The sequence below is a fragment of the Rhinoraja longicauda genome, chromosome 13, assembly GCF_053455715.1.
Source record: "Rhinoraja longicauda isolate Sanriku21f chromosome 13, sRhiLon1.1, whole genome shotgun sequence".
Taxonomy (NCBI): domain Eukaryota; kingdom Metazoa; phylum Chordata; class Chondrichthyes; order Rajiformes; family Arhynchobatidae; genus Rhinoraja; species Rhinoraja longicauda.
In genome coordinates, this window is record NC_135965.1 from 51,908,470 (window position 1) to 52,052,648 (window position 144,179).

A 144,179-nucleotide genomic window follows, 5' to 3' on the forward strand; every position below is an offset into this window, starting at 1 on the left:
AGTCTGAAGGGTCCCGACTTGAAACGTCATCATGAAGAACAAGATGCCAGTAAATTAATTGCTAAATACAGCAGAAAATATTTAGCTACTGAACACTAAATTTAATCTGACTCCTATATTTTCAAAAGGATCCTCCTTTGGAACATATACAAGCATGAACCTGAAGAAGCCTGCCCATGCCAATGGTAAAATCATTCAAAAAGTTCCTTTCATTAAGTTGGAAAGAATGCAGAAGAGATGCACCAGGATGTTACCCAGGTGGAGAAATTGAATAGGCTATGACATTTTTTCTTTGAAGTGTAGGAGGCCAAAGGGTGATCTTATTGAGATAATCTTTTTTCCCCCCAAAGGTAGAGGATTCTGAAACTGGAGACCCTAGGCTTAAGGCAAGAAGAGAATGATTTAAGAGGAACCTCAGGGGCAATTTTTTTCTCTCAGAGGGTAGTCTGTATATGATACAATTGCCATAGGAAATTATAGAAGTGGACAAAATCAAAATCACAATCATCTACCTCTTTGATGACCCTTGGACTATCCTTGATCGGACTTTGCTGACTTTACCTTGCACTAAACGTTGTTCCCTTACGTATCTATCCATTGTAAATGGGTCGATTGTAATCATGTATTGTCTATCTGCTGACTGGTTAACACACAACAAAAATCTTTTTACTGTACCTCTGTATACTTGACGTCACTGCTTTCTCGTATAATCGTCTTTAAAGAATATCAAATGAATTTAGAAAGTTTCTAGCAATTGCCTACAATTGGTTGTGAAGTTAACTAACTTTCAAAATCAATCACAAACATGCAAAATAAAAATATTTAAATTGTTGAGAATGCATCAATGCATCCCAGTAAATTGAGTAAAGGTCCATCACTGATTTGCATGACACCCTTGGTTCCAGAGCCTTGCTGGATTATCCGTTTTGCCGGTTCAGAGGTTGCAGCCTCAGAGGAGTTGAACGGGTACAGGGACAGTCGGCCGAGATACCGGCCTGCACAGTCCGCTATGGGAACGGATCTGCCAGCTCCTTCAGGGCCAGCGTTCCAGCCGCAGGGGGCAAATCGACCTGCCGATTGACCACAGAAGACACGAGGTCAAGATCGGCACCACATTTTCGGGGAGACCTCTGGGGGGGGGGGGGGGGGGCGGTGAATTTCAAGGATCCTCGTAATTTTGTCCGGTTTAAAAGGAGGTGCTGGACCACCAGTTGCTGGAAAATTAGTGGTGGAGCTGTATATACTGAATAAACTCAAAGTTCATAATTGCAGTCAACTCGGGCAAAAGATTAGAAATGTCACCAACAGAAATGGAGATCAATAACAAATTCTGAAGAAGGGTCTCGACCCGAAACGTCACCCATTCCTTCTCTCCTGAGATGCTGCCTGACCTGCTGAGTTACTCCAGCATTTTGTGAATAAATACCTTCGATTTGTACCAGCATCTGCAGTTATTTTCTTACAATAACAAAAGGAGTTTTTTTTCACCCCATGAAGAATTTTGAGTAGGTTTTTGGAAAGCAAAATACCACCTGGAGCTATGTTGGATATTAATTACAGATCCATGTTATTTAACACTGTAATTCTCCTAAGGCAATAAACATTGTTGCTACAGGAAAAACCTACCACCAAGTCTGAAGAGTTTAAATGGTAGTACAAAAATTTAAAAAACATGAATCTCTGTGGTAATAACTAGAACAAAGTGAATATCAGATTAATGAATAGAATAATTCAAGATGTTTTAAGTTTTGTTTTTATGATTTAAATAAAGCAAATCACAATATAGCAATCAGCATAAATTATTCAAAGGTTGTTTAAATACAAGTAGGTTTTTGTCACTATAATGTTCTTCTGAAACTCTGATGATCAAATGCTTCTGTTGCTATGCTTGCATATTGTTTCCTCAGATATAACTTGGATTTTTTTTTAAACTTTCATTACATCAGAATGCCATAAAGCAGTCCACATCCAATTAATTATTGTTTCCATAAACAGCCAATGAGTTGAATGAACACTTCATCTTTTGCTGGAGCTATTGATGAAGGAAGAAAGTTGTTGAGAACATTACAACAACTTCAAACACTACTTCAAATGATTCCATGATATGTTTCACAACCACCGAAAAAAAAATATATGGTTCTTGGTGTAACACCTCATTTGAAAGATCACATCTCCATGGTGACCCAAAGCCTGGACAGATAGTTGAATCACAAACATTGGATTGATTACCGCATGACAATGCAGTTCCTTTAGTTAAAAGAATAAGGGCATATCACTGTTGCAATCTTGTCTTCATTTGACAATTTTGATATAGAAAAAAGCATTATGGAAATTAAAATAAATAGACAGACAATAGATAGATGTCGACTTTTTGAATGGAATCGGTTTAATGTATAATTACAAGCTATTTTGTTTTTTTGGACATTTGTCATACAAAGGATCTGTAACTCTTTTCACAGATACTGCATGACCCACTGAGTGTTTGGCATTTTCTCTTCCTGTTCTATGCAGCTCCTATTTCATTGAAGTTCATCCCAATTTATTTTATATTATAAAATTTTAATTAGTTGAAATAGATGTGGGACTATGTGAATGTGGTAAATTTTTATTCCGTGTGGGTAGATACAAATATTTATGGTACAAGGCACGAGGATCAAGCAGGGTATTTTTCATCTGGGATGATTTTTTGTAGACTCCTTCCTCTAATCCTTCCTCCGGTCCAATTACGTAAAAGAGTTTCACTGATATATGACTGCAATATTGTGTGAAGGGCAAATAGTTAGCACAATAGTATCTTTCATGTAAATTGACCCAAAAATGTTCATATGAATTTTCAATTCAAAATTAAACCTTGACGTAGTGAAGTAGTAAGATTATTGGATTTACTTGACCAACTGTCCTCTTAAGCAATTGCCTTATGGATCAGCGAAATCATTTTCGCTTGCAGTGGAGGGACATTGAGCTCGCAGAGTGAATCACCCAATTTCTCTCACAAATATGCAATTCAGTTTGGACCAACTTTTAAAATTTGTCTTGTATGGCATCTGAAATAATGTAACCTGATAGCTCTCTATGAAGTGAATTTTGCACCACAGGTAGGTACTGTAACTAAAGCAAACAAAAACAAATGCATCATTAAAATTAACTCTATGCATACCATCACCAGTTGTAGCATAGACCAACTATGTGTTATATTCAAAATAAACTTTATAAAACAGATAAAATACTCTTTTTTTCCTCATTTTTTCCTTGAAAATTGGTCAAGAGGTCTACATTTCATAATTCCAATATTCCCATCACTAAGACCTCAATTATTCCTCTTGCACTGCCACGTGGATGGATGTTCATCCTGCAGATTTTTGAATTTCTTTCCATTGCGGAGCCACCAGGCGAATCCAAAAAGAATGCAGAATACAGATTCTACATAGTAGCCATCCGTTACAGTTGTACAAGAACCACCAGATTTAACACAAAGCTGTATGGGAACGAAAGAAAGAAGTTGGAAAATGAATGTTTCAATTTTAATCCAAAAGATCTGATTTGTTGTGATCAAGCATGAAAAGAACCCCACCCTTACAATCCCACAGATCACACATCCACATCTCTAGTAAATGAAAACTCACCTCAGAATCTATTGCCGATCTACAGCTTTGTTCAGGTACACCTATACACTTCTTGATAGTGAGTGGATCCACCAACCAAAGAGCTAATGTAGCCGGCCAGTTTCCAGCAAGGTTAGAGATGGTATTCAATAAAGTCATGTATGTTCCTCCAATCGAAGGATCACTAATTTTAGCATTAAATGCCATAACAGCTACATACATGCCATAGACAGCCACCTGAAAGGGGAGAATATTTAATAGCGATACAGTTGATCAATGCTGTAGGCAATGCAATTTCAAACAAATGGTCTTTTAACACTTAAACAACAAAAAAACAACCTTACTGGCATTTCTGCTACAACGTGCATTTCCAAAAAGCGAATTAGATAGAACATGATTGATGAATTATGATACGGTCTTTGTATTATGCAGAACTATTTAAAAGTTACTTTGGAAATTGACAAGCAGAAAAAAGCTGTCTTGGAAAAAGTCTAGGACATTTTTTTTTTCATGTAACCTCCTTGCAGTAATCAGACACCATGATCTCTTAAGAACACAGCCTGTCTGTTTCAGACAGTCAATTCAGATGGGCACTGAATTGAAAAGCAATTGCTTCTATTGACAGTTCTGCAAATGATATTCCATTAAACACTGTAAAATAACGCCTTTTGTATTAACTAATAAACCTATAGTTATTAAACATTTAAAAAAATACTGTGGGTAAAAAAACCTAATTGCAATTCTGAAATTCCCTTGCCACTGACCCCCTTTCCCCTTCGTTGACAATTATTTTTAAAGCAACTGTTAATAAACGCAACACATAGGATAAACAAAAGGGAGAATGTATTGTAAGCGAGCACGGTGGAAAAGATTCAACCGTGCGCAAATATCTTTATTAAGATTTGAATGTGTTAATTACTAATCCAATAAATCTAAGATTTAACAACTGGTGACATTCAAAGAATGCCAGAATTTGGAGATATATAATAAAATTATGGCGCCTGAATAAAATGGAAGAAGCCAAATAACAGTAAAACAAAATCTAATGCAAATCTGAGGAACTTAAAAGGAATTAAAAGATTAAAAGATAAATTTAGGCCTAATACAAGAAAGTCTATTTTTCAGAAAGAATGATTAACGTTTGGAAAGGATTTGTGTAGAAAGGTGACAATTTTAAAATAATTTAAAAGATTAAAAAATACCTACAGCGATTTTTCAATCATGACCTTCCAAATAATAATGCGAAAATTGAGCAAGCTATTAATGTAACTTCAAAATATCAAATGCCTCAAATATCAATGTTCATCAAATGCCTGGTACAATTTCTCACATCAATGATATGTAACTTCGCTTTTAAAATTCTCTATTCTCAGTTACAGTAATTAATAAAGATAAAACACATTTAAAACAATTGTCCTGTTTTACTCTCCAACCATCTTTTATAACCATTAAGTTTTTTTTCTATATGCTTTTTTCCCCCCCGAAAGCAAACAAGGAACTGACTTCAAAATAATATTGAATGCTACCATTTAGTGTGGAAATGCAAATGATACGTTACTAGATTCAGATATAGAAAAAAATCCTATTTTGTCTGTCAAAGAAAACCAGAATTGGAGTGGGAGCAAGTTATTTTGAGACCAGAGGCACTACCAAAGAAGAGAAAAAGAACCTGAAAAAAGGGAAAAAAGCCTGTGTATGTATATAAGGTTCTGACTAACAGCGGCAGACACATCTTAATATTATGATTGGAACAGGAAACAAACTTCAATCCTTACTTTAGAACCCAGTTCAATTTCTTTTAAAGAAAATAAATCTGGATGTTAACAATCATTTTAAAATTAAAGAAAAAGGAAAGCGATGGCTCAAGGTTGGCAACTCTAAAGTCAGTTTCCTGTGTATTATATAGTTTGTTCAAAAGCATGAATTTATAACATTTAGTTCTGTTCCTTTAGAATTCAAACGCCTTTTAAAAAAAAAAAGCATCTTAAAATACTACAAATGTTAATGTATTACACTAAACTTTTCCAATGCATTCACTCACCTGATGCAAGGCATAACTGAACAACAGCACTCCATAGTAATACATAGGAAACTCTGTGCCCTGTTTTACCATTGGAGTCCAAAAAACTAATAAAGCAAATATTATGCCCATGGCTAATCTGAGAGAGAGAGAGACACAATTAATTTTAAAATCAATGAATACACAATTAAGTTTGAAGACCAAATATAACATCTTAAAATCATATTAATATTGCCCTATTTCAGATAATAGTCAACGACTTGTCTTTGGATTCCACTTTACAATGCAAAGATAAATTATAATTCAGGTAAACAGAATCATAAACTTGGAGAAGATCATTGTATTTTGCTTATGAAATTAGGTTCCACTGAAGTTAATGATATTGAATTTAAGAAGTGCCTTATGATGTTTAGTATTACCCATGGAGGATATCAGGTTCTTGACCCAAAACATCACCCATTCCTTCTCTCCAGAGATGCTGCCTGTCCCACTGAGTTACTCCAGCATTTTATGTCTATCTTCGGTGTGAACCAGCATCTGCAGTTCCTTCCTTAATTACATCCCAGGATTATGTTTCAATCCTTCAAAAAAAAATTTTTTACACAAACCATTTTTTAGTAGGAAAGCCAAATTCAGGTAGAGGGAAGAAAATTTGATGGAACGATCTGGGGGTAACTTGATAAGATGCCAAATTTATGCCAGTATTTTTTATTGAAAAGTAGATATGGACATTTATAATGGAATAGTTGTCATAGAATTGGAACAAAGAGGTGACTGGAACTTAAATGTTGGAGGTACCTTGCATGATATCCAAGAATTAAGTATTGTTTATGCAGCCACCTCCACCCTCCCACAATTTATTTGGGAAAAAGATAAACATTACCTGAATGGCATTGCCCAATAAAAAACATTCAGCGGTTTATGGCCAGCTGTATATTTGCTTATTGCGATGGGTAGTAAAATCTGCAGAGGAACCATAGGCACTGCAAGTATAGCCAACTGCTCTTTAGGCACTCCCATTTCAATCAACTTCAGTCCAGTCACTTCATCAGCAGCCGAGAAGCCAATCTGTAAATGTACATGTTCAATTGCTTTTATAAAAAAAATACCAGCTTTTAGATGTTTGTACATAATATTCTTTTACATAATGTGGGAATGGTTTTAATTAAAATAATGCTAAGTTATCAAAATATCTGGTTCCGAAAAAGACAATTCAAATTTCTACAGCCGAGGTAGGATCCATACCATTTTACTGCCATCACAATGAATTCCAAAACCACTCAGTTGCTCTTGCAATTGACCATTTTTTCACGCGCACGCGCACGCACACACACATTCAAACACATGCTGCCTGCAATTGAATATTTTCCACAGCAAATGTTTAGTTAATCATAAAGTTACAAAACAAAATTGAGTAGATCAGAGAAAAAAAAGATTTGTGCTTGCAGCAAAACAGATTTCACAAATCCTTTGGTTTCTATTACACAGCGCATCATAGTATATTAATATAATTTTTGTACACATATTGCAAAAATGGTTAGTTAAAACATAAAATGAGAAAAAGTAAATTAATCCCAAAAAGAGTTCTATTGCTCAAACTACTTTGGCCTACAACTCCCCATCCCGTGTACAGAATCAAATACCCAATCAGACCTATGCATTTTCTCCAGTGATGCTGCCTGACCTGCTGAGTTAATCCAGCATTTTGTGTCTTTTTTTGTAAACCTACATCTGCAGTTCTTTGTTTCTGCACTCCTTGATCAGGGTGTTAGATCAAGGATGCGAGGAAGCTCACATGTTGTATGATCACTGGCCTGGATCTACTATATTACCATCGAAGGGAATCAATCATTTTACAGTTTTACGATATCAGAAATTTGACTTATTATTTGAATGGTAAGAATAAACTTAACTCAAAAGTTTCTAACCTGCACATTTATTTTCATGCAATGCATCACAAAATACAGGGCCACATCTTCAAATTATTCTACAACTATTCCAGAGTTACTCAACTTTTGGAATTTGTTACATACTGGGATCCTGAGTGAGGATTGCTATAATGGACACCCCAGAACATTCTTCTCGGCTGGAATGTTTAATTTGATGGCGACAAAAAAAAAGGGTTTAATATCAGCATTCTCTGAGGAGTAATTCACAAGTTTTCCCTCTCATATGTTTACTTAAGTCTTCCATAAATGCATCTGTACTATTTATCCCACTGCTCATTGTTATAACAACTTCTGTATTCTCTGGATAGCACAGAGCTAACTGGAATGCAATATATTAAAAAAATAAACATCAAATTACAATGGCTCGATATTACATTTATCATGGTTTGTATGATTGTACGTACTCAATACCAATAAAATTGAAAAAACATTGCTTTGTGATTTTGCTCAACATTAATACTGTATTTAATTCCCCACACATGGTATTGCAGACAGTTTAATTGAGTGAAATTAAGAATGCATTAAAAGTAGATCATTTTTATCTTGAAAAAAGATACCGCTTAATAACAGTATAACAGTATAACAGTATAACAGAGCTTTATTTGTCGTTCGGTACCGAAGTACCGAACGAAACTACATAGCAGTCATAGAAAAAAAAAAGAACACAAGACACATAACCCCAACACAAACGTCCATCACAGTGACTCCAAACACCCCCTCACTGTGATGGAGGCAACAAAACTTCCCCTCTCTTCCCCACGCCCACGGACAGACAGCTCGTCCCCGACCAACCCGCACAGTCCCCGCACCGGGCGCTGAAACGTCCCGCGGCCGAACCGGGCGATGAAAGGCCCGCGACCAAGCCTTGCGCAGCTAAGTCCCGTGGTCGAGCCGCACCGGGCACTGTTAAGTCCGCAGTCCAGCGATGAAAAGCCCCGCAGTCGAGCTGCACCGGGCGGTGTTCAGCTCCGCAGCCGAGCTGCACCGGGCACTGTTAAGTCCGCAGTCGAGCCGCACCAGCGATGAAAAGCCCCGCAGCCGAGCTGCACCGGGATGTTAAGCCCCGTAGCCGAGCTGCACCGGGCACTGTTGAGTCCAGCGGCCAAGCCGCAGCGGGATGTAAAGTCCAGCGGCCGAGCCGCACCGGGGTGTAAAGTCCAGCGGCCGAGCCGCAGCGGGTGATGTTAGGCCCCGCAGCCGAGCCGCAGCCCGCGCCGTGAGGAAGAGAAAAGCCCCCCCCCCTCCCACACCCACACCCACCCCCACCCCCACCACCCCCTCCCACACATACACAACCAAAAAAATATACAAAAACCATCCCAACACCGACACTCAACAAAAAAAAGACGGACAGACTGCTAGTCAGCCGCTGCCGTTAGGCGCCGCCACGTGATCTGAAGTACAAAGGAACTTAATCGAGTTTTGGAATCTTCAATTGTATATTTAAAACTTAAATATAAATCTGTTGAGAAACTGATTTACCGGAGATACAGCAGGATACTGAAAAATATATTTAAAAAAATACTTGAGTATTTCAGCTACACCTGGAAGGCATTTCCCAATTAAGTAGGTAAAAACCATAAATCCAAAATGTCAAGCTTTATGGAATTATTATTGGAGTTTGGAGCATCTTTAGTAAAGGTTATGGCTTCAAGACTTGGTTGAATGGCAATGTACATCAAGTGATTTCCGATTTTTAAAATATTTAAACTGAAGCAATACCATAAAAGGTGAATCGATCAGCTCTTGCTCAGTAGAATTCCATCTGCTCTCTCATGTAGCAATAAATTAAGTGATATCACATAATTTTGATAAAATGTAGTTTCTGAAAGAATGATTACAAATGCAATTCATTCAGATGCAAAGATGATATTTGATCAAAACTCCAAATTAAAATTGATGATAATTATTGACTTGGTTCAAGAAATTCTTACAGTCAGAAGTCCAAGTATAAGGAGGGATTTTATGCCAGATTGGGTCTGTAATAACTGGTTAGAAAATCTATAGCAGGAAAAGAACAATGATTAGATAGGCAGCCAAGTATCCAGTGAGGAGTTTCTTAGCTTCACTGCCAAAGCCTTTCCACCATCCAAAAAACAATCTCCAATTGTCTGCAATGAAAGCAGCTCTAAAAATATTCAAAAGTCTCAATGCCATCCAAGGTACAACAACGTACTTGATTAGCACTCTATCCTCGGCATTACATAGTAACTTCATCACAAAAATGTTGTGGCCGCAATATTGATCATCGTCATGACACACTGACAACTCTTCACGGCTTCAACAGAACCTCTAAACTCACATCCATTTCTACCTACACTGGTAGCAGCTGCATGACAACATTGTCGTCCTTCAAGTTACTCATTATCCTGACTTGAAAATATGCCACTGTTCCTTCATTGTCACGGGTCGACTCTGAAACTCTTTGCCGAACAGCACTGTTGGAGTACCTTCACCATGTGCTAAGAACCAGAGAATTAACAAATAAAGTCACAACATGCAATGGTATAAAGCCCTGTAACTATGTCCCATTTGCCTGCAATGGGCCATATCCCTCTAAACCTTTCCTATCCACCTATCTGTCCAAATATCTTTTAAATGCTGCCGCAACTACCTCCTCTGGCAGCGCATTCCATATGCCCACCACCCTCGTGAAAAGGTTGCCCCTCTGGTTCCTATTAAATATCTCTCCTCTCAGCTTAAATCTGGTGTTAGATTTCCCTCTCCAGAGAAAAAGGCTGCATTTGCCCTATCAATTCCCCATATGTTTTTATATACCTCTGTAAGATTACCCCTTAGCCTCCTGCGCTCCAAGGAATAAAGTCCTAGCTCACCCAATTGTTTCCTAGAGCTCATGCCCTCAAGTTCTGGCAACATCTTCGTAAATTTTCTCTGCATTCTCTCCAGCTTTGGAAAATTTCCCTAAAATTGGTGAACCTGTCAGAAAAGATGGCAGAGTTTTGAACACAAATAATGTTCAATAAATTTTGGGAAATCCAAATCAAACCAAAACTTGGCTTTGATCCAAATGGTATTAATTACCAACACAAGCTTCCAAAATTTGTGCTCATTTGCAAGCCTTTGAGGAGGCTCTAAAAATTAAGCTATTTCTATAAGGTACAAGGGCAAATCTTGAAAACATTGGATTTTTAAAATATACCAAGAAACTGGCTACCATACACCAATGTTAATTGCAAACGGCCCAGTATATTTGTTCAAAATTGATTTACTCATGCAGCGGAATGATCAAAATTCTATTTTGTGATAAACCCATTATTTTAATTTTGGCAAGTTGAAAGGACGGCATTTATTAACCATCCCTAATTGCCCTATAAACATCATACTGCTCAAATATTTCAAGGAATATTTCTTAAAAATACAACTTTCTCAGTTTCATAGGAAAGACTGCTGCGTTTAACAGGTTTAACTTTCTTTTTGATTTTCGCTTCTAATATTGAAATCAGAAGCAATTAATAAAAAGGTATTATATACTGTGATTTCTAATTGACCTTAAGGTACAGCATTGTTTCCAAGTTACTTTTAAAACACTTAAGTTAAATTATCTTACTTTTGATGTTAGTAGAAGGAAGCAGAAATTTAAGATAGCAGGCATCCTTATTATACAGATGAGCGACTTGTAAGTTTCCTTGATTCCTTGCTGAGCAGCATGATGCAACGCCGTTTGTCCACTGTTTTCCTTTTTAAGAACCATAAGCAAAGTTGTTGTCACCACGAAAACTATCCCCCAGAAAAACAGAAAATCTAAAAGTGGAAATTGTAAAACAATATTTGAATTGAAAAATGTGTAACTTTTTCATGGTAGATACTTGTAATAGTATGATGACCTTGTTTATATTTCAAAATCAAGCTGTCAGGTCATGGAACATTTGTTGTAAATGAGCAATTTGTGCACGTTCGAATGCAATGTCCTTTACATAGTATTACAGAAAATGACAACATTTGCAAAAGAGTTTGTTTTTAGTTCATGCCTTGTGGAAAATAAGTCTCCTGATTTGCAATTAGCTTCTGAATTGGAATGATACAATTAAGTAAGAATTGATGTTCAGCCTTACATACGAACAGTACTGCAGAGAATGAGACAATTTGGCCTAAGACGCCCGTTCTGGTTCTTTCAAACAACAAATTATGCCCTTGCTCTTTTCCTTCCAAGTACTTAGCCAATCCCCTCATGAAGCTACCACGGAATCTACATCTACCGCCATAGCAACAGCAAGCAAAGTAACCAAATCCCATCTGCTCAATGGCACTTGTTGGGATATATATAAATATATATTTTGTATAATATTTAGCCTTTACTTTAGAATCCCTTTCACTTTGTTAAATTTGTCCCCCTATCTTCAACACCATAAGCTTCTGTTGTAACCCTCTACTTCCTATCAACTACTCCAGAATTCCAGGATTCAGTTTAAAATTTCAGTAAGAAAACATCACTATACATGGTAACAAAACTATAAAATAAATGTAGATTAGAAACTATAGTTGCAAAATAATAGAAATATTTAGGAAACAAGAAATAAAATACAACTTCAGTTTGTTCTTATAAAGATCAAATAACCAATGAGAAAATGAGACAACTATGGACAAACACAACATTGTTCAGCACAATTATCCTTTGATGTTTTGAAAAATAATAATAATGTGCATTTTAAGAAAACAGAAAAAGTGAGCAAGATTTGTATTTTACCAAAATTAATTAGGCAGTTGAGACAAAAGTAAATTCATGACATTTTCAAAACTGGTTTTATAACATTATATTCCGTTGAATTACATTAAACATCTGCAGAACCTTTGCACAATGATGAACAGATGAAGTTATTTGGACCCTAAAGGCTGTTTTGACCTTCAAAGAGATTATTGCTGATCTGCAACTTAAATCCCTGTACGCATAACTTTTCCCTATATCCCCAGATTGGTTGCCAAAAATGGATCCGGTTTCAAACTAACAACTAACAAGTAATCCATTATCATCTGCAAAAATGTTCTGCATTTCTCTTCCCCAATGTACTCCATTTCCCAATTTCAACCTAAATGCCTCGTTCCTTCGACTTATCCACATTCCTAGAATCCCCAACCAGTTGAAAGAGTTTCCCTCCACCTAACCTGTCAATTCTGTTTAACATCCTGAAATGTTCAGTTATCACTTAATTCTCTAAATTTCTGGGAATATAGCCTTAGCTTATCCAATCTCAGCTCATAATTTAAATTTCGGGAACCCAGGTGCCATTCTGATAAATCTGTGCTGCACTCCATTGAAGAACAATAAATTTCCCAGAATTGTTTACAGTATTGCAGGTGTATTCCAGGGCTTTATATCGCAGTGACACAACTTCTTTCCCATACCAAACATCATCTTTGTTTGTAATTGTCCATGTCATTTTAATGAGCTATATTTCTAGATCCAAAATACTTTGACTTCTGCTACTTTTAACTTGAGACCATTTAGTAAGATGGTTTTATCTTGGGGTCTGTAGGAGCCATTTACGCTTAAATTAGTTACTGTTATTACATTATGGTCATGTTTAATATTTCTTGTTTCTATCTGTCTGTAATTTGGAAGGTGGGATTTGATACATAGAGGGGCGTGTCTACATCTGAGGAGGCTAGCGTAGCCAGAGATTGGGGGTCAGTTTAGTCTCAGAGGATGGAGAGAAAATATTTTTTTACCACACAGTAACGACCACACTGTAACAACCACACGGTAATGACTGTGTTGTTTAAAGAAGAAACAGTTGATAAGAACGATAAGCTATGAATTATTCTTTTGATTAGTGCTACTTTAATAAAGACTAATTAATCAAGAAACAGCATTTGGAAGATTCGTTTTTGCTATCTTAGAGTGCAGCGTAAGCTATATCTCCACCACATCCCCAAGCAGTAATGGCTATCCAAGTTGGACTTTGAGACCCCAAAATCCATTTTGCTTAATTGTATATTTTCTTTTAAGTTCGAAACAAAGAACGCTGGAAATTTTCAGCATGTCAAGCAGCATCAATGGAGAGCTCTTCCTTGCCACTAATATCGGCTGATTTACTGAATAGATCCAATGCTCTTGGTTTCTATTTCAGATTTACAGCATGTTTGGATTATTGGATTTTTTTTCCTTCAAACTTACTTGAGAGAAAATGTGGGTGTTACTAGAAAGTTCACGATTGTTTCATATTCATATTGTTCATATTGTTTCTAACCTCGCCTTCAGCTGAGTGACTTGTTCAGGGTCAATCACGTAATTGAGTCTGATGTCACTAATCAGCCTGATTGGGCAAAGATGGCAGATATCCTCCAAGGACATTAGTTGGGTAGATGGGCTTTCACAGTAATTCAGTGGCTTCAAGACAACCATTCTTTCCTACCAGCTTTTAATTCTAGATTTAGTTTATGACTAGAATTTAGGTTGCCAGTTACTGCAGTCGAGTATCAGGCCTCTGCATTCTATGTAGCTTCCTTTCCCACTATTAAGTCCTTTAGAAATACAACATTTCTACAAATCATATGCTGCTAATTTGAATGCTTGCCTATTTTTCTAATTCATAGTCTCCTGTTCAGTAAACTTTATTAAATGGCTTCTTTAAATCCATGCACATTTTCTTGACCACTACTTTAGTTTAGTTTTCAAAAGATTCTAATAGATTTGTCAGGCATGACATATCTTTGGAAATGCAAGTTAACCTCATGATATTACATATTGATTCTGAATATACTTTGTTTACAAAATTATTAAGGCTTGCATAACACTAGACCAATTTTTTGTTAATCAACTGAATATAGGATAATAAATAAGTTTATTAATATACTGGATTGCAGACAAACTCAATGGTGCAGAGACAGGGACTGAAGTCACCACAGGGAAATAAAGTTATGCTCCTACACCCTCAACTAAGACAGGCAAGGGTCCTTTAATCTCCAGGCTCAGATGTCTGACTGGGCAGTTTTGGGAGCTCAGTGCAGGTAGAAGAGGCAGGTAAATATTTGAATGGAAAGAATTTGTCACGGGGAGATGGCAAAAGTCTGGGCCTGCTCTTTCAGAGAACCTGTTCCAAATGCCATAGATTTACATGATTCACTGCTAATCTGGGTGAATAGAAAAGTGAAAATCTATTAAAGATTCCAAACACACCAAGTAGAGGGTTGAGTGATATAGTTGGAGCTAGTCCTGTCATTGTAGTTAGAGTAGTGCTCTATGGTGTAGGTTATTGAAGGAGTACATCCTCCAATTTAGTGAGGATAACTTTGTAGATGGTACAAATGATTTTACATTGAACCAATGAGAAACTAATGTTAGCAAAACAGGACATACCTAGTATTCCCCATTTTCAAACTACAATATTGTTGCAAGCCACAAATCCTACCTTTGATTCTGCAGCAACTGCTGCCACCTAATGGTTTTATATTCAAATTGCATGCAGATTGTGCCATTGATTCTGACAAGACACAAGGAACTGCAGATGCTGGTTCACAAAAAGAGACACAAAGTGCTGGAGTAACTCAGCCGGTCAGGCAGCATCTCTGGAGAACATTTATAGGTGATGTTTTGGATCGCGACCCTTCTTCAGAATGAAGATGAGTCCTGATCCAAAATGTTACCTATCCAATGTTATCTCGAGAAGATCATGATAAAATGACTGCCAGAATCATGTATAAAAAAAAGACACAAAGGTCAATAATGGTGCTGCCTGGAAGAATGAAAGATAATGTAGAAAGTGCTTTTGTAAAACATTTTGTTAAAGAAAATGCTGGAGTTTTCACTGTATTTTGAATTGTAGCATTGCAATACCAGTTCTAGTGTAAATGCCTCCCAAAAAATAAACATGCAAATTGAACGGTAAACATTCAGCACTTTACCTGCTAAGGTGACCATTCCAGTTGGTTGAGATTGGGTGCGTAGATACTTGTTGCAGAACTCAGCTGATTCCAGTGCCAAAAAGAGTATATTACCCAGAAAGTATCCAGCTGTCTGTCCAACTGAATTGCAAGTAGATGCAAGTCCCACGTTTTCCTTGGACAGCATCGTTAATGCCCAACCATCCACTGCTATATCTTGCGTAGCAGCCAGGAATCCAAACATAAAAAACACAGCTGTAAGTTTAATAATATTGGGGCTGGTGTGTTCATCACTTTTCAGTAATTCATCCACTTCAAATGACAGAAAAAACATAAAAAGGCCTAGAAAATACTGAGTTGGCACCAGCCATGACTTTCTCCGCCCAAAGCTTGGAAAATAAGCAGCATCCACTAAAGGTGCCCACAACAGTTTCAGACTGAAAGGCCAAAATACAAAGCTGTAAATAGCTTGGTCAGAATAACTAATGTTTTTGCTCTGCAGTATTAGTGGGATGCTCCCAGCCACACCAAGTGGAATTCCCTGCAAGACATAGAGGAATAAGAGTAATAAAATGTTCCCAAGATCATTTTTAAGAACTGTTTGATGATTGGATTTGGATAATCCATTGTCATAGTCATTCAAAAGGCCTTTTTTTTCATCCATTTCCAAACTAGTGTCGTGGGTAACTACTTCATTTTGCATGTGCCAGGCATCAAGCGGATTTTGAACACGTTGTCTACTGCGTTCTTTTGATACATCCGATGACGACATGTCAGATCTAAATAGCTGAGCTCAGTTCTTCAATCAGTGGACCACATTAGGGCCTAAAAGCAATAGGGCAAAAAAAGTGATAAATGGATTTATAAACTTTCAGACGATAGCAAAGTCATAATTGTCCAAAAGCGTTTTCCTAAATCAGAGATATTTTGCATTATACCCCCAAAGCATCTGTTAGAGCCATTTATGCTTAATTCAATTACTGTCGTTGTGTTGTGGCTATGTTTTAATATTTCTAGTTTATGTCCTTTTTGCCTGCTTGTGGGTGTGACTTAATGCGTAATGGGGAGTGTCTAGATGGGAGGAGGCTAGCGTGTCGACAGAGGTTGTGGGTCAGTTTAGACTCGGAGGATGGTGAGCATACAGTTCTTTACCACGCGCTCGTACCATACGCTTGTATCAGCTATATTTGTAAGAACCATACCGTAATAACTGTAAGAATTCTAGATATTGTTAGAAGAAGAAATAGTTGATAAAGTACGGAAACTGATGAATTACTCTACGATTTGTGCTACTTTAATAAAACCAATTAATGAAGAAAAGAAGTTTGGAAGATTCGTTTTGTCATATTAGGGTGCGACGTGTGCGTAAGCTATAACTACATTTCATCCCCGAGCAGTAATGGCTATCGAAGTGGGATTTCGAGATGGTATAGAAACTGCCATTACAGCATTTTTCAATTTATTTTTAAAATCTTCTAAAATTATTCAATTGCAACACAGGTTCTATTACAACATTTAAGTAACATTTTGACAGGTACATGGATAGTTTGGCCAATGGGCCTGTTTCCACACTGTATGACTCTATAACTCTCCTGCACAACCATCTAATATGCATCTACCTCAGAAAAATGTTTCAGCAGTGTCTGTGTATATATTTATTTTCTTACAACCAATCTGAGTAATGGCTTCATTCAAATAATTCGAGTAATGGCTACAATCTAATATTTTTGAAATTGAGTTGCATCGGAAGCAAAGAATCAAAGTACTTTAAAAAAAATTGTGAACAACCATAAAGTAACAATTATCATCCTTATTAAACCCTCCACATGAATGATTTTTGAGCTCATGTTAAGAGGAAAATAAAATCCAATCACCCAAATGTATTTTTTTAAAAGAGGGGAGTATAGTTGTCATTGGCAATTTTGGCTAATAGTAAAAAAATTATCTCAAATCTTTGAGCATCAAAAACCATCAGTAGTTCACGTTTTGCTGTATCATAACTTCAATAAACAAAAGCAGTTATAATTAATGAATCAATTTGCATTTTGATTGGGAATTTCCTAAATGTTAAACTGTCTGCCTTGCCCAAGATCATCAGCAGTACAGCCTCATTGCAAAGGGGCCAGCATACATCTGACAAACTGCAGCTAACCAAGGAAAACGCTAATAGGAGAATTTGCCAGACACTCTCTACATCTGCAGACAAATGTCACAAGATGCTTCAGTGTGGTTACAGACTTCATACGTAGGCAGCTGCAAAATATCCATGCAGGTGTGACTTGCACACCCTGACAATGGAGTCAGCACGGGTAAGAGGGAATGAGCAGCTTCTTCCATCAGGCAGAATAAAATGGACCCTCCCGAAATGCTCCAAGCTGTTTCTATACCCATTGGCTACCACGTGATCAAAAACCACGACAGCAAAATAGAGCTGTGCTCTTCATCCAGACGCATGATTCCAGCAAAAGATAAACCATGCAATGGCCTTTGTGTAGGAAAATAACTGCAGATGCTGGTTCACACAAGGTAGACACAAAATGTTGGAGTAACTCAGCGGGTCAGGCAGCATCTCAGGAGAGAAGGAATGGATGACGTTTCGGGTCGAGACCCTTCTTCAGACAGATGTCAGGGGAGGGGGCGGGACAAAGATAGGATGTAGTAGGACACAGGAAGACAGTGGGAGAACTGGGAAGGGGGAAGGGGAAAGAGAGGGACAGAGGAACTATGTGAAGTTGGAGAAGTCATTGTTCATACTGCTGGGGTGTAAACTGCCCAAGCGAAATATGAGATGCTGTTCCTTCAATTTGCGCTGGGCCTCACTATGACAATGGAGGAGGCCCAGGACAGAAAGGTCAGAATGGGAGTGGAAGGGGGAGGGAGTTGAAGTGCTGAGCCACCGGGAGATCAGGTTGGTTAAGGCGGACTGAGCAAAGGTGTTGAGCGAAACGATCGCCGAGCCTGTGTTTGGTCTCGACGATGTAGAGAAGTTGACATCTAGAGCAGCGGATACAATAGATGAGGTTGGAGGAGGTGCAAGTGAACCTCTGCCTCACCTGGAAAGACTGTTTGGGTCCTTGGATGGAGTCGAGGGGGGAGGTAAAGGGACAGGTGCTGCATCTCCTGCGGTTGCAGGGGAAAGTACCTGGGGAGGGGGAGGTTTGGGTGGGAAAGGATGTGTGGACCAGGGAGTTACGGAGGGAACGGTCTCTGCGGAAAGCGGAAAAGGGTGGAGATGGGAAGATGTGGCCAGTAGTGGGATCCCGTTGGAGGTGACGGAAATGTTAGAGGATAATTTGTTGTATACGATGGCTGATGGGGTGGAAGGCGAGGACAAGGGGGACTCTTTCCTTGTGACGAATGGGGAGAGGGGGAGCAAGAGGGGAGCTGCAGGATATAGAGACCCTGGTGAAAGCCTCATCTATAATGGAAGAGGGGAACCCTCATTTCCTAAAGAACGAGCACATCTCTAATGCCCGAGTATGAAACACCTCATCCTGGACGCAGATGCGGCGTAGACAGAGGAATTGGGAGTAGGGGATAGACTTTTTACGGGAAACAGGGTGGGAAGAAGTGTAGTCGAGATAGCTGTGGGAGTCAGTAGGTTTGTAGCAGATGTCAGTCACTAGGATGGAGATGGTGAGATCCAGAAACGGTAGGAAGATGTCAGAGATGGTCCGTATATTTAAGAGCAGGATGGAAATTAGTGGTGAAATGTATGAAGTCAGTGAGTTCTGCATGGGTACAAGAGGTAGCACCAATGCAGTCGTCAATGTAGCAGAGGTAGAGTTCGGGGATGGGGCCAGTGTACGCCTGGAACAGGGATTGTTCGACGTACCCGACAAAGAGGCAGGCATAGCTAGGGCCCGTGCGAGTGCCCATAGCTATGCCTCAGATTTGGAGGAAGTGGGAGGAGTCAAAGGAGAAGTTGTTGAGGTTAAGAACCAGCTCTGCTAGGCGGAGGAGAGTATTGGTAGATGGATGGTGGCTGGTTCTGCGGTCGAGGAAGAAACGGAGGGCTTCAAGACCATTCCGGTGGGGGATGGAGGTGTAGAGTGACTGGACATCCATGGTGAAGATGAGGGAGTGGGGGCCTGGAAACCGAAAGTTATTGAGGAGACGGAGGGCATGTGAGGTGTCTTGGAACAGGTCTTTGATCCTCCAATGGCCTTTGATCAGCTTAATGCAGATGAACCATGCCTTGGGATCTTGCCAAAGCCGATGTGAGTTTTCCATTCTGCTCATCCATGAAAAGACATGACTTTGATGGGGGGGGGACGGGACACAAGGAGAGGAAAATACATCTAGACAATGAATTACAAAGACAAAATGCATTTATCAAAGTAGCCAAAACCAAACGCTGGCCCTTTCTTTCTTACTTTACATTGGTCTCTGGCAGGGCTCACTGGTGGCAAATGGCTGTTGTTTCCTTCCTCTAAATACAGTGACGTAGAGAAATTCCTGTTTCCATTCAGAGAAGAAAATCAATCTGAAAGTCAAACCAAGGTAATGGTCAGTCAGGTTTTAGGCTTTATTATTTGAGTGCATCAGAAGAATAAGTAAGAAATGGACCAAAAACCTAAGATCCTAAATATGAGAAGAAGTTTATTTCAATGTTATGACAGGACATGGCAAAAATAGACTGCGCACAGCTACTTACAAATACATTTACATTCAATAAATACAAGTCATTTAAAAATGTAACAGTGGGAATGAAAGAAAAGGACACAAAGTCTAAGGAAAGACACAAAGTACTGGAGTAACTCAGCGGGTCAGGTAGCATCTCTGGGAAACATTGATAGGTGACGTTTCAGGTCGGGACCCTTCTTCAGACCGGCATTTCGGGTCCCAACCCAAAATGTCACCTATCCACGTTCTCCAGAGATACTGTAGATAAATGTGGAACATCTGTATAATCCATGCCACACCTACCAAGATGCCCACTTCTTGGTAAACAACGCAGCCTGGAAGATCTAGCAGTGGCAAAAGAGAAGGCTGTCCACTGTGCAAGAGCCTGGCCAAACATTTGAAACATAGATGGACTGTCTGACCCGCTGAGTTACTCCAGCACTTTGTGTCTTTTTTGGTAAACCAGCATCTCCGAGTCCAAGGAACCCTGGACAAAAAGATATCAAGCTCAAATTCATAGTAGCTCGTTTTCACTAACACACAGCTAACAATGGCCTGTTTCCTTTATCACCATTACTTTTTTGCATATCTTTAATTCAATTGTTCTATATCTCTCTACATCACCATTTATATCTCTCGTTTCCCTTTCCCCCAACTCTCAGTCTGAAGAAGGGTCTCGAACCAAAACGTCACTTATTCCATTTCTCCAGAGATGCTTTCTGACCCGCTGAGTTACTCCAGCTTTTTATGTCTATCTAAGAAATATCAAGGACTAGATTACAATAAAGGAATCATACAGCAACTATAGAAAACTGGAAATAGAGGAAGATAGACATAAAATGCTGGAGTAACTCAGCGGGTCAGGCAACATCTCTGGAGTGGAATGGGTGACGTTTCGGGATGAGATCCTTCTTTAGACTGAGGAACGCCATTTGGCATATGATACAGGAGAGATTTTTTAATGTTATTTTCATTTGTATGCAAAAGTGTATTCTGTTTACTTGATGGGAAAGTTTTGCTTGTGTGTGGTACTTCATATAGCCATGTAATACATAATATAAACATAGTTTCAGACTTTCTTCAACTGTTGTAAAATTAAAATTTGTATTTGATTTTTACCCATAATTGGACACGAAAATGTGACATTTTTTACACATCATAACTTATGTGAAAATATATACCTATCGTAATGGCCTACATTTGTCTAGACACATTTTTTTTGAGGACCTTTCATATGCCTTTCCAAACCCGACTTTGCTTGGAGAAATTAGTTGCACATATTCATGTGGGAGAGTCAAAAATATCATGCTCATGTACGTAACTTATCGTGTCCTGAGAGTTACGTACTCTCAGGACGTAACTGAGAGATGCAGGTGCCGTTGGAAATCATGAAAAGTGAATATTTTTCGGATCGATATTCATTTGTTTCTATGATGCTCAAGCCAAGTAAAAAAGAAAATGTCCAAAAATTCTTAACTCAACATACTTTAAAGCAAAGGAGACATACTGTGCTTACTTTGTTCTCCGTGTCCAAATCGTTACGCACATAAGCAGGCATCATTAACCCGCTGTTTTCATGTCTGGTGGATCTGTCAACTTATAAAAACATTTACATTCCCGTCATGAAAGAACCCGTGGGTAAGTGTAGTTTGTCAGTTTTATGCTGATGGTGCTGCAGCTTCGTGTCTTCGGAGCGTCTGCTGGTTACGTACAGGAGACGTTCAATTGTCCAGCGCTATCTTCCTAATGAAAGCATTTACGCAGCCCATCGGACACCATCCTGTCGGCGTTTTGAAAGGTAAGATTTTGTTTGTATTTTAAATGTATTTTGGGGGAAATACTAGCCAAGTCAGGTCGAGATTACAGCGTCTTCTGAAACATCGCAAAAATTCCCACGCTGTCAATGCTCCGGGAATTAACCTAGTGAACCTAGGCTGCATGCCCTCAATAGCAAGAATATCCTTCCTCAAATTTGGAGACCAAAACTGCACACAGTACTCCAGGTGCGGTCTCACCAGGGCCCGGTACAACTGTAGAAGGACCTCTTTGCTCCTATACTCAACTCCTCTTGTTATGAAGACCAACATTCCATTGGCTTTCTTCACTGCCTGCTGTACCTGCATGCTTCCTTTCAGTGACTGATGCACTAGGACACCCAGATCTCGTTGAACATCCCCTCTTCCTAACTTGACACCATTCAGATAATAATCTGCCTTTCTATTCTTACTTCCAAAGTGAATAACCTCACACTTATCTACATTAAACTGCATCTGCCATGTATCCGCCCACTCACACAACCTGTCCAAGTCACCCTGCAGCCTTATTGCATCTTCCTCACAATTCACACTACCCCCCAGCTTAGTATCATCTGCAAATTTGCTAATGGTACTTTTAATCCCTTCATCTAAGTCATTAATGTATAATGTATAACGTCATAAGGAAGAGGAGTAGAATTAGGCCATTCGGCCCATCAAGTCTACACCGCCATGCTTCTCCGGCGTCCTAATTTTCGCTGAAATCACTGACAAGTCGGTAAGTACTTGAGAGTTTTGAACTATAACACCTTGTATGGGTTACTTAAGAAACAAGCTTCACTGTAAGAAGGAATAAACCAGATTTACTTCCAGTTTACTAATAGCTGTATTAAAAATAATAATTTTAAAGGTGGTTGCGTGGATTTTTGTGAAACGTGTGTGGGCATTCATTGAAAATGTAAGGGAGATGCATATCTGGTTTCTGGGTTGAATATCTGGGTTTGGAGCCCACTTTACATGTAATGGCGGAGGCCAAAAACATCGCAAAAATTCCTGCGCTGTCAAACTGTCGCCTCCAATCTACCCGTCAAATGTCCTGACGGTAAATAAATTGGTTTACTGTCCAATTTCATTGTGGACCGCCACAGATAGGATGTATAACTACACTTTAATGAATTAGAAAAATAGAAGTTCTACCTTTGCAATCAAATGTCATTGAGACACCGTGTTACGTACGTTAACACTTGTGTGGTAAATTTTAAATTACCTGAAAAAACTACTGTGTTTGCGTTGGTTTTTACAACAATTAATTTTTGGGTGTCTATGTCATGCTTCTATGTCCCAGTACCATATTTATACATATATAGAAAATGTATTAGCATACTTAAAAACAAAATTAGGGCACAAAATATCATTGACAGACAGATGAAGTCATATACAAGTAAGGGCAAAAGGGAAGGGCATTATGGACAATCCGAGCATGAAGGCAGAGGCCACAGGTGAGATCTTAAATGAAGATTTCTTGTGTTTTCCCCAAGCAGAAGGACATCATAGTTGAAAATGGAGACCATAACATTCATGAACAAGTTACCATGAAAACTGGTATATTTATATTATTTCTTACATTATGTCTAGCATTATTTTCAGTTTGTTTTTATGCAGCAACTTCTCCAAATACTAGCACACACACTTCCTGTATTATCCTTGATGCACATTCAGTAAATTAATTGCCTTTTGAAAGTCATACAATACTGCCATTACACAAGTCTTTACTTCCTTAACATAAAGCCTATTCACGATTATCATTGTTTCAGTGAGGCTAACATAATCAGAGCCAGAACTATAATTTAGTTTTAGGGTTCAGGCATTATTATGTGATTAGTGTAGGAAAATAACTGCAGATGCTGGTACAAATCGAAGGTATCACAAAATGCTGGAGTAACTCAGCAGGTCAAACAGCATCTAGGTGAGAGGGGATTTCCTCTCTCCTAGATGCTGCCTGACCTGCTGAGTTACTCCAGCATTTTGTGATACCTTCGATTATGTGATTAGGACTTATAGCCACAAGAATCTTATGATTAAATCAGATGAATTGCTCAATAAATTGCACTAGTACTTTAAAGTACTTTGTTACCCATTAATTAGTAAACGTAATGACTAGGGAAAGTTTAGGTTTATTATTATCACATGTACCTAGGTACAGTAAAACACTTTGGACAGCATGCCCCCCAATCAAATCAGATAATACTACACATAAATCCAATCAAACCGAACTCAAGTACCATAGGTAGAGCTAAGGAAAGGATACAGAGTGTAAAATATAGTTCTCGGCATTGTAGTGCATCATTTCCATTGACAGAGTCATCAATGGGGGAGAGGTGAATCAGACAGTACCCTAGCTCATGGACAGACAGACTGTTCAGAAGCCTTACAACAGAAGAAAATAAGTTGTTCCCGAGTCCTATTCCTAAATCACATAATTGTCCTCTCACATAATAAACCTGAACCCTTAAATAAATTTGTTTTAGCTGACTACATTTGCCTCAGTGAAACAATAGTGTTAGTTTTTGTACCCTTCCATATCTGGTTTCTCTCGCAGTCTGAAGAAGGGTCTCGACCCGAAATCTTATGTTGAAAGACTGGAGCGACTAGGCTTGTATACACTGGGATTTAGAAGGATGAGAGGGGATCTTATCGAAACGTATAAGATTATTAAGGGTTGGACACGTTAGAGGCAGGAAACATGTTCCCAATGTTGGGGGAGTCCAGAACCAGGGGCCACAGTTTAAGAATAAGAGGTAGGCCATTTAGAACTGAGATGAGGAAAAACTTTTTCAGTCAGAGAGTTGTGAATCTGTGGAATTCTGTGCCTCAGAAGGCAGTGGAGGCCAATTCTCTGAATGCATTCAAGAGAGAGCTAGATAGAGCTCTTAAGGATAGCGGAGTCAGGGGGTATGGGGAGAAGGCAGGAACGGGGTACTGATTGAGAATGATCAGCCATGATCACATTGAATGGCGGTGCTGACTCGAAGGGCCGAATGGCCTCCTCCTGCACCTATTGTCTATCTTTTTAATAATATTAGTGAATAGGCTTATGTTAAACGGAAATAAAGACTAGGGTAGTGGCAGTATTGTATAGTTTTCAAACGAGTAATTGATGCACTGAATGTGCAGGCCTCGGCGGAATGTCCACCTCTTGGTAAAATGTATGTGTGGTTAAGATGCACAACATTAATCCGTGTGATGTTATTCTGAAGAAGGGTCTCGACCTGAAACGTCACCCATTCCTTCTCTCCCGAGATGCTGCCTGACCCGCTGAGTTACTCCAGCATTTTGTGAATAAATACCTTCGATTTGTACCAGCATCTGCAGTTATTTTCTTACATTATTCTGACTGTGTGATTTGGCAGTTTCATTCACGAAACGGCGAAAGGGAAGAGACCGAGAGACCCGGCCCGGCCCGGCCCGACATGCGGGGCAGGCAGGCAGGCAGCACCCGACATGGGGAGAAGGAATGGGTGAGCTGTCGGGTCTACACCCTTCTTCAGACGTGTCCCACCCGGCGGTGTGGGTCGGGTCGGGTCGGGTCGGGACAGTCCGCCACGGTGGGCCCGGGCCCGCTTCAGCCGGAGAGAGGTCAGCTCAGCCTCAGGTCCGGCGGCGGCGGCGGCGTTATAAGGAGAGAGACCGGCTGTCGGTGAAGGCCAGACCAGGCCAGGCCAGGCGGCTGGGTCTCTCTGCCGCCCCGGTACCACACACACACCGCCGGCACCTCAGGTCGCTGCCGCTGCCGCCGCCGGGAACCCCCTGCCCTCGGGGGGTGGAGTGGAGTGGGGTGGGGGGCGATACGCGACCGGCTGCTTTAACCTTCCCCTCCCTCCCTCCCTCCCTCCATCCCTCCACAAGCGGCCTGAGCCTAGGCCCGGCGAGCACCGTCCTCACCTGACGCCGGCCGTCCGTCAGTCAGTCAGTCAGTCCCCGTCCCCGCTGCGGGCGCGCGCTGCGCGGCCCCGACACCCATCTTGTCCCTTGTCCCCTCCCCCCGCGCGCGGCCCCGACACCCCCCGCGCGCGGCCCCGACACCCCCCCCCCCCCGCGCGCGGCCCCGACACCCCCCCCGCGCGCGGCCCCGACACCCCCCCCCCGCGCGCGGCCCCGACACCCCCCCCGCGCGCGGCCCCGACACCCCCCCCCCCGCGCGCGGCCCCGACATCCCCCCCCCCCGCGCGCGGCCCCGACACCACCCCCCCGCGCGCGGCCCCGACACCACCCCCCCGCGCGCGCTGCCTGGATACCAGTGACGTGTCGCTTCTGATGACGTGAGCTGTGCGCGCCCCCGCGCCCATCTTGTCCAGGCCAGGGGGCGATGGCAGCTTCCAGCTGCGCCTTCACCATCACCCTCCTCCTCCCCACAGTCAGACCCGGCCATGCCCCCAACGTTACCTTTGTGTGGAACTCACTCCCTGTCCTGTCCCTCTCCTAGTGCCAAACTGAACCTCAGTCACCACGATGTGAATTAACTCTGCGGTTTAAACGTTCCCCCTCTATTTATGCTGGAAGGAAGTCGAGTGCTCATGGTGAGTCAGTGGTTTTAGAAATTGTTTCACGTCATGTAACCAAGGATATCCTGAAAACCTTGGAGCGCTGGGATCTCACATAATTGATTTGGGATACTCTTATGGGAAACAACTTGGGATAAGGTCTCATACTTGCCAATATAATTATGAATAATAGCCAAGTCACGGTTATTATTCAAGATACAAGTGGAATGGGTTATTATTTAAGGCACAGTGGTATGGCTTATTATTCAGACCCAAGAGGTGTGGGCTATTATTCAAGACACGGGGGCCATGAATACATAATTTGTATTCAGTTCTGAGCACCATGTTATAGGAAAGATGTTGTCAAGGATACAGAGAAGATTAACGAGGATGTTGCCAGGACTAGAGGGTCTGAGCTATAGGGAGACGTTGAGTAGGCTGGGACTCTATTCCTTGGAGCGCAGGAGGATGAGGGGTGATCTTATAGAGGTGTAAAAATCATGAGAGGAATAGATCGGGTAGATGCACAGAGTCTCTTGCCTAGAAAAGGTGAATCGAGAACCAGAGGACATAGATTTCAGATGAAGGGGAAAAGATTTAATATGAATCTGAGGGTTAACATTTTCACAAATGGTGATGGGTGTATGGAACAAGCTGCCAGAGGAGGTCGTTGAGGCAGGTTTGGAGGGATATGGGTCCAACTTGGGCAGGTGGGACTAGTGTAGCCGGGACATGTTGGCCAGTGTGGGCAAGTTGGGCCAAAGGGCATGTTTCCACGCTGTATCACTCTTTAGCACAAGTGGTATGGGTTATTATTTAAGGCACAAGTGGTATGGGATCATTTTCATATTAAATATCCGAGGTAATGGAAGACATTCCACAACACCATAAGATCTTTTTCTCCATCCCATTAAAAACACTTGGAACTTAATGATTCAAAGGTAGGGTCAAGCCCCATTCCAAAATTTGACAGCAGGAACTGAGCTGCCACCTCATAACAATAGACAATAGATGCAGGAGTAGGCCATTCAGCCCTTCGAGCCAGCACCGCCATTCAATGCGATCATGGCTGATCACTCTCAATCAGTATCCCGTTCCTGCCTTCTCCCCATACCCCCTCACTCCGCTATCCTTAAGAGCTCTATCCAGCTCTCTCTTGAAAGCATCCAACGAACTGGCCTCCACTGCCTTCTGAGGCAGAGAATTCCACACCTTCACAACTCTGACTGAAAAAGTTCTTCCTCATCTCCGTTCTAAATGGCCTACCCCTTATTCTTAAAGTGTGGCCCCTTGATCTGGACTCCCCCAACATTGGGAACATGTTTCCTGCCTCTAATGTGTCCAATCCCCTAATTATCTTATATGTTTCAATAAGATCCCCCTCATCCTTCTAAATTCCAGTGTATACAAGCCTAATTGCTCCAGCCTTTCAACATACGACAGTCCCGCCATTCCGGGAATTAACCTAGTGAACCTAGGCTGCATGCCCTCAATAGCAAGAATATCCTTCCTCAAATTTGGAGACCAAAACTGCACACAGTACTCCAGGTGCGGTCTCACCAGGGCCCGGTACAACTGTAGAAGGACCTCTTTGCTCCTATACTCAACTCCTCTTGTTATGAAGACCAACATTCCATTGGCTTTCTTCACTGCCTGCTGTACCTGCATGCTTCCTTTCAGTGACTGATGCACTAGGACACCCAGATCTCGTTGAACATCCCCTCTTCCTAACTTGACACCATTCAGATAATAATCTGCCTTTCTATTCTTACTTCCAAAGTGAATAACCTCACACTTATCTACATTAAACTGCATCTGCCATGTATCCGCCCACTCACACAACCTGTCCAAGTCACCCTGCAGCCTTATTGCATCTTCCTCACAATTCACACTACCCCCCAGCTTAGTATCATCTGCAAATTTGCTAATGGTACTTTTAATCCCTTCATCTAAGTCATTAATGTATAATGTATAACGTCATAAGGAAGAGGAGTAGAATTAGGCCATTCGGCCCATCAAGTCTACACCGCCATTCAATCACGGCTAATCGATCTCTCCCTCCTAACCCCATTCTCCTGCCTTCTCCCCATAACCTCTGACACCTGTACTAATCAAGAATCTATCTCTGCCTTAAAAATATCCACTGACTCGGCCTCCACAGCCATCTGGCAAATAATTCCACAGATTCATCACCCTCTGACTAATGAAATTTCTCCTCATCTCCTTTCTAAAAGAATGTCCTTTAATTCTGAGGCTATGATCTCTAGAGCAGTACTTCTTAAACTCATTCACCCTTGAGTATCACAAAATTTAATTCACCCTCGACTAAATTTTCTTATGTTTTTTGGTCATTTTCGTCTTAATCTCCCTTGTGTATAATTTTATATATATTAAGTCATTCACCCTTCATGCACCCCTCTAGTTTCATTCATCCTTGGGTGAACCGTTCATCAGTTTAAGAAGCACTGCTCTCGAGTCCTAGACTCTCCCGCTAGTGGAAACATCCTCTCCACATCCTCTCTATCCAAACCTCACTGTTATTCTGAAAGTTCATAAGCTCTAGGAGCAGAATAAGGCCATTCAGCCCATCAAGTCTATTCCGCATGGCTGATCTATCTTTCCCTCTTAACCCCATTCTCCTAATTTTGCCCCATGACCTCTGACACCCTTACTAAGCAATAATCAGTCAATCTCTGCCTTAAAAATATCCATTGACTTGGCCTCCACAGCCTTTTGTGGCATAAATTCACCAAGGGCGTTACATTATTAGATATGTAATCTTTTCAACTCAGGAACTACCAGCATGTTCAAGTTCTCCAAATTTTCAAGCTGATATTTGGCAGCCAATCAATGCTTTCTTTTGAATGCCTCCACAAGCCACTTAAATCTAATGAAGAGTCGCAGTTCATTGAGTTTATACTTTCTATGTTTCATTCCCTAGTCCAAATCATTCCAGCAGTTCCTTGCAGCATTCACAGCCCAGCTGCCTCTTTCTGCCGTAGTAGTACCAAGTACATTCAACTGTCCTGCTTCCTCCAAACAGGAATATCATCCTGCAAAACACAAAGTGCTGGAGGGGGCCAGGCAGCATCTGTGTATGAAATGGATAGGAAACGTGTCTGATTTGGACCCTTCTTCAGAAGAGTCAATCCATTGCCTCCATAGATATGCCTGATCAATATGCCGATAGCCTAGTTTGGTCTTTCCTCTTATTGTAGTAAAATTCCCAATCGTCCACTGAGCGTCTATTTGTTAATCCTGATGGTTGGTACTTGGCTCACCAGATAATATCTGCCTCCTCCTGTCTAACATGGCCAGGCCTGGTTCCTGTGCTCCCCTCCCATTCACTCAGGACCTGGGTTCCTGCACACCGTTCCTACTTGAATTATTATCATAATACTTTGATTTATGATGGCATCTTTTTTTTTTTTTAAAGCAAATTAGGAGACCAATAAACACCAAATCCTGAGAGTGCCGCATTATCAATAGTCAATTTATTTGTCACATACACATAAATGTGCAGTGAAATGAAAAATTACCCACAGTCCAACAATAAGACCAATAAAAATAAGCAATAACACACACAGTCATAAACCAACACCAAACAAAAAAGAAACATCCATCACAGTGAGTCTCCTCCAGTCACCTCCTCACTGTGATGGAAGGCCAGAATGTCATTTCTCGTCCCCTGCTGTATTCTCCCTCGGTCAGGCTGTTGGAGTTGCCACGTTCCAGTCCACCATAACAGGAACATTCCATTCTTAATAAAAATATAAGATTGATGTCATTTTCCGACTTACAGTAATTGCACATGTAGAAGTTGCAACAGTGAGCCAAATGGTTTGTTTCAATCCATCTGTGTTGGTTTACCTTCCATGTGAACAACGTTTTTAAAATATTTACTCGCCCTCTTCCCATGTCCTTCAACTCCCTTTCCTTCACCAATGTACCCAGTCTAATCTTGAATACTTACATACTTTCTGCTTCAACTTTTAACCTGGACGTGAAATTCATAATCTTTCTGCTTTAAATATCTGGTGTTTTAATTTTGAAGATAGATACAAAATGCTGGAGTAACTCAGCAGGATAGGCAACATCTCTGGAGAGAAGGGTCTCGACCCGAAACGTCACCCATTCCTTCTCTCCAGGGATGCTCCCTGACCCGCTGAGTACTAAACTGAAAACTGAGTTACTTTCCCCTCCCTCCCTATCCCTCCGCCACCCAAGTCAATAGACAATAGGTGCAGGAGTAGGGCATTCGGCCCTTCGAGCCAGCACCACCATTTAATGTGATCATGGCTGATCATTCTCAATCAGTACCCCGTTCCTGCCTCCTCCCCATACCCCCTGACTCCGCTATCCTTAAGAGCTCTATCTAGCTCTCTCTTGAATGCATTCAGAGAATTGGCCTCCACTGCCTTCTGAGGCAGAGAATTCCACAGATTTACAACTCCCTGACTGAAAAAGCTTTTCCTCATCTCCGTTCTAAATGGCCTACCCCTTATTCTTAAACTGTGGCCCCTGGTTCTGGACTCCTCCAACATTGGAAACATGTTTCCTGCCTCTAACGTGTACAACCCCTTAATAATCTTATATGTTTCGATAAGATCCCCTCTCATCCTTCTAAATTCCAGTGTAAACAAGCCTAGTTGCTCCAGTCTTTCAACATATGACAGTCCCGCCATTCCGAGAATTAACCTAGTAAACCTACGCTGCACGCCCCCAAGTCACACCAGCCTCTCGTTTTCACCCAACAAACAGCTAACAATGGCCTGTTTCCTTTATCATTTTTTTTGCATATCCCATGCATTCATTGTTCTTTATCTCTCGACATCAGCGTCTATATCTCTCGTTTCCCTCTCCCCTAACTCGTCTGAAGGGTCTCGACCCGAGACGCTGCCACCCACTCCTTCTCTCCAGAGATGCTGCCTGTCCCGCTGAGTTACTCCAACATTTTGTGTCTTAGTCTAGCTTTTTGTGCCTTACTCCAACATTTTATGTCCTACTCCAACATTTTATGTCCTACTCCAGCTTTTTGTGTCTTACTCCAACATTTTGTGTCTTACTCCAGCAATGTGTGTCCTACTCCAACATTTTGTCTTACTCCAGCATTTTATGTCTTTCCCCAGCATTTTGTGTCTTACTCCAGCATTTTGTGTCTATCATCATATAGATAACTTAAGACAGACACAAGGAGCTGTGTGTTGTTGGCCGTGCCCAACAGCGTGCTCCCTCCCACCCAGGGGTGGGCGGGGGCGCGGATCCCGGTCGCGGGTGAGGGGAGGAGCCGGTGTAACGCGGTGGAGTGTGGGCCTGGGCCTGCCTCACATTGTCGGCGCCAAAGCCACGGCTGGTGCAGTGGGTGACGGCGGGGTCCGAGCCTTATCCATGGCGCTGTGCAACGGCGACTCCAAGGTCGGTCTCTCTTTCCCCTTCCTTCCCTCCCTCCCTCTCCCCCCCGGCTGGGCCGACCAGGCGCACGCATGGTGGCATTACTAGGGAAAAGTCGAGGCTGCGGCCTGGATGTGCGGTGCGGGCGCTGCCTGCCCTGGGCAACGGCTGGCGAGGGCCCGGCCTGCCCTGGCCCACGGCTGGCGAGGGCCCAGGCTCCATTCCCGGTGCAGTCCCATGCATGTGTAGTTAGCATCATGTTTATGCTGCAGAGTGGAGACCCAGCAGGCTGGGCTGGGCTGGGCTGGGGCCAGGCAGAGTCTGAGGAGGGAAGGAAGGAAGGCAGGCAGGCAGGCAGCGATCAGTCTGGACCTGCTGACGTTAGGTTCTGGTACTCTATTTGTCACATGTACCGAGGTACAGTGAAAATCATTTTTGTACACCGTCCAGAATACTGTCATGAGCACACACACCACACATAAGCACTTTAGACAGATCTGAGATAAGCATTCAAGCATTGTGTGCTGACAAATGGACCCACACTTTTTCACGGGATGGTGGACAAGCTGTATGCGGGGTTTTCTATCCGAGTGAGTTCACGCCTCATTTTCCTTGATATCAGAGGTTGCCAGAGGTAAGATGACTTACTCTCACCATCATTGGCATGATAAAATACAAGTCTAGTGGGGTGGGAGCAAAATGAATAGTACAAAATTACAAATAATTTTGTAATAGGGCACGTTTTGAAAGGAACCACGTTCTATCTTGTAGATTTTAAAGTTTTCGGTTAAAAAACAATCGGCTTGGATATCAATAGATACCGATTTTTAAACAAGATTTGAAGGTTTTGCCATTGTGTGTGAATCCTTGCCCAATAAGTTTGCTGTAGACTTCCCACATGTAGGCTAATTTTTTTTCACGATTTTTGAATCAACTTTTGTAGAGTTCATGAACAATATTGTAATTGCATTGACCCATTGTTTGCATTGATAAATAGACAATAGGTGCAGGAGTAGGCCATTCGGCCCTTCGAGCCAGCACCACCATTCAATGTGATCATGGCTGATCATTCTCAATCATTACCCCGTTCCTGCCTTCTCCCCATACCCCCTGACTCCGCTATCCTTAAGAGCTCTATCTAGCTCTCTCTCGAATGCATTCAGAGAATTGGCCTCCTCAGCCTTCTGCTCTTATTGCCCTTTATTGCTCTTATTGTTGGACTGTGGGTAATCTGTAATTTCACTGCACATTTATGTGTATGTGACAAATAAAATTGACTATGCACAGATTCTTTTTGTTTTTAATATCACTGCTTGCATGTTCCTTTCCACCCATTCTTGTCTTCTCAGTGAGACTTGGTAGTGGTTCTTTTAGTCCCTTCATTGGGAACCACCTCAAGCCCCTCACTCACTCCCTCCCCCCTCCCTCACTCACTCACTCCCTCCCTCCCCGCTAGGTAAATAAATTGGACAACCCAACAAGAAAATTCAGAAATCATCTGTCTACAATTTGATAACATTTATGCTTTAGCTCTTGTATCATTTAAGAGCACAATTCTGATCTTTGATTACTTTATCACTTATAAAATTCTAAATTCAATTCTTAGCTCTTTGTGGGTTTCATAATTTTTCACTTTCCTTAAACTTTGTATAAACGTGATACGTAGCTCTGCTACAAGTTCATAAGAAACCTTGCATAGTAGAAAACCATTTATTCACAAAATGCTGGAGTAACTCAGCAGGTCAGGCAGCATCTCAGGAGAGAAGGAATGGGTGACGTTTCGGGTCGAGACCCTTCTTCAGACTGATGTCAGGGGGGCTAGACAAAGGAAGGAAATAGGTGGAGACAGGAAGATAGAGGGAGATCTGGGAAGGAGGAGGGGAAGAGAGGGACAGAGGAACTATCTAAAGTTGGAGAAGTTGATGTTCATACCACTGGGCTGCAAGTTGCCCAGGCGAAATATGAGGTGCTGTTCCTCCAATTTCCGGTGGGCCTCACTATGGCACTGGAGGAGGCCCATGACAGAAAGGTCAGACTGGGAATGGGAGGGGGAGTTGAAGTGCTCAGCCACCGGGAGATCAGGTTGGTCAATGCGGACCGAGCGCAGGTGTTGAGCGTATTGTCGAAAACCATGTTGAGGAAGTAATAGTGTTAAAGAGGTAAAGAGATTATGGCTAGATAATTATTTTTCCTGCAGGATTTTCAAATACTAAGATTTTTTAATGGTTATAAGATTATTTATATTGTTTAACAGAGCATGGTTGTGCAAGTGTGAATGAAAGTGATTCTTGTCAATTTCAATGCCCGCCTGCTGTGATACTGACAAACTGTTCTTCAGAGGCAATGGTGTCTGATTACTGCAGGGGGAGGAATAAAATGGAAACAGTTTTATTTCCCTGAATTTTATTTTCCAGACAACTTTTTTTTCTGCTTGTCAATTTCCAAAGTAACTCTTGTGTGGGTTTCTAGTTCCCAATACTTGTGTTCCTAAAACTTGTGTTATAACCAATTAGGCTCATGCAAAAAATGTTCTCCAATTCATCACTTGTATCCAATTCAAGTTACAAAAACATGCTTAGCACAACTGCCATAAGGTGACAGTTTCTTTTGCTTTACTCTTGGCCTTATTTCATTTATTTTGATTGTTAGTTTTTGTTTCAGCCTGTGTTAAATATTTTTCACTGCTGTGCTATTTTTTCCCAGTTTAATTGGGGTTTTTCAGTCCCTCACTGTTTTCTCATTTTCTTTTTCTTTCTTTAACATTTTGCCACTTATTTTGAGGCTTATATTGTCACGTCTGCACGAGGATTCATTATTAGGTTTGGTCATAATTTTCCTCTTTGAACTGCTTCAGTTTTTGTGTAAATTTTTAATTAAATTCCTGAACGTCATGAGGAGAAATCTTGGGGGCACTGGGAGAGTTCCCTGTTTTTAACACTATGCTGTGGAACATTTCCATCAACTTAAACTTTTGAAACAGTTATCTGTCGCTTGAAGGTTTGGACCAATGGCCTTCGTGATAAATGATTCCCCCAGTGTGACAGTGATCTGCCACGGTAAATTTTATGTTTTTCTTTTGTCCAAAAAAGAGGATTGAACCTAGCATATAGGAGAATTGTAAGCATGTATATTCTTCAAAGTAATTAGTCTCAACTGTTCCAATGGATTATTTACCGTACTTTAAGGTAGGTTGTAAATCTGAACCACATTAGCCTTGGTAGGTTAGTTTCGGTTCAAGGGGATAGTCGAGTGCAAATACAAGTGATTTTGGGTTGGAGGATGAAACTTAAGTCTTGCATGCAGAGGGCTGAGGATGCTCATTCACTGAATGTTTTACATTTAGTACACTAGGAATCGGGATTGGAGATGGGGGTTTAAGAGTGGACTTCCCCCACAGTAGTTAGGGAATCCGACCTCTAACTCTCGCAAAAGCTCATTCATGTGTATGGGTTGGACACAAATCAGACACTCAAAAGTGGAGATGACTTGTACACCTTTAAAGCACAGTATCCTTTTGTTCCTCGACATTATTTGGTATTCTGCCTTATTTTCTTGCCTTGTTGCTACTCCCCGTATGTTTCATCTTGCACCCCTTGGATCAAATTCTAATTGCTGGTTTTCTCCCTGACGGCCAAACCATCTTCATCTTCCTGCAGTTTAAAATTTAATTCAAAAATTGGCCATGTGGTTGCCAATAAGGAGGAAATTGTTTAATACTATTTAAAGTAAGCCATTACAAATCAACTCCAGGCTTTAAACAACTCCTCCCTAATCCCTGTCTGTTGGTATGAATTGGATCATGAATTAAATCATTTGCACTGTACTCTTGCAATAAGAATTTAGATTTGAGTCCATTCTGGTATCTTTTTTATTACTTCTCACGAAAGCAAGATAGTAGGTATTGCATCTTTACCAGAATTTATTTTAAAGTTTTGATGTATTCTCTGATGTTGTTTTCCGTTTGATCAGGAGAATCCTGGAGGAGACATCAAGGATGCTAGACATCAATATGAAGGAGCTTTAGTGATACTTGATGCAGGAGCTCAGTATGGAAAAGTAATCGACCGGCGTGTGAGAGAACTTTCTGTACAGTCAGAAATTCTGCCACTAGAGACACCTGCTTTTGCAATCAAAGAAAATGGTTTTAGGTAAGAATTGGCTTTTAGTGCAGATTAATTGGATTTGTGTGTACTTTCATTTACCTTTTTTTTCTATATAATTTATCGCATTCAATAATATAAACGTGTTTTGCAGAGGATGTGATAGCTTGGTTCTACATCAACTCTGCCTCCTTGCTCTTTTACCTCTAATTTCCTCGATGTTCAAAAATCTATTTCTTGACCTTAAGCAGCAGCTAAATATTATCAACTCTGGTGTAGATAAACCAGATATTCACAACTCCACTGTGAAATAGTTGATACTTTCCCTTCATACTGCACAAATATTTGTAGAGATTCATGGAGTCATACAGTGTGGAAACAGGCCCTTCAGTCCAAAGCACCATTCTGACCCACATGTCCACCCAAGCTAGATCCATTTGCTTGTTTTCTGGCCAATATCCTTCTAAATTGTTCTATCCACGTACCAATCCAAATGTTATTGTACATGCCACAGCCTCTTCCTCTGGCAGCTTGTTCCATATACACACCACGCTCTGTATGAAAAGTTGCCCCTTGGTTTCTGATTAAATCTTTCAACATCACCTTAATTGATTAGTTTGTGATTACCATCTCTGGGAGAGAGAGGCTGTGCATTCGGTCCATCTGTGCCCCAAAGTCAGTTTGGGAAAAGTATATCTCCACGTGTATTCAAAGAATTTTGTACAATTCATTGTGTTTACCTCTTGTTGAAGCAAATTACAAAAATGTTGCAAGTTAGCAGTGCCTGGACTGTATCGTTGAAGAACTTGTGTCTGTTTTTCCTGCTTCTCAAAAGTGACATTGGAAGCCACATACATGTTTGCATCTCCTGTGATCATATTTTGAAGACATTCAAAGGAAACCGTGCAGTATTTTAAAAGTTGCCTTTGTAGTGAAATCTGCATTTACCAGTCATCTGTTGTTAAATGGAATTGAATGACCTTAACTGCAGGATGATTTTTTAAAAAGCTATTCAATTATGACAAAGCTCCAATAGTTCAAATGAATAATGGAATTGAAATTTTAAAATAATTTAGCATTAAACTCAATTATGAGGCATACATGTTAGCATGACATGTTCCTTTAGACAAGTTATGTACAATTTTTTTTATCAGTAAAAGATCCTGAAATTTGCTGTTGGTCCCCCCCCCCCCCCCCCCCCCATTTCAGCACACCATAATGTTGGGACAGGTGGCTTTGCAGGTGTTTGTAATTGCCCAGGTGTGTTTAATTGCCTCCTTAATGCAGATCTAACAGCTCTCAGCACCTAGTCTTTCCTCCAGTCTTTCCATCACCTTTGGTAACTTTTATTGCTGTTTATCAACATGAGGACCAAAGTTGTGCCAATGAAAGTCAAAGAAGCCATTATGAGACTGAGAAACAAGAATGAAACTGTTGGAGACATCAGCCAAACCTTAGGCTTACCGAACTCAACTGTTTGGAACGTCATTAAGAAGGAAAAGAGCACTTGTGAGCTTACTTATTGCAAAGAGACTGGCAGGCCAAGGAAGACCTCCATGGCTGATGACAGAGAATTCTCTCTCTAATAAAGAAAAATCCACAAACACCTGTCCGACAGATCAGAAACACTCTTCAGGAGTCAGGTGTGGATTTGTCAATGACCACTGTCTGCAGAAGACTTCATGAACGGATTACCGAGGTTACACTGCAAGAAGCAAACCACTGGTTAGCTGCAAAAATAGGATGGCCAAGTTACAGTTTGCCAAGAAGTACTTAAAAGACCAACCACAGTTCTGGAAAAAGGTCTTATGGGCAGATGAGACGAAGATTAACTTATATCAGAGTGATAGTATGGAGGAGAGAAGGAACTGCCCAAGATCCAAAGCTTACCACCTCGTCTGTGAAACACGGTGGTGGGGGTGTTATATAACATATAACATATAACAACTACAGCATGGAAACAGGCCTGTCCGGCCCTACCAGTCCACGCCGACCATTCTCCCTGACCTAGTCTCATCTACCTGCACTCAGACCATAACCCTCCAATCCCCTCCTATCCATATACCTATCCAATTTTCTCTTAAATAATAAAATCGAGCCAGCCTCCACCACTTCCACCGGAAGCCCATTCCATACAGCCACAACCCTCTGAGTAAAGAAGTTCCCCCTCATGTTACCCCTAAACCTTTGTCCCTCAATTCTGAAGCTATGTCCCCTTGTTGGAATCTTCCCCACTCTCAAAGGGAAAAGCCTACCCACGTCAACTCTGTCCGTCCCTCTCATAATTTTAAAAACCTCTATCAAGTCCCCCCTCAACCTTCTACGCTCCAAAGAATAAAGACCCAACCTGTTCAACCTCTCTCTGTAGCCTAAGTGCTGAAACCCAGGCAACATTCTAGTAAATCTCCTCTGTACCCTCTCCATTTTGTCGACATCCTTCCTATAATTTGGCGACCAGAACTGCACACCATACTCCAGATTCGGCCTCACCAATGCCCTGTACAATTTCAACATTACATCCCAACTTCTATACTCGATGCTCTGATTTATAAAGGCAAGCATACCAAACGCCTTCTTCACCACCCTATCCACATGAGATTCCACCTTCAGGGAACAATGCACAGTTATTCCCAGATCCCTCTGTTCCACTGCATTCCTCAATTCCCTACCATTTACCCTGTACGTCCTATTTTGATTTGTCCTACCAAAATGCAGCACCTCACACTTATCAGCATTAAACTCCATCTGCCATCTTTCAGCCCACCCTTCCAAAAGGCCCAAGTCTCTCTGTAGACTTTGAAAATCTACCTCACTATCAACTACTCCACCTATCTTAGTATCATCTGCATATTTACTAATCCAATTTGCCACACCATCATCCAGATCATTAATGTAAATGACAAACAACAGTGGACCCAACACAGATCCTTGGGGCACTCCACTAGACACTGGCCTCCAACCTGACATACAATTGTCAACCGTTACCCTCTGGTATCTCCCATTCAGCCATTGTTGAATCCATCTTGCAACGTCACTATTAATACCCAACGATTTAACCGTCTTAATCAACCTTCCATGTGGAACCTTGTCAAATGCCTTACTGAAGTCCATATAGACAACATCCACAGCCTTGCCCTTATCAATTTCCCTGGTAACCTCTTCAAAAAATTCAAGAAGATTAGTCAAACATGACCTTCCAGGCACAAATCCATGTTGACTGTTTCTAATCAGGCCTTGATTATCCAAATAATTATATATATTGTCCCTAAGTATCTTTTCCATTAATTTTCCCACCACAGACGTCAAACTAATAGGTCTATAATTGCTAGGTTTACTTTTAGAACCTTTTTTAAACAAAGGCACAACATGCGCAATGCGCCAATCTTCCGGCACCATCCCTGTTTCTAATGACGTTTGAAATATTTCCGTCATAGCCCCTGCTATTTCTGCACTAACTTCCCTCAATGTCCTAGGGAATATCCTATCAGGACCTGGAGACTTATCCACTTTTATATTCTTCAAAAGTGTCCGTACCTCCTCTTCTTTAATCATCCTAATTTCCATCACTACTCTACTTGTTTCGCTTACCTCACATAATTCAATATCCTTCTCCTCGGTAAATACCGAAGAAAAGAAATTGTTTAATATCTCCCCCATTTCTTCCGGCTCAGCACATAGCTGTCCACTCTGACTCTCTAATGGACCAATTTTATCCCTCACTATCCTTTTGCTATTGACATATCTGTAGAACCCCTTGGGGTTTACTTTTACATTACTTGCCAAAGCAGCCTCATATCTTTTTTTCGCTTTTCTAATTTCCTTTTTAAGATTCCTTTTACATTCTTTATATTCCTCAAGAACCTCATTTACTCCCTGCCGCTTATATTTATTGTATATCTCCCTCTTTTTCTGAACCAAGTGTCCAATTTCCCTGGAAAACCACGGCTCTTTCATGGCCTGGGCATGTATGGCTGCTGAAGGTACTGGCTCAGATATCTTCATTGATGATACAACTGCTGATGGTAGGAGCATAATGAATTCTGAAGTATATAGACATATCCTATCTGCTCAAGTTCAAACAAATGCCTCAAAACCCATTGGCCGGCGGTTCATTCTACAGCAAGACAATGATCCCAAACATACTGCTAAAGCAACAAAGGAGTTTTTCAAGGCTAAAAAATGGTCAGTTCTTGAGTGGCCAAGTCAATTACCCAATCTGAACCCAATTGTGCATGCCTTTTCTGCTGAAGAGAAAACTGAAGGGGACTAGCCCCCAAAACAAGCATAAGCTAAAGATGGCTGCAATACAGGCCTGGCAGAGCATCACCAGAGAAGACACCCAGCAACTGGTGATGTCCATGAATCGCAGACTTCAAGCAGTCATTGCATGCAAAGGATATGTAACAAAATACTAAACATGACTACATTCATTGACATAACATTGTGTCCCAAACATTATGGTGCCCTGAAATGGGGGACTATGTATAAACACTGCTGTAATTTCTACATGGTGAAACCAAAATGTATAAAAATTGCCTTTATTAAAATCTGACAATGTGCACTTTAACCACATGTGATTTTTTTTCTATTACAAATCTCAAATTGTGGAGTACAGAGGCAAATAAATAAATGATGGGTCTTTGTCCCAAACATTATGGAGGGCACTGTAGTTCAAGAAAATAACTGCAGATGCTGGTACAAATCGATTTATTCACAAAATGCTGGAGTAACTCAGCAGGTCAGGCAGCATCTCGGGAGAGAAGGAATGGGTGACGTTTCGGGTCGAGACCCTTCTTCATTCCTTCTCTCCCGAGATGCTGCCTGACCTGCTGAGTTACTCCAGCATTTTGTGAATAAATCGCACTGTAGTTCACATGCATTACACAAATCATGAAGGCTTTGTTTACTTTCCTATGCGGTATGTTTGTTCATATGCTATCCAGTCCATATGCTACCGAACTGAAAACTAAAGGTCTTTATCCCAGTTTCATTAGCAGATTTAAATAATTTTATTCCAATGCACTTAAAAAGTCTCAATTGTTTTTAAATGTATTAACTTTGTCTACACTTTGTTTCAAAGTTTACTCTGCTTGTTCTTTGTTGCACAGAATGTTCCATTCTTTTGTGTTTAATTCCACTTTTGTTAGAATAAACAAAATTGCTATTTTTATTTGAGCTAAGCTGATTAATTTCATTGCAAGTTTTCTTTTAAAATGTCTCTTTAATTTGAACTTCCATTTAAAAAATGTTTTGCAGGGCTATCATCATATCTGGGGGCCCAAGTTCAGTCTATGCAGAAGATGCCCCCTGGTTTGATCCAGCAATCTTTACAATTGGGAAACCTGTTCTCGGAATCTGCTACGGCATGCAGGTATGGTGCATGTTCAGATTGTTAATATCTATCTATATACTAAAATCAGTCTGAAGAAGGGTCTCGACCCGAAATGTCACCCATTCCTTCTCTCCTGAGATGCTGCCTGACCTGCTGAGTTACTCCAGCATTTTGTGATACCTTCGATTTGTACCAGCATCTGCAGTTATTTTCCTATATACTAAAACTCTTGTTTGTATGTTCCTGAACTACAGCCAAAACGGTACATGACACCGCAACAATTTTAGGCCCACCTTACTCACTGTTGTCCCTTTGGTGCTAATGGAAGACGTTTCATTGAAATCGGTGTTATAATTTTAAAGTGATTCACATTTTAAAGTTTAAATCTATCTCCGAGGGAGTGAGGGGGGAGGGGAGGGAAGGCGGAGGGAGGGGGGGAGGGGGGGAGGGGAGGGAAGGCGGAGGGAGGGGGGGAGGGGAGGGAAGGCGGAGGGAGGATGAGAGGGGAGTAGAGGGTGCTGCACCAATGCAGGAGAGGTTTGGGCCCAACGGGTCCACTTGGTCTAGTAGCTGTTTAAATTCAAAATGAAGAACATCACGCATTCATCTATTAATTTGTATTCAACATGGATTCTGTAGTGTGTTATGAAATAGGGCTTCTACTAATGGGATCTATTCTTACTGCTTGTCTTCTATATTACAAAAAAATGCAATTGCAAATTTTATGTGGGGGACAATTAAAGCATAACAATGGTTTTATTTTACAGATGATGAATAAAGTTTTTGGAGGTACAGTGCACAGAAAGAATTTGAGGGAGGATGGTGTGTTTACAATAAGTGTAGACAATGGTTGTTCACTATTCAGGTACACATGGCTTATTTAATTAAGGCCTGCTTGCAGTTTTAAGATTCAGTTTAAACGAGTTCATGGTTTGAGATTATACAATTTAAATAAACTAACAAAGTTGTTTGGTTTTTGTATACACTGCATCTCCTTTCATTAGAGGTCTGCAGAAAGACGAGCTTGTCCTGCTCACCCACGGTGACAGTGTGGATAAAGTGGCAGAAGGCTTCAAAGTGGTTGCGCAGTCTGGAAACATTGCAGCAGGTACACTTGAGTCACAGTGGAAATCATTTTTGATCCAGGTTTTATCATGTTTGTGCTTTTTATTGCATTGTAGACATTGGTTTAGAATGGCCTCTTAGCTATACTGCTTTCCCACAGTTGTGTGTTTGAGTGTGTGAGTATGTTTTTTATGTGTGCTTTTTAGCCGCGCCTAATTGCAATGAAGCCTTGGGATCACCTTTCTGGAGCCACATAGTAAAGTCATGGGTGCAATGTATTCCAGAGCTCTTGTATAAGCCAATAACTGTAGATGCTGGTACAAATCGAAGGTATTTATTCACAAAATGCTGGAGTAACTCAGCAGGTCAGGCAGCATCTCAGGAGAGAAGGAATGGGTGACGTTTCCGTAACATCACCCATTCCTTCTCTCCTGAGATGCTGCCTGACCTGCTGAGTTTCGAAGGATCTCGACCCCAAACGTCACCCATTCCTTCTCTCCTGAGATGCTGCCTGACCTGCTGAGTTACTCCAGCATTTTGTGAATAAATACCAGAGCTCTTGTAGTTCACTAGGTGGACAGCTCCCTTTTGACTGGTGATCCCTAAAGTGTGTGTGTGGTGATTTTTATTCAGCCTTGCCCAATTAAAAAATATGGTCAAACTGAGCATCTCCTGTGAGGGAGGAGACATTTTAAACTTTTTCCAGTATAGTACCCTAGACTATTTAATACTCTAGACCCAATTATCTACCATTTGAGGTCATTTCGGTGTAGAAACCTACAGGAGAAGAATCTGAAATCAAGTAGGTTTGGGGGAACCTCCAGCTTCTACAATCCGTGGAGTTGACCATGCTCACCTATTTGAACATTGTTGTAATTGTCTTGTTTTATGTATAATCAAACTGTTGTTTCCAAACATTTTCAACATATTACTTTTTAAAATATTACTTAATTTCATCTTGGTTTGATGTGATTAATTTACAGTAGATATTGTATCACAAAAAATCATGCAGTAATGGTAATTTTGTTTTAATTTTACATAGCAATAGCAAATGAGTCCAAGAAGCTCTACGGTGTACAGTTTCACCCAGAAGTAGATCTGACAGTGCGTGGCAAAGACATTTTGAAGAATTTCTTGTTTGATATAGCTGGGTGCAGTGGAACATTCACGGTGCAGAATAGAGAAGCAGAATGCATACAAGAAATACAAAGGAAAGTTGGGCATTCCAAAGTTTTGGTAAGCTCCATTAATAGCATAACATATCTACAATGAGGAATGTAATTTACTAACAAATATTTGCTTCAATTAACTGAGCCTCTCCATTAAGAAAGTGAACTCTTGCTCCCCAGGTTTTGCTGAGTGGAGGTGTAGATTCTACTGTGTGCGCAGCCTTGTTGAATAAGGCTCTGAAACAGGATCAAGTTATCGCTCTTCACATAGACAATGGTTTCATGCGGAAAAGAGAAAGTCAGTGTGTGGAAGAAGCCTTGAGAAAACTTGGTATTAAAGTCAAAGGTAAAAATCAAAACAGTTTGGATTGATTTAAGTGAATAATGTTATTGATCTGTTCAGATTTATGAAAATATCTATCTCAGAACCTTTGAATATGTGTAGTTATTTGTGTAGTACAAGTCCAAACTAGGATGATGTCAATGAAAGCAAATCCTAGTTCTGAGGAGTGATTTGAGATGGTTACACCATTTCCACGGAAGCAGAGAAGGTTAAGAGGTGTGTGTGGGGGGGGGGGGGGGGGAATTCCAGGTATCATTTATGTCTGGTGAAAATGTTGTAATCCTGCAGGAGAACTCCAGTGGTGCTGTAGCCCAGAGGTTCAACATTCTGGCACTGAAGAGAGAAATGTTGAAAGTGTTGACTTTGCTCATTGGAAATCTGGGAAGAGAGGTTGTGGAGAGAGGGGGGATGGAAATATAATCACTCGGGATGTAGTACTGAATAAATTGATACGGTTGCATACTGATGTCTCCAGGTACTGACAGACTTCATCCTTGCCTTGAAAGCAGTGGCTAATGCGATAGTTGATGCAATGGTTTTATCTTTCCAAAATTCCCAGATCTGGGGTTCGGTCCAGGCGATTGGAAAGTTGCAAGTATAATTCCTTTCAATCAAAAACAAAAGGGAGAAACATTTCAGGAAACTGTAGGCCTGTTGGCTTAACTTCTATCATAGGGAAAGTGTTAATGCTACAATTAAAAACTTTGAGCAGTTAGGAAAACTCAATGTAATCAAGCAGTCGATCTTGTTTTGCAAATGGAAAATTGTCTTGACTGCCTTGGAGTTAATTGAAGAAGTAACGTGCTCTTGGTAAAAGGAACTGGTGGATATATGTATATACTTGGGTTTCCAGATGACATTTCATAAGATACAGCATCTCGGGTTACTTGAAAAATAAAAGCTTGTATAGGTGGTAATTGACATGGGTAGAGAACTGGCTGGCTAGTGGGAAACGGATTAAGTATAAATGGGTCTTCTGTTTGGTAACGAGTGAAGTATCACAGGAATAGGTGCTATGGCATCAACTACTTGAAATTAATTTATTTCATTTGTATAAATTTCATTTGTACAAGATTGCTAAATTAACTGATGAGCCAAGCATGAGCACAATATAGGGTTCTGCAGAGAATATAGGGAGGCTACAAAGAAACATATATACCCAAAGTGAGAGCATAAGAACTGGTAATTTAAGCTTTTACCCATTATATTAGTTCACTAAATAAAAGTTTGAAGCAATCTCTTATGGGCAAAAATGTTTTCTTTGTATAGCAAGTGTAATTAAATGCACATGCAGCTTTAGCATTTTGCATTCAATTTTAAATTGAATTTAAAGAATACAATTCTATTTATTTTAGTTTAGTTTAGAGATATAGCGCGGAAACAGGCCCTTCGGCCCAACAAATCCACACTGACCAGCGATCCCTGCACACTATCGCTATCCTACACCGCTAGGGACAATTTACACTTATACCAAGCCAATTAATCTGTACATCTTTATTCTGCAAATTAATAGTATATTTAAACTTTCAGTGATTAATGCAGCACATGCATTCTACAACGGGACAACAACGCTTCCAATTTCAGAAGAAGACAGAACTCCAAGGAAGCGAATAAGCAAAACTCTAAATATGACAACAAATCCAGAAGAGAAAAGAAAAATAATAGGGGATACTTTTGTGAAGGTACTTTTGAATGAACCCTATAATATGAATTGAACTAATGTTGGTGCACTCAAAATTACAGCTGAGTATTTAAAATTCTGTGAAGCATGTTAAGTACCAAAGCTTTTTCAAATTTGTTTTTGTAGGTTGCAAATGAAGTAATTGGGGAAATGAATCTAAAACCTGAAGAAGTCTACCTTGCACAAGGTACTTTGAGGCCAGATTTAATTGAAAGTGCGTCCGTAGAGGCAAGCGGGAAAGCAGATGTCATCAAAACTCATCATAATGATACAGAATTAATACGAAAGTTGAGAGAAGAGGTCAGTAGAATTTTGTCAGCCTTGTTTCTAGATTAAAAAGAATTGCGGAACTATCTGCATGTTTGCCATTTAGATCGGAGATGAGGGAAAACTTTTTCAGTCAGAGAGTTGTGAATCTGTGGAATTCTCTGCCTCAGAAGGCAGTGGAGGCCAATTCTCTGAATGTATTCATGAGAGCTAGATAGAGCTCTTAAGGATAGTGGAGTCAGGGGGTATGGGGAGAAGGCAGGAACGGAGTACTGATTGAGAATGATCAGCCATGATCACATTGAATGGCGGTGCTGGCTCGAAGGGCCGAATGGCCTACTCCTGCACCTATTGTATATTTGTTTCTTGTGATTCAAACAAAATGTAGTACTTGCATCCAAAGTTTAAATTAGTTAATCCTTTATTCTTAGGTTTTCCCCTCACCCTTTGGCTACAGATTTTGTGGTGATTTCGTAGCTTAGTCATACAGCATGAAAACTGGCACTTTGGCCCACCCTGTCCTTTCCGATCAAGATGCCCAGTGACTATGTTGTGATAGTCAGCCATGATCCAGTCTTAAGCAATTGTATACACGTGTTTATGTTTGTTAATTTAGTTTTCAACTGCATTTCATAGTTTGAGTATATACGCAATGTGAATTTGTTGTTCCAGGGCAAAGTCATAGAGCCACTAAAAGATTTTCACAAAGATGAAGTCAGGGCGTTGGGCCGGGAGCTGGGTCTTCCTGAAGATCTTGTGTCAAGGCACCCATTTCCAGGTAAATTAAATATAGTCCCGCCTTTATGTCGTCTCTTTTATAGTATTTTAAGTAATTTTTGACTTTGAATTTTCTTTTAAAGGCCCCGGTCTTGCTATTAGAATAATCTGTGCTGACGAGCCTTATATTTGCAAGGACTTTGCAGAGACCAACAACATTCTGAAAATCTTAGCTGATTTCTCTGCCAGTGTGAAAAAGGTAAACATTGATCTTTTTATTTTTTTCCTTGACTTTTACTGCAATTGAGAGAGCAGTTGCCAATTCATTTTAATTTATTTTTAAATAGTTGTAGAATCCAATGTATTCCTTGTTCAAATAACCCAGCAGTGTACAAACTTTGCGAACTGTAGACAGATAATGGCTTAAATTTTAATTTTCGGGAGACTGATCTGAAATGGGGATATCAACAACGGAGCAGTTGTTGGATGATGTGCTGCCTGACCCTCCGGTGATGATGATTTTGCACTGTCTTCATAAAAGTAAATTCCCTTCGTGAGCACAGCTATTATTTGGGCCAGGAGCTGAACAATGCTGTAATGTTTTCACAAAATTAACAGCTGATCAATTTGTTTAATTTTTAAGAATGATAAATTAAGTATACCTAGATTTTCGTGGAATGAGGTGAAAGGCCATTGGTTTGTGAGAGCTGGGTAATTTCACTTCTGACTTAAAGGGTGCACAAGCAAAATGGACGCTGATATTTCTTTGACTTTTTTAAGTAATTAAACCCATAGGATATCAAGTTTTAGGGTTTCTTCAGAGCATCTGTATTTACTGAAAACTAGTCTTTCAGATTCTTTAAATTTTCTTTAGGAATTTTTGAATAACTGAATACTTATTCTGAGGTGACGTTCTGTTGCATTCAGAAGCAGTACTAATTTAGCTAGCTTGATCCAACTGATTTCAATGTGTAGAGGGGATGTTTACAGAGCTGATGTTCTGGATATTTTTACCAGTGAAGATGTCTTGTGCAGTGCAAGGTTCTAGCAGATTACAGTATTTGTAATGTCACATGTCACCTGCAGCTTGCCTTAATTTCCTGACATTTTCACACCATAATTACAAAAAAAGCTGTGCCAGTTTTAAAAGTGTGGATCTGTGAACACTTATTTAACACTGAGGATGGTCGCTGGCTAATAAAGTTGTTAAAGCATTTGTGTTACTTCGTTCAGCGAGAGAATGTAAATGAAAATAGCTTGTTGGATTTTTAATAATAGGTTACTATTTGGATGGATTATTACTGGTACTGCTGAAAACACAGTTTAGAAAAGTAAAGTTATTTGGGTTGCAGTTTACCAGACTATTACTGGGGTAAAGGATTTTTGTTCTGCGCGGGGGGGGGGAATGTGTAAGACTGTTCTCTGTGAAAAACACATTAACAAGTGACTTAATAGATGATGATTTCAGATGGAGGTGTTTTAATAAAAAGGAGAAACTATTCCCTTCAGTGCTTAGGTCAAAAACTTGTAGGTGATGTGGGGTTGTGGCACAATTGCTCTTTGAGAGAGAAAATAAATACAACATACCTGGAATCATTCTTCAATTGTTTCTCTGGTTTACCTGTATATTGTATGTACAAAAAAACTACTGGTATATGTTAGTGTGCTGGTTTGTTACTGGTCCAATATTCAGAGATGCGGGGAAGATGAGATGGGCGGAGGATTTAACTTCTGGAATTCAAATCTGCTCTTAATTGGCCAAGCAGATCAATCAATTTGGGGATATTCAGGATATCCGGTCATATCCACACCCTTTGAATATATTTCCTGCAAACTTTATGCTGGTTTTCAGCAATGTTCTTGCAGAAACTAATGCAAAAATCTTATGCAGTAATGATATGTTCTTGTGCAGCCACACACTTTACTTCAGAGGGTCAAAACCTGTATGAGTGATGAAGAACAAGAAAAACTGTTGCAAATTACAAGCCTGCATTCACTAAATGCTTTTTTGATGCCCATTAAAACTGTAGGAGTACAGGTTAGTAAACTTCTAAAGTTTTGTGTATCTGTGTGTGGTATATCTGATCTGTTTACAAAGCATGCAAAACAAAGCTGTACTTTGGTACATGTGACAATAATAAATCTAGACCGACTAAATTGCCATTGGTTGGTGTTGGCTGGTTTGCTATCCATATCGGTCTGTAAGTGCATGTATTAGTTTGTGAGCCAAGTGAATGGAGGGTTGTGCCTTTCCTCGTCTCGAAAGGATCATTTAGTCTCCTGGGTGCAGGTTGGTCTGCACCTCACCCCCCCCCCCCCCCCCCCCCCCAAACCACCCGGATCACAATGGACGACATTCTTAGCCACATTCATAACTTTCACGAATCGCATATGCAATTAGTTCTGGTATAAACTGATAGATGCAGTACTAAGAAACCTCGTGTTACAGAAAATTGCTTTAGAAAAATAACAGTATCAATATGGGGAAAAGGCAATAGAGGCTAGCAAATTTCAAACTCACTAACATTTTTTTCCCCAACAGGGTTTTCAGAAATAAAGGTCTTTATAATAGCCTTAAGTTTATATTTTTTAACAGCCAGCTGATAATACAAAAGGCTGTATGTTACATTGCGTAATAGTATCACTGTACACGTGTCAATAGAAGTGATTACTTATCACTTTATCACATGGCCGTGTACAGTGACCATAAGATTATTAAGGGGTTGGACACGCTAGAGGCTAGAGGAAACATGTTCCCAATGTTGGGGCGTCCAGAAACAGGGGCCACAGTTTAATAATAAGGGGTAGGCCATTTAGAACGGAGATGAGAAAAAAATAATTCACTCAGAGTTGTAAATCTGTGGAATTCTCTGCCTCAGAAAGCAGTGGAGGCCAATTCTCTGGATGCTTTCAAGAGAGAGCTAGATAGAGCGCTTAACGATAGCGGAGTCAGGGGGTATGGGGACATGGCAGGAACGGGGTACTGATTGAGAATGATCAGCCATGATCACATTGAATGGCGGTGCTGGCTCGAAGGGCCGAATGGCCTACTCCTGCACCTATTGTCTATTGGCTAGAGTAACTTTGAAGCAGTTCTCTAATTCTCTGAACATTGTCTTGCAGGGTGACTGCCGTTCATATAGCTATGTTTGCGGAATATCAAGCAAGGATGCACCACACTGGGATTCCCTCATGTTCTTGGTCAGACTTATTCCACGAATATGTCATAATATTAACAGGTTTGTTTTTTTTTTAATTGTAATAAATATGAAATGAAAATTAGACCTCATCAAGGTTGTTTGCTGTTATGGATTTATTCTGCTACGGTTGTGTTTCAGAGTTGTGTACATTTTTGGACCACATATCCGAGAACCCATTATGGATGTAACACCAACTTTTCTAACTACTGGAGTGCTGAGCACACTCCGGCAGGCTGACTTTGAGGCTCACAACATTCTGAGGGAGTCTGGTAAGAATGAGCTTATTAGGTATACTTAAGTTTTGTCTGTAAGTGAGATTTCTAAGGATGAGATGACAACATTTTTCTTTCTAGTGAATTCAAATTGGTCTACATTTGATTTTCAGCAGTTTTTGTATGTAGGGAATAGTTGGGCATGTGAAATATGGTGTAATATGTTAAAATATAGGTAGATACTGTAACCTGCAATCATGAGTCTGAGGCCTAAAAGCTGTGCTGGCAGGGGTCAGGGAATCTCCAGGTGGAGAGAAGTGTGGAATTGGAGGTAAAAGTTACAGTTTCACCCATCCCTTCTGTCCAAAGTTGCTGCCTATTCTGCTGAGTGACTCCAGCTTCTGCAGTTCCCTTCTGCAGAATACATTTTGAGTAGAGCTAAGTTGATTTTAAGTTCCCACGCATCAGTGGGAAGGAAGCAGTATTGTAAAATCAGATTCATATAATTATAAGGTTCTCTAATCTACATTAGCTGGACCAGCTAAATAAGATTAATGTGTGGAGATGAATTCAGAGAGTAAATAAGAAGCTTTACGAGATCAGAATGTTGAGGTCCCAATGAAAGAATGTACTGTTTAAAATCTAATACTGTTGAATGATGGTGTTAAAAGTCTGATAGATATGGGGCCTTGAGGGAAGAAAGATCATGATAAAGAATTTTATATAAAAATAAAATCTGATGATTTGGATGAGGAGATCAGGTCCAATATATCCAGATCTGATGATGAAAACATGATGATGGTGTGATATGCAGAGAAGATTCAAAGAAGCTTTGGAAACTTGGATTAAATTAATCAACAAGATGGTTGAACGTGGAATAAATACAAGGTGCCGAGAGGGATGTTTTTGCTTTTATTAGCTAGGTTTCTACTTTGAACGGTAGATAACAATTAATTGAATACCAATTAATTTGACGTAAATACATTTATTATCTGCAATTGATCTAGCCCTGCATTGGCTCTGACAAATATTGAATCATGTTTATGCTTTGTAGGTTTCTCTGGGAAAATTAGTCAGATGCCAATTATTTTAACTCCGTTGCATTTTGACCGTGACCCACTGCAAAAGCAACCATCTTGCCAGAGATCTGTAGTTATTCGGACCTTTATTACAAGTGATTTCATGACTGGCATCCCAGCAACTCCTGGTGACCACATTCCTGAAGAGGTGAGTTTGCATTTTGTTTAGATGCACATCCTGTGGGGTGTTCGCTAGTCTTGACTCAGAAATATTATTGAATAAAAGTATTTTCATTCTCATTTGATACTGAAATTAACATGGCATTTAAGTATATTTGGACAATAAATTATGTTCTCTCGTTTCCCCCCCCCCCCCCCCCCCCTGAAATTCCATTATTATTTTTGGTGAACCCATGTTGGCGACCAAGTTTTTTTTTGAAATACCTATTCAAATGTTGAACGAGACAGTGCCAATTTTCAATCATGCTAGCAGGGTGCTCTAGTTTCTACCTTAATCACCTAGTTGGTGACTTATTTCTGGAAGTACTGACTTTTTTCTTTTCAGGTTCAACATAAGGAGCAGTTTTAAACAATCCTTGACTAATGATCAGTAAAGACAGGGTATTTATGACATGATGTTATCTTGTTCTGGTCAGACATTTGAGATTTCTACCTCCATCATAAAATACTTCAGTGCTGTATAATGTGCGGCACGGTGGCGCAGCTGGTAGAACTACTGCCAACGGTGCCAGCGACCTGGGTTTGATCCTGACCTTGGGTGTTGTCAGTGTGGAATCTGCACGTTCTCCCTGCGACCGCATGGGTTTCCTGCCACAACCCAAAGACGTGAGGATTTGTGGGTTAATTGGCGTGGGTAAATTGCTCCTAGTGTATAAGGAGTGGATGCGAAAATGGGATAACAACTAGTGTGAACGGGTGATCAGCGTGCACTCGTTGAGCCGAAGGCCCTGTTTCCATGTTGTATCTCTAAACTGAAGTTTAGATGAAACTACATATTAATAAAGTTTTTTTTGTAAATGTCAGGTTATTTCTAAAATGGTGAGAGAAATAAAGAAGATTCCTGGAGTCTCTCGTGTGATGTATGACATGACCTCTAAGCCGCCCGGAACCACAGAATGGGAGTGAAGGCAGTAACTTCCTTCTCTGGAAACATTCCCGATGTTAGTATGGTGAAAGTGTAAATGGAGCTGCTACTTTGCACCTTTTTTTGTTGTGTCTAACCCCACCCATCCCTGGAGCCTGGTGTGTAATTCAGTGCTTTGCAAGGACACACTTTAACGGGCCGAGGATATGTATGGGTGAATGAATTCGGCATCAGGTTGTCCCGGTAAAATGATTCAGCTTTTGCTGATGTATTTTGATGTCCTCTAATTAGTTTTTTTGTATATCCTGGAATGAAGTTCATTTACAGTACATTTACTTAAGCCATTGCCACTGTGTCATTGCAAAGCTTGTTTCCTGCTGTGACCAATTTTCTTTTTGATCAGAAATGTTAAGTATTTTGCCAAATAATAGATTGTATTGAATTGTATGGATAAGGTTAAGTGTATTCCAGTCTATATAAAATCCTTGATGGTTTATAATTGCATTTTTTGAGATTATCAAGTTATCGACTTTGGCCTTTTCACTATAATCTTGGAAATGACTAAAAGGAATGCACTTATGATTTTAATGGCCGATTGAACTTTCGGAGTATTTTATTTTTTGCCAAAAATCTTGATAATTTTTGGATGGGTATTAACAGCTAACTTTATTGTACTGTATATATTTCCTAATTTGGGTGAACAAATTTTATTTGATGTATAAGAGGATTAGCATTTTCCAACAGCAGCCTTTTTAATGTATCATTTGACAATTTTGTATCTATTTTATGAACTGACTATTTCATTCCATGAAATAGTTTCAATTTGATACCTATCTTGTATATGATAAGTTTTCCAACATCATACAAACGCTAGTTGTTGTCTATTGCCTTAATTTGATCATTTGCATATCCCATGGTCAGAAATTGTAATTTATAATTGTAAACTTTGTCAAACTAATAAATTCATAAGATGAAGTTCTGAAATTTCCACACAACCGTATCTGTGTTAATAGCACAATGTAAAGGATTTCTTGTTTTGGGTTTGCTATGGAGGCATTCATGAACATCTAGTCTGTTTGGCTGAAGTCCAGCTGTTTTCATATCCATAAAAACTCTGTTCAATTTGTTAAAACTAGAATTTTTACGTTTAAAGAACCATCTACCTTGCTATTTCTATGCATTACTTAATCTAGATTTCATTTATGCATGCATGAAAGTTAATATTTTAACCCATCTAAAAATCTGAAGAACTAGTATAATGAAATGTGACTTTTAAACCCTTTGCAGCTAAGGTACAGACTTGTACGTGGATTGAACAAACTGTTTAATCAAGTTGCTCTATAATTCAGCTGTTTGAAAAAAGCAAAACTAGCACCAAAGACTTAATTTGAGGTATTTTTCTCTTAATTTCAATTAATAGCTACTGGAAGCACTGGTATGGCATAGTAAAACAAAGTACTGATTTCATGCCAATATCTGAAGCCTTATTTTAATGTCTGAACAATCTACATTGCCAAGACTGCTGTTTTATAACAGCTGGGTTATTCATCATGCTTCTGGTGTAGCACACAGTTTTATTCTGGGGGGATGGCGGGAGAATCATGAATTCTAATGTGACCGCGAAAGATTCTTCAGCTAAAAAAAAGATCTCAATTTTTTCTGATCCGGTTCCTTTAAAAAGAAATGCCTAAATCACAGCATTTAGGTCAGTACTCCAATCTTTTGTTTTTCCATTCTGGTTAAAGTCAACCTTTATAGTAGGTACAAAGTGAGAATTTTATATTCAAGTTGTATGTAACCAACATTGAGGAAAATGTGAGTCCAAGTGCGTGAACCTTGCCATTAAAAAAGACTGACCAGTAGTTTTCTTCTGAGATCTCCATCTTAAATAATAAAATTAAGCAAACTGCCTTTTCAAGAACCTGATGGGCATGAAGCAAGAAAAAGGGTATTTTGGAAGTGTAAGTCAAGGGCATGTATCCTTTTGCAATCTTGCTGGAAAAGAGATCTATTGGTCAACATGCAAATAACTTAAGTGACTTATGTCAGTGTATAAATATATATATATAGGTGCTGCTGTAAACTATTTTCTTAGTAATTCATTTTATTGCATGCGTATTTCCTATCTACAGATTCTGTTGCGTCTCAATAAAGTATAGTATTAAATTGCTTTGTCTTTTCCGTGTAAACTGGATGGACTATTGTTTGATCAATAAAATTCCAAACAGTTCAGAAACTATTTCCCCATACAGCTCGTTATTGCTATCATGGTCTTCATTTCTATATTTGAGGTCCACTTTTGGTTTTGCATATTTCTGAAAAATCACTGTTTGTTTGCACCGTAGTATTCCTTCTCCTAGTTGTAGTCCGTGGTGTAGTTGCTGTAGTGCACTGTGCCGTAATTGTCTTAACATTGTAACCAGATAGCATATGTCTTTGATCATTGCAGGAGATAGAATGGTGCAGCACAACAACAGACCCTATGGGCATGAAGTGGTGCCGACCATAGTGCCAAATTAAATCAATCCCACCTGCCTGCTTCTGATCCAGATTCCTTGTTTCCCTGCATGTTCATGTATCTGTCTAAATAGCTCTTAAGCATTGGCATCATGCTTGCTTCCAAAATCTCCCCCCCCCCCCCCCCCCCAACATCTCAACAGCACATTTAAGGCACCTACAGCTCTATTTAAAAAAGTTGCCCTACACCCCTCTCACCTTAAATAGCTGGTCCTTCAGTGTTTGATATTTCTACTGGGGAGGGGGGCGACTGTACCCTATCTAATCCCCTTATAATTTTATAAACTTCCTATCGGGTCTCTACTTCGGCAAATGCAATCCAAGCATCTCCAGTTTCATTTTGCAACTGATATCTATTCCAGGAAATGTCCTACTGAAGCTCTTCAGTGCCCTTTCTAACCTTCCATGTCCTTTCTGTAATGGGGCGATAGAATATTCCGAATGCAGCCTAATCAAAAAGTTTTATACAGCTGCAACATGACCTCCTGACTTTTGTACGCAATATAGCCATACGATGTTGAAATAGGCCCTTTAGACCAACTTGCTCATGCCGACCAACATGCCCTGTCTAAACGTCCCACCTGCCTGCCTTTGACCCATATCCCTCTTAACCTACCCTATCCATGTCGTTTTGTTCAAGATGGCCGCGCCGTTGTGTTTGGCTGCCTGCCACTGTATGTTGTTTCTTTTTTTTTTTCCTAATCAGATGTGCAGCACTTTGGTCAACGTGGGTTGTTTTTAAATGTGCTATACAAATAAAATTGACTTGACTTGACTTGACTGAAGGCAAGAAGCTGTAGAGATGGGCTATCCCTCTGTCTCAAGGCTCAGTGACTTGTTCAATGTACAACATTCAACTACATTCATAATTCCTCACGGAATGAGACAGTCCATGCCTACATGCAGCAAAACCAAGACAGTGGCACGGCTGGTAGAGGTGTTACCTCACAGCGCCAGAGACCCAGGTTCAATTCTAGCCTCGGGTGTTCTCTGTGTGGAGTTTGCACGTTCTCCCTGTTGGGTTCACGTGGGTTTCTTCTGGGTGCTACAGTTTCCTCGATGAAGATATAAAATGAAATTTATGAATTGCAGCTATGCAAAAGGACTTGATTTATTTTAATTAATGTAACAACTATTCTTTACAAATCGGCCTGGATGGTGAAGAGGAAGCAGAATACCGTTGCCTAGATATTCATCTCTGGTGAGTGGAACTAGAGGTGTTATAAAATACAATGAATACAGCACATATTAATATACACCACAGATCAGTCTGAAGAAGGGTCTCGACCCTAAACATCACCCATTCCTTCTCTCCAGAGATGCTGCCTGTCCTGCTGAGTTAGACAATAGGTGCAGGAGTAGGCCATTCGGCCCTTCGTGCCAGCACCACCATTCAATGTGATCATGGCTGATCATTCTCAATCAGTACCCCGTTCCTGCCTTCTCCCCATACCCCGTGACTCTGCTATCCTTAAGAGCTCTATCTAGCTCTCTTGAATGCATTCAGAGAATTGGCCTCCACTGCCTTCTGAGGCAGAGAATTCCACAGATTTACAACTCTGACTGAAAAGGTTTTTCCGAATCTCCGTTCTAAATAGCCTACCCCTTATTTTTAAACTGGCCGCTGGTTCTGGACTCCCCCAACATTGGGAACATGTTTCCTGCCTCTAACGTGTCCAACCCCTTAATAATCTTATACGTTTCGATAAGACCCCCTCTCATCCTTCTAAATTCCAGTGTATACAAGCCTAGTCGCTCCAGTCTTTCAACATATGACATTCCCACCATTCCGGGAATTAACCTAGTAAACCTACGCTGCACGCCCTCAATAGCAAGAATATCCTTCCTCAAATTTGGAGACCAAAACTGCACACAGTACTCCAGGTGCAGTCTTACCAGGGCCCTGTACAACTGCAGAAGGACCGCTTTGCTCCTATACTCAACTCCTCTTGTTATGAAGGCTAACATTCCATTGGCTTTCTTCACTGCCTGCTGTACCTGCATGCTTCCTTTCAGTGACTGATGCACCAGGACACCCAGATCTCGTTGTACGTCCCCTTTTCCTAACTTGACACTATTCAGATAATACTCTGCCTTCCTATTCTTACCACCAAAGTGGATAACCTCACACTTATCCACATTAAACTGCATCTGCCATGCATCCGCCCACTCACACAACCTGTCCAAGTCACCCTGCAACCTCATAGCATCTTCCTCGCAGTTCACACTGCCACCCAGCTTTGTATCATCTGCAAATTTGCTAATGGTACTTTTAATCCCTTCATCCAAGTCATTAATAAATATTGTAAATAGCTGCGGTCCCAGCACCGAGCCTTGCGGTACCCCACTAGTTACTGCCTGCCATTCTGAAAGGGACCCATTTATCCCCACGCTTTGCTTTCTGTCTGTCAACCAATTTTCTATCCATGTCAGTACCCTACTCCCAATACCATGTGCTCTAATTTTGCCCACTAATCTCCTATGTGGGACCTTGTCGAAGACTTTCTGAAAGTCAAGGTACACCACATCCACCGGCCCTCCCCTTTCAATTTTCCTAGTTACATCCTCAAAAAATTCCAGAAGATTAGTCAAGCATGATTTCCCCTTCGTAAATCCATGCTGACTCGGAACGTTCCTGTTACTACTATCCAAATGCTCCGCAATTTTGTCTTTTATAATTGACTCCAGCATCTTCCCCACCACTGATGTCAGACTAACTGGTCTTTAATTTCCCGTTTTCTCTCTCCCTCTCTTAAAAAGCTACTCCAGCATTTTGTCTTATCTTTGATTTAAACCAGCATCTGTAGTTCTTTCCAGCATATTTTACACTGCCACTGAAATTCAATTCTATTGACTAGTGAAATAAATTTCTTAGTGCAATTATTGACAAATAACTGCACTACAACTGACCAGAAATGAATTTCAAAGTAATATGCCTGGAATAATGCAGGTGTATTAATACCATACCAATCGGGAAGATGGAGCAACCAAGGGATCCATTATCAAACGTTCAGGTGACTGCATTAAAACATTATTTCTTCTGAGAAGTTAGCTCAAATCTGACATAAACTGATTGAATGAAAAGCCCTTTTTGTTAGTCATAAGAATAATGTGAAATAAGTACAGTGGTAGAATTGCTGTCTTACAGCGCCAGAGACATGGGTTTGATCCTGACTATGGGTGCTGTCTACGCTCTCCCTGTGACCATGTGGGTTTTCTCCTGGTGCTCCGGTTTCCTCCCACACTCCAAAGATGTAGGTTTGTGTGTTAATTGGCTTTAGTTAAATTGTCCCAAGTGTGTTTGATAGTGCGATCACTGGTCAGCACGGACTCGGTGGGCCGAAGGGCCTGTTTCCACCCTGTATCTCAAGACCAATCTGCTATCCATTTCCTTATAGTTGCAGGAGACTGGGAATTCAATTGACCTGTCAGTAAACAAGTTACTGATAAATAATTTCTGAGAATAATGTCAAAAAATGAGTTACATGTGTTGTAATCATTAGACGGCCAGAATTAGTTATTGCCCTCTGGGTGCTATCTTCCCAGTAGAACTATTATTAAAGTTAATACCCAAGGCCATTGTAATGACACTTTATAGCTCACAGCTCCTTTTGGTTTCTTCCTGCAATTTAAGCACATTTCCCGTTTTTAATCTGTCATTTCTCATAAGATTTCCTAATTGCATTTTCATGTATTAATAATCGTTCCTTTTGGTCTCTGCTATTTTTTAAATCCTGGTGCCAGTGACACATTTTTTTCCCTTGGGTACAATTGTGAATTATTTGCTCAGGACAAATAGGGTAAGAACATGCACGAGCAAGGAAATTAATACGAACCACAGTTAAGGGCGACACATTGGCGCAGCGGTGGAGTTGTTGCCTTACAGCGCCAGAGACCAGATCCTGACCTTGGGTCCTGTCCGTACAGTGTTTGTGCGTTCTCCCTGGGACCGCGTGGGTTTTCTCCGGGTGCTCCGGTTTTCTCCCACATTCCAAAGACGTGCAGGTTTGTAGGTTAATGGGCTGCTGTAAATTGTCCTTAGTGTTTAGGAAGGAACTAATGTGTGGGGATCGCTGGTTGGCATGGACTCGGTGGGCCGAAGGGCCTGTTTCCACGCTGTATCTCTAAACTAAACTAAGAAGCAAACAGAAAATGGTAAGACAAGTCAGACCCTCAAAACATCTTGGCACTGGTGGTAGGGTACTGACGTGGATAGAAATTTGGTTGGCAGACAGAAGGCAAAGAGTGGGGATAAATGGGTCCCTTTCAGAATGGCAGGCAGTGACCAGTGGGGTACCGCAAGGCTTGGTGCTGGGACCGCAGCTATTTACAATTTACATTAATGACTTGGATGAAGGGATTAAAAGTAACATAAGCAAATTTGCAGATGACACAAAGCTGGGTGGCAGTGTGAACTGTGAGGAAGATGCTATGAGGTTGCAGGGTGACTTGGACAGGTTGTGTGAGTGGGCGGATGCATGGCAGATGCAGTTTAATGTGGATAAGTGTGAGGTTATCCACTTTGGTGGTAAGAATAGGAAGGCGGATTATTATCTGAATGGTGTCAAGTTAGGAAAAGGGGACGTTCAACGAGATCTGGGTGTACTGGTGCATCAGTCACTGAAAGGAAGCATGCAGGTACAGCAGGCAGTGAAGAAAGCCAATGGAATGTTGGCCTTCATAACAAGAGGAGTTGAGTATAGGAGCAAAGAGGTCCTTCTACAGTTGTACAGAGCCCTAGTGAGACCGCACCTGGAGTACTGTGTGCAGTTTTGGTCTCCAAATTTGAGGAAGGATATTCTTGCTGTTGAGGGCGTGCAGCGTAGGTTTATTAGGTTAATTCCTGGAATGGCGGGACTGTCGTATGTTGAAAGACTGGAGTGACTAGGCTTGTATACACTGGAATTTAGAAGGATGAGAGGGGATCTTATTGAAACATATAAGATTATTAAGGGGTTGGACACATTAGAGGCAGGAAACATGTTCCCAATGTTGGGGGAGTCCAGAACCAGGGGTCACAGTTTAGGAAGAAGGGGTAGGCCATTTAGAACAGAGATGAGGAAAAACTTTTTCAGTCAGAGAGTTGTAATTCTGTGGAATTCTCTGCCTCAGAAGGCAGTGGAGGCCAGTTCTCTGAATGCTTTCAAGAGAGAGCTAGATAGAGCTCTTAAGGATAGCGGAGTCAGGGGGTATGGGGAGAAGGCAGGAACGGGGTACTGATTGAGAATGATCAGCCATGATCACATTGAATGGTGGTGCTGGCTTGAAGGGCCGAATTACCTACTCCTGCACCTATTGTCTATTAGGGGAATAATAGAAAAGAAAATACCTAATCCGGAAACATTGTAAAAGTCAGATGTATAGAAAATAGGAGTGAGCTAAGGAGAATGAACTGAAAAGAGCTATTGGGACAGAATGAAGCAATGGAGATCCGGATTAGAAATGCAGAGACTGCACAATTTAAAGAAACTCATGTTGGCAACAATAACAGCTTATGTGATTTCAAATAACTAGGCAGTACAAAAAGATAAAGTGCTGGAGTAACTCAAAGGGTCAGTCAGCATCCCTGGAGTGCACGGATTGATGATGTTTCGCGTTGGGTCCCTTCAGACTGAAGTGAGGCAATTGGGGCAACTTTGATTACTCTTTCCTGCCTCCATGTTGCTTTAGGTTTGGAACTTGAGGGCGGCACGGTGGCACAGCGGTAGAGTTGCTGCCTTACAGTGAATGCAGCGCCGGAGACTCAGGTTCAATCCTGACTACGGGCGCCGTCTGTACGGAGTTTGTACGTTCCCCCCGTGACCTGCGTGGGTTTTCTCCGAGATCTTCAGTTTCCTCCCACACTCCAAAGACGTACAGGTATGTAGGTTAATTGGCTGGGCAAATGTAAAAATTGTCCCTAGTGGGTGTAGGATAGTGTTAGTGTGCAGGGATCGCTGGGCGGCGCGGACCCGGTGGGCCGAAGGGCCTGTTTCTGCGCTGTATCTCTAAATCTAAAACTTTGCCATCGGACTATATTTCCAAGGGTGCAAATGTGAATAACGGGATGAAGGCAGTTATCACCAATGCTCAGAGGAGACGGACATGGTCCACAACTTGCCATAAGGGACATACATTTATGATGACCACAATCCCGAATTGAGAGTTGGGAAAAGATTTTATCCTGATTTTAATGTTGGTAGAGGTCACTTGAGCTATGCATATTTTCCTTTTTTTAGGAAGTTCAGTGAATTAACGCTGCTTGTACGAAGTAGGAAAATAACTGCAGATGCTGGTACAAATCGAAAGTATCACAAAATGCTGGAGTAACTCAGCGAGTCAGGCAGCATCTCTGGAGAGAAGGAATGGGTGACGTTTCGGGTTGAGACCCTTCTTCAGACTGATGTCACATAACTATAAGATTATATCAACATATTGAATAATAAACGTCCTTGATAGAGTGGATAGGATGTTTCTTGTCGTGGGAGAGTCCAGGACCAGAGAAAGGGCAGTCTCTGAATAAAAAGATGTACCCTTAGAATGGAGATGAGAAGGAATTTCTTCAGCCAGAGGGTGATGAATCTGTGGAAGTCATTGCCACAGATGGCTGTGGAGGCCAAGTCATTGGGTATTTGAGGGGAAGTGACACAGCTGGCATCCAGGTGCCATCGCAACAACCTGGAGCTCAATGCTCTCAAGACAGTGGAACTAATTGTAGACTTTCGAAGAGATCCCCCTCCCCTCCCCCCACTCACCATCAACAACACCACAGTCACATCTGTGGAGTCATTTAAGTTCCTTGGAACCATCATCTCCAGGGACCTTAAATGGGGGGCCACCATCGACTCCACAGTCAAAAAGGCCCAACAGAGGATGTACTTCCTGCAGCAACTGAAGAAACACAATCTGCCACAGGCAATGATGGTCCAATTCTATACTGCTATCAGTGAGTCCGTCCTCACCTTCTCCATCATGGTCTGGTTTGGCTCAGCCACCAAGCATGACATCCGGAGGCTGCAACGGATCGTTCGCACAGCTGAGAAGGTTGTTGGCTGCAACCTTCCCCCCATTGACGAACTGTACACCGCAAGGGCCAGGAAGCGAGCGGGCAAGATCATCTCTGACCCCTCTCACCCTGGCTACAAACTCTTTGAAGCACTTCCCTCTGGAAGGCGACTCCGGACTGTCAAAGCAGCCACAGCCGGACATAAAAACAGCTTTTTCCCCACGAGTGATAGTTCTACTCAATAACCAAAGCCTGTAGTCTCTTTTTTGCTCTGGTTTATTGTCATCCACATGTTTAGACCGTAATGTTGTATCCTTATTGTTTTGATGTGGTTACGCTTTATTCTTAATTCATCATCATCATCATATCATCATCATATATATACAGCCGGAAACAGGCCTTTTCGGCCCACCAAGTCCGTGCTGCCCAGTGATCCCCGTACATTAACACTATCCTACACCCACTAGGGACAATTTTTACATTTACCCAGCCAATTAACCTACATACCTGTACGTCTTTGGAGTGTGGGAGGAAACCGAAGATCTCGGAGAAAACCCACGCAGGTCACGGGGAGAACGTACAAACTCCTTACAGTGCAGCACCCTTAATTGTTAACTGTATGTTTGTGTTGTCATTTGTGAGCGGAGCACCAAGGCACATTCCTTGTATATGCATACTTGGCCAATAAACTTATTCATCATCTTCATTTTTAAAATGGATATTAATAGGTTCTTGAATAGCAAGGGCATCAAAGATTAATGGGGGAAGGGAGAAGAATGGTATTAATAGAGAAAAATAGATCAGCCTTGATTGATTGGCACAGCAGACTTGATGGGCTGAATGGCCTAACTCTACAATGTCTTATAGGCAGCATATTCCAATAAAACAAAAGATAATATGATTGCATAGCCTGCCATGTTGCCTTGGACATTTTGATTCCCCGTCTGCCCTCTCCTATATTGGACCGGTTTCTCTATTCCTTCTCTTTGATTAACTTCTCCCAAATGCAAGATTAAACTCTAGAGCCACTGTCATCTCTCCACTTCTGCTGTTGTCCACATCTCCCATGCTATTTTACTCCCTCTCCCGCAATGAACAATACAATATTCCTTGTCTCCTGAGATGCTGCCTGACCCGTTGAGTTACTCCAGCATTTTGTGAATAAATAGTTTCGATTTGTACCAGCATCTGCAGTTATTTTCTTACACTACAATACAATATATCTTTATTGTAATTGTACAGTGGTACAACGAGATCGGGAATGCGCCTCCCATACAATGCAATAAATTAATTAGCTAATCAATGGAAATTTAGACAACCCAGAGAAACAAAATTAGAGACAGTTAAAACAATATAAAGTGCAAGTTGATCTGTGCCGGTTCACTGTGCGATGTGACCATCCGGCTCAGCAGGACCGGTTCATAGCAGCTATGGCCCTGGGGATGAAGCTGTTCCTGAGTCTGGAGGTGCGGGCGTAGAAGGCCTTGTATCGTCTGCCCGATGGTAGAAGTTCGAACAGACTGTTGCAGGGGTGTGAAGAGTCTTTGTGGATGCTGGTGGCTTTTCTGAGGCATCGTGTGTTGTAGACGCCTTCCAAGGCTGGTAGCTGTGTTCTGATGGTCCTCTGAGCTCTATGGACTACTCGCTGAAGAGCTTTCCTCTCTGCCTCCGTGCAGCTGACGTACCACACAGGGATGCTATGTGTTAGGATGCTCTCTATGGTGCAGCGGTAGAATGTCGTCAGCAGCTGTTGGGGTAGACTAGACTTCTTCAGTGTTCTTAGGTAGAACAGTCGTTGCTGTGCCTTCTTGACCAGCGCAGCAATGTTATTGGACCATGTTAGGTCCTCCGAAATGTGAGTGCCCAGAATCTTGAAGCTGGACACTCTCTCCACACTGTCCCCATTGATAAAGATCGGAGCGTATTTCCCATTATTATGTGACCTACGGAGGTTGATGATCAGCTCCTTGGTCTTGATGGTATTTAGGGACAGGTTGTTATCCGAGCACCAGTCCGCCAGGTTCTGTACCTCCGCTCTGTATTTTGTTTCATCACCGTTGGTGATCAGCCCGATCACCGTTGTGTCGTCTGCAAACTTGACAATGGTGTTGGTGTCGAATGCAGGAACACAGTCGTGTATGAAGATGGAGTAGAGCATGGGGCTCAGAACACAGCCCTGTGTGCCGGTACTCAGGGTGATAGTGGAGGTCAGGTGCGGGCCCATTCTCAATGCCTGCGGTCGCTCCAGCAGGAAGTCCAGGATCCAGTCACATAACGACGAGCTGAGGCCTAGCTGGTGGAGTTTGGTGATGAGCTTGGTGGGGGTGACTGTGTTGAAGGCAATTCCTCTTGCTTCATGAAGACCATGGTATTCTGTTGATTTTAATGGATCGCAAGTAAGATTTCAACCTGGGTTTCACAAGCTTTTTCTGTTCTTGTGTTTTGCGCCCTATATTCTGTGTAGTCTAGTTTAGAGATACAGTACGGAAACAGGCCCTTCGGCCCACCGGGTCCGCGCTGACCACCGATCCCTGCACATTAACACTATCCTACACACACTAGGGACAATTGTTACATTTACCAAGCCAATTAACCTACATACCTGTACGTCTTTGGAGTGTGGGAGGAAACCGAAGATCTCGGAGAAAACCCAGGCAGGTCACGGGGAGAACGTACAAACTCCGTACAAACGGCGCCCGTAGTCAGGATCGAACCTGAGTCTCCGGCGCTGCATTTGCTGTAAGGCAGCAACTCTACCGCTGCGCCACCGCGCCACAAAGTGAACAATTCATGGTCCGCAAAAAGTTACTGGATATTTTTTGAGAATAGTATTTTCATGTTAGTTCCCCAAAAGGGAAGAGATACTGACATGAGTTTTATGACATTTAACTCAGCCACACCACACTTCGAAATACAGAATTTCTCGAGAGTAGATTTCTTTTAGGCCATCCACTTTGAGATTTTCTTATTTGAAAGCAAAATCATATATTTATGGAATCTCACAGTGGTGCAATTATTCAGGTTGCCACCTGCTTTTCTGCATGATTGTGGTACACAGGTGCAAATGGTGATGTGGTAGAGAAATAATTGCTGAATTATCCAATTACTCTGATTACTCGGACACAGAAAATAAGAAGTAAATAATACTTAAAAGTTGAGCTGGCATGTTCTTTTCTGATTGCTGCATATTTCATGTTTTCATATTTTTGTTATGATATAGAAGGTCATTTGGCCCAGCCAGTTTATGCTTGCTCTCAGAATATTATCTTCATTCCAATCTTCCCATCATAGTGTCACACAGCATGGAAACATGTCAGTAGGGGAGGAGGGAGAGAAGGGTGGTGAACATTGAAAAAAGACAAGGATAGAGAATGATATGGACAGACCGCTGAAATTGAATAACACATTGCCATGCTGCTGCCATTACAATAGACAATAGGTGCAGTAGTAGGCCATTCGGCCCTTTGAGCCAGCACCGCCATTCAATGTGATCATGGCTGATCATTCTCAATCAGTACCCCGTTCCTGCCTTCTCCCCATACCCCCTGACTCCGCTATCCTTAAGAGCTCTATCTAGCTCTCTCTTGAATGCATTCAGAGAATTGGCCTCCACTGCCTTCTGAGGCAGAGAATTCCACAGATTCACAACTCTCTGACTGAAAAGGTTTTTCCTCATCTCTGGTCTAAATGGCCTACCCCTTATTCTTAAACTGTGGCCCCTTGTTCTGGACTCCCCCAACATTGGGAACATGTTTCCTGCCTCTAACGTGTCCAACCCCTTAATAATCTTATACGTTTCGATAAGATCCCCTCTCATCCTTCTAAATTCCATTGTATACAAGCTTAGTCGCTCCAGTCTTTCAACATATGACAGTCCCGCCATTCCGGGAATTAACCTAGTAAATCTATGCTGCACTCCCTCAATAGCAAGAATATCCTTCCTCAAATTTGGAGACCAAAACTGCACACAGTACTCTAGGTGCGGTCTCACTGGGGCCCTGTACAACTGCAGAAGGATTACCTGACATTTCCAGCACTACTGACTCCCACAGCTATCTAGACTACACTTCTTCCCACCCTGCCTCCCAGTTCCTCCTCCTATGCCGCATCTGTGCCCAAGATGAGGTGCTCCGTACCAGGACATATCCTCATTCTTTAAGGAACAGGGGTTTCCCTCTTCCATCATAGATGAGTTCCTCACTTCTTCTTGTGTTTGAGGCAACAGAAGTTATGAAGCTGCTTCTGCTTCTGCTGTCTCTGTCTGTTGTCGTTCACCTGACTGAGGTCAGTTGACAAGGCTCACCACGGGGAGGTCGACAACGTGAGCCCCACGGTCTCCTCGATATCCCGCAGCTCCGCTCTTGCTCCCCCTCTCTGCAATCACAACAGGGACAGAGTCCACCTCATCCTCACCTTCCACCCCATCAGCTGTCGCATACAGCACATAATCCTCTGACATTTTCCCCACCTCCAACGGGATCCCACCATGAGCCACATCTTCCCATCTCCACCCCTTTCCGCAGAGACCGTTCCCTCCGCAACTCCCTGGTTAATTCATCCCTTCCCACCCAAACCACCCCCTCCCCAGGTACTTTCCCCTGCAACCGCAGGAGATGCAACACCTGTCCCTTTACCTCCCCCCTCGACTCTGTCCAAGAACCCGACAGTCTTTCCAGGTGAGGCAGAGGTTCACCTGCACCTCCCCCAACCTCATGTACTGTACCAGCTGTTCCAGCTGTGGACTCCAATATATCAGCAAGACCTAGTGCAGGATCGGCGATCGTTTCGCTGAACACCTCCACACAGTCCAGCCCACCTAAACTTACCTGATCTGCCGTTTGCTAAACACTTTAACTCCCATTCCCTTTCCCACACCGACCTTTGGAGGAACAGCACCTCATATTTCACTTGGGCAGCTTACACCCCAGCAGTATGAACATTGACCTCTAACTTCAAGTAACGCTTGCTTTCTCTCTCCATCCCTCTCCCTTCCCAGTTCTCCGATCTGGCTGATTGGCCCCTAATTAAATTTTGCATTGTATGCTTCGTTGTCACCTTCCCCTAGCTAACGATGATCTATTCTACATTTTCCTTAATGTCTTGTTTTCACACACTTATCCCTCTCCCCAGACTCTCGGTCTGAAGAACCTCGGTCTCGATCCGAAACGTCACCCATTCCTTCTATCCAGAGATGCTGCCTGTCCCGCTGAGTTACTCCAGCATTTTAGATTTAGATTTTTTTTAGATTTAGAGATACAGCGCAGAAACAGGCCCTTCGGCCCACCGGGTCCGTGCCGCCCAGCGATCTCCGCACACTAACACTATCCTACACCCACTAGGGACAATTTTTACATTTGCCCAGCCAATTAACCAACAAACCTGCATGTCTTTGGAGTGTGGGAGGAAACCGAAGATCTCGGAGAAAACCCACGCAGGTCACGGGGAGAACGTACAAACTCCGTACAGACGGCGCCCGTAGTCAGGATCGAACCTGAGTCTCCGGCGCTGCATTCACTGTAAGGCAGCAACTCTACCACTGCGCCACCGTGCCGCCCTATCCTCAATGTCTATCTTCTATCTTCGATGTAAACCAGCATCTGCAGTTCCTTCCTACATATTTCCAGCACTTTCTGCTTTTTTGCTGCAGGCTTACTCGATTTATGTACTACCTTTCATTAAACAGCAGTTCAGATAGTTCCAGACAAAGAACATGTTAATTTGTGTACTTACTGGGATGAAAAGCAGATGAACTTAAAGCTTCTGTGTGAAGCTGGAATGCAAGCAGCAACATTCCATAATTAGTTTCCTAATTAGAGTCACATCTCCTCATACCAAGACCACCGTAACAAATTAAATATCCTGAGCATTTGCATTTTAGATATAAATTAAGTTAAGATTCTTTCCGTTGAGCATGAGCAAGAGTTCAAAACCTGAGTACCACATTATACTGAATTACATTACCCATTCACAAAACTCCATTGAAGATTTTTAAATCGCATTAGAGATAAAATCTCTTTTCCTGAAAATGTGACCATCTAGAATTATTCAATGAACTTCCATTAGAATCAATATTTTCTAATGTTTCTTTTAATGTAGGAACAGTACTATGGCTAGTAATTTTACCTTTGATTGCTAACATACAAGCTACTTGTTCTGTTAGATATTCAGTTATACTGACTACATTTATGACGTTAAATATGCATTTTAATATTGAATTTCCAATGAACGCATGTGCATAAAACCATGATGTTGCAGATGAAAACTGCAGATTGCATGTCTAATTTATCATGTTTTCTCCAGAACGCTGAAGATTGAGTGGAGACCTGATAGAATTATATAAAAATTATGAGAGGCATAGATGGAATGGATAGCCAGAACCTTTTTCAAATACTTGAAGTCATAGCTTTAAGGTCAGAGGGGTAAAGTTTGAATGGAGATGTGTGGGAGCAGATTTCTTGCAAGAGAGTGGTGGGACCTTGGACACGATGTCACAGTGCCAAAACCTACTGGATTTGTTTTTGAGAACAGTATTTCTGAAAAGGGGAGAGATTCCCACATGTGTTTTATGACATTTACCTCAGCCACACCACACTTCGAAATACAGAATTTCATGAGAGTGGATTTCTTTTAGGCCATGCACTCTGAGATTGCCTTATTTGAAAAAGAAACTCATTTATTTATGGAATCACACAGCGGTGCAATTATTCAAGTTGCCACCTGTTTTTCACCATGAAGGTGGTGGAGGGAAGTACGATCATGACGTTTAAGAGGGTTTTGGATAGCATGTGTACTGTAAATGCAGGAAATGGAGAGAAATGGATCATGCGTAGGCAGATGAGTCTGTTTATCTTAGAAACATAGAAACACAGAAAATAGGTGCAGGAGTAGGCCATTCGGCCCTTCGAGCCTGCACCGCCATTCAATATGATCATGGCTGATCATCCAACTCAGTATCCCCTACCTGCCTTCTCTCCATACCCCCTGATCCCTTTAGCCACAAGGGCCACATCTAACTCCCTCTTAAATTTAGCCAATGAACTGGCCTCAACTACCTTCTGTGGCAGAGAATTCCACAGATTCACCACTCTCTGTGTGAAAAAAAACGTTCTCATCTCGGTCCTAAAAGACTTCCCCCTTATCCTTAAACTGTGACCCCTTGTTCTGGACTTCCCCAACATCGGGAACAATCTTCCTGCATCTAGCCTCTCCAACCCCTTAAGAATTTTATATGTTTCTATAAGATCCCCCCTCAATCTTCTAAATTCCAGCGAGTACAAGCCGAGTCTGTCCAGTAGGTGCAGGAGTAGGCCATCTTACTGTATTGCTCAGCCCAGACACTGCAGGCCAAGGGCCCTGTTACTGTCCTGTACGTTTCTATGTTCTATGTAAACCAGAACAAATTTGTGGTATCAGAAGGATGTGGGATGTTGGGAGAAGGATTGGATATCTGCATATTGTCGCCTTTCATGGTTGTGCACTTTCCCACGTGCGTTCAAAACGATTGCAAATATCCTTTCCTTTCCTTACCTAAGGGGATTGTGTTGGATATCCGTTCGTGTCTCTAGTAATTCTGCCTTGCAAGATATTAGTGAGCCTTCAGTAATGTGTTTGTGTAATGTTTCATGCTGGAGTTGTGGAGAGTTTCCACTGGAAACGTGTTGCCTGTGGTGTGAGACAGACACTCATAATCATGCAGCAAAGCTATTGAATATTCCATTCTGGGTGTATTTTTGATAGATGTCATGTTATAAATGAGTGATGGGATGTGGTGTACTGAGTGGGGAATGAGGCTAGAGATGGATTTCAAGAGATCTGGCATCTGGATATTCATTCATTGGCCTTGAAGATGCATTTAGTGCCATTGGACTTTCTGTAGCACTGCACTCTAATTCTCATTGTTTGAGTGCTGGGGTTGATCAGCTCTCCACTGATTCCTCATGATCTATGCATTTGAAGTGCAACACAGTTCCCAGTGAAGTAGAACACCTCTCCTCCTCTGCTTGTGCTCTAACAAGGCAGTGTAGGGTCAGAAAAGCCGAGAGCATGCTCTCTCCCCAACGATCCCATTATCAAATATCTTCCAGCCTAGCTTCAGAGCCCAGGTGCCTGCTGACATGCTTTGAAGAGGCACAAGCTCTTAAAAGGTGGGTGGTGACTTAAAGTATTAGTACTCTGCTCAGGAGGAGTTAGTCAAGGTCGCACAGTGAACCAATGTAATGTGCAGCCAACATGGGTTCAGTGTGGTACCCCATCTACATCTGGCTGAATTGATTAGGTCACTGGTGCATTCACCCTCATTTCACTCCTGATATCGGGAAGAAGGTATAAGAGCCTGAAAAATATAATGTCCAGGTTCAGGAGCAACTTCTTCCCTACAACTATCAGGCTATTAAACATTACAACCTCCAAATACACTTCGAACTACCTAGACTTGGGAGCATTATTTTTGTCTTTGTACTATATTGTTTATTATATACTGAACAATGTTTTGCTATTGTTCTTACACTAGAAGTAAGAATTTCATTGTTCCATTTTGGGACATATGACAATAAAACACTCTTGACTCTTGACTTTTGAAGAATCATATTCTTGTATTTGAAGATTATTCATTTTAGCTTCCTTTTATCTCAAGTGAAGACTAGGGTGGTTTTATTGGCATCAAAAGGAACTGCAGATGCTGGGATCTTGAACAAAACACAAAGTGCTGGATGGATACAGCAGCTCGGGCAGCATCTGTGGAAGGAATGGACAGGCGACATCTCGGGTCTGATGGTTTTATCTCTCCACAACTCTGATTTTAGTTTTTTTTTTCTGCGTTCGCTTTTCCCCAAAAAGTTCTGAGAATGTACATTCTTCCCCCAGTTGCCAAATTATGCTCGTTTCAAAGAAAGAGATAATATTTTAAAAATGCCACTAAATCAATAATCTACCATGAATTTTAAGAAGGGAAAGCTGAATGTTGTTTACATGAAATTTCCCTTGATTTGCACATAATTTGAGATCCCAAGACCACGAAATGCTCTCTTGGTTGTAACAGTCATAATTCTCAGAGGGGGGCTCATTGGAGATAATTATATCAGTTCACCAACCAAATAACAGGTGATTTCAAAAGTGCTCTATAAATGGGGGAAGGCGTTGTTAGAAGTTCCATTGATCGCCAAAATGAGGCTCTGTTACCGATTATGTTTTCTGTGGTTTTCCGTTGAGTTTTCGGGGTTTGAGACGGCCTTGCCGGGCTGTAACCTTCAGGAATACACAGCTAACGGGGTCTTGCAACACGGTGATGTAATTATTGGAGGCGTCTTCCCACTTCACGGCACTGCGGCCATATCCAACTTGTCTTTCACGTCCAAGCCGAATCACAGAATGTGCAATGAAAGGTAGGTACACGTTCATACAACACTTTGAGCACGCTGCGTGGCATGTGTAAGAGACTTCCTGGGGCATTGTAGTCAAGAGTGTTTTAATGTCAAATGTTCTGAAATGAAACAATGAAATTCTAACTTACACAACAGATATGTAAACATATTACTCAGTACACACCATTGTACACAGAAAAAGAAGTTCAATATATATATATATATATATATATATAACATACATTGTAGTGCAAAGACAAACACAAAAGTCCCAAGTCTCTAGTGCAATCAAAGCAGCTCGTAATTGAATGAATGAATGCTTTATTGTCAAATGTGAGAAGTCATAGTGAAATTCTTCACGGTTTAGTTGGAGTTCGACACAAAATGCTAGAGTAACTCAGCGGGACAGACAGCATCTCTGGATGGAAGGAATGGATGACGTTTCGGGTCGACTACCTTCTTCAGACTTCGTAGTGTTCAATAGTAGTAGTAATTATTTATTGTTACGTGTACTAGGTACAGTGAAATGCTTTATTTTGCATACCCTCAAAAAAAAAATCATACCATACTTAAGCACAATTATACATAAGTAAAAGAGTGCAACTATTGAGAAAATGTTTTCTGACGCATGTTTTCTAAACCACTGTTTACTGTGAGCCTGGACCCTGTCCAACTCTGCCTCCAACTCACTGTCTACGCAATAGAGATTCTGTGGTTATAATTGTTTTCTACTTTTATTCCCGTGATCTGTTCTCTCCACTCTGAGCACTTCCCCATGTAACACACAGCCAACTTTTTTAGTGTTTCCTTTTTAACTCTCTGTACCCTTTCAAGTGGCACAGTGGTACTGCTGGTAGAGCCACTGTCTCACAGTGCCAGAGACCTGGGTTCAATCCTGACCTTGGATGCTGTCTGTGTGGAGTTTGCACGTTCTCCCGGTGACCACGTGGGTTTCCTCCGGGTGCTCCGGTTTCCTCCCACATCCCAAAAATGTGCAGGTTTGTAGGTTAATTGGCTCTCTGTAAATTGCCCCTAGTGTACAGGGAGTGGATGAGAAATTGAGATAACACAGAACTAGTGTGAATGGGCGATCGATGGTCGGCGTGGACTCGGTGGGCCGAAGGGCCTGTTTCCAAGTTGTATCTCTAAAATCAACTAGAAATAAACTTCCTCCTTCTTTACCAAAAATTTGGAAATGTCCTCTTCCTTAGTGCAATATAAATTACTTATTAGATAAGTCAGAAAGGTCTTCTGCTTCCACCACTTGAGTTCCATCTTTGTCTCCATTTGGTCCTAATGTTCCTTTTATGCTCATGGGCAGCCATTGGATGCCCTTCTATTTTCCACCCTCATCTCCTGCCATACTGACTTTCTACTCTCTTATTTACTTTTTTCTGATCGTTTACGGTTGGAGATATTTCCCCTTGTATTAGCAAATTGCCAAATGCCCCTTTCTCTGTTTCATCTGCATCCAGAGGTCGGGTTTTGCTGCCTCTTCCTCTATCTGGTTTGCAAATGTGACAGGACTCTATCTGAACCATCCCCGTCTCAAAAGCTTGCCCCCTGTTCCATTACAGTCCTGTCTGCCAGGATTGGACCTCTCTTCAACTCACTGAAAATAGCTTAAGTCATAGAGTCACGCAGCGTGGAAACAAACTCTTCAGCCCAACTTGTCCATGCCGACCAAGATACCTCAGTATGCGTGACAATAAACTAAACTAACACCAAAGATTCCCCATCATCGCAAGTCCCGTATTTGGGCCCGTATTTGACCCATATCCCTTTGAACCATTCTAATCCATGTACCTGTCCAAATGCCTTTTAATTCTTTAAAGTATTTTCATTCAAGAGTCTGAATTTAAATATAAACTTTTGGTTATAATCATTACGAATTTCTTTTTTCAAGGTTCAACATTAGGAATTACCGATGGATGCAAGGAATGATCTATGCAATTAAGGAAATAAATAGCAATTCAACACTGTTACCAGATATAACTTTAGGTTATGCCATCTATGATTCTTGCTACAATAGTCCAACAGCAATAGAAGATGTGTTTGCCCTGATATCCGGGCATCGTAAGTTCACGCCAAATTACCAGTGCCAGTTAAATTCTACCTTGGCTGCTGTGGTAGGTGCATCAACCTCAGCGATCTCGATTGCCATGGCAACGGTACTTGGGATCTATCGGTACCCACAGGTGAGAGACACCTTTAGAGGGGCACCTTGTTCAAGTCGACAAAAGCCAATCTGATCAAAAGTGCTGCCATTTCTTTGTGATGTTTTGTGGCGGTTAACGTTAATAATTAAATTTTCAAATAAAAAATGTTTTAATATTCCAAAAAGATCATAAATGTTGCCTATTCATTCCCTCCGCTGAGTTCCTCCAGCACTTTGTGGTTCCTCAGGATTCCAGCATCTGCAGTTCCTTGACTCTAGTTTAGTTTAGTTTAGCGATACAGCACGGAAACAGACCCTTCAGCCCAATGAGTCCGCGCCGACCAGCGATCCCCGCACATTAACACTACGGACAATTATACCCAGCCAATTAACCTACAAACCTGCACGTCTTTGGAGTGTGGGAGGAAATTGAAGGATCTCGGAGAAAACCCACGCAGGTCAGGGGGAGAACGTACAAACTCCGCACAGACAGCACCCGTAGTCAGGATCGAACCCTGGTCTCTGGTGCTCCACCACTGCACCACGCATTCCATGAACGGTTTAAGCAGGCTATAGGATGATAATCTGCAAAGGGCACCAACAGCAAGGAATTGGATACACAGCACCTGACTGTCTTACAGAATAAGATTGCACACCAAAATAAGATATGTACACCAGCACCTTTTTTGTCTTATTTGACTAATCTCACAGGCTTGAGGTCACCTCCATCTTAGTCAGGGAGTTGATGGGTGGTATAAAGGGTGGCGCAGCGGTAGAGTTACTGCCGTACAGCGCCAGAGACCCGGGTTCGGATCGACCATAAGCACTGTCTGTACAGAGTTTGTACGTTCTCCCTGTGACTGCGTGGGTTTTCTTCTGATGCTCTGGTTTCCTCCCGCACTCCAAAGACGTACGGGTTTGTAGGTTAATTTGCTTTAGTAAAATTGTAAATGGTCCCTAGTGTGTGGGATAGTGCTAGTGTGTGTGGGATAGTGTTAGTGTGTGGGATAGTGTTAGTGTGTGTGGGATAGTGCTAGTGTGTATAAGATAGTGCTAGTGTGTGTGGGATAGTGCTAGTGTGTGGGATAGTGTTAGTGTGTGTGGGATAGTGCTAGTGTGTGTGGGATAGTGTTAGTGTGTGTGGGATAGTGCTAGTGTGTGTAGGATAGTGTTAGTGTGTGTAGGATAGTGTTAGTGTGTGTAGGATAGTGCTAGTGTGTGTGGGATAGTGTTAGTGTGTGTAGGATAGTGCTAGTGTGTGGGTATAGTGCTAGTGTGTGTGGGATAGTGCTAGTGTGTGTGTGGGATAGTGTTAGTGTGTATAAGATAGTGCTAGTGTGTGTGGGATAGTGCTAGTGTGTATAAGATAGTGCTAGTGTGTGGGATAGTGTTAGTGTGTGTAGGATAGTGTTAGTGTGTGTAGGATAGTGCTAGTGTGTGGGTATAGTGCTAGTGTGTGTGGGATAGTGCTAGTGTGTGTGTGGGATAGTGTTAGTGTGTGTGGGATAGTGTTAGTGTGTGTGGGATAGTGCTAGTGTGTGTGGGATAGTGTTAGTGTGTGTGGGGATAGTGCTAGTGTGTGGGATAGTGTTAGTGTGTGTAGGATAGTGCTAGTGTGTGTGGGATAGTGTTAGTGTGTAGGATAGTGCTAGTGTGTGTAGGGATAATGTTAGTGTGTGTAGGATAGTGCTAGTGTGTAGGATAGTGCTAGTGTGTGTAGGATAGTGCTAGTGTGTGGGGATAATGTTAGTGTGCAGGGATCGCTGGTCGACGCGGACTCGGTGGGCCGAAGAGACAATTAACATTGATACCAAGCCAATTAGCTTACAAATCAGTACATCTTTGGAGTGTGGGAGGAAACTGAAGATCTGTGAGGAAATCCATGTGGTCGCAGGTGCGCGCGATATATGAGGTGTTTGCACAGTAATCAACCAGACCCAGAACCAGAAGGGAGAATGTACAAGCTGAGTACAGGCAAGCACCTATAGTCAGGATCAAATACGGGGCTCTGTCGCTGTAAGGCAGAGGCTCTGGTGCTGTGCCTCCATGCCTTGCCTTGCCTTGAATATACACTGAATGGAATCATTTAATAAATGAAGCCAGTCAATGTCACATGATTATCCCAGAAGATTTTTTTAGATTTAGAGATACAGCGCAGAAACAGGCCCTTTGGCCCACCGAGTCCGCGCCGCCCAGCGATTCCCGCACATTAACACTATCCTACACCCACTAGGGACAATTTTTTTACATTTGCCCAGTCAATTAACCTACATACCTGCACGTCTTTGTAGTGTGGGAGGAAACCGAAGATCTCGGAGAAAACCCACGCAGGTCACGGGGAGAACGTACAAACTCCGTACAGACGGCGCCCGTAGTCAGGATCGAACCTGAGTCTCCGGCGCTGCATTCGCTGTAAGGCGGCAACTCTACCACTGCACCACCATGCCGCCCTAAAAGAAGCTAGCCATTCTTTTGAATATATATGAATATATATACAACCGTGCTTAATGGTCATTCACATTTGGTTTTGTTTCTCGACAGATCAGTTACTTTTCATCTATCCCAGATCTCAGTGACAAAGAAAGATTCCCCTCCTTTTTCCGCACCATGCCAAGTGACATATTTCAGTCCAAGGTCCTTGTCAAACTGATCAAACACTTTGGTTGGAAGTGGGTGGGAGTATTGGCAGATAACGTGGACTATGGCATTCAAGCAGCCGAGATGTTCACGATTGAAGTGGAACGGATTGGAGCCTGCGTTGACTTTAACGAGGCGATCCCAATGGGCAGCTCCCAGAAAAAGTACGCCGAGGTTGTTGATGTGATAAGAAAGTCAACCGCCAAGATCATTGTTGCTTTTTCTTGCGATGCCAACATCGTCCCTTTGCTTGAAGAGGTTGTGAGACAAAACCTCACAGACAGAACGTGGCTGGCGACTGAGGGCTGGAGTACATCAGGGCCACTCAGCGTTGTCAAAAAGGAGCACGCTAAGTACTGGACTGGAACAATTGGGCTAACACTCTCACTATGCAAAATTGACGGGTTCCAAGAATTTCTCTATGAAAAGAATCCAGTGACAACTCTCGATGATACTTTCATATCCGAGCTCTGGGAGGACATCTTCGGCTGCAAGTGGGCTTATAAACTCCCATCAAACGTAAGTCAGGCTGCTGTGAAGGAGCTCTGCACCGGCCTGGAAGACCTGAGGAGAGCGGATCACGCCTACACCGATGTCAGTAACTTCCGCATTGTCTGCAACGTTATCAATGCTGTGTATGCTGTTGCCCATGCCCTCCAAGACATGCAGTCCTGCAGAGATGGGCAAGGGCCCTTTCAAAATGGAACATGCGCAAACATAAGTTCTTTTGAACCTTGGCAGGTTAGTTCATAAATTATGGGAGCAAAATTCAGTCCTTCAGCCCATCAAATCTACTCCACCATTCAATCATGGCTGATCTATCTCTCCCTCCTAACCCCATTCTCCCACCTTCTCCCCATAACCTCTGACACCTGTACTAATCAAGAATCTATCTATCTCTGCCTTAAAAATATCCATTAGCTTGGCCTCCACTTAGGGGTGCCAACTATCTCACTCCCAAATAAAGGACAAGGTGATGTCACTGCCCAGTGCCTGGGCCTACAGCATCCGGGCCTAATATGAGACAAGGGCGGTCCTTTACGGGACAAACCAATTTAGCCCAAAAAACGGGATGTCCTGGCTAATACGGGAGAGTTGGCAACCCTGACCACCACAGTCTCTGAGGCAATTAATTCCACAGATTCACTACCCTCTGCCTAAAGAAATTCCTCTTCATCTCCTTCCTTCCGAGGCTATGTCCTTTAGTCCTAGACTCTCCTACTAGTGGAAACATCCTCCCCACAATCACTCTATCCAGGCCTTTCACTATTCGGTAAGATTCAATAAAGTACCCCCTCATCCGTCTAAACCCTTCAAACGCTCATGATATGTTAACTCACTCATTCCTAGGATCATTCTCATAAACCTCCTCTGGACCCACTTCAACAGCAGCATATGTTTCTTCAGATATGGGGCCAAGAACTGCTGACAATACTCCAAATGCGGTCTGACCTGCATTACATCCCTTTGGCTCCTTGATCTCATTCAGCTTAAAAGGATGAGATACATCAGTGAAAAACTTAGCTTGTGGAAGGGATGTTCAGAAGCCTGATAACAGAGGGGAAGAAACTCTTCCTGAGTCTGGCGGTGCGTGCTTTCAAGCTTCTGTATCTTCTGCCCAACGCAGGGAGGAGAAGGAAAATAAGTTAATTATGCCTCGTTAAAGGTTTCCACTGCTTTGTATTAAGAGGATGCACCACTAATCTCATCTCAAGAGGCTTGTTCCGACAGAAGTCACAGATTGATCCAAAATTCTTGAACTTGTTTATTTATTTGGATAAAATGATCCATAGAACTTCCACACCGATTGTTAAATAAACAAACAATACGTTCAATTTTGTCTTGTAAATAAATCCATGTTAATGTCACAAATATAAATTGGATAGTAATTTCTTCCAAAACCGTAGACAATGCCGACAAAGAATTGGCTTTGAAAGCCATCATACCGTTTAGTTTCAAACCCCTTTCACATCCCATGAAAATGCTCGCCTCTAGTTTGTTAAACATTAATTAAGCTCCAATGATAGAATAATACCCAGCATTCAAACAGTTAACATTCCTGAGAGGATACAGCTAGTTTAATATGTGGCTCTATTAAGCGGGCAAATGGCACTGGCTTAGATGGGACCTCTTGGTCCATGCGGGCAGATTGGGTCGTTTCTCCGCTGTATAACTTTACGGCTCTAAATCTAAAAATGCAGAGAAGGACATTTGATGCTTTAGACATCAGATGTTATTGTCTCCATCTTTGTGTGCCCTGACTGTATAAAATGGTGATTGAGTGTACATTTCTTTTCTAGTTTCTACATTATGTGAAAAACGTCAGCTTTGTCGACCGATCAGGAATGGAGAGATATTTTGATAAGAACGGCGATTTTTTAGCCGTGTATGATATAATAAACTGGCAGGTGTCTTCCGATGGAAAGATCCAGTACATGACTGTAGGTAAATATGATGCCAGAGCAGAACCAGGGCATGAGCTTACCCTCAGAGAACAGGACCTGGTCTGGAATGGTGGCACAAGGCAGGTGGGTTTAACATCAACATGGAAGGTCAACCTTTCTTTCCAGAAACCACGAGAATCCATTTAAAGTGTAAGAGTTTTTTAAAGCAAATAATTGAACTTATAAATTTAATTACTATGAAAGGTTTAGAGGGATATGGGCCAAACACGGGCAGGTGGGTCTAGTGTCGATGAAGAATCTTGGTCGACATGGCCAATGGGCAACACAGTGGTACAGTGGTAGTGTTGTTGCTTTACATTGCCAGAGACCTGGGTTCAATCCTGGGTGTTGTCTGTATGGAGCTTTCTCCAGGTGTTCCGGTTTCCTATCACATGCCAAAGAAATTCAGGTTTGTAGTTTAATTGGCTTCAGTAAAATGTTGGCTTTCTGAGAGGATGGGCAATAGTTGTGGAGATGAATAACAAGAAGACAACATCTTAAGATGAAGAGTCAGTCAGCATCTCAGGAGAACATGGATAGATGGTGTTTCAGGTCGGAACCCTTCAGACTGAAGAAAGGCCCCGACCCAAAACGTCACCTCTCCTTGTTCAGCGGTGGATGATAAGAATTTTAAATGAGTTGCTGCCTGACAGCTTCTGTTTGATCCTGACTTTAGGAGCTGCCTTTGTGGAGTTCGTTCGTATCCACAAATGCATGGGGTTCCCCTGGGTGATTTGGTTTCCTTCCACACCCCAAGGATATTCTGGTTAATTGGACTAATTTACCCCTGGTGTTGGTGAGTGGCTGAGGAATCGGACAGGTATCGATGGGCAGGTGGGAGAGTGCAGGTTCCAAGGGAATAAATGGGACAATGGGATTAATGGAATGACTCCGAAAACTGACATAAACGAGATGGGCTGAATGGTCTACTCTGTCTTTAGACTTAACTTTAGAGATAGCATGTGGAAACAGGTCTTATGGCCCACTGTGTCCATGACAACCAGCGATCGCACTATGCTACATGCTAGGGACAATTTACAGTGAAATGCAAGTACAATAGGTAGAGCAAAGAGTGTATATAATACAAAGAGTGCATCTTCTTTACAGGTATTTATTGACAAAATGCTGGAGTAACTCAGCAGGTCAGGCAGCATCTCAGGAGAGAAGGAATGGGTGACGTTTCGGGCACTCTGTGGGAGAGAATGCCTGTCAGGTCATGGGATCAATGAAGGTTTGATTTGGAGATGAGAACCACAATGGCATTGGGACAAAAGATAGACGCAGACTGCTGGAGTAACTCAGTGCGTCAGTCAGCATCTCTGGAGAAAATGGATGATGTTTCAGGTCGGGGCCCTTTCATGACATTGGGAGAGTTTGGCTGGATGTTTTGTCCACCATTTTGCATTGAAACTGTATTGCTGTATTTTGTTCCGTTGCTTTGCTCAGGTTCCTCGCTCCGTGTGTCGTGAAAACTGTCCCCCGGGAACTCGGAAAAACGTTGATGAGGGAGAGTCGATCTGCTGTTTCGATTGCCTTCCGTGTGCCGATAGTGAGGTATCAAATGGCACAGGTACGCAATATAATGAGAACAAACTCTACTCTCACGAACTCCTTACTATATCTGAGAATACAAAGAACAGGACAGGCTTATGAGTGTATAATAAACATTGAAAAGAAATTCAACACCCCCATGCTTTCTCAATTCAGTGGAAATCCTTTAAAAAAAAAAGTCAAAATTTGTACGATTTCTGAAGAAAGGTCCCAACCCAAAACGTCACCTATCCATGTTCTCCAGAGATGCTCCCTGACCCGCACCCTTACTCCAGCACTTTGTGTCCTTTTGTGCAAACCGGCAGCTGCAGTTCCTTGTTCCTACATGTTACCTGACCCGCTGAGTTACTCCAGTACTTTGTGTCCTTTTGTGCAAACCGGCATCTGCAGTTCCTTCTTTTGACATGTTGCCTGACCCACTGAGTTACTCCAACACTTTGAGTCTAGTTTAGTTAGATTTTTAAAAATTCTTCTAAATCGATTCTTAATTTTCCAATTATTCACACTATTCCGTTTTCTATTTCTGTTTCTCAGAGTGTTTTAAGTGTCCCGAAGATTACTGGTCCAACAAGCAGAAGGACACGTGTTTGCTGAAGGAAGTGGAATTCCTTTCTTTTGAAGAACCACTGGGGATTGTTTTAACTTTCTTTTCCGTGCTCGGGATCACCATCTCTGCAGCTATTTTGGTGATATTTGTAAAGTTCATGGACACCCCTGTTGTCCGAGCTAACAACTATGAGTTTAGTTTCCTCCTGTTATTTTCTCTGATGTTGTGCTTCCTGGCCTCTCTCGCTTTCCTTGGTCGACCTACGGTCAAGTTTTGTGTCCTTCGCCAGATCGGCTTCGGTATTGGCTTTTCTCTCTGCCTCTCTTGCATCCTCGTTAAAACCATTGTGGTGGTGCTGGCTTTCACAATGACCAGACCCAACCAAAATGCCCTCAAACGCTTTCGGCCTATGTATCACCGAGTGATCATAGCATCCATTACCTTCATTCAGATATGCATCTGCATTGGGCTCCTGGTGTCAACACCCATCTCTGTGCAGAAAGACGCCACAGTTGCAGTTGGTAAAATTATTTTAGAATGTAGTCAAGGAGCAGAACAAACATTGTTTGCTATTTTAATCTACATTGGGCTCTTGGCTATTCTCTGCTTTATATTGGCATTTCTAGCTCGGAAGTTGCCTAACAATTTTAATGAAGCCAAATTTATCTCTTTTAGTCTCCTCATCTTCTTTGTGGTATGGCTTTCCTTTATACCTGCCTACTTCAGCACCAAAGGGAAATATATTGTTGCAGTGGAAGTGTTTGCTATTTTAGCCTCCACCTTTGGCCTGCTTATTTGCATTTTCTTCCCGAAATGTTATATTATTTTGTTAAGGCCCGAACTGAACACAAAACGTGAGATGCTGAGTCGTTCAGCGGACAATGTCCATAAACCTTAGTTATTTAAAACCCAACTCCTTTCCTGGGCTTTTAGACACATTGCGTAACATCTTCTTTCTGCATGTCAACCTTTCTCAGACTTTTGAGGTGAAGGGGAAAAGATTTAATAGGGATCTGAAGGGGTAACTGTTTCACATAAAGGGCGGTGGGCGTATGGAACGAGCTGCCAGAGAAGGTAGTTGAGGCAGGGACTATCCCAACGTTTAATAAATATTTAGACAGGTACATGGATAGGATAGGTTTAGAGGGATATGGGCCAAACGCGGGCAGGTGGGTCTTAGTGTATGTTGGCCAGTGTGGGCAAGTTGGGCTAAAGGGCCTGTTTCCATGGTGTATGACTCTATGACTCTATGACTATAACTTTTCATCTATCAAGTGTATCGGGACATCAAATTGTAATATAAGTCACGTAGTTATTGTTTCAGTGAACGCTGAGCATTGATATCAGTTTAAAATAGGAGTTTCATAATTGTGCTACAATGTTGTATGCAACCCCTCAATCAAGGAATAAAATATTGTTGAATTAAACAGTGATTTTTCTTTTGTGATGGATTTTAAATAATATTCAAGAGGCAGTATGAGTTTAGTTTATTGTCACGTGTGCTGAGATGCAGCGAGAAGCTTTTGTTGTGTGCTAACAGGTCAGCGGAAAGACAATACATGATTACAATCAAGACATTCCCAGTGTACAGATACATGATACTGGGAATAACGTTGAGTGCAAGACAAAGTCAGTAATGAGTTGTCATCTGCGCTGTTCCCTTTTACACCAGAGACACTTTTGAAAATTTAGATAAGCAGAATCTGAAGAAGAGTCCAGACCCAAAACATCATTTATTCAAGTTCTCCAGAGATACTGGCTGACCCGCTGAGTTACTCCAGCACTTTGTGTTTTTTCTTGCAAACCAGAATCTGCAATTCCTTGTGTCTCCAGAATTGGAAGTTGATCCATTTTGTAATTTACATTTTACAAATTTGCTTTGCTTTACAAATTTACAGATTTGCTTTGTGTAACGTACAAAATAGTTGTTCTATATTCTGCACCCTGGTATCTTTTGCTTTGCACTACTTTTGTGATTATGTTTAACCTATATATAGTATTATCTGATTTAATTGGGTAGCATGCAAACAGAAGCTTTTCACTGTACCTCAGTACACGTGGCAATATTAAACCTAAATCTAAAACCTAGAACAACATGAGTTTGGATGGCGAATTGGCTTATCAGCCCCATATAGTCTTGCACCCCACCGGTCCAATGGATGAAGGTATGTCCAGGCTGATCAAGTGGGTAATCTATGCCTTGTCATTATCAACGGTAATTCTCACAGTATTGATCTGACTAAAAACCTAATCAGGACTGGAATATCTTTCTCACCTGACATATAACTGAAACATAGCACTTACGTTTACTTTAGTTTAGACAATAGACAATAGACAATAGGTGCAGGAGGAGGCCATTCGGCCCTTCGAGCCTGTATGCACCGCCATTCAATGTGATCATGGCTGATCAGTTTAGTTTAGAGATGCAGCATGCAAACAGCACCTTTGGCCCACCAAGTCCACACCAACATTGATCACCCATTTGCACTGGTTCTATGCTCCACTTTCTCCTCCACTCCCTACACATGAGGGGCAATTTTACAGAGGCCAATATTGATCGACAAAACCACACGTCTTTGGGATGTGGGAGGAAACTGCAGCACCTGGAGGAAACCCATGCAGTCACAGAGAGAACGTGCAAACTCCACACAGACAGCACCTGAGGTCAGGATTGAACTGGGGTCTCTGGCGCTGTGAGGCAGCAGCTCTACCAGCTGAGCCACTGTGCTGGCCCAGTTATTGTTTGTTATGATTTATATCAAATTTGGCATCTTCCTTTACTTCTCGGCAATCCAGCATTTAGAGATAACATTGCCATTACCATTTTGCGGCACGGTGGCGCAGCGGTAGAGTTGCTGCCTTACAGTGAATGCAGCGCCGGAGACTCAGGTTCGATCCTGACTACGGGCGCCGTCTGTACGGAGTTTGTACGTTCTCCCCGTGACCTGCGTGGGTTTTCTCCGAGATCTTCGGTTTCCTCCCACACTCCAAAGACGTGCAGGTTTGTAGGTTAATTGGCTGGGCAAATGTAAAAATTGTCCCTAGTGGGTGTAGGGTAATGTTAATGTGTGGGGATCGCTGGGCGGCGCGGACCCGGTGGGCCGAAGGGCCTGTTTCTGCGCTGTATCTCTAAATCTAAAATAAAATCTAAATTGCCCTGTTTTAGTGAGGAATTAATTATTCTGTGCTTTAGAACAGCTAGAAATCGTGAATCTGTCAAGCGAATCCTTGTGTCTGGTCTCTAAATCCTAAGAATGACTGCAAGCATGTGGTTAACATGAAAAAGAAATCTGTTTTATCTCTAGTATGTCATGAGATCAGAATAATGAAATAACCGATGAATAATGCTGCCTGTGTTTCCATATTCGTGCTGAATATATGAAGTATAATGGAATGGATTTTCAAACAATTAGCCAGGCCATGGGTAAATTAACATAAATCTGAGGAGCACAAAGTGGTCATCTTTGACTCAGTGGAACTATAAATGTGATTATCCCTCCTTTGTCAGATTGCTGATTGCTTGGCAGCATCTTCACTGACAACACTGCTTTCATGACAAGCTCTCTCGATGTGTAGTTCACAAGTTCAAATTTCCTCCTGACCCAAGAAAGATTCAAATCTGTTTCTAGAGAATCTTAATCATTGTTGCAACTTCGGTTTGGTTTAGAGATACAGCACGGAAACAGGCCCTTCGGCCCACAGAGTCCACACCGACCAGTGATCCCCGCACACTAACACTATACTGCACATACTAGGGACAACGCCACCTGTGCTTCACACTAGGAACAATATGCTCCAAGCCAATTTACCTACATACCTGTACAATACAAGAAAAGACCCAGGACAAATCGTGGCTGGCAACAGGTGACCTCAGGCAGGATGGTTCCCTGGTAGGCTGATTGATGATTAGGAGGCGATGTGATTCCAAGAGGGAACTGGTTGACCGAGTATTCTCCAGAGATTTTTCTTCAGATTTTCTCCAGAGATGGGGACTGACCCGCTGAGTTACTCCAGCATGTCACGTCTATCTTTGCAATAACAGTGCCCATGTTTGTAGGGTTGCCAACTTTCTCACTCCCAAATAAGGGACAAAAGGTGGCGTCACGCAGCCAGCGGCCACGTGCTCCCGCTCCACCAACGGCGGCCGCCTGGGCTGGGAGGCGGGTTGCTACACAACCTCCGTTAGGTGGCGCCCGGGCTTACAGTGGCCCCCGGGCCTACAGTGCCCGGGCCCACACTGTCCGGGCCTACACTGTCTGGGTCTACAGTGCCCGGGCCTACAGTGCCCCCTGGCCCTAATACAGGACAAGGGTGGTCCCACACGGGACAAACCAATTTAGCCCAATATACGGGATGTCCCGGCTAATATGGGACAATTGGCAACCCTACGAAAAGTTCATAAAGGCGTGCTCTAAATAACCCAGAAGCTGGAGACTCGAGGGAGTGCAGGGGCATCTTGAGCAAAACACGAAGTGCTGGAGAAACTCAGCGGGTCAGGCAGCATCTGGGGAGGGCATGGGCAGGCCAGGTTCTTTCCTCAGACTCTGAAGGAGGCTCCTGACCTGAAATGTCACCTGCCTGAACCCTCCACAGATGCTGCCTGATCCGTTGAGTTCTTCCAGCATTTGGTGTTCTGATCTGGGAGCTGGAAGAGGTCCTGCCATTTAAACAGCACGATGACCCTCTGACAAGCAGATATATGTACCTTTAAATACCGAGAGCCCATCCATGGAACTTGGACATTGGGACTGTTCTATGACTGCAGGTTATCAGTTTATTTCAGTTTAGTTTAGAGACACAGCATAGAAACAGCCTCTTTGACCCACTGAGTTGGCACCGATCACTGATCACCTGTGTACCAGTTCCACCCTACACACAAGGGGACAATTTATAAACTCCAATTAACCTACAAACCTGCACGTTTTTGGATTGTGGGAGAAAACTGCAGTACCCAGAGAAAACTCACATGGTCACAGGAAGAACGTACAAACTCTGCACAGATAGCACCCGTAGTCATTAGACAATAGACAATAGGTGCAGGAGGAGGCCATTCAGCCCTTTGAGCCAGCACCGCCATTCAATGTGATCATGGCTGATCAGTCTCAATCAGTACCCCGTTCCTGCCTTCTCCCCATACCCCCTGACTCCGCTATCCTTAAGAGCTCTATCTAGCTCTCTCTTGAATGCATTCAGAGAATTGGCCTCCACTGCCTTCTGAGGCAGAGAATTCCACAGATTCACAACTCTCTGACTGAAAAAGTTTTTCCTCATTTCAGTTCTAAATGGCCTACCCCTTATTCTTAAACTGTGGCCCCTTGTTCTGGACTCCCCCAACATTGGGAACATGTTTCCTGCCTCTGGCGCTGTGAGGCAGCAACTCTACTGCTGTGCCTCTGCACAGACAGCACCCGTAGTGGGGATCAAACCCGGGTCTCTGGCGCTGTGAGACAGCAACTCTACCACTGTGCCTCTGTGAGGCAGCCCTTGATTTTTTAATGTTATGTTTGTGCATTGTAATTTGTACCTTTTTGTGATATATCATGGCCATAACCTACCTCTGCTCCTTTTGGTCTGAATTCTTCAGCTTTGTTCAGAAGGTTTGACCCTTATTCCAATGAATGTCCACGCACTGATCGGCCAAAATGGAGCACATTGAATTCTCCAATTTTAGGTAACCTCTAACACCCCCTCCCTTTTTGCCCCCATATCACCCTTTCTCCATCCCCTCCCCCTTTCCCAGTATCCCACCTGGACACACCTATTGCTCCCCCCCCCTCCACCCCCCCCCAATTCACAACCCTCAATCATTTAGTCTCACACTTTTTGTTTCATCTTCGTCTCTGGCCTTTGTCCAGCCACCTGCCTCTCAAACCCAACCCCTCACCTGTGTTCACCTGTGTTCACCTGTGCTCACCTGTGTTCACCTGTGCTCACCTGTGTTCACCTGTGCTCACCTGTGTTCACCTGTGTTCACCTGTGTTCACCTGTGTTCACCTGTGCTCACCTGTGCTCACCTGTGCTCACCTGTGCTCACCTGTGTTCACCTATTACTTGTTTCACCCCTCCTCTCCCAGTTTCCTCGCTCCCCAATCAGTCTGAAGAAGGGTTCCGACCCAAAACGTCACCTAACCATCTTCTCCACAGATGCTGCCCGACCCACTGAGATACTCCAGCACTCGGTGTCTTTTTTGTTTAACGTTAAATTCTTTCTGTTCATTGGATTACAAACTGATCCTGAATCTCATGTGTAGGGAGGAACTGCAGATGCTGGTTTACACCAAAGATGGACACAAAATGCTGGAATAACTCAGTGGGTCAGGCAGCATCTCCAGAGAAAAGAAACAGGTGACGTTTTGTGTCGAGACCCTTCTTCAGACTGAGAGGCAGGATAGACAATAGACAGTAGGTGCAGGAGGAGGCCATTCGGCCCTTCGAGCCAGCACCGCCATTCAATGTGATCACGGCTGATCATTCTCAATCAGTACCCCGTTCCTGCCTTCTCCCCATACCCCCTGACTCCGCTATCCTTAAGAGCTCTATCTAGCTCTCTCTTGAATGCATTCAGAGAATTGGCCTCCACTGCCTTCTGAGGCAGAGAATTCCACAGATTTACAACTCTCTGAGTTTTTCCTCATCTCCGTTCTAAATGGCTGACCCCTTAATTCTTAAACTGTGGCCCCTTGTTCTGGACTCCCCCAACATTGGGAACATGTTTCCTGCCTCTAACGTGTCCAACCCCTTAATAATCTTATACGTTTCAATAAGATCCCCTCCCATCCTTCTAAATTCCAGTGTATACAAGCCTAGTCGCTCCAGTCTTTCAACTGGGAAAGAGGGAAAGTGGGGGCATGAAAAGGTTTAGAACAATCAGAGTCGGCACGATGACCAAAGAGAAGAAAGAATCTTGTTGGAGCCAGTAATTGTTACTCTGCTGCCACCTAGTGCTGGTGTTAATGTTGTGCAGATACTCTCCGGGACTGAAAAACTATGGAAACATAAAGGGAGGAAAGTACATCTCAGGGACAGGCCCTACAATCCACCAGTAGGCAGTGGAACAACATAAAGACCTCTTGCACATGAGGAATACTTTGCTGAACACCTGTGCTCCGTCCAACATGGCCACCTGGAGCTAGGGGTTGCCAACTATCTCACTCCCAAATAAGGGACGAAGTGACATCACCGCCCCGCACCCCACGTGACCTCACCCAGCCACCGGCCACGTGCTCCCGCTCCACCAATGGCGGCCGCCCGGGCCGGGAGGTGGGTTGCTACGCAACCTCCGTTAGGCAGCGCCTGGGCCTTCAGACCTACACGGTCCAGACCTACACTGTCCAGGCCTACAGTGTCCGGGCCTACAGCGTCCGGGCCTACAGCGTCCGGGCCTACAGCATCTGGGTCTACTGGGCCTATTACGGGACAAGGGCGGTCCCATACGGGACAAACCAATTTAGCCCGAAATATGGGACAGTTGGCAACCGTACCTGGAGCTCATGGTTGCTGATCATTTCAACTCCTTCCTCCATCCCACATCGACCTGTTTGATGGTTGTTGGGAAGAAGCTGCTGCTTAACCTGGAGGTCATGGTTCTCAGGCTCCTGTCCTTTCCTTCTGATGGCAGCAGTGAGATGTAAGCTTGGCCAGGTTGGTGTGGGGCTTTGATGATATCAGTTGCCTTCCTGAGGCAGCACTTGCTGTAGATCCCTTCAATGGTGGGGAGGTCAGTGCCCATGATGGACCGGGCAATGTCCACCACGTTTTGCAGCTTCCTTCGTTCTTGATCATTCGAATTTCCAAATTGGGCCGAGATGCAACCAGTCTGTGTGTTGCACACTTGTAGACATACACTTGTAGACATACACTTGTAGACATACACTTGTAGACATACACTTGTAGACATACACTTGTAGACATACACTTGTAGACATACACTTGTAGACATACACTTGTAGACATACACTTGTAGACATACACTTGTAGACATACACTTGTAGACATACACTTGTAGACATACACTTGTAGACATACACTTGTAGACATACACTTGTAGACATACACTTGTAGACATACACTTGTAGAAGTAGAGGTATTAGTGAAGGTAGACACAAAATGCTGGAGTAACTCAGCGGGTCAGGCAGCATCTCTGGAGAGAAGGAATGGGTGACGTTTCGGATTGAGACCCTTCTTCAGACTGATATCAGGGGAGGGGGCGGGACAAAGATAGAATGTAGTCGGAGACAGAGAATACAAAATACAGAGAATACAGAGCCTTTATTTGTCATTCGGTACCGAGGTACCGAACGAAATTACGTTACCAGCAGTCACACAAAAAAAGAACACAAGACACACGACCCGAACACAAACACCCATCACAGTGACTCCAAACACCCCCTCACTGTGATGGAGGCAACAAAACTTCCGCTCTCTTCCCCACGCCCAAGTCCCCGCGGCCGAACCACACCGGGCGCTGAAACATCCCACGGCCGAGCCGGGGGATGGAAGGCCCCGCGGCCGTACCGTGCGCAGCTAAGTCCCGCGGCCGAGCCGCGCCGGGCGATGGAAGGCCCCGCGGCCGAGACAGGAAGACTAGTGGGGGAACTGGGAAGGGGGTGGGGATAGAGAGGAGAAACACGGGCTATCTGAAGTTAGAGAAGGCGATGTTCATACCGCTGGGGTGTAAACAACCAAAGTGAAATATGAGTTGCTGTTCCTTCAATTTGCGCTGGGCCTCACTCTGACAATGGAGGAGGCCCAGGACAGGAAGGGCAGATTGGGAATGGTAAGAGGCATTAGTGAGCTCTCTTTTGTGGTCACATCAATGTGTTGGGTTCAGGATAGAACGTTGGAGATGTGCACATCCAGGAAACAGAAGCTGTTGTCTTCCCATTGGTGAAGTCGGTGCAGTCACTTGCCTTTCCCTTCCCAAAGTTGATGATCAGTGAGGGTTGCAGCGGCTGCCTCACAGCGCCAGAGACCCGGGTTCAATCCTGACTACGGATGCTGTCTGTACAGAGTTTGTACCTTCTCCCCGTGAGAACCCCACATGGGTTTCTTCCCACATCCCAAAGACGTTCAGGTTTGCAGGTTAATTGGCTTCCATAAATTGGAAATTGTTGGAGAGTGTAGGATAGTGCTTGTGTACAGGGTGCTCGCTGGTCGGCACGGACTCGGTGGGCAGAATGGCCTGTTTCCATGCTGTAGCTGTAAAGTAAAGTAAAGTACAGCTCCTTGATCTTACTCATGTTGGGAGCAAGTTTGTTGTCTCGCTCCACTCAACCAGATCATCAAATTCCCTCGTCGTCACTAGTTATTCATCCAGCAAAGGTGACATCCTCATTGAATTTAAGGATAATGTAGGCGCTGTGAGGCTCCCTAGTCGTGGGTACGGAGAGAGGAGAGTGAGGGACTGAGGGTACAGCCTTGATGGTGGTCAATGAGGAGGGGGTCAATGGTAACAGGCAGGTCGTACAGTGATGGTAGTGTGACTGAACATCGAGCGAAGGTGGTGAGGCTCTGTCACTACACATGTCCATTGTGGTGTGAAGATCACTTGCCATTTACCACCTGCCTTAATATTGACAAGGTCTTGCTGCAGGTTTAGGTTTATTATTGTCACGGGCACAGACGTACAGTAAAAAACTTTGTTTTGCATGCTATCCAATCAATCAGATAATGCCTGAAGAAGGGTCTCGACCCGAAACGTCACCCATTCCTTCTCTCCCGAGATGCTGCCTGACCCGCTGAGTTACTCCAGCATTTTGTGTCTACCTTCAATCAGATAATACTATCCATAAATACATTCAAGTGAAATGCAAGTACAATAGGTAGAGCAAAGAGTGTATATAATACAAAGAGTGCATCTTCTTTACAGGTATTTATTGACAAAATGCTGGAGTAACTCAGCAGGTCAGGCAGCATCTCAGGAGAGAAGGAATGGGTGACGTTTCGGGTCGAGACCCTTCTTCAGACTGATGTCAGGGGGGCGGGACAAAGGAAGGATATAGGTGGAGACAGGAAGACAGTGGGAGATCTGGGAAGGGGGAGGCCAGAGACAAAGTCCAATGTCCGCAATGGGGTAGAGGTGAATCGGACAGTACCTTAGATTATAGAAGGACTGTTCAGAAGCCTGATAACAGAGGGGATGGAACTGGTCCTACGTCTGGCCACTTACATGCTTCTATACCTGAAGGGAGCGGAGAGAAAGAGGGAGTGAAGAAAGGAGACAAGCGTAGATGTGTCATTTGTTGGGGAAGCTGGAAGTGGCAATGGAGCACTGGATTGTCATCAAGTATTCGCGAAACCTCTGCAGCTATGCCCATTGATTGACTGAGGTGAGACATGGCAAGGTGTACCAGTGTACCCTTCACACCTTAACATGTATTTCAGGGACATATTTCTATTTAACGCTTGTACAATTAAAACTTATGAATTTTAATAGAGTCATAGAGTTTTATAGTGTGGAAACAGGCACTTCAGGCCCAACTTGCCCACACCGGCCAACATGTCCCGTCTACACTCGTCCCACCTGCCTGCGTTTGGCCCATATCCATCTAAACCTGTCCTATCCATGTACCGGTCAATTTTTATCTTAAATGTTGCAATAGTCCCTGCCTCAACTACCTCCTCCGGCAGCTCGTTCCATACACCCACCACCCTTTGTGTGAAAAGGTTACCCCTCAGGTTCCTATTAAATCTTTCCCCCTCACCTTAAAATGATGTCCTCTGGTTCTCGATTCCCCTCCACTGTGCAAGAGACTCTGTACATCCACGGCAGTTATGCCCATAACTATAACTCAATGGGCCAGCCTTTGCAGTTTTCTGGAAGTTTTATGTGAGTTCCATACTTAAAGAATATTTAAAGAGGTTAACTAGCCCATTGAATATGTCAGGGTGGCACGGTGGTGTAGCAGTAGAGTTGCTGCCTTACAGCACTTGTGGTACCTCAGATGCACGGAGGCAGAAAGGAAAGCTCTACAGCGGGTAGTCCATAGAGCTCAGAGGGCCATTGGAACACAGCTACCAGACTTAGAGGGCATCTACAACACACGATGCCTCAGAAAAGCCACCAGCATCCACAAAGACTCTTCACACCCCTGCAACAGTCTGTTCGAACTCCTTCCATCGGGCAGACGATACAAGGCCTTCTATGCCCGCACCTCCAGACTCAGGAACAGCTTCATCCCCAGGGCCATAGCTGCTATGAACCGGTCCTGCTGAGCCGGATGGCCACAACGCATAGATCAACTTGCACTTTACCCTGTCCAAAACTGTTACAACTGTTTCGTTTCGTTGGGTTGCTGCTGTCTAAATCACTTAAATTATTGCATCGTATGGGAGGCGCATTCCCAATCTCGTTGTACCCCTGGGTACAATGACAATAAAGATATATTGTATTGTATTGTATTGTATCGTATTGCAGCGCCGGAGACCCAGGTTCCATCCTGACTACGGGTGCTGTCTGTACGGAGTTTGTACGTTCTCCCCGTGACCTGTGCGGGTTTTCACCAGTTTCCTTCCACACTCCAAAGACGTGTAGGTTAATTGGCTTGGTGTATGTGTAAATTGTCCCTAGTTGTGTTGGGTAGTGTTAATGTGCAGGATCGCTGGTCGGTGCGGACTCGGTGGGCCGAAGGGCCTGTTTCTGCACTGTATATCTAAACTAAACTAAACTACACTAAACCCGATCTATTCCTCTCACGATTTTGTAATGATACAGAAATGTTTATCCCCCCCCCCCCTTGTCACAATGTCTCAGGAATTAACGACTGTTGTGTTTGGTTTGGTTTAGTGATGTTTCCCTTGAAATGTGCCTTTACCAACACAAAGAAAACCATTGCCTTGAAACTTCACAATGTCATGAGTCACGTGAAGCAGAGGTTGAGATTATAACTCCATGGCCATGGTAACTGGTAATTCTCTGAACAGTTCCTTGGAAGTAAACAATTCTATCAAGTTAATTGTTTAGTTCGTGCTCAAAGGTATGTTCATTATATTTTTCTACCTGGGGAAATTGGGCCACACTCATCATTTGTTTGGAACAGATTTGTAATTGTTAAATTAATTTAGTTAAAAATAAATAAATTAATTGTGTTTACGAGCAAGGCACTGGAATCTTTTTGTTTTTTCATTTTGTACGCTATCTTTGTACCGAACTGTTGGGACATGTTGGCGTTCTCAGTTTTGTTTTCAACTCTTTCATCCAATGAGATAAGCAGCTGTCATTTTGTTTTTAGTTTTAATACTGCAGCAAACAAACTAGCCCTTCGGCCCTCCGAGTCCATGCTGACTAGTTCTACGTTATCCCACTTTCTTATCCACTCCCTGCACATTAGGGGCAATTTTACAGAGGGTCAATTAACCTACAAACCCGCACGTCTTTGGGGCGTGTTGGGGAGCCAGAGGAAACCCGTGTGGTCCAAAGGGAGAACGTGCAAACTCCACACAGACAGCACCCGAGGTCAGGATCGAACCAGGCTCTCTGGCGTCATGAGGAAGTGGTTCTGCCAGGTGCACCACTGCTCCACCTAATTTTATTCCTCATTGCTGAAGGAAAATCAAATCATGTTCATAAGCCATAGGGGCTGACGTAGGCTATTCAAATCTACTTCACCGTTCAATAATATGAGGAAATGCATGCATTCTTTTCTTTAGACTTTAGACTTTAGAGATACAGCGTGGAAACAGGCCCTTCGGCCCACCGAGTCCACACCCACCAGCACTCATCTTGTACTAGCACTATCCTACACAAATGGGATTGCCTTAAGAACACCCATTGACACCACCTCCACACCCATCTGTGGTAATCAGTTCCGTAGATTCACCACCCTCTGACTAAAGAATTTCCTCCTCATCTCCTTTCTAAAGGTACATCCTTTAATTCTGAGGCTGTGCCCTCTGGTCCTAGACTCTCCCACTAGTGGAAACAGCCTCTCCACATCCACTCTATCCAGGCCTTTCACTATTCGGTAAGTTTCAATTAGGTTCCCCCCTCATCCTTCTTAACTCCAGTGAGTACAGGCCCAGTGCCGACAAACACTCATCACACGTTAACCCACTCATCCCGGGGATCAGATGCTGCTTTACAAAAAACAAAATTGTCATAAGTTGTCTTATTGTCTTATTGTCATAAGTTGAGAAGTTCTAAGCTGAAGGACGGTGGAGTTGGCAGTCGGGCCAATTCCTTTCAAGGATGGCGTGATGAATTGATCTAAGGATGGCCAGTAGCTCGAAGGGTTTGGTCTAACGGTTGTGGAAGATGTTGGATGCTTTTGGTGTCTCGGCCCTTTGGGATCTGAGACATCAGACCTGCAGCTGAACCAGAGGCCTCGCTCGCTCGGTTTGATACAGAGGTCCATGGTGGTTTCAATCATGTTTGTCAGAACCACAGACCAAGGTTAAGTGAGGATTACAATCATCCCAGTGGTTTGAATAACAATTGCTCAGGTGCTCCTCAATTATGTTGTTACAGTAATTAATTAACCTGGGATGGTTCCCAGGGCCAGAGTTTGGCAGAAGAGATTTCCAGCTGTCTTTGGCCGGATACATTTAACCACCAAAGCAACCCAATTTCAAAGCTTCAGCAAGTCAAAAATTTAGCGTCCTAACTTTCTGCTAAGATTTTGACCTCATATTTAAATGAAACTGGTTGGTTTGCAGTGTATTTTTCTACGAGCGATTGTCACCCCACATTTTGGTATCTCCACTCATGTCCATCTCTTGACTCCTTGGTACATAAATGTTTACAAAAGCAGACCCAAGCAGCCACTCAACCCAGGACAGAAGTCAGAAGAAGGGTCCCAACACCAAAACAGCCATCCTTTTTCTCCAGAGATGCTGTTTGACTCGCTGAGTTGCTCCAGCACTTTGTGCCTATATTTGGTATAAACCTGCGGCTCTCTGTTTCCATAGAAGTCAGTTGTTTGGCAGAATCTACTTTTTCCCCCCATCTTTTTGCAGTCAAAAGTATTTAAAAAAATGACTTTTCCTTTCTACGATACCTAGAAAACATGACCCACATGAAAATGTATCAATTAATCATTTTTACTTGCAAAGCTTAAGTACTAAAAAATATTCATGCTGAGCTCTGCTTCGCAATGACATCCGAAATCCCTTTGGGATGATTTCAAGGTGTTCCTTCTGTTCGTTTCATAGTTTGAACCAATGGGTTGAAGGTTGGTGTCCCGGGAAGACATAAAAACAAGGGACCGACAGGCGATCGAGTTTTTTCCTCCCTCTTGTCCTGAAAATCCTGAAATGTATTCGCCAACTTACTTACGTCTTGTGATGTGTTTAATCGTCTCAGTAACAGTTTCTGGAAAGTCGACGTGCAAATTAAAAGGGACGTTTAATTTGAACAATTTCAAGATGCCTGGAGATGTGATGGTTGGAGGGATGTTTCCTATTCATTACCGAGCAGTAAGCATGAACTCATCTTCCAACACTTCACCACAGTCCTCAGGATGTGAGGGGTAAGAATTAAACTCTCAATTATAGCGATGTGATTGGCGGTTGCAGAAGGTTTGGACAATTTGTTTATTACTTATTGCCTAAGTAATCTTTTCTGACATCTTCTTTTTTAAAAAAAAGGAGCTCTCAGGAAACAAAATAAATTAGCTTCCACTTCCACAGAAAACTTCCAGCAGCTGGCGGCTTCTCAAACTGATTAGTGTTAAAGAGCAAAAGGAAACTGTTCATTTATGTTGGATGCTTCATGACATTTGGCACGCTGGAGGTTGAGGGGAGGCATAAAATGACGAGAGGCATAGATAAGGCAGCCAGGGTGGAAATGTCAAAGACTAGAGGGCATAGCTTTAAAGTGACAGGGGCAAAGTTTAAAGCAGATGTACGGGGCAAGCTCTTTTTACACAGAGGGTGATGGGTGTACAGATGCCCTGTTGGGGTTGGTGATGGTGGGAGCAGATATGGTTGTGGCGTTTAAGACGGTTTTAGACAGGCACACGGATGTACAGGGATATGGAGGGATATGGATCATGCCCAGGCAGATGAGAGTAGTTTAGCCTGGCAACCTTTCCGGCACATTTATTTTTTGCCGAAGGGCCTGTCCCTGTGCTATGTTCTATGTGTCTGCTAAACGTAAGCTTCGCACACTCAGTGCACTATGGAAAGTGCATGAAACATTATGTCTGGTCTGATCATTTACTGTTCATGCCTAGTTACAATAACTAGTCCATGTTGGGGTGTCAGTGTGAATGGTGATCGATGGTCAGCATGGACTCTCTGGGCCAAAGCCCGGTTTCCATGTTGTGTCTCTAAAGTAAACCACAATCGGTAGAACAAAGCTATGCAGATAAATTTTATAATTCAACTTTTTTAATACTTCCAAAGGCTCACTATTTTTATCCCCCAATAGTTTCAGTCCCCCAACATATAAGTAACAAAGAATTTCATTGTTCTGTTGACAGAACATCTGATAATTAAACATGCTTGAAAAGCAGCTTAAACATCCATTCCATTGTTTATACACATTTATGTGAAGTACTGTGAGACAATATTTTACCTCTTATGGACACAGAGTGCTGGGGTAACTCAGCGGGTCAGGCAGCATCTGTGGAGAACATGGATAGGTGACGTTTCACAGAGTGCTGGAGTAACTCAGCGGGTCAGGCAGCATCTGTGGAGAACATGGATAGGTGACATTTCACAGAGTGCTGGAGTAACTCAGCGGGTCAGGCAGCATCTGTGGAGAACATGGATAGGTGACGTTTCACAGAGTGCTGGAGTAACTCAGCGGGTCAGGCAGCATCTCTGGAGAACATGGATAGGTGTCGTTTTGGGTCGAGACCTGTCTGAAGAAAGGTCCCGACCCAAAATGTCACTTATCCATGTTCTCCAGAGATGCTGCCTGACCCGCTGAGTTACTCCAGCACTTTGTGTCCTTTTGTCCAAATCAGCATCTTCAATTCCTTGTTTCTACATTTTACCTTTTGTTCCTTTAATTACCACTTGTAACCTTAATAATAATGACCTCTCTGTTTAGTTTAGTTTAGATTAGTTTAGTTTAGTTTATTGTCACATGAACCGAGGAACAGTGAAGAGCTTTTTGTGGCATGCTCTCCAGTCAGCAGAAAGATGATTATATGATCACAATCATTCAATCATTACAATTATACAATCAAACCGTCCACAGTGTACAGATACATGATAAAGGGAATAACATTTAGTGTAAGGTAAAGCCCGATTAAAGATAGTCTGAGGGTCTCCAATGAGGTAGACGGGAGGTCAGGACCACTCTCTGGTTGATGAGAGGATGGTTCCGTTGGGTTGGCCCGCTGAGAACCTTTCACCGTCCGGCACGGCCTGGAACGCGGCAACTACAACAGCCCGACCACGGGAGAAGACGGCAGGGGAAGAGTGCAGACATTGTGGCCTTCCATCACAGTGAGGAGGGGACTGGAGGAGACTCACTGTGATGGATGTTTCTTTTTGTTTTGTGTTTTGTGTTGGTTGGGGTTGTGTAATTTGCTTATTTTATTGCTCTTATTGTTGGACTGTGGGTGACGAAATCTCGTCCAAAAGACCTGTTTTTTGGATGACAAATAAAGGTAATTCTGATTCTGATTCTGATAACAGCTGGGAAGAAGCTGTGGGTCAGGACCACTCGCTTGTTGTTGTTATGTGGGTTCGTGAAAGACCGATTTTTCTCATTATCTTCATTGATTTGCTGAACAGATTCAATTTCAGAGCTTTCCGTTGGGCTAAAGCGATGGTCCATGCGATCAATGAAGTCAACCAGGATAGTTCAATACTGCCTGGCATCCAGCTGGGCTACACCATCTATGACTCCTGCTTCACCATTGCCAAAGCTGTTGAAGGAACGTTGACGTATCTGACGGGACAGGATGAGGCCGTGCCCAACTACAGGTGTGGGTCAGGAGCACCCTTGGCAGTCCTGATCGGAGCTGGTGGATCGGCACTTTCTATTGCCACCGCCCGGATCCTGGGGCTGTACTACTTTCCACAGGTAACTACATGTAAAATACAATCGTCAAACAGTCTTTAGACTTGAGACTTTAGAGATACAGCGCAGAAGCAGGCTCATCGAGTCTGCATCTACCAGCGATCACCCCACACGCTAACACTATCCTACATACACTAGGGACAATTGACAAAATGCTGGAGTAACTCAGCGGGACAGGCAGCATCTCTGGATAGAAGGAATGGGTAACGTTTCGGGTCAAGATCCTTAAGACCCTAAACTTCAGACTCTGAAGAAGGGCCTCGACCTGAAACGTCACCCATTCCTTCTCTCCAGAGATGCTGCCTGACTCGCTGAGTTACTCCAGCATTTTGTGTCTATCTTCGGTTTAAATCAGCACCTGCAGTTCCTTCCTACAACTGGGACAATTTACAATTTTACCAAAGCCAATTGACTTACAAACTTGCCCAGCACATTTACTTTAAACTTTGCTCCTTTCACCTTAACCCTCTGCCCTCTAGTTTTCAACATTTCCACTCTGGGATAAAGGTTCGGACTGTCTAACCTATCTGTGCCTCTCATAATTTTATATATTTCTAATCAATTTTGACTTTAGCTTTAGAGATACAGTGCAGATACAGGCCCTTCGGCCCAACGAGTCCATACTGACCAGCGATACACTAACACAATCCTACACACAAGGGACAATTTACAATTTTACCAAAACCAATTAACCTACAAACCTGCACGCCTTTGGAATGTGGGAGGAAACCAAAGCACCTGGAGAAAACCCACACGATCACAGGGAGAACGTACAAACTCCGTACAGACAGCACCCGTAGTCAGGATCGAACCCAGGTCTCTGGCGCTGTAAGGCAGCAACTCAACCGCTGCGCCACCGTGCCGCCACTGAATACACAAGAAACTGCAGATGCTGGAATCTTGAGCCAAACACAGAGTAACTCAACAGGTCAGACAGCATCTGCGGAGGGAATGGACAATGACATTTCGGGTCGGGACCCTTTTTCATATATATTCTGATCTTGCGTTGAGATTTTTATAAAAAATAAATTTAGGGTTACTACATTAATGTGGTAGAATATCCATCCACAATTTGCCAAGTATTTCACGTGATAAATTGTAAAATTCAGTGAATTAATATATCTTTGAAAGGTTACAAATCTTACTGTAGGTTCCTGATGTATGAGTTTGAACTTTTGGAAACGTTATCATTTTATGCACATTGATCCATAATTATGTTTGGTTTAATCACAGGTTGTGCATGTCACACAATGTAACCACGCCAAAGATAATAGATTTCAGCAGATTTGCAGCTTTTTGTAAATCTGCAAAGAATATAATTTGTAAAAAAATGTAGTATTTAACTTTCATGGTTCTCCAACTTCACGGAGTCGTGTGAAATATCGCTTTTGTTGAAAATAGCTCTCTGGAAGACAATCCATCTACTCTTGATCAACAAGGGAAATGCTGGAGTAACTCAGTGGGTCAGGCAGCATCTCTGGAGAAGAGTAACTCAGTGGGTCAGGCAGCATCTCTGGAGAAGAGTAACTCAGTGGGTCAGGCAGCATCTCTGGAGAAGAGGAATAGGTGATGTTTCGAGACCCTTCAGACTTCTCTCTAGAGATGCTGCCTGACCCATTGAGTTACTCCAGCATTTTGTGTCTATCTTCAATCCAAAAGTCTAGATAACTATGGATAGACACAAAGTGCTGGAGTAACTCAGCGGGTCAGGCAGCATCTGTGGAGAACATGGATAGGTGACGTTTCGGCTCTTGACCCTTCTTCAGTCTAACTGACCAGATTAGAAACCATATAAGCAGAGGCTTGAGAATATTAATTTGAATCATATTTTCAATGCATAGTGATTTAATGGCAAAAGCAATAAACAAAACAACGGTTTAGGTTTATTATTATTATTGCCACGTGTACTGAGGTACAGTAGAAAGCTTTGCTTTGCATGCTATCCAAACAGACCAGGTAATACTACACATAAATACAACCTCAAGTCAAACTCAAGTACAATGGATTGGAAAGACATTTAAAAAAGTAGCACAATGGTATCGAATGATAGTAGATCCTTCACTGGGAAAAGCACACGGAGATTCACAATGCTATGGCAGCAACCGGCTTAGTTTAGACATAGTTTAGAGATACAGCATGGAAACAGGCCCTTCGGCCCACCGAGTCCACGCCGACCAGCGATCCCCGCACACTACTCTATCCTACACACTAGGGCCAATTTACAATCTTTACTGAAGCCAATTAAACTACAAACCTCTTTGTACAGTATTTGGAGTGTGGGAAGAAAGCAGAGGATCCAGAGAAATCCCACACAAACTCCATACAGAGTCAGGATCGAACCCAGATCTCAGGCGCTGTAGGGCAGCAACTCTACTGCTGCTCCACTGTGCTTGTCTAAGTAAGCAGGTGCATGTCTAGAGGCGGGAAAAATAGTTCCACGTGTAGATACCGCTATCGAGGTCATGTTTTGACTTGCAGCATGAAAAGTAATTGCTTTGCTGACTCTTTGCAGGTGGATTATTCAGCCTCCAGCACAGTCCTGAGCGACAAATTTCAATTCCCCTCCTTTATCCGCACTATAGCAAGCGATACCTTCCAGTCCGAGGCCATGGCCAAGCTTGTGCTGCACTTCAGATGGACGTGGATCGGCACGATTGCATCAGACGATGACTACGGGAAGTATGGGATCAAACGCTTTACCGAAGAGGTGGAAAACGCCGGTGTGTGCATCTCCTTCTCTGAGATGATCCCCAAGGTTTACGCCAAACACAAGGTGGTCCGGATTGTAGACATCATTCAGAAATCGACCGCCAAGATCATCGTGGTCTTCTCTGCTGATATCGACCTGAGCTCATTGATTGAAGAAGTGGCACAACGTAACATCTCCGACAGAACATGGATCGCCAGTGAGGCTTGGATTACCTCTGCTTTGATTTCCAAACCAGAATACTCCTCGCTGATGGGTGGGACCATAGGGTTCGCCATTCCCCGGGCCGATATCCGCGGTCTTTACCAACATCTCATGGAGTTGAATCCACAGAAAAGTGGAGATAAACTGGAAATTGAGTTCTGGGAGAGAGCCTTTGACTGCATGTTTTCGGAGAGTGGTGCAGCGGTCAGTAGAATGGCAGATTACAAAACAACAGAGCACAACAGAACAAGGGCCAATGCTAGAATTCATAATATTGTCCCTCTTTCTCAGCGGCTGTGTGAAGGAAACGAGAATTTGAAAGATATAGAGAATACGTACACTGATGTATCCCAGCTGAGGCTGACGTACAGTGTGTACAAATCTGTGTACACAGTGGCTCACGCTCTCCACAATATGTACACCTGTAAGTCAGGTGAAGGCCCATTTGCAAATGGGTCGTGTACCGACATCCGAGACTTTCAGCCATGGCAGGTATGTACTCAACAGATTGCACCGCACAGATCTGCAAGAGTTAATGCGAGTTAGATACATGCAGATAGAGCTCTGAGGGTTAACGGAATCAAGGGATATGGGGAGAAAGCAGGAATGAGGTACTGATTTTAGATCTGAAGAAGGGTCTCGACCCGAAACGTCACCCATTCCTTCTCTCCTGAGATGCTGCCTGACCTGCTGAGTTACTCCAGCATTTCGTGTCTACCTATAACTAGGAAGACGTGTGTATGAAGGAACTGCAGATGCTGGTTTAAACCGAAAATGGACACAAAAAGCTGGAGTAACTCAGTGGGACAGGCAGCATCTGTGGAGAGGAAGGAATGGGTGATGATTCAGATAGAAGTGTCTCGAACCGAAACGTTACCCATTCCTTCTCTCCTGAAATGCTGCCTGACCTGCTGAGTTACTCCAGCATTTTGTGAAATAAATACTGATTTTAGATGATCATATTGAATGGCAACGCTGGCTCAAACGACTGAATGGCCTACTCCTGCACCTATTTTTTATGTTTCCAAAGTCTTAGAATCATAGGGTCATACATTGTGGAAACAGGCCCTTCAGCCCACCTTGCCCACACCGACCAACATGCCCCATCTACACTAGTCCCACAAATAGGCAGGTGGCACTAGTGTAGATGGGGCATCTCGGTTATTGTGGGCAAGTTTGGCAATTATGACACTATGACTCCAACTTGTCAGTCATTATTTTCCAGATCATGTCAGCTTACTCCATGTCTTTTATTGTAAGTTTACAGATGAAAAATAGGTTGCATTGAAAAGGTGTCTGTGGAAAACAATGCAACAACTTATAAGCAAAACACAAAGTGCTGGAGGAACTCAGTGGGTCAGGCAGCATCTGTGGAGGGATTGGACAGGCGACATACTGGGTCAGAACCTGCCTTCAGACAGATGGGGACTTAGTGAGATTCACTGGGAGAGAGGGCCGCAGATGGGGACTTAGTGAGATTCACTGGGAGAGAGGGCCACAGATGGGGACTAGTGAGATTCACTGGGAGAGAGGGCCGCAGATGGGGACTTAGTGAGATTCACTGGGAGAGAGGGCCACAGATGGGGACTAGTGAGATTCACTGGGAGAGAGGGCCACAGATGGGGACTAGTGAGATTCACTGGGAGAGAGGGCCACAGATGTACAAGGTGAGGTCACTCCGACCATCTTTTGCTGCCCATTAACATTTTCTTACACCCTTCAGCACACTAATCTTTTACATTGTGATATGCAGTAAGAGCATATTTCATTGACATTTAGTTCAATGAGTCCTTCTGCAGTTGTACAGGGCCCTAGTGAGACCGTACCTAGAGTACTGTGTGCAGTTTTGATCTCCAAATTCGAGGAAGGATATTCTTGATATTGAGGGCGTGCAGCGTAGGTTTACTAGGTTAATTCCCAGAATGGCGGGACTATCATATGTTGAAAGACTGGAGCGACTAGGCTTGTATACACTGGAATTTAGAAGGATGAGAGGAGATCTTATCGAAACGTATAAGATTATTAAGGGGCAGGAAACATGTTCCCAATGTTGGGGGAGTCCAGAACAAGGGCCACAGTTTAAGAATAAGGGGTAGGCCATTTAGAACTGAGATGAGGAAAAACTTTTTCAGTCAGAAAGTTGTGACTCTGTGGAATTCTCTGCCTCAGAAGGCAGTGGAGGCCGGTTCTCTGAATGCATTCAAGAGAGAGCTGGATAGAGCTCTTAAGGATAGCGGAGTCAGGGGGTGTGGGGAGAAGGCAAGAACGGGGTACTGATTGAGAATGATCAGCCATGATCACATTGAATGGCGGTGCCTACAGGCTCGAAGGGCCAAATGGCCTACTCCTGCTCCTATTGTCTATTGTCTAGATACAAAATGCTGGGGTAACTCAATGGGACAGGCAGCATCTCTGGAGAGAAGGAATGGGTGAAATTTTGGGTTGAGACACTTCTGAACACAAAACGTCGCCCATTTCGTGTCTCCAGAGATGCTGCCTGTCCCATTGAGTTACTCCAGCATTTTGTGTCTATCTTTAGTTGTTGTCCTTGAGAAGTTGTTGTTCTCTGCCTCAGAAGGCAGTGGAGGCCAATTCTCTGAATGCATTCAAGAGAGAGCTAGATAGAGCTCTTAAGGATAGCGGAGTCAGGGGGTATGGGGAGAAGGCAGGAACGGGGTACTGATTGAGAATGATCAGCCATGATCACATTGAATGGCGGTGCTGGCTCGAAGGGCCGAATGGCCTACTCCTGCACCTATTGTCTATTGTCTATTGACGTAGGTGTGTATAAGCAGTTTAGACAGCCAGCCAGCACAGCCAGCACTCTGGCATTGGGCTTGGTTTGCTTGGTTGAGCGCTTGTGCTGGTCACTCTAAGGGGAGTAAGAGACACCTGTGGCTGACGAGGGAAGTCAGGGACAGCATAAAAATTAAGGAGAGGAAGTATAACATAGCAAAGAAGAGTGGGAAGACAGAGGATTGGGACTCTTTTAAAGAGCAACAAAAGTTAACTAAAAAGGCAATACGGGGAGAAAAGATGAGGTACGAGGGTAAACTAGCCAATAATATAAAGGAGGATAGCAAAAGTTTTTTTAGGTACGTGAAGAGGAAAAAAATAGTCAAGGCAAATGTGGGTCCCTTGAAGACAGAAGCAGGGGAATTTATTATGGGGAACAAAGAAATGGCAGACGAGTTAAACCGTTACTTTGGATCTGTCTTCACTGAGGAAGATACACACAATCTCCCAACTGTTCTAGGGGCCGGAGAACCTAGGGTGATGGAGGAACTGAAGGAAATCCACATTAGGCAGGAAATGGTTTTGGGTAGACTGATGGGACTGAAGGCTGATAAATCCCCAGGGCCTGATGGTCTGCATCCCAGAGTACTTAAGGAGGTGGCTCTAGAAATAGTGGAGATCATTTTTCAATGTTCTATAGATTCAGGATCAGTTCCTGTGGATTGGAGGATAGCAAATGTTATCCCACTTTTTAAGAAAGGAGGGAGAGAGAAAACGGGTAATTATAGACCAGTTAGTCTGACATCAGTGGTGGGGAAGATGCTGGAGTCAATTATAAAAGACGAAATTGCTGAGCATTTGGATAGCAGTAACGGGATCATTCCGAGTCAGCATGGATTTACGAAGGGGAAATCATGCTTGACAAATCTACTGGAATTTTTTGAGGATGTAACTAGGAAAATTGACAAGGGAGAGTCAGTGGATGTGGTGTACCTCGACTTTCAGAAAGCCTTCGACAAGGTCCCACATAGGAGATTAGTGGGCAAAATTAGGGCACATGGTATTGGGGGTAGGGTACTGACATGGATAGAAAATTGGTTGACAGACAGAAAGCAAAGAGTGGGGATAAATGGGTCCCTTTCGGAATGGCAGGCAGTGACCAGTGGGGTACCGCAAGGTTCGGTGCTGGGACCCCAGCTTTTTACGATATACATTAATGACTTAGACGAAGGGATTAAAAGTACCATTAGCAAATTTGCAGATGATACTAAGTTGGGGGCTAGTGTGAATTGTGAGGAAGATGCAATAAGGCTGCAGGGTGACTTGGACAGGTTGTGTGAGTGGGCGGATACATGGCAGATGCAGTTTAATGTAGATAAGTGTGAGGTTATTCACTTTGGAAGTAAGAATAGAAAGGCAGATTATTATCTGAATGGTGTCAAGTTAGGAGGAGGGGGAGTTCAACGAGATCTGGGTGTCCTAGTGCATCAGTCAATGAAAGGAAGCATGCAGGTACAGCAGGCAGTGAAGAAAGCCAATGGAATGTTGGCCTTCGTAACAAGAGGAGTTGAGTATAGGAGCAAAGAGGTCCTTCTACAGTTGTACCGGGCCCTGGTGAGATCGCACCTGGAGTACTGTGTGCAGTTTTGGTCTCCAAATTTGAGGAAGGATATTCTTGCTATGGAGGGCGTGCAGCGTAGGTTCACTAGGTTAATTCCCGGAATGGCGGGGCTGTCGTATGTTGAAAGGCTGGAGCGATTGGGCTTGTATACACTGGAATTTAGAAGGATGAGGGGGGATCTTATTGAAACATATAAGATAATTAGGGGATTGGACACATTAGAGGCAGATAACATGTTCCCAATGTTGGGGGAGTCCAGAACAAGGGGCCACAGTTTAAGAATAAGGGGTAGGCCATTTAGAACGGAGATGAGGAAGAACTTTTTCAGTCAGAGGGTGGTGAAGGTGTGGAATTCTCTGCCTCAGAAGGCAGTGGAGGCCAGTTCGTTGGATGCTTTCAAGAGAGAGCTGGATAGAGCTCTTAAGGATAGCGGAGTGAGGGGGTATGGGGAGAAGGCAGGAACGGGGTACTGATTGAGAGTGATCAGCCATGATCGCATTGAATGGCGGTGCTGGCTCGAAGGGCTGAATGGCCTCCTCCTGCACCTATTGTCTATTGTCTATTGTCTATTGATATTGCACACAGACGCTGTGGTTTCAGAGTCATTTGTTTCTTTTTTTGCAGCTTATGTATTACCTGAAAAATGTTCGGTTTCAGAGCCTTTTAGGCGAAGAAATATCTTTTGATGCCAATGGAGATGTTGATGCAATGTACGACATTATAAATTGGCAGAGGACTTCCAATGGGTACATCAGCTTCAAGGTCGTAGGCAGTTACAATGGGACTGCTGCCGCTGGAAAGGAGATGGCCCTCTACAACGACTCCATCATTTGGCTTGATGACCAAGCTACGGTACGTGAGTAAGGAAGCTTCTGCCTTTTAGGGAACAATATACGGAGATTTGAATTCATCGGAGTGGCCAACGGAGTTAAGTCAAACTTTGTTTCGTTTAACAGGCACCCATTCCTTCTCTCCAGAGATGCTGCCTGTCCCGCTGAGTTACAATACAATACAACACAATACAATACAATACAACACAACACAATACAATACAATACAATACAATACAACACAATACAATACAATACAATACAATACAATACAATACAACACAACACAACACAACACAACACAACACAACACAATACAATACAATACAATACAATACATCTTTATTGTCAATGTACAGGGGTACAACGAGATTGGGAATGCACCTCCCATACGATGCAATAGATTAATTAGCTAGTCAGTATTAATTTAAACAACCCAATGAAACAAATTAGAACAGTTTTAAACAGAATAAAGTGCAAGTAGGTCTGTGCCGGTTCATTGTGCGATAGACAATAGACAATAGGTGCAGGAGGAGGCCATTCGGCCCTTCGAGCCTGTACGCACCGCCATTCAATGTGATCATGGTGATCATTCTCAATCAGTACCACGTTCCTGCCTTCTCCCCATACCCCCTGACTCCGCTATCCTTAAGAGCTCTATCTAGCTCTCTCTTGAATGCATTCAGAGAATTGGCCTCCACTGCCTTCTGAGGCAGAGAATTCCACAGATTCACAACTCTCTGACTGAAAAAGTTGTGATGTGAAGGGGAAAGAGCCGATGTGACCATCCGGCTCAGCAGGACCGGTTCATAGCAGCTATGGCCCTGGGGATGAAGCTGTTCCTGAGTCTGGAGGTGCGGACGTAGAAGGCCTTGTATCGTCTGCCCGATGTTAGAAGTTCGAACAGACTGTTGCAGGGGTGTGAGGAGTGTTTGTGGATGCTGGTGGCTTTTCTGAGGCTTCGTGTGTTGTAGATGCATCTTCGGTTTAAACCAGCATCTGCAGATCCTTCCTACACACTTTGTTTGGCTGAGTTTAGTTTAGAGATACAGGCCCTTCGGCCCATCGACCTCGCACTCTAAGGGAGAATTTACAATTTTATCAAGCCGATTAGCCTACAAATCTGTACGTCTTTGGAGTGTGGGAGGAAACTGGAGCTCCTGGAGAAAACCCATGCAGGTCACGGGGAGAAGGTGCAAACTCCGTACAGACAGCACCTGCAGTTAGGATGGAACGCGGGTCTCTGGCGCTGTAAGGCAGCAACTCTACCGCTGCACCAGCCTTTGGTTGATGCAACTCACTGGTCATGGAATCCTCAAGTCACACATCGTGGAAACAGGCCCATCGCCCCAACCTGCCCATACTAACCAACATGTCCCATCTGCACTAATCCCACCTGCCTGCGTTTGGTCCATATCTCTCTAACCCGTCCTATCCATGTACCTGTCTAAATGTTTCTTAAATGTTTTTGATAGTACCTCCCTCAACTACCTCCTCCGGCAGCTCGTTCCATGCACCCACCACCCTCTGTGAGAAAAGGTTCCTATTAAATCTCCCCCCCCTCAACTTAAACCTCCGCCCTCTGGTTCTCCATTCCTCTAAACTGAGCAAGAGACTCTGTGCGTTTACCCGATCTGTTCCTCTCATAACTCTACACACTTATTGGAAATGGAAGGAACAAGGAACTGCAGATGCTGGTTTACAATAAAAAGACTCACAGTGCTGGGGTAACTCAACGGGTCAGGCAGCATCTCTGGAGAATATGTATGGGTGATGTATTGGGTCAGGACCCTCCAGACTCACTGCAGGGGGGGCAGTGGAGAATGGGGGGGGGGGGGAGGGTGGTTGGGGAAGAAATCTGGAAGAGAGGAGGGTCAGGACGTCAGTCTGAAGAAGGGTCTCGACCTGAAACGTCACCCATACCGCCTCTCCAGAGATGCTGCCTGACCCGCTGAGTTACTCCAGCTTCTTGTGTCTACCCAGGGGCAGGACAAAGCATGGTCGATAACAGCTGCTTCTAGCTGGTATTGGTTTATCATTGTCACGTGTACCGAGCGAGGTACAGTGAAAAGCTTTTGTCGCGTGCTTTCCAAATGAAATCAGATCACACTGTACATGAGTGCAGTCAAGCAACAGAAACGTACAACAGGTAAAGAGAAAACTATCAGTGGATAGAACATAGAATAAACACCAGGTGGCGCCACCAGCAGTGGCTGCCTCGCCAACAGTCAGTCTGTCCCTCCTACTGATTTTTATTATTTTAAGTTTGTGTTAAAGTATGTTTTAGTGTTTCTTGGTTTGTTTTATGTGGGGGGTGGGGGGGGGGAATTGGGGGAAACTTTTTTTCAATCTCTTACCTCGACGGAGATGTGATGTTTCTCCGTGTCGTATCTCCGTCCCCACTGCGGCCTAACATCGAGGAGTGGGGCGGCCTTTCCTGGAGACCGGCCCGGCGCTTCATGCCGCGGGCGTGGCGCGGACTTTAACATCGCGGAGCTGTGATCCTTTGCCGGGGATCGACTGTGGAGAGCTCCAACCGCCGGGCCTGTGGACTCTAACACCGTGAAGCCCGCGGTCTCTGGTGAGAAGAGGCCGACTCGGGGGCTCTGTGCCACGGAGAGAGTTTCAACCGTCCCTACGCGGGAGTTTCGATCGCCCCGACGCGAGGCCTCGGACAGTCGGCAACGGCGACTACGGACGGTTCAACAGCCCCGACCGCGGGTGAACAAAGAGGAAGTAGATTGAACTTTATTACCTTCCATCACAGTGAGGAATGTGGAATCCGCTGTGGTGGATGGTCATGTTAAATTTTATTTTATGTGGCTGTGTGTCTTGGTTCTTTTTACTTAGTATGGCTGTATGGTAACTCACATTTCACTGCACCTTCATTGGTGCAAGTGACAATAAATTGAATCTTGAATCTTGAATCTTGAGATTTACAGCATTCCAGTGAAAAAGTGCAGTGTCCACAATGAAGGTAGGTTGGAAGATTGGGACCAGCCCTGATTCACGGGTGGGCTGTTGGCTAGACTGATAACTGAGGGGAAGAAGCTGCTCCTGAATTCAGGTTAATTCCCAGAATGGCGGGACTGTCATATGTTGAAAGACTGGAGCGACTAAGCTTGTATACACTGGAATTTAGAAGGATGAGAGGGGATCTTATCGAAACGTATAAGATTATTAAGGGGTTGGACACGTTAGAGGCAGGAAACATGTTCCCAATGTTGGGGGAGTCCAGAACCAGGTGCCACAGTTTAAGAATAAGGGATAGGCCATTTAGAACTGAGATGAGGAAAAACATTTTCAGTCAGAGAGTTGTGAATCTGTGGAATTCTCTGCCTCAGAAGGCAGTGGAGGCCAATTCTCTGAATGCATTCAAGAGAAAGCTAGATAGAGCTCTTAAGGATAGCGGAGTCAAGGGGTATGGGGAGAAGGCAGGAACGGGGTACTGATTGAGAATGATCAGCCATGATCACATTGAATGGCGGTGCTGGCTCAAAGGGCTGAATGGCCTCCTCCTGCACCTATTTTCTATTGTCTATTGTCTATTGAATCTGGTGGTGCACACTTTTAAGCTTTTGTATCTTCTGCCCAATGGGAGAGGGGGGTAGAGGGAATGACCGGGGTGAGAATGGTCCTTGATTACGGGCGCTGTCTGTATGGAGTTTGTACGTTCTCCCCGTGACCTGCGTGGGTTTTCTCCGAGATCTTCGGTTTCCTCCCACACTACAAAGACGTGCAGGTTTGTAGGTTAATTGGCTGGGCAAATGTAAAAATTGTCCCTAGTGGCCCTGTAGGATAGTGTTAGTGTGCGGGGATCGCTGGGCGGCACGGACCCGGTGGGCCGAAGGGCCTGTTTCCGCACTGTATCTCTAAATCTAAAAATCTAAATCTAAAAAATCTAAATCTAAACTGATCTCACCTGCCTGTGCACGATCCATATACCCCCATTCCCTGCATATCTATGTGCCCATCTATAAGCCTCTTGAATGATCAAAGACCACTATAGTATCTGGCTCCACCATCACTCCCGACACTCACCACCCTAGTGCCCTCCTTTCTCCTTTCTCCTTTCACCTTAAAGCTATGCCCACTAGTTTTCAACATTTCCACGCTGGGATAAAGATTCTGACTGTCGACCCTGTCTATGCCTCTCATCATTTTATATACTTCTATCTGATTTAAACTTTACTTTAGACTTTAGAGATACAGCACGGAAACAGGTCCTTCGGCCCACCGAGTCTGTGCCGACCACTAGCACTATCAGTCTGAAGAAGGGTCTTGACCCGAAACGTCGCCCATTCCTTCTCTCCTGAGATGCTGCCTGACCTGCTGAGTTACTCCAGCATTTTGTGAATAAATACCTTCGATTTGTACCAGCATCTGCAGTTATTTTCTTCTACTAGCACTACCCTACACACGAGGCACAATTTATAATTTTACTGTTGCTAATTAACCGACCAACCTGTGTGCCTTTTGGAGTGTGGGTTGAAACCAGAGCACCTGGAGAAGACCCACACGCAGTCACAGGGAGAACGTATAAGTTCTGTATAGACAGCACCCACAATCGGGATCAAACCCGGGTGTCTGGCGCCGTGAGACAGCAACTCTACCACTGCACCACCGTGCCGCCCGATCTCCTCTCAACCTCCAGCGTTCCAGAGAAAACCATCCAAGTCTGTCCAACCTCTCCTTGTAGCGAATGGCCACTAATCCCGGATAATTGTTGTGGGTCTTCTGCATGCAAAAGGGCGTGAGTGCCAGAGTGAAGCTTCAGATCAGTTCAGTTCAGTTTAGTTTATTGTCACCTGTACTGAGCGGCACCATTGAGCGGCACGGTGGCGCAGCGGTAGAGTTGCTGCCTTACAGCGAATGCAGCGCCGGAGACTCAGGTTCGATCCTGACTACGGGCGCCGTCTGTACGGAGTTTGTACGTTCTCCCCGTGACCTGCGTGGGTTTTCTCCGAGATCTTCGGTTTCCTCCCACACTCCAAAGACGTACAGGTGTGTGGGTTAATTGACTGGGTAAATGTAAAAATTGTCCCTAGTGGGTGTAGGATAGTGTTAATGTGCGGGGATCGCTGGGCGGCGCGGACCTGGTGGGCCGTAGGGCCTGTTTCCGCGCTGTATCTCTAAATCTAAAAAAAAATCTAAATCTGAGGTGCAGTGAAAAGCTTTTGTTGCGTGCTAACCAGTCAGCGTAAAGACAATACATGATTACAATCGAGCCACTTACAGTGTATAGATACACGATAAGGGAATAACGTTTAGTGTAAGATAAAGCCAGCAAAGTCCAATCATGGATAAACCGAGGGTCACCAATGAGGTAGAGAGTAGTTCAGCACTGCTCTCTGGTTGTGGTAGGATGGTTCAGAGTTAACACAATCAAAATAATTCTCTTTTGTTGCATATCCGAGATGCTACTTGTTCTTTTGCTGATTTCCTATTTTCCTTTGGGACCTAGAAATGGCAGCTTCACTCTGGCAGTCTCTTTATTTATGCAAGTTGCCTGCTGGGAAGTCCTGTTTAATTTGAACCAATGTTCCATTTGTCAGCCTCCAGTGTCCGTGTGCAGTGAAAGCTGTCGGCCTGGCACCAGGAAGGGGATTCAACAAGGAGAGCCCATTTGTTGCTTTGAATGCATTCGATGCGCTGATGGTGAGATAAGCAACAAAACTGGTGAGTTACATTACTCTCCATTCCTCTTGTCATAGAATCGCGTCACGGAAACAGAGCCTTCCTCCCAAGATGCCCCAGAAAAGTTAGTCCCATTTGCCCACGTTTGGCCCGTATCTCTCTAAACAGATGGGCACAAAGTGCTGGAGTAACTCAGTGGGCCAGGCACCATCTCTGGAGAAAAAGGATGGGTGATGTTTTGGGTCATTCGAGATCCTTCATCTAAACCTTTCCTATCCATGTACTTGTCCAAATGTCTTTTGAATGTTGTTATAGTACCTGGCTCAACTACCCTCTCTGGCAACTCATTCCATATATCCGACACCCTCTGAAAAGAATCACCCCCCCAGGTTCCTATTAAACCTTTCCCCCTCTCACCTTAAACTAATGTCCTCCGTTTCTAGATGTCCCAACTGATGCTGTATCCTTAAAATTGAGAGCAAAGCAACACAACACATCAATTGGACTTTATTCAACTTTATGTAGAGGTAGTGTTGCCAACTGTCCCGAATTAGCCGGGACATCCCGTATATTGGGCTAAATTGGTTTGTCCCGTACGTGACCGCCTTTGTCCCGTATTAGGCCCGGGGGCCGCTGTAGACCTGGACACTGTAGGCCTGGACACTGTAGGCCCCGGACAGTGTTGGCCCAGAGGCCCAGGCGCTGCCTAACGGAGGTTGCATAGCCACCTGCCTCCCAGCCCGGGCGGCCGCCATTGGTGGAGCGGGAGCACATGGCCGCTGGCTGGGTGAGGTCGCGTGGGGTGTGGGGCGCGGGGCGGTGACGTCACCTTTTGTCCCTTATTTGGGAGTGAGAAAGTTGGCAACCCTATGCAAAGGACTTTATTCCTTGGAATGTGGGAGGCCAAGGGGTAATCTAATAGAGGTGGATGAAATCATGAGGGGAATAGATAGGGGGAACGCACAGAATCTTTTACACAGAGGGTGGTGGGTGTTTGGAACGAGCTGCCAGCAGAGGTAAAGGAGGCTGATATTATAACCACATCCAAAAGACATTTGGACAGGTACTATCACGATACTTAAAGACATGTGGGAAGGGTGAGGAACAGCTGAGAGGGTATGGGCCAAACGCGGGCAGGTGGGAGTTGTGTTGATGGGCATTTTGGTCGGAATGGGGAAGTTGGGCCAAAGGGCCTGTTTCCATGCTGTATGATTCTATAGTTTAGTTATATTTAGACCGCTCTGTAGTTGTTGATAGTGGTTGTTAGGATGGTTCAGCTGCCTGAAACATCAGGGAAGAAACTGTCCCTGAATCTGGAGGTGTGCGTTTTTACACTTCTGTACCTCTTGCCTGATGCGAGAGGGGTCAAGAGGGAATGAGATTGGTCCTTGATGATGCTGCTGGCCTTGCCGAGGCAACGTGAGGTGTAGATGGAGACAATGTGAGGGAGGTTGGTTTGTGTGATGGTCTGGGCTGCTGGCCACAATTCGCTGGAATTTCTTGCGTGTCTTGGATGGAGCTGTTGCCAAACCATGCTGTGAGGCGTCCCGATCAAATGCTTTCAACGGCACATCTGTAGAAGTTGGTGAGACTCTATGAAGTGGCACGGTGGCGCAGCGGTAGAGTTGCTGCCTTACAGCGAATGCAGCGCCGGAGACTCAGGTTCGATCCTGACTACGGGCACCGTCTGTACGGAGTTTGTACGTTCTCCCCGTGACCTGCGTGGGTTTTCTCCGAGATCTTCGGTTTCCTCCCACACTCCAAAGACGTACAGGTTTGTAGGTTGATTGACTGGGTAAATGTAAAGATTATCCCTAGTGTGTGTAGGATAGTGTTAGTGTACGGGGATCGCTGGGCGGCACGGACCCGGTGGGCCGAAGGGCCTGTTTCCGCACTGTATCTCTAAATCTAAATCTAAAATTTAAATGCCGCTTCCAGGATTGGTCGTCTTAGATGTACATGGGAAGTGTTATCCACATTATAGGGAATTACTAGTAAACCATCGGACCAAGTCTGAATGAAGTAAGGGATGTGTTTTTGGCAAAATATGTAATTTGATTTTGATGTTCATTAACAGATTCGAGAGAATGCACTCGCTGTCCTGAAGATTACTGGTCGAATGCAGAGAGAGACGAATGCTTGCATAAAGTGATTGAATACCTCGGTTACAATGACCCTTTGGGCATAACATTGATTGCATTGTCCACACTCGGGGCTTGCATTACATTAGCCGTGGCTGTAGTTTACATTGTCCGCAAAGACACGCCCCTTGTCCAGGCTAATGGTTGTGGGCTGAGTTTAGTGCTGTTACTTGCACTGGTGATTTGCTTTCTCAGCTCCATTGTATTTGTGGGTTTGCCTGTGCCGTGGTCTTGCATGACCAGGCAGGTCCTTCTTGCTGTCAGCTTTGCTACCTGCCTTTCCTGCATGTTAGCCAAGGCCGTGAACCTGATGCTCAAAGCCAAGGCAGAGAGAGCCGAGGGGGGAGTGGGGAAACAACTGGGCCCTTATCATCAGAAGATGATTGCGTTGGTTTGCGTCCTGTGTCACGCCTGCCTTTGCACAGCTTGGCTCCTCATCTTCCCTCCCTACCCTGTCAAGAACGCACGGTTCCAAAACGTCAAAATCATCATGGAATGTAACGAGGGTTCTGTCGCATTTCTGTGTTGCGTGTTAGGCTACGATGCATTGCTGGCTGGAGTTTGCTTCATCTTTGCATTCATTGCGCGCAGAATGCCTGACAACTTCAATGAAGCCAAGTTCATTACCTTCGCCCTGCTTGTCTTTTTTATCGTTTGGATTTCTTTCGTCCCAGCTTACTTAAGCACCCGGGGTAAATACATGGTGGCAGTGGAAATCTTTGCCATTCTAGCCTCCAGTTTTGGCTTGCTGGCTTGTCTTTTTGTTCCCAAGTGTTACATTATTGTACTGAAGCCTGAGAGGAACACGGAGGAATTAGTTAAAGGCGTCACTAGTACCCAGGAAAAGAGTTCCCTCTCAACCTCACAGTCAGTCTCAGCCTCTGCCGTGAGCACTGCCTGTTCAACAGTAACACTCAATGGATAAACTTGTCTTTTGGACTGTCTGTATGTATTGGTAGACTCTTTTTGTTGCTTGAATATATGCACATTATTATAGCCCTCAAACATTTAAGAAAGCTATAGATTATATATCTACACATAAAATGCCAGTGCCTTATATTTTAATAAAGTAATTTATGCAATGTTTAACTCTTAATCTTTGTCTAATCTCTGACCAATACTACAAATATGTAATGATCTGACTCTGAGGAAGTTCATCTTAAACTCAATGCTGGATTCATAAACTGTACTTCATGTGTTTCGGCTAAAACAAAGTAAACTTATTTTGCTTAACGAGCTTTGTAAGTGCGATTTGCAGTACTTTTTTATATTGGTTGGAGAGATTGGGTAGTTGTGCACTGTTAATTGATCCATGGTAGTTGTGCACTGTTAATGGATCCATGGTAGTTGTGCACTGTTAATGGATCCATGGTAGTTGTGTTAATGGATCCATGGTAGTTGTGCACTGTTAATGGATCCATGGTAGTTGTGCACTGTTAATGGATCCATGGTAGTTGTGCACTGTTAATGGATTCATGGTAGTTGTGTTAATGGATCCATAATAATAATAATAATAATATATTTATTTTATATAGCGCCTTATCACATGCTCAAAGCGCTTTACAAATACATTTAACATAAAGACAAACAGACAAACTATCCTGACGGAAAAGCGGCGAATACTCAACGCCAGCGTCCTCTCACGTCAGGGTCCGGCAGCAGACATCAAAAAGCACAAGACACACAGATACAATTTTTTACACAAAACAGCCATCACAGTGATTGCTCTAGGCATACCCTCACTGTGATGGAAGGCAAAGTCTTATCTCCTCCTCATTCTTCTCCCGTGGCGCCACGAGGCAGTCGAGGCTCCCAACCCCTTGAAGCCCCCACCGGGCGATGTAAAGTCCCAGGGCCGATCCATGGTAGTTGTGCACTGTTAATGGATCCATGGTAGTTGTGCACTGTTAATGGATCCATGGTAGTTGTGCACTGTTAATGGATCCATGTCACACGTAAAATACAACAATGAAAGAGAGTGTATGGGAAGGAACTGCAGATGCTGGTTGAGACCGAAGATGGACACAAAGTGCAGGAGTAACTCAGCGGGTCAGGCAGCATCTCTGGAGAAAAGGGATAGGTGACAATAGACAATAGACAATAGGTGCAGGAGGAGTCCATTCGGCCCTTCGATCCAGCACCACCATTCAATGTGATCATGGCTGATCATTCTCAATCAGTACCCCGTTCCTGCCTTCTCCCCATACCCCCTGACTCCGCTATCCTTAAGAGCTCTATCTAGCTCTCTCTTGAATGCATTCAGAGAATTGGCCTCCACTGCCTTCTGAGGCAGAGAATTCCACACCTTCACCACTCTCTGACTGAAAAAGTTCTTCCTCATCTCCGTTCTAAATGGCCGACCCCTTATTCTTAAACTGTGGCCCCTGGTTCTGGACTCCCCCAACATTGGGAACATGTTTCCTGCCTCTAACGTGTCCAACCCCTTAATAATCTTATACGTTTCAGTTGAGACCCTTCATCAGACATTCAAAAAATAATCTCTTGCTAATTTTAACCAGAAAAACCAGCACCTCACATTTAGCTTGGGCAGCTTACAAACCAGCGGCATGAATATTGATTACTCTAAGTTCAAGTAACCCTTGCATGCCCTGTCTCTCCGCCCCTCCACCCTAGTCTTGCAAATTTTTCAAAAAGGAGTCCGGTGAAGGGTCTCGACCCGAAACGTCACCCATTCCTTTTCTCCAGAGATGCTGCCTGAGCCGCTGAGTTACTCCAGCATTTTGTGTCTATCTTCAATAACAAAAGCAGTGGAACATAAAGAGTGGAGTAACTCAGCAGGTCAGGCAGCTTTTCTGGAGAGCAAGGATAGTTGACGGTTCGGGCTGATTGTTCAGACTGAAGAAGGGTCTCAACCCGAAACGTCACCTATCCATGTTCCCCACAGATGCTGCCTGACCCGCTGAGTTACTCCAGCACCCTGTGAAACGTCACCTATCCATGTTCTCCACAGATGCTGCCTGACCCGCTGAGTTACTCCAGCACTTTGTGCCCTTTTGTGTATTAACGAGCATCTGCAGTTCCTTGTTTCTATGGAGAAGTCAGTGAGTTTGAGGGAGTGTTTACACAACATCATCAAACAAGATGTGGAGGAAGGAACTGCTGATGCTGGTTTATACTGAAGATAGACACACAATGCTGGAGTAACTCAATGGGTCAGGCAGCATCTGTGGAGAAAAAGAATAGGTGGCATTTCGGGTCAGAAGCAGCAGGTCTGTTGAAGTGTTCCAACCCGAAACGTCACCTATTCTTTTTCTCCAGAGATGCTGCCTGACCCGCTGAGACACTCCAGCATTTTGTATCTACCTTCAAACAAGCTGTGTGCATATAGACTGCAAAGTCTGAACTAAAATGATAGCCAAAGATAATTGTTTATTTTTAAATGTTTCATTTTAAAAGAATTACTTAACCAGAAGAAAACCAGAAAACCTCGCAAACATGGCCTGTTTGAAAGTTAAGATCAGACCACCACAAACACACAGAAGATGAAAGACAGAAGCATGGTTATCAAAAGATCAATGGAGTGATCATTGAATCAAGTCAGATTACACTTGTGTAATCAGATTATTATTTGTGATCTGAAAGCTGCCATACTCCTCCCTTTCACCACTTAATGCAAATAATGCACTTAGATTAGTTTAGCTTAGTTTAGAGATACAGTGCAGAAACAGGCCCTTCGGCCCAACGCGTCTGCGCCGACCAGCGATCCCCGCACACTAGCATTATCCTGCACACTCTAGGGACAATTTACAATGATACCAAGCCATTTAACCTACAAACCTCTACGTGTTTGGAGTGTGGGAGGAAACCGGAGCACCTGGAGAAAACCCACGCAGGTCACGGGGAGAACGTACAAACTCCGTACAGACAGCACCCGAGGTCAGGATCGATCGCGTGTCTCTGGCGCAGTAAGGCAGCAGCTCTACCACCACTTTAATCAGCTGAAAATCCTGTTTTCATTTATAGCAAATTCCTGGCATTTCATAGCAAAGTCATAAAAAAATCATGGCGTTCTCAGTTGCTATAAAATCTTTTGGATTGAGTTTTCAATTCTAATGAAAGCAGTTTCTTGTGCACGATTAGAGGACAATAAACCTGCAGAATGTCTGAAGAATGGTTTGGACCTGAAACATCACCTCTCCATGTTCTCCAGAGATGCTGCCTGACCCGCTGAGTTACTCCAGCACTCTGTGAAACGTCACCTATCCATGTTCTCCAGAGATGCTGCCTGACCTGCTGAGTTACTCCAGCACTCTGTGAAACGTCACCTATCCATGTTCTCCAGAGATGCTGCCTGACCCGCTGAGTTACCCAGCACTCTGTGAAACGTCACCTATCCATGTTCTCCACAGATGCTGCCTGACCTGCTGAGTTACCCCAGCACTCTGTGCATCTGCCTGCACAATGTCAATCTGCAATCACAGATAAAGTGACATGGTCTTTCATACTTGCCAAAGGTTTACACTCCATCATCCACCACTCATTGAACCGCCGATGTAGAGGACTATGGCATTGATTTAACAATTTTTTATACCCTGTTTTATTTAAAATCAACCACAGACTTTAAATGAACGGAGAATTTACTTAACGAAGTCTGCTCTTCCAATATTTGCCAGCCATTCATCGTTCGAGACAGAAGCTTTTCGCTGTATCGCGGATAGTGTAACTATAATAAACCATTGTCGATACCAGATCTAAAAGTCGTTCTGAAGTCAGGGTCTAAATAAGGGTTCTGACCCGAAACATCAACTATCCATGTTCTCCAGAGATGCTGCCTGACCCTGCTGAGTTACTCCAGCACTTTGTGTCCATTTTGGTAAACCAGCATCTGCAGTTCCTTGCTTCTCCATTTCACCGCTCTACTGCACAATCTCCTCAAGTTATGCCTACTTTGAAGAAGTTCAACATAATGGACATCATTCTCCCCCCTCTGCTTCGTACGATGCGGCATGATGGCGCAGCGGTAGAGTTGCTGATTACGGGCGCCGTCTGTACGGAGTTTGTACGTTCTCCCCGTGACCTGCGTGGGTTTTCTCCGAGATCTTCGGTTTCCTCCCACACTCCAAAGACGTACAGGTTTGTAGGTTAATTGACTGGGTAAATGTTTAAAAAATTGTCCCTAGTGTGTGTAGGATAGTGTTAATGTGCGGGGATCGCTGGGCGGCGCGGACCTGGTGGGCCGAAGGGCCTGTTTCCGCACTGTATATCTAAATCTAAATCTAAAAAAAAATGACGAGAGTTTGCTGTGTTGTTAATGTGAACGCTTCTCCAAGATTGCACATACCCTTTCATTATCCAAATATGCTTTGGATTATGTAAAACAGAAGACACTAAGTGTTTTTAAAAGACTTGCCAATGTTCAACGCCAAATGTTTTTAATTAGTGGTTAGCACTTAACTAGAAACCACTTCAACAAACTGCATCACACTGACGTCCCATCCATGGTGCAAACGCCAGCCATTGATTGTTTTGTGTAACACCTCATAATCATTAAAACCATTCTCTTCCTGTCTGTCTGTTCCAGGAATATTGGCTTCTGGCTCATTAACAAGTTTAGCAAATTGCCCCTCAGCCAAACCACACTCATGAAACGAACATTATAACTACGCACAGCCATTTGACCTAGGGGGTATGGCTCTTATTCAAACAATTTGAATCTGCTCACATTTCCAGAATATTTCAGTTCAGTTCATAGGCAGAATCATGTGTTATAAAATAAATTAAACCAATGATAAAAATTACCTGGTGTACTGGACTGCTCAACAATTCAAGAACACTCTGAGACGAATGATTTCTCATCAAAACGTGGAGCAAATTGAGCTCTGAGCGAGTTCCTCAAGCTGGCGATCCTCAGGGTATGATCTCAGCTGCTATGTTATGATCACACCCAAGAGCATGTTCAAATTGAGCTTCAATAACCCCCACATGGCTGTAATATCTACAGCCAGCACTGGCACGCAGGATGCATCACAAACTAGTCACGAGTCAAGAGTGTTTTATTGTCGTGTGTCCCAGATAGTAGAACAATGAAATTCTTACTTGCAGCAGCACAACACAATACGTAAACACAGTGCACCGTAAACAATGTAATAAATGTGAAAAAAAAGTTCAGTGTGTATATATATATATACACATACACACACACACACACACATACATGAGATATACACACATATATAAACACACACACACACACACACACACACACACACACATACACACACATATATAAACACACACACACACACACACACACACACACACACACACACACACGAGATATACACACACATATATAAACACACACACACACACATACACACACACACACACATACACACACATACACACACACACACACACACACACACATACATGAGATATACACACATATATAAACACACACACACATGAGATATACACACATATATAAACACACACACACACACACGTACACACACACAGATTAAAAACAAACGTATAAGATTATTACACGTTAGAGGCAGGAAACATGTTCCCAATGTTGGGGGAGTCCAGAACCAGGGGCCACAGTTTAAGAATAAGGGGTAGGCCATTTAGACAATAGACAATAGACAATAGACAATAGGTGCAGGAGTAGGCCATTCAGCCCTTCGAGCCAGCACCGCCATTCAATGCGATCATGGCTGATCACTCTCAATCAGTACCCCGTTCCTGCCTTCTCCCCATACCCCCTCACTCCGCTATCCTTAAGAGCTCTATCCAGCTCTCTCTTGAAAGCATCCAACGAACTGGCCTCCACTGCCTTCTGAGGCAGAGAATTCCACACCTTCACCACCCTCTGACTGAAAAGGTTCTTCCTCATCTCCGTTCTAAATGGCCTACCCCTTATTCTCAAACTGTGGCCCCTTGTTCTGGACTCCCCCAACATTGGGAACATGTTATCTGCCTCTAATGTGTCCAATCCCCTAATTATCTTATATGTTTCAATAAGATCCCCCCTCATCCTTCTAAATTCCAGTGTATACAAGCCCAATCGCTCCAGCCTTTCAACATACGACAGTCCCGCCATTCCGGGAATTAACCTAGTGAACCTACGCTGCACGCCCTCCATAGCAAGAATATCCTTCCTCAAATTTGGAGACCAAAACTGCACACAGTACTCCAGGTGCGGTCTCACCAGGGCCCGGTACAATTGTAGAAGGACCTCTTTGCTCCTATACTCAACTCCTCTTGTTATGAAGGCCAACATTCCATTGGCTTTCTTCACTGCCTGCTGTACCTGCATGCTTCCTTTCATTGACTGATGCACTAGGACACCCAGATCTCGTTGAACTCCCCCTCCTCCTAACTTGACACCATTCAGATAATAATCTGCCTTTCTATTCTTACTTCCAAAGTGAATAACCTCACACTTATCTACATTAAACTGCATCTGCCATGTATCCGCCCACTCACACAACCTGTCCAAGTCACCCTGCAGCCTTATTGCATCTTCCTCACAATTCACACTACCCCCCAACTTAGTATCATCTGCAAATTTGCTAATGGTACTTTTAATCCCTTCGTCTAAGTCATTAATGTATATCATAAATAGCTGGGGTCCCAGCACCGAACCTTGCGGTACCCCACTGGTCACTGCCTGCCATTCCGAAAGGGACCCATTTATCCCCACTCTTTGCTTTCTGTCTGTCAACCAATTTTCTATCCATGTCAGTACCCTACCCCCAATACCATGTGCCCTAATTTTGCCCACTAATCTCCTATGTGGGATCTTGTCGAAGGCTTTCTGAAAGTCGAGGTACACCACATCCACTGACTCTCCCTTGTCAATTTTCCTAGTTACATCCTCAAAAAATTCCAGTAGATTTGTCAAGCATGATTTCCCCTTCGTAAATCCATGCTGACTCGGAATGATCCCGTTACTGCTATCCAAATGCTCAGCAATTTCGTCTTTTATAATTGACTCTAGCATCTTCCCCACCACTGATGTCAGACTAACTGGTCTATAATTACCCGTTTTCTCTCTCCCTCCTTTCTTAAAAAGTGGGATAACATTTGCTATCCTCCAATCCACAGGAACTGATCCTGAATCTATAGAACATTGAAAAATGATCTCCAATGCTCCAATGAACTGAGATGAGGAGAAACTTTTTCAGTCAGAGTGTTGTGAATCTGTGGAATTCTCTGCCTCAGAAGGCAGTGGAGGCCAATTCTCTGAATGCATCCAAGAGAGAGCTAGATAGAGCTCTTAAGGAAAGCGGAGTCAGGGGGTATTAAAACACTTTCCAGGGCTCGACCAGTTAGTTTTATATGCACAGCATGGAAACAGGCCCTTCGGCCCACTGAGTCCATGCCGACCAACGATTATTCATACGTGCTAGTTCTATCCTGCACACTAGGGGCAATTTAGAGAAGCTAATTAACCTATGAACCCGCACACCTTTGGAGTGTGGGAGGAAACCGGAGCACCCGGAGAAAACCCACGCGGTCACGTGGAGAACGTACAAACTCCGTACAGACAGCACCTGTGGTCAGGATGGAACCCGGGCCTCTAGCGCTGCAAGGCAGCAACTTTACCGCTGCACCACTGTGCCACACCTACAAGATTTACTATGTATGTCCTGGCCTGGATCCACTTACCAAAATGCCACTTCACAATTGTCAGAGTTAAATTCTATCTGCCATTCTTTGGCCCACCTTCCCAAATGATCTAGACCCTGTTGCAAACTTGGATATCCTTCCTTACAGTCCATAAATTTTGGTGTCATCCACTAATCTAATAACTGTTGTACATCGTGGTCCGGTACTTGTCCTCCGGGGCTCTCCCGGTCGCCGCACACCTCCATGGGTGTCGGTCTTCCCCGGTCACCGCACATCTCCGTGTGTGTCGGGTCTCCCGGTCTCTCCCCCGCGAAGCAGTCGCAGGCTTCTAATCTCGGGCCTACACAGGTGCTGGGGCGCGACGTGGGCCTACACGCACCGCCCCCAACAACTTGCAGCGTCACGTCCGCAACTCGGCGCCGACTACTGAGCAGGTAACTATACCAAGTCACACTGGCTCTGTCGGGATGCACTCCAAACGTCCCGTACCGAGCTGGAAACTTTTCTTTTGTTTTGTTTCCCTTCAGGGCCTTTTTTTTCTTTTTTTTTTCTTCTTTTTAACCTTTTCTGCTCGGGCAGCATGCTTCATTCCCTCCCTAGGCGAAACACCAAACCGCTGCCACCATGTTGTACTTCGTGGTCCGGTACTTGTTGTACCTTTGTGGTGACTCTGGAAGGACCACAAGTACACGTGTATAAAAGGTTACATTGCTGGAGCTCAACTCCAGGCTGTTTATTCCAAGGCCGCCTGGATCCAGAGTGCCCGCCTAATCACCCCAATCACTTATATACACAGGCATACAAAGTAGTCCTTGGATACACAAAGTAGTCCCAGCAATATCACAACAATAACAGCCTTAAATCCACTGTCATCCAAATCGTGAATGTAAATAAAGTTATGATTGTTTAATTGTCCTATGTCCCCTAACAAAATAATGGATTAGATATTGAAGGGAGACACAGAATGCTGGAGTAACTCAGCGGGTCGGGCAGCATCTCTGGAGAAAAGGAATACATAGAAACATAGAAAATAGGCGCAGGAGTACTCCAGCATTTTGTGAATAAATATTCTGTGTAATGTTGGCCAGCAGGGGCAAGTTGGGCTGATGGGCCTGTTTCACTGTATGATCACTCTAAGACTATATACATAAATACAATCGAGTCAAACTCAAGGACAATTGTTTTGTTTTTTTTAATATCAAAAAATACTTTATTCAAATAATAAATATCATTCACAAAACATATTCTTAAACAAGCCCATCCGACATTTCCGGAGGTTACATTTGGTACAGACATTCACTTAGACATTTACTTACATTTAGACATTTACCCAGTATCCCTTATTTGGAGGGGCGTCTCTCTCCACCACACCCTGCCCCCCATGTCCAGCAGCGGAAGGACCCTAGACTGTGGTCCTCCCCCCACAGGGCCTTAGCGTTGGCTGCACCGAGCTTCAGTGCGTCCCTCAGCACGTACTCCTGCAGTCTGCAGCGGGCCAGTCGGCAACATTCCTTGACGGACAGCTCGCTCCGCTGGGAGGTCAACAAGGATCGGGCAGAGCACAAGGGAAAGGTACAGAGTGCAGAATATAGTTCTCAGCGTTGCAGTACGCCAGTTCCAGAGACACCATCGCATGTCCACAATAAGGTTCAGGTTGGGGCCCCAGCGCTGCATTTCATATTACAATAGACAATAGGTGCAGGAGTAGGCCATTCGGCCCATCGAGCCAGCATTCGTCCAGGTTGCACTTAATCTCTCGTTGTCCACACAACATTTATATTTCCCATAGCTGTGAGAAGCTTTCCTTTCATCACTCTTCTGTACTGTTTGTTCCATTCTCAATGGTTCAACGCTGCTTTATTTTCGCATGTTTTTTTGCAAAAAAAACAATTTCACTATCCCTCGGCTCATGTGAAAATATTGATCCATTGGGAAGTATTACTACAGATAAGCACAATCTTAGATGAAGCACACAGTGTTTCAGAGTAGTCCACTGGGACAAGGAGCGGCACCGTGGCGCAGCGGTAGAGTTGCCGCCTTACAGCGAATGCAGCACCGGAGACTCAGGATCGATCCTGACTACGGGCGCCGTCTGTATGGAGTTTGTACGTTCTCCCCGTGACCTGCGTGGGTTTTCTCCGAGATCTTCGGTTTCCTTCCACACTCCAAAGACGTACAGGTTTGTAGGTTAATTGGCTGGGTTAAATGTAAAAAAAATTGTCCCTAGTGTGTGTAGGATAGTGTTAGTGTGCGGGGATCGCTGGGCGGCACGGACTCGGTGGGCCGAAGGGCCTGTTTCCGCGCTGTATCTCTAAATCGAAAAAAATCTAATGTACAAGTGGCCAGGTTTTAGCGCCCTTTCCAATGTTGTTTTAGGTGGAGCTGGCCTTCAGGGAACTTAGTCTTGGAGACGTTGTTGAGTTGTTGTGGCCAAGTGTAGTTGTAGGCATCCTCCATCGCTGCTCCACTATTCTGCTTTACTTGTGTTTAGTTTAATGTCACGTGTAGCGAGGTACAGTGAACAGCTTTTTGTTTGATCAACTCACATTGAGCTTCTGAAGTGAAGCCATTGTGTGAAGTCCCAGCCACCCATCCCTGCAACCTGGTCAGATTACACCCTCCCCCAATAACTCTCTCCATTTCCTCAGCTTCAGTCAATATCTCACCACCGAGGTGGATTTATTTTGAAATGAACTACTTTGACCGACTGCAGCAGCCTTTTATCATATCATATCATATATATACAGCCGGAAACAGGCCTTTTCGGCCCTCCAAGTCCGTGCCGCCCAGTGATCCCCGTACATTAACACTATCCTACACCCACTAGGGACAATTTTTTTTAACATTTACCCAGCCAATTAACCTACATACCTGTACGTCTTTGGAGTGTGGGAGGAAACCGAAGATCTTGGAGAAAACCCACGCAGGTCACGGGGAGAACGTACAAACTCCTTACAGTACAGCACCCGTAGTCAGGATCGAACCTGAGTCTCCGGCGCTGCATTCGCTGTAAAGCAGCAACTCTACCGCTGCGCTACCGTGCCGCCCAGGTTACAAGGTTACTCCCTTATCATCAAGACTTTATCTTGCACTAAACATTATTCACATCGTGTATCTATCTGAACATGGCTCGATTGTAATCATGCATTGTCTTTCCACTGACTGGATAGCACGCAGCAAAAGCTTTTCACTGTACCTCGGTACACGTGACAATAAACTAAACCGAACCTAACCTGAGGAATGTTGAGAGAGGAATTCCAGCAAAATACAATGAATCCATAGTAAAATAGAGATACGAGGAACTGCAGATGCTGGTTTACAACAAAAAAAGCACAAAGTGCTGGAGTAACTCAGCAGGTCAGGGAGCATCTCTGGGGAACGTGGATAGGTGATTAGGTAGGTACCCTTCTTCAGACTGGGTCAAAATCCACAGGGCCCAATAATTAATCGTAGGGAAGGGAGTACTGGGAAATAATGGATGCAGACAAAGGTAATAGTGAGGCCACGATGAGCAGCAGTCTTTGCAACTTCAGAAGGAAGCTCGGTTTAGTTCACTGTCACACTTTTGTTGTGCGCTAACCACCCAGTGGAAAGACAACACATGATTACAAGCGAGCCATGTGCAGTGTACAGATACATGATAAAGGGAATAATGTTTAGTGCAAAGTAAATCCAGCAAAGTCCGATCAAGGATAGTCCGAGGGTCCCAAATGAGGTGGATAGTAGTTCAGCACTGCTCTCTGGTTGTGGTAGGATGGTTCAGTTACCTGAATGCAACTTTGCAGAGTTAAATGTGCAGCTCTGTTAACGTTCATTGACTTCAAAGTCGGAGTAGTTTGTACTGTGACTGGAAAAATATTTCCCTACCCAGGGATAACATCTTGTACATTAGAGAGCACTTATGGGCATGTAGGTACGCAAACAAAATAACAATGTATAGACACAGATCAACAAATTTAATTTATTTAATTACACCCCTGAGAATCCGTATGTCACGTTCACCTGTTCAGTCCTAAGGCTTTGTTTTCCCAAAATCACCGCAGTAGAAATCACTGCAGGTTCATCCAGATTTGACAGAAAAATAGTTGTATCAGTTAGGTTACTTGAGGTGCATCATCGGCAGTCACTGGAAGAGGGTGTGACTGCCCTCTCCACAGAGGACGCCTGTGCGTGACTTTGTTTAACGTGGGGAGACTGGTGCACAGACAAACACTACACGGTCCTTGACAGACAATAGACAGTAGGTGCAGGAGGAGGCCATTTGGCCCTTCGAGCCAGCACCACCATTCAATGTGATCATGGCTGATCATTCTCAATCAGTACCATGTTCCTGCCTTCTCCCCATGCCCCCTGACTCCGCTATCTTTAATAGCTCTATCCAGCTCTCTCTTGAATGCATTCAGAGAATTGGCCTCCACTGCCTTCTGAGGCAGAGAATTCCACAGATTTACAACTCTCTGACTGAAAAGGTTTTTCCTCATCTCAGTTTTAAATGGCCTACCCCTTATTCTTAAACTGTGGCCCCTTGTTCTGGACTCCCCCAACATTGGGAACATTTTTCCTGCCTCTAACGTGTCCAACCCCTTAATAATCTTATACGTTTCGATAAGATTACTTAGATGAAGGGATTAAAAGTACCATTAGCAAATTTGCAGATGATACTAAGCTGGGGGGTAGTGTGAATTGTGAGGAAGATGCAATAAGGCTGCAGGGTGACTTGGACAGGTTGTGTGAGTGGGCGGATACATGGCAGGTGCAGTTTAATGTAGATAAGTGGGAGGTTATTCACTTTGGAAGTAAGAATAGAAAGGCAGATTATTATCTGAATGGTGTCAAGTTAGGAAGAGGGGATGTTCAACGAGTACCCCACAGGAACGGGGTACTGATTGAGAGTGATCAGCCATGATCGCATTGAATGGCGGTGCTGGCTCGAAGGGCTGAATGGCCTACTCTTGCACCTATTGTCTATTGTCTATTGTCTATAAGATCTCCTCTCATCCTTCTAAATTCCAGTGTATACAAGCCTAGTCGCTCCAGTCTTTCAACATACGACAGTCCCGCCATTCCGGGAATTAACCTAGTAAACCTACGCTGCATGCCCTCAATAGCAAGAATATCCTTCCTCAAATTTGGAGACCAAAACTGCACACAGTACTCCAGGTACGGTCTGGGTCAGGATCCAGTGGTGTGGAGTCCAAGACGACCGTGGACCTTATTCTGCTGCAGCCTTCATCCATCCGCCTTCCCAGCCGTTGTAACGCTCCACTGAAGTCAGCCATCATCCTCCCTCCGCCTGTTCCACCGTTGAGGTCTTGGTTGGATTGCTCCTTGTCAGGGACCTCCCCCCCCCCTCGACCTTACCCCCATGGGTGACCCTACCAGGGGCGTAGCTCCAGACCGCATCGCTCTCAGGGTCTCAGGACCACACGAGCTTCTCCACCGCGACAAAGTGACCATCCACAGAGAAGACTCGAGATGCAGCACAGATAATGCAGAATAAAGATATCTGAAGAAACAGGACTACTAACGTTATGAGCAACGATAGACACAAAGTGTTGGAGTAACTCAGCGGGTCAGGCAGCCACTCCGGAGAACATGAATAGGTGGCACAAAATGCTGGAGTAACTCAGCGGGACAGGCAGCATCTCTGGAGAGAAGGAATGGGTGACGTTTCGGGTCAAGACCCTTCTTCAGACGTGTCCCGGCGGTGTGGATCCGGACTGTCACCCATTCCTTCTCTCCAGAGATGCTGCCTGTCCCGCTGAGTTACTCCAGCATTTTGTGTCTACGTTCAATTTAAACCAGCATCTGCAGTTCTTTCCTACACATGAATAGATGACATTTTGGGTCACCTTAGAAGTGTCTTGACCCAAAATGTCACCTGTCCATGTTCTCCAGAGATGCTGCCTGACCCACTGATTTACTGCATTTTGTATAAAGCAGCATCTGCAGTTCCTTTTGTATTACAATTTAACTTTATGAGCAGTTTGGAGCAAATTCTCACTAATGTTATAAATATATGCACTTCCTGACTATAGACAAAGGATTCACTATAATATATTTTACATAGTCCATTTTAAGAACAGCTGCTAATGATGCAAATAATTCTTCTTCAGTGTTCATAATAAAGAGGTTTCCATTTGAGCTCATTTATATTTTATTTATTTAGTTTGATCAAGCATTCTGAGGAGTTTGATGGGATTTCAATCATTATTGGAAATAATGAATTCTCAAATGACCTTAGAGGTAAGAACTATTCAGTAGCTAAATGAAATATGTTTGGAAAAAATATCTGATTCAAAGGGGAAGGCAAAGGATTAAGGTGAGGTGCTTCCTCAACACCAGGTTCAATCCTGACCTCAGGTGCTGTCTGTGTGGAGTTTGCACGCTCTCCCTCTAATCGCATGGGTTTCCCTCACGCGCTCCAGTTCCCTCCCACCTCCCAAAGACATGTAGGTTTGTGGGTGAATTGGCCTCTGTAAAATTCCCTTTTGTGTGCAGGGTATGGATGAGAAAGTGGGATAACATAGAACTAGTGAGCAGGTGATTGATAGTCAGCGTGGACTAGATGGACCAGTTTCAATGCCGTATCTCTAAACTAAACTAAATTAAACTAACATGGTGTACTGAAGTCTGAAGAGGAGTCCCGATCTGAAACGTCACTTATCCATGTTCTCCACAGATGCTGCCTGACCCGCTGAGTTACTCCAGCACTCTGTGAAATGTCACTTATCCATGTTCTCCACAGATGCTGCCTGACCCGCTGAGTTACTCCAGCACTCTGTGAAACGTCACCTATCCATGTTCTCCAGGGATGCTGCCTGACCCGCTGAGTTACTCCAGCACTTTGTGTCTTCATTTGTAACCCAGCATCTGCAGTTCCTTGTTTCTACACTAGAACTTGGCTCACTGCCTTGTTTAGTTTTGCCTTTGGCAATCACACAGCACTGCAGAGTGCCAGTGGAACAGTTTTCCTCTCTGTTCATTTAGTGACAGAGCCCTGATTAGCCCAGGAGACATTCAGAAGGAACATCGTGAAATAGACATTCATATTTGAGCTATTGCTGGAGATAAACTTTAAAACTGTCCAAAACATTTTCAGAATTAATATGTCATGGTAGCAGAGATATGATAGTGGTGTTTAAGAGGCTTTAAGACAGGCACATGGATATGCAGGGAATGGAGGGGTATAGATCACGTGCGGGAAGAGATGAGTTAATCTTGGCATCATGTTCAGCACGGGCATGGTGGACCGAAGGGCCTGTACTCCATGCAGACAGAGCCGGAGGTTGGGATTGAACCAGGTCTCTCAGGTTGTAAGGCAACAAAGTGGAATCAAAGGTTTCAATGCACTTTTATTGTCACATGTACTAATTAAGATACAGTGATATGTGAATTACAGCCATATGAAAAAAAAGGAACAAGACACACAATTACATAAACGTTAACATAAACATCCACCACAGTGGATTCCCCACGTACCTCACTGTGATGGAAGGCAAAAAGTCCAATCTTCCCCATCTTTATTCTCCCGCGTCGGAGCAGTCGAACCATCCGTCGGGGCGGTCGAAACTCCCGCGTCGGGGCGATCGAAACTCCCGCGTCGGGGCGATCGAAACTCCCGCGTCGGGGCGGTGGAAACTCCCGCGTCGGGGCGGTGGAAAGTCCCGCGTCGGGGCGATCGAAACTCCCGCGTCGGGGCGGTGGAAACTCCCGCGTCGGGGCGGTGGAAAGTCCCGCGTCGGGGCGATCGAAACTCCCGCGTCGGGGCGGTGGAAACTCTCGCGTTGGGGCGGTGGAAACTCTCGCGTCGGGGCAATCGAAACTCCTGCAGCTTGGAGTTCCTGATGTCAGTCTCTGACCAGAGACCGCGGACTCCGTGATGTTAAAGTCCACAAGCACCCATGGTTGGAACTCCGAGGTCGAGCCCTAGCAAAGGGATCGCGGGCTCCTCGATGGTAAGTCCGCAGGCGACCACGATGGAGGTCTCGTCGATCTCCAGCAAAGGCCGCCAACTCCTCGACGTTAGTCGGCAGTGCGGACGGAGATACAATACGGAAAAAAGTCGCATCTCCATTGAGGTAAGAGATTAGAAAAGGTTTCCCCCAACCCCCTCCCTCCCCCACCCCCCACATAAAACAAGCTAAAGAACGCTAAAAACATACATTCATCACAAACAATTAAAACACAAAGAAGGGAAGGGCAGACAGACCGTTGGCGAGGCAGCCATTGCTGGCGCCACCGGGTGGTGGAGTGCTGGAATAACAGCGGGTCTGGCAGCTTCTCTGGAGAAAAAGGATAGGTGACATTTTGGATCGGGACCCTTCTTCAGACTCATATTCATATTCAGACTCAAGAGGCAGCAAGATACACACAAGGTGCTGGAGTAACTCAGTGGGTCAGGCAGCATCTCTGGAGAAAAAGGAGAGGTGATGTTTTGGGTGGGGACCCTTCTTCTTCAGACTCAAGAGGCAGCAGCTCCTCTCTGATCTATGTTCAGAGTTCATGTCTAAGAAATTGGCGTAATATCTTGTTTTACATAATGGCTTGTTCAATGTTCTTCTGATTTTCCTTCATCAGAGGATGGCATCATTCTTTATTTGGAAAAATGCTTTCTGATTCAAGGAGTGACCCAGCTGGGAGGTTTCCACAAAAGTGCCGTTGCCATGCTGTACAGGTAATGGCCATTCTTATCAACATTGCAAAGTTCAGAGGCCGCTCATATCTGTGGTTGTAGGAATCTGGGAACCAAGGATCTGGAATTGAATTATGGAAAGCTTGAAGGAATAATGGCATCAACTTCAGTGACTTTAGACTGTAGACTTTTTCGAGATACAGCATGGAAACAGGCCCTTCAGCCCAGCGAGTCCGTGCCGACCAGCGATCTACCCCTTACAGTAGCACTACCCTACACACGAGGGGCAATTTGCAATTTACAGAAGCCAATTAACCTACAAACCTGTACATCTTTGGAGTGTGGGAGGAAACCAGAGCACCCGGAGAAAACCCACGCAGTCACGGGGAGAACGTACAAACTCCGTATAGACAGCACCCGTAGCCAGGATCGAACCCGGGTCTCTGGCGCTGTGAGGCAGCAACTCTACCTCTGCGCCACCATGCCGCCCTGTAGATGGGTAGAAAATTGAGCAAATACACAATTAAATTTGGGCCACAAATCTAGTTTGAACGATTTAGTTTAGTTTATTGTCGCATGTTCCAAGGTACAGTGAAAAGTGTTTTGTTGAGAGCTATGCAGTCAGCGAAAATACTATACACGATTACAATCAGGCCGTCCATATTGTACAGATACAGGAGAAAGGGAATAGTGCAAGATAAAGTCCACTAAAGTCCGATTAAAGATAGTCCAAGGGTCTCCAATGAGGTAGATGGGAGGTCAGGACTCTAGTGGGTTTGAGTTGGTGAGAGGACGGTTCAGTTGCCTGATAACAGCCGGGAAGAAACTATCCCTGAATCTAGAGGTGTGCATTTTCACATTTCTGTACCTAGAAACATAGAAACATAGAAAATATACACTGGAATTTAGAAGGATGAGGGGGGATCTTATTGAAACATATAAGATAATTAGGGGATTGGACACATTAGAGGCAGGAAACATGTTCCCAATGTTGGGGGAGTCCAGAACAAGGGGCCACAGTTTAAGAATAAGGGGTAGGCCATTTAGAACGGAGATGAGGAAGAACTTTTTCAGTCAGAGAGTGGTGAAGGTGTGGAATTCTCTGCCTCAGAAGGCAGTGGAGGCCAGTTCGTTGGATGCTTTCAAGAGAGAGCTGGATGGAGCTCTTAAGGATAGCGGAGTGAGGGGGTATGGGGAGAAGGCAGGAACGGGGTACTGATTGAGAGTGATCAGCCATGATCGCATTGAATGGCGGTGCTGGCTCGAAGGGCTGAATGGCCTACTCCTGCACCTATTGTCTATTGTCTATTGTCTAAAATAGGTGCAGGAATAGGCCATTCGGCCCTTCGAGCCTGCACCGCCATTCAATATGTTCATGGCTGATCATCCAACTCAGTATCCTGTACCTGCCTTCTTTCCATACCCCCTGATCCCTTTAGCCACAAGGGCCACATCTAACTACCTCTTAAATATAGCCAATGAATTGGCCTCAACTACCTTCTGTGGCAGTGAATTCCACAGATTCACCACTCTCTGTGTGAAAAAAACCTTTCGCATCTCGGTCCTAAAAGACTCCTCCTTATCCTTAAACTGTGACCCCTTGTTCTGGACTTCCCCAACATCGGGAACAATCTTCCTGCATCTAGCCTGTCCAACCCTTTAAGGATTTTGTAAGTTTCTATTAGATCCCCCCTCAATCTTCTAAATTCCAGCGAGTACAAGCCGAGTCTATCCAGTCTTTCTTCATATGAAAGTCCTGCCATCCCAGGAAACAATCTGGTGAACCTTCTCTGTACTCCCTCTATGGCAAGAATGTCTTTCCTCAGATTAGGAGACCTCTTGCCTGATGGGAGAGGGGAGAAGAGGGAGTGGCCGGGGTGAGACTGGTCCTTGATTATGCTGCTGGCCTTGCCGAGGCAGCGTGAGGTGTAGATGGAGTCAATGGGAGGGAGGTTGGTTTGTGTGATGGTCTGGGCTGCTGGCCTTGCCGAGGCAGCGTGAGGTGTAGATGGAGTCATTCGAAGGGAGGTTGGTTTAAGTGATGTAATTATGGCACTTTATACTTTGATATTGTAACAGCTAGTCATTAATAGCAACGCTGTTGTAAACAAAGGAACATTGTGGCTTTGAGTTGGTGTTAACAATAAGTCCATGCAGTGGCTCAAATGATTGGCATCTGCCACCTAGTGGACTTGCCGATGTACAGCAATGTACTAACAGTAGAAAGAAGGAACTGCAGATGCTGGTTAATAGACAAAAGGACACAAAGTGCTGGAGGGTCAGGCAGCATCTCTGGGGTATATGGACCGTCTCCACCAGAAACAGCACTTATCCATGTTCTCCAGAGATACTGCCTGACCTGCTGAGGTATTCCAGCACTTTGTATCCTTTACTACAATGTACTTTTGTCTTTTGAAATGCGTTTGAAATGTTTTATCAGCCATCAATGTAAGAAATGTCACATTGTTTCTGGAGGTGTGGTCATTGTTATGCCAGTGGTGTATTTGTAGTCAAATTTATGTCAGTGGTGTGTCTGTTTGTGGTGTATTGGTAGTTCAATGTAATTAGAAAAAAATGTGTCAAATGAATTAAATATTGGTATCATTTAACTTGGGAACAATAAACAATGTGTTAAATGAATTAAATATTGGTATCATTTAACTCGGGAACAAAAATGTTGTTCACATTTCATTTATATTGGAAACAAAAAGCAGAAGCTATGATTGCTAGTCCCACCTGCCCATGTTTGGCCCATAACCCTCTCATCCTTTCTCATCCATGTACCTGTCCAAAGGTAGATGCAAAATGCTGGAGTAACTCAGCAGGTCAGGCAACATCTCAGGAGAGAAGGAATGAGTGACGTTTCGGGTCGAGACCCTTCTTCAGACTGATCTGTCCAAATGTCTTTTAAATGTTTTGAAAAACATGCCTCCTTCCGATAGCAGGATGACTAAAACTGAACACAATATTCCATTTGTGGGCTCACCAACGTCTTGCTTAACTGCAACATAACATCCCAATTTCTATAAGAAAATAACTGCAGATGCTGGTACAAATCGAAGGTATTTATTCACAAAATGCTGGAGTAACTCAGCAGGTCAGGCAGCATCTCGGGAGAGAAGGAATGGGTGATGTTTCGGGTCGAGACCCTTCTTCAGTCTGAAGAAGGGTCTCGACCCAAAACGTCACCCATTCCTTCTCTCCTGAGATGCTGCCTGACCTGCTGAGTGATCCCAATTTCTATACTCATTACGCTGGCTAATGAAAGCCAATGATGAATGGAGATGATGAGGAATTTCTTCAGGAAGAGGGTGGTGAATCTGTGGAATTCATTGCAAACAAATGACAGTGGAGGCTAAGAGTATTTTTAAAGCAGAGATTGATAGGTTCTTAATTAGTAATGGAGTCGGAGGTTGTGGGGAGAAGGCAGGGGGGAAATATAGATCAGTCATGATTGTGTGGTGGAGCATACTCGATGGGCCGAATGGCCTAATTCTGCTCCTATAGAGTACTATCTGTTTACATATCTTTTGTGCCACTGCAAGTAAGAACTTTATTGTTCTGTTTTGGGACATATGACAATAAAACACTCTTGACTCTTGATATCTTATGACCTGCTGATGTAGAGAAAAGCCTTCTTGACCACCCTTTCTACCGATGACGCCATCTTCAGGGAACTATGTACCCGGAGAGTAAAATGTAGATTAAAGTGTTGAGGACTTTATGGACCCTGTGCTGGAGTACTAACCAGATTGTCTTTAAGGGTTTAATATAATCTCTTTGTTGCATTCTCAGAGAGTTGTGAATCTGTGGAATTCTCTGCCTCAGAAGGCAGTGGAGGCCAATTCTGTGAATGCATTCAAGAGAGAGCTAGATAGAGCTCTTAAGGATAGCGGAGTCAGGGGGTATGGGGAGAAGGCAGGAACGGGGTACTGATAGAGAATGATCAGCCATGATCACATTGAATGGCGGTGCTGGCTCGATGGGCCGAATGGCCTCCTCCTGCACCTATTGTCTATTGTCTATTGTAGCGACCATAGAGAATGGTCCAGGTCGTCGAACCCTCGGATTGGCCAGCGAGGTCACGTGTGAACGCGACCATGGGGATTGGTCCAGGGAGCGACATCGCTGATTGGCCAGCGATGTCATGTGCGCTTTTGGCACCCGAAATAGACAGTTCGGCGAAGTCTTCGAAGAAGACAGTAAGTTTTTGATGGTTGTCCTTTACCTTGTTGTTTAACTCTGTATTCGAATATTGCGGCTGCAATAAACTTCTTCCACAACCAACAAGTTTTCGGACTCGCCATATTGGTGACCCCGACGTGATCTGGACGATCACCGACTAAGCAGGAACCCGACGCCTCGTTGACGATGACCGCGCCGGGCACACCGGAGTTAAGCGCGGCAAGCGTTCACCTTCCGTTGTTTTGGACGCACGCACCGCAAGCTTGGTTTATCCACACCGAAGCTCAATTTCATATAAAGAAGATATCGGACGAATCCACGATGTACTACTACCTCTTCAGCGCTCTATCGCCGGACACGACCAAGCGCGTGATGCGGTTCATCGTGAATCCACCTGCAGAAAGTAAGTACGAGGCCATGAAGAAAGTATTACTGCGAATCTTCGGGTTTAATAAGCATGGTGGTGCGGCAAGACTTCTGCACCTACCGGATCTTGGAGACCAACTGCCTTCCGTCCTCATGTCCGAAATGATGATGCTAGCCGGTGAGCATACGGATTGCCCTATGTTCGAACAGGCATTCCGCGAGAGACTTCCTGAGGATGTCCGACTGCTGCTCACGGATTGTTCTTTTAAGGACCCCGAAGCATATGCAGCGAAAGCGGACGCGCTCATAGCGGCAAAAAACAAGGCAAGCGGTTCGATCAACAAGGTCTCGACATCAGTGACCACGCCACAGCGACGGCAAGATGGCACCACGTCTCCCGCCAATTCTCCGAAAGCCCGCCAAAAAGATCCGCACAAGCGCGGCTGGTGCTATTATCACCTACGATGGGGTAGCGAATCCCGCAACTGCCGCTCACCTTGTACCTTCGCGGGAAATGCCTCAGCCGATCGTACATAGGGGCAGTTACGATTGGCCAGAACCGGCGCCTCTACGTCCATGATCGATTCACGGACACAGAATTTTTGGTGGACACGGGAGCCATCGTCAGTATAGTGCCGCCGACCGACCTCGAAACCAGAACGGGTAAGACAAGTCCCACCCTCATCGCGGTTAATGGCAGCCCAATTCGCACTTTCGGTATACGGAAGATGTCCCTTGTGTTAGGCCTCCGCACGTACGAATGGCCATTCATCATAGCCGACGTCAAACAAGCGATCCTGGGCGCAGATTTTCTCTGGGCTTTTTCACTGGTCCCTGATGTCCGCGGTAACGACCTCCGACCCTCCGCCGAAGATGAGCCCGTCGCTCCGACAATCGCCTCCTCGCCCAGCCCTACTGTCCAGGCCGTCGTCGCGGCCCCCGACTCGTATGCTGAGATTCTGGCAGAGTTTCCAGAGCTGCTCATTCAACGTTTTGACACGCCTTCGGCCAAGCACGGCATGGTCCATCACATCCGCACCGAAGGCCCTCCCGTTTTCGCTCGGGCCAGGAGACTACCGCCAGACAAACTAGTGGTGGCACGGGCGGAGTTCAGGAAGATGGAGGAAATGGGAATTGTCCGTCAGTCTGACAGCCCTTGTGCCTCGCCGTTACATATGGTCTCCAAGGCATCTGGGGGGTGGAGACCATGTGGCGATTATCGGCGTCTCAATGCTGTCACCACGGCTGATCGCTACCCCATACCGCACCTACAGGACTTTTCATCTGGGCTGGAAGGAGCGGTGGTGTTTTCCAAAATCGATTTGGTGCGAGGATACCACCAGATCCCGGTGCGACCGGAGGACATACAGAAAACTGCAACGATTACTCCGTTCGGGTTGTTTGAATGGTTGCGTATGCCTTTCGGTTTAAAGAACGCGGCACAGGCTTTCCAACGACTGATGGACCGCGTGGGCCGAGGTTTACCCTTTTTGTTTATTTATTTAGACGACATCCTGGTCGCCAGCCCCTCAGTGCAGGAACACCAGGCCCACTTGCGGACCGTGTTCCAGCGGCTCCAAGACCACGGGCTCATTATCCAACCCTCCAAATGTCAATTCGGCCTTCCTGCTCTTGATTTTCTAGGGCACAGAATTACCCCTGCCGGCGCCTCCCCTTTGCCCGAGAAGGTGGAGGCTATCCGGGCATTTCCCAGGCCCACCACAGTAAAAGGCCTACAGGAGTTCGTAGGCATGGTTAATTTCTACCATAGGTTCGTTCCGGCAGCTGCGCGAGTCCTGCGCCCGCTTTTCCAATGCCTTGCAGGGAATCCGGTAGAGTTGATATGGTCCCCGACCGCAGAGTCGGCTTTTACAGCAGCTAAGGCAGCCTTGGCAGACGCCACCATGTTGGTCCATCCGAGCCCCTCCGCCCCCACGGCCCTGACGGTTGACGCCTCTGACGTGGCGGTGGGCGGGGTTCTGGAGCAGCAGGTCGGTGGCCGTTGGCAGCCTTTAGCGTTTTTCAGCCGGCAACTAAATTCGGCCGAGCTGAAGTATAGCGCATTTGACCGAGAGCTTCTGGCTCTCTATTTAGCTGTTCGTCATTTCAGGTACTTCCTCGAGGGCCGCCCATTTGTGGCCTTTACGGACCACAAACCATTAACATTTGCTTTTTTGAAATTGTCTGACCCATGGTCGGCCCGCCAGCAGCGGCACCTGACTGCTATCTCCGAATTCACCACCGATGTCCGTCATGTCGCGGGTAAGCTTAATGCCGTTGCTGACGCCCTGTCTAGACCCGCTTTTCCCCCTATTTCGGCGGTGGACTGCGAAGTGGATCCCCAGGAGCTTGCGGAGGCACAGCTTCTAGCGGATACTGTTTCGGCATACCGGTCCACCACTTCGGGATTGAAGTTGGCCCAGGTAGCTTGTGGGTCGGAAGGCACAAAAGTCTGGTGCGATGTTTCTCTTCCCCGTCCCAGGCCGGTAGTACCGCCCTCCCTTCAGCGCCGGGTTTTCGATGCCATTCATGGGCTGGCGCACCCGTCCATCCGCTCCACCTCTGCCTTGGTAGCAGCGAGGTTTGTCTGGCATGGCCTACGGAAACAGGTAGCGGGTTGGGCACGTTCCTGCATTCCCTGTCAGACCGCTAAAGTCCAGCGCCACGTCCAGCCCCCCGTACAGGATTTCGAGGTCCCAGCAGTTCGTTTTTTCCACATCCACGTGGATTTGGTCGGGCCTTTGCCTTCCTCCCGGGGCTACACCCACCTCCTCACGGTGGTGGATCGGTTCACCCGGTGGTCAGAGGCTTTCCCATTGTCTGATATTTCGTCAGCGTCTTGTGCTAGGACTTTGGCCCTTCATTGGGTAGCTCGTTTCGGGGTCCCGGCAGTTATTACAACTGACAGAGGGCCACAGTTCACTTCGTCCCTCTGGGCCGCGCTCGCAGAACTGTACGGTTCCAAGTTACAACCCACTACTGCATATCACCCCCAGGCAAATGGACTCGTAGAAAGGTTCCACCGTCAACTTAAGGCATCCCTCAGTGCAAGGCTTGAAGGCCCGGACTGGGTAGACCAGCTCCCTTGGGTTCTTTTGGGCATCCGGACTGCTCCTAAGCTAGATCTCGGTGCGTCGTCCGCGGAGCTAGTATATGGCTCGACACTTCGAGTACCCGGAGATTTGTTTCCGGACCTTTCAGATCAGCTGCCTACAGTCCCATCGGTGTTAGCATCTCTCCGGGAACGGGTGGGCTCCCTGGCCCCAGTTCCAACTTCACGTCATGGGTGTCCCATGGTACATGAACCGCCTTCCCTGAAGGACTGTGAGTTTGTTTTTCTGCGAAAAGATGCCCATCGCGCCCCGTTGCAGAGGGTCTATCAAGGGCCGTTCCGGGTTTTGCGTAAGGGAACGGCTACCTTCACCTTAGACATGTGCGGCAAGAGTGAGCTCGTCTCGGTGTCCCGGCTCAAACCTGCACATTTGGATCCGGATCAACCAGTCCTGGTCGGTCAAACCCCTAGGAGAGGCCGACCTCCGTTAGTTCCGCTCAGTCCAGGACCCCCCGTTCCGACAGTTCCTCCAGGACCCCCCGTTCCGGCAGTTCCTCCAGGACCCCCCGTTCCGGTAGTTCCTCCAGGACCTCCCGTTCCGGCTGTTCCGCCAAGTCCGGAACCCCCGGCTCCTGTGGTTCAGGCTGTCCCTCTCCGTACTCGTTATGGTCGCGAAATCCGGCTCCCTGCTAGGTTCCGCACCTCGGGTTCTGGGGGGGGTCATGTAGCGACCATAGAGAATGGTCCAGGTCGTCGAACCCTCGGATTGGCCAGCGAGGTCACGTGTGAACGCGACCATGGGGATTGGTCCAGGGAGCGACATCGCTGATTGGCCAGCGATGTCATGTGCGCTTTTGGCGCCCGAAATAGACAGTTCGGCGAAGTCTTCGAAGAAGACAGTAAGTTTTTGATGGTTGTCCTTTACCTTGTTGTTTAACTCTGTATTCGAATATTGCGGCTGCAATAAACTTCTTCTACAACCAACACGTTTTCGGACTCGCCATACTATTGTCTTTGTTTTTGAAGCCTGGGACACTCTATGTTTTGCGTAGGAAGGAACTGCAGATGCCGGTTTAAATCGAAGGTAGACACAAAAAGCTGGAGTAACTCAGCGGGTCAGGCAGCATCTCCATGTTTTACTGGTCACTTTCTCAACTTGTATGTACCCATGCAAATGTCTCTGTTCGTAAACTTCTTTGTCTTTCTGCTAAGGATAGGTTTAACTTCCCGAAAGTGCGTCAACGGGAGACGTCACTGAGACATTGATCAAGATTGGATCATTTACGAGGTGAAGCAGATATGCCTCCATGGTGCAGGTGCGTTATGAAGAATTAATGATCGCACTGGCAGTCAGGATAGAGTAGTGGAGATACAAGGAACTGCAGATGATAGAATCCCGAGCAAAACACAAAGTGCTGGAGGAACGCAGTGGGTCAGACAGCATCTGTGCTGGGAATGGAAGGTGACGTTAAGGGGTTGGGACACTTCTCAGGTGATGTACAGCCTATACACTACTGGGGATAAACAGGTTGCAATTGGTTATATCTGGATCATATTAACAAGCCATTTTATATACAGTACAGATGTCCATGTACTTTATGTTTTGGTTGCACATGATTAAACGTGATACAGGACACTGAAATAAGGGAGGCGTAATATCTTTAAAAAGGAGATGAGGAGGAATTTCTTTAATCAGAGGGTGGTGAATCTGTGGAATTCATTGCCACAGACGGCTGTGGAGCCCAAGACAATCAATATTCGCAAGGGTTCTAGGTTATCCCACTTTCTCATTCACATTAGGGGCAATTTACAGAGGCCAATTAATCTTTGGGATATGGGAGAAAGCTGGAGTACCTGGAGGAGACCCACCCAGTCAATGCACAAACTCCGCACAGACAGCATCCAAGGTTAGAATCAAACCCGGGTCTCTGCAAATGAGACTGGCTTAGACGACACATCTTGGTTGACATGGACCAGTTGGGCTGAACGGTTTGTTTCCATGACTTTCTAACCCTTCCATTGCTGGTTGTTAATCCCAATGGCCATCCACCCAGATTTTCAACACCTCAGTTAAGTTTCTCCGTTAAGTTTCTCCGTCAATCTCTTTTGTTTTGTTCAGAACAAATCCAGCTTTGCCGACCCTTCCTAATAACTGAAGTGCCTTAACACAGCAACATCATTGTAAAAGCATCCTTTATGTGATCTCTTTCTGTGCCCAGTGTGAGAGGACCCATGGCAAGTGGGGTTTAGTTTAGTTTAGTCTAGAGGTACAACGGGGAAACAGGCCCTTCGGCCCACCGAGTCCATGCTGACTAGTGATCACCGTACACTAACATTATCCCTCTGTCACTAGGCTTCTGAGCGATTCCTCCATGATCTAGGGTACTGTGCAATTCACCTCTACCCCATTGCCTTTGTCTGTGGAACTGCTGCGCTACAATGCTGAGAACCAGATTCTCCACTCTTGTATCATCCCCTTTGCTCTCCCTATTGTACTTGAAGACAGACACAAAAAGCTGGAGTAACTCAGCGGGTCAGGCAGCATCTCTGGAGAAAAGGAATAGGTGACGTTTCGGGTCAAGACCCTTCTTCAGAATTAGTTCAGTTTGATTGTATTCAGTATTATCTGATCGGTTTGGATAGCATGCTACTAAACAAAGCATTTCACTGTACCTCTGTGGATATGAGAATAATGAACCTAAATCTAAGTTATTTGATTTCAGTCTGTTTAGAAGCCCACCTACACACAAACAACTTATTTAGGCTTTACATTCTGGTTCTTCATTTTTGAATTAAAACGACAGTCAATTTGATCTTAAGGTTTGACTAATGGAATTATTATTTAAAAAATAAGCTTACAAAGGTGAAATTTTTGTTATCTCTTTTGTCTTCTCGTAATTACTAACATCTCAGCCATGAAATATATGTTGTGTGTTGTGCAATAGGATTAACAATTAGAGATGGTAGATCGTGCTCACTCACTGTTTGCTGGTGTATGTATGAGCTTCCCTTGTGCTTCTTAGATGGCAATATCAGATTGCTGATAACATTTCAGGGCCGATCATTGCACTGTATATGTTTACCTCATTTTAAACATTCATTGATATTGCACGTAATGCCTTTTTTAATGTTAAAAGGCTTTGGAAAACTGCAGCAAAGTCCGTGCTTCTGGGAAAGAAGATCAACAATCTTCAAAGTTGACTAAAGTTTAGTTTAGTTTAGAGATGCAGCATGGAAACAATCCCAGATACGGCCCACCGAGCCCACGCCAACCATCGATCGATCACCCATTCATGCTGGCTCTGTGTTATCCCACTTTCTCACCCACTCCCGACACACTTGGGGGACATTTACGGACGCCAATTAACCTACAAACCCTCCCTTCTTTGTAATGTGGGAGGAAACCGGTGCACCCGGAGAAAACCCACGTGGTCCTAGCGGGAATGTGTAAACTCCACCTGAGGTCAGGATCAAATCTGGGAGAGTCGAGAACTGGAGGCCATAGCCTCAAAAGTGAAGGATGTTCCTTTAGGAAGGAGATGAGGAGGAATTTCTTGAGTCAAAGGGTGGTGAATCTGTGGAATTCATTGCCACAGAAAGCTGTGGAGGCCAAGTCAGTGGCTATTTTTAAGGTAGAGATAGATAGATAGATTCTTGATTAGTATTGGTGTCAGGGGTTATGTTTAGAGATACAGCGCAATGATCGGTTCTGAAATGTTATCAGCAATCTGATGTTGCCATCTAAGAAGCACAAGGGAAGCTCATACATATATTGGCAAATAGTGAGCACTGTCTGCCATCTCTACTTGTTAATCCTATTGCACAACACACAACACACAACACACAACACCGTGACGCCCTATTGTGTGATAATAAAGTATCAATCAATTAATCAACCAATCAATATTGTTGGAATTTTTAGTGAAAAAGATTAAGGCATCAGTGTGTTTAGTTTATTTTAGTTTATTGTCACGTGTACTGAGGTACAGTGAAAAGCTTTTGTTGTGTGCTAACCAGTCAACAGAAAGACAATACATGATTACATGTATTCTACGACCTCTCTACGACCTCTCTACGACCTCTCTTCGACGAGAGTTTAGCAACATGCTCTCTCGCTGCTCCCCCTCTGTGATTTCTCCTGCCCTCCTACTCTACGACCTCTTCCATTATAAATTAGGCTCTCACTAGGGTCTCTTCTACATCCCGCAGCTCCGCTCTTGCTCCCCCTCCCCCCACTCGTAACAAGGACAGAATCCCCCTCGTTCTCACCTTCCACCCCACCAGCCAGCGGATCCAATAGACAATAGACAATAGGTGCAGGAGTAGGCCATTCAGCCCTTTGAGCCAGCACCGCCATTCAATGCGATCATGGCTGATCACTCTCAATCAGTACCCCATTCCTGCCTTCTCCCCATACCCCCTCACTCCGCTATCCTTAAGAGCTCTATCCAGCTCTCTCTTGAAAGCATCCAACGAACTGGCCTCCACTTCCTTCTGAGGCAGAGAATTCCACACCTTCACCACTCTCTGACTGAAAAAGTTCTTCCTCATCTCCGTTCTAAATGGCCTACCCCTTATTCTTAAACTGTGGCCCCTTGTTCTGGACTCCCCCAACATTGGGAACATGTTTCCTGCCTCTAATGTATAAGAAAATAACTGCAGATGCTGGTACAAATCGATTTATTCACAAAATGCTGGAGTAACTCAGCAGGTCAGGCAGCATCTCGGGAGAGAAGGAATGGGTGACGTTTCGGGTCGAGACCCTTCTTCAGACTGATGTGAAGAGTCTGATGTGTCCCTGCCTCTAATGTGTCCAATCCCCTAATTATCTTATATGTTTCAATAAGATCCCCCCTCATCCTTCCAACAAATCATCCGCCAACATTTCCGTCACCTACAACGGGACCCCACCACTGGTCATATCTTCCCATCCCCTCCCCTTTCTGCGTTCCGCAGAGACCGTTCCCTCCGTAACTCCCTGGTCCACTCGTCCCTTCCTACCCAAACCACCCCAACGCCGGGCACTTTCCCCTGCAACCGCACGAGATGCAACACCTGTCCCTTTACCTCCCCCCTCGACTCCATCCAAGGACCCAAACAGTCTTTCCAGGTGAGACAGAGGTTCACCTGCACCTCCTCCAACCTCATCTATTGCATCCGCTGCTCTAGATGTCAACTTATTTACATCGGCGAAACCAAACGCAGGCTCGGCGATCGCTTCGCTCAACACCTGCGCTCGGTCCGCGTTAAACAAACTGATCTCCCGGTGGCCGAGCACTTCAACTCCCCCTCCCATTCCCAGTCTGACCTTTCTGTCATGGGCCTCCTCCAGTGCCATAGTGAGGCCCACCGGCAATTGGAGGAACAGCACCTCATATTTCGCCTGGGCAGCTTGCAGCCCAGTGGTATGAACATTGACTTCTCCAACTTTAGATAGTTCCTCTGTCTAAGTTATTTGATTTCAGTCTGTTTAGAAGCCCGCCTACACACGAACAACTTATTTAGGCTTTACATTCTGGTTTACATTTAAATTAAAACGACAGTCAATTTGATCTTAAGGTTTGACTAATGGAATTATTATTTAAAAAATAAGCTTACAAAGGTGAAATTTTTGTTATCTCTTTTGTCTTCTCATAATTACTAACATCTCAGCCATGAAATATATGTTGTGTGTTGTGCAATAGGATTAACAATTAGAGATGGTAGATCGTGCTCACTCACTGTTTGCTGGTGTATGTATGAGCTACCCTTGTGCTTCTTAGATGGCAATATCAGATTGCTGATAACATTTCAGGGCCGATCATTGCACTGTATATGTTTACCTCATTTTAAACATTCATTGATATTGCACGTAATGCCTTTTTTAATGTTAAAAGGCTTTGGAAAACTGCAGCAAAGTCTGTGCTTCTGGGAAAGAAGATCAACAAGCTTCAAAGTTGACTAAAGTTTAGTTTAGTTTAGAGATGCAGCATGGAAACAATCCCAGATACGGCCCACCGAGCCCACGCCAACCATCGATCGATCACCCGTTCATGCTGGCTCTGTGTTATCGCACTTTCCCTTCCACTCCCGACACACTGGGAGGACATTTACGGACGCCAATTAGCCTACAAACCCTCCCTTCTTTGTAATGTGGGAGGAAACCGGTGCACTCGGAGAAAACCCACGTGGTCCTAGTGGGAATGTGTAAACTCCACCTGAGGTCAGGATCGAATCTGGGAGAGTCGCGAACTGGAGGTCATAGCCTCAAAAGTGAAGGATGTTCCTTTAGGAAGCAGATGAGGAGGAATTTCTTGAGTCAAAGGGTGGTGAATCTGCGGAATTCATTGCCACAGAAAGCTGTGGAGGCCAAGTCAGTG

At 43.9% G+C, this 144,179-nt stretch overlaps 4 protein-coding genes across 6 annotated transcripts; 3 read left to right on the plus strand and 1 right to left on the minus strand.

The window, feature by feature from the left end:
- Window positions 1–1,755: 1,755 nt before the first annotated feature.
- slc33a1 (solute carrier family 33 member 1) lies at window positions 1,756–25,822 on the minus strand. Of its 2 annotated transcripts, none has more exons than XM_078410973.1 (8): window positions 25,733–25,822; window positions 19,787–19,896; window positions 15,432–16,235; window positions 11,140–11,333; window positions 6,506–6,690; window positions 5,644–5,761; window positions 3,624–3,839; window positions 1,756–3,475 (listed from the first exon to the last, which is right to left on the minus strand). In XM_078410973.1, exons 3-8 carry the CDS (start codon window positions 16,180–16,182, stop codon window positions 3,308–3,310), a joined length of 1,632 nt encoding a protein of 543 aa, XP_078267099.1. In that variant the 5' UTR covers window positions 16,183–16,235; window positions 19,787–19,896; window positions 25,733–25,822; the 3' UTR covers window positions 1,756–3,307. The 2 variants fall into 2 exon arrangements, with proteins under 2 accessions (XP_078267099.1, XP_078267100.1); XM_078410974.1 differs by lacking the exon at window positions 25,733–25,822 and adding an exon at window positions 21,553–21,949.
- Window positions 25,823–26,127: 305 nt separating this feature from the next.
- Window positions 26,128–54,139, plus strand: gmps (guanine monophosphate synthase). 2 transcript variants are annotated; one of them, XM_078410976.1, is made up of 16 exons: window positions 26,128–26,367; window positions 35,692–35,870; window positions 41,079–41,193; window positions 41,922–42,019; window positions 42,159–42,262; window positions 43,262–43,455; window positions 43,569–43,734; window positions 45,262–45,413; window positions 45,539–45,712; window positions 46,352–46,457; window positions 46,540–46,655; window positions 48,309–48,434; window positions 49,520–49,635; window positions 49,735–49,865; window positions 50,863–51,035; window positions 51,872–54,139. In XM_078410976.1, exons 1-16 carry the CDS (start codon window positions 26,341–26,343, stop codon window positions 51,971–51,973), a joined length of 2,079 nt encoding a protein of 692 aa, XP_078267102.1. In that variant the 5' UTR covers window positions 26,128–26,340; the 3' UTR covers window positions 51,974–54,139. The 2 variants fall into 2 exon arrangements, with proteins under 2 accessions (XP_078267102.1, XP_078267101.1); XM_078410975.1 differs by lacking the exon at window positions 26,128–26,367 and adding an exon at window positions 31,592–31,746.
- Window positions 54,140–70,719: 16,580 nt separating this feature from the next.
- Window positions 70,720–81,028, plus strand: LOC144599101 (extracellular calcium-sensing receptor-like). Its single transcript, XM_078409819.1, has 6 exons — window positions 70,720–70,814; window positions 72,700–72,991; window positions 75,493–76,329; window positions 77,889–78,116; window positions 79,479–79,602; window positions 80,118–81,028. The coding sequence occupies exons 1-6, from the start codon at window positions 70,801–70,803 to the stop codon at window positions 81,026–81,028; spliced, it is 2,406 nt and encodes an 801-aa protein (XP_078265945.1). The 5' UTR covers window positions 70,720–70,800.
- A 13,421-nt stretch (window positions 81,029–94,449) lies between these two features.
- Window positions 94,450–113,906, plus strand: vmn2r1 (vomeronasal 2, receptor 1). Its single transcript, XM_078409820.1, has 6 exons — window positions 94,450–94,595; window positions 96,817–97,108; window positions 99,618–100,508; window positions 104,998–105,225; window positions 110,759–110,882; window positions 112,918–113,906. Exons 1-6 carry the CDS (start codon window positions 94,492–94,494, stop codon window positions 113,904–113,906), a joined length of 2,628 nt encoding a protein of 875 aa, XP_078265946.1. The 5' UTR covers window positions 94,450–94,491.
- Window positions 113,907–144,179: the final 30,273 nt, after the last annotated feature.

Excerpts from the sequence above, each read along its gene's own strand:
- slc33a1 (XM_078410973.1), bottom strand. The coding sequence starts at position 16,182 with ATGTCGTCATCGGATGTATCAAAAGAACGCAGTAGACAACGTGTTCAA. Across the intron at positions 11,334-15,431 it reads TGGAATGGTCACCTTAGCAG|ATTTTCTGTTTTTCTGGGGG; the intron begins GTAAAGTGCTGA and ends TTCCACTTTTAG. Across the intron at positions 3,840-5,643 it reads TCAGTTATGCCTTGCATCAG|GTGGCTGTCTATGGCATGTA; the intron begins GTGAGTGAATGC and ends CTCCCCTTTCAG.
- vmn2r1 (XM_078409820.1), top strand. The coding sequence starts at position 94,492 with ATGCCTGGAGATGTGATGGTTGGAGGGATGTTTCCTATTCATTACCGA. Across the intron at positions 100,509-104,997 it reads GAGACTTTCAGCCATGGCAG|CTTATGTATTACCTGAAAAA; the intron begins GTATGTACTCAA and ends CTTTTTTTGCAG. Across the intron at positions 105,226-110,758 it reads GGCTTGATGACCAAGCTACG|CCTCCAGTGTCCGTGTGCAG; the intron begins GTACGTGAGTAA and ends TCCATTTGTCAG.
- LOC144599101 (XM_078409819.1), top strand. Across the intron at positions 76,330-77,888 it reads GTTCTTTTGAACCTTGGCAG|TTTCTACATTATGTGAAAAA; the intron begins GTTAGTTCATAA and ends TTTCTTTTCTAG. Across the intron at positions 79,603-80,117 it reads TGAGGTATCAAATGGCACAG|AGTGTTTTAAGTGTCCCGAA; the intron begins GTACGCAATATA and ends TCTGTTTCTCAG.
- gmps (XM_078410976.1), top strand. The coding sequence starts at position 26,341 with ATGCTGGAAGGAAGTCGAGTGCTCATG. Across the intron at positions 35,871-41,078 it reads ATCAAAGAAAATGGTTTTAG|GGCTATCATCATATCTGGGG; the intron begins GTAAGAATTGGC and ends AATGTTTTGCAG. Across the intron at positions 48,435-49,519 it reads TTAAAACTGTAGGAGTACAG|GGTGACTGCCGTTCATATAG; the intron begins GTTAGTAAACTT and ends ATTGTCTTGCAG.